The sequence below is a fragment of the Sciurus carolinensis genome, chromosome 1, assembly GCF_902686445.1.
Source record: "Sciurus carolinensis chromosome 1, mSciCar1.2, whole genome shotgun sequence".
Lineage (NCBI taxonomy): Eukaryota > Metazoa > Chordata > Mammalia > Rodentia > Sciuridae > Sciurus > Sciurus carolinensis.
In genome coordinates this window covers 38,006,108-38,108,891 of record NC_062213.1, presented here as the reverse complement: position 1 = coordinate 38,108,891, position 102,784 = coordinate 38,006,108, and the positions used below count along the sequence as shown (strand labels likewise).

General features: G+C 42.8%; 1 protein-coding gene across 1 annotated transcript; it reads right to left on the bottom strand.

Moving 5' to 3' along the window:
- Window positions 1-10,053: 10,053 nt before the first annotated feature.
- On the bottom strand, window positions 10,054-71,125 carry Snx31 (sorting nexin 31). Its single transcript, XM_047519427.1, has 14 exons — window positions 70,997-71,125; window positions 70,829-70,903; window positions 59,925-60,039; window positions 56,373-56,437; window positions 47,363-47,473; window positions 42,761-42,851; window positions 40,578-40,665; window positions 37,307-37,376; window positions 32,896-32,988; window positions 29,667-29,870; window positions 22,761-22,874; window positions 19,518-19,595; window positions 13,004-13,060; window positions 10,054-10,183 (listed from the first exon to the last, which is right to left on the bottom strand). Exons 1-14 carry the CDS (start codon window positions 71,060-71,062, stop codon window positions 10,091-10,093), a joined length of 1,320 nt encoding a protein of 439 aa, XP_047375383.1. The 5' UTR covers window positions 71,063-71,125; the 3' UTR covers window positions 10,054-10,090.
- Window positions 71,126-102,784: the final 31,659 nt, after the last annotated feature.

Genomic DNA, 102,784 nt, shown 5'->3' with positions numbered 1-102,784 from the left:
GGTAACATATCCATAGGTTCTGGGAATTAAGACATGGATGTCTTTGAGGGACTGTTAGCCAGCCTATCATAAGGGCCTGGGAGCTTAAATTTCATTCTCTTCAGGTAAATCTGCCTTTTGTCTTCATATCCATAAGTCTGGTCCAAGTTCTGCTTGTGGGGTTTCCAGTGCGGAGGCGTACTTGTAATTGCAGCTAGGATAAGAATTGCAAAGGAAAAGGGGAAAACTACTAGGAGGGCAAACAATTTGGAATCTCACTCAGCAAGAAGGCAGTGATGTCTTTGAATGGTGACATTTAATCAAGACTCAAAGCATAAGGAGTTAGTTATATGATAAAAAGAAGTGTTCTAGACAGAGGGGACAGTCTGTGTGGCCTGTGAATGGTGATGTCAGAGGGTCAGGTCAACCAAGTTGCCGTTGCCACGACTGGCACATGGTAAGTGTTCAGAATATTAGCTTAGTAGTTCTCAACCCTGGTAAGACCAGGGCAAAGGACAGGCAGCTGATTATCAAAGAACAGGAAATGGGTAGATAGCACTCCCTATCACCTGGTTGCTATGAACCTCCAGGGGAGGGGAAGGAACCCATTTTCCAACACAAGGAATCACCCCCTGGACGACTTTCTTCCTGCCTTTTGGTCAGGTAGGCAGGATAAGGGGAGGGGGCATGAGAAGAAAGGAAGCCTAAAATCTATAAAAGGGGCGGGACCCTCTCCTCTCCCCTCCCCTTCTCTCTTCTCTCTCCTATCCTTTAAATAAGGATTTTTGCTCTCGTCCCGGCATCCCTCACACTTTAAATCTTCAACATAGGGGCAATGAGGACCCGATCCTGAATTTTTTTTCTTTCTTTTTTTTTTTTTTTTTTTGCAGTGCTGGGGATCGAACCCAGGGCCTTATGCTTGCAAGGAAAGCACTCCACCGACTGAGCTATCTCCCCAGCCCCCTGATCCTGATTTTCAAGACCGGTTTCACTGGCAACACATTACAGTCACCATAGCTTAAAAATACCAGTGCCTGGTGAAGGAAGATTAGTTTAGAATTGTTTTGAAGCAGGACCCCACCATCTGTATTCTTACTGATTTTATTATTTTATTTTTTGCAGTGCTGGGGATCAGACCCAGGATCTCATGTCTGCTAGGGATGTTGTCCATAATCCCCAGCCCAACATCCACATTTTTAAAAGCTGCCCAGGGAATTCTAATGTGCAGCCAGGGCTGGGTTGAGAACCATTGTATTTGATACAACTGAGTGAATGAATGGAGGAAAGAAAATATTTGCCCAGGTTAGGATTTTTACTTGGGAAGTTTTCTTCTTATCAGGGAAAAAGAACACTTTTTTTTTTTTTTTTTTTTGGCTTTACTGGATGCATGCTTCTGTGAAGTCTTAGTAAATGCAGAAGACTTTCAGAAATACAATTGAACACTTATCAGGAGAGGCTCAAAGTGATCTAGGAACTACCTGGCAACCAGTTGTCTTTTCAGAAAAGAGATGTGGAAAAGAAAAAAAAAAAAAAAAAAAAAAAAAAAAAAGAAAAGAGATGTGGACAGAACGGGGAGGTATTTTTAAAACATACTGTACCTGCAAAGGAAAGGGCATTTCCTCCTGGTTTTGAGTTTTGCTCCCTGTTCCATAAGTGCGTTTTGTTTGTTTGTAGTACTGATGAATAACCAGCAGGGGGAGACATGTTCTTGAACAGCACAGCCTCTGCAGGTCTCCCTCTGCCCTGAGCCTGGCTCCTTCAGGTGTTTCAGACCACAGCCTGGGTTCTCAGGCACAGCCACAGGATTAGTGAGCCCCTGGCTATGAGACAAGTGGTACCTATTTGTCTATACTGGAGTTAGACTCATTTCAGCCCCCCAGTAATTTTAAGCATTTAAATCACGGAGTGGGGAGGAGAGGGCGGAGGAGAAGGGTGCCTGGGTGTCAGTCATCAAATCATCATCTTTGCAAAACAGTTTGAGGAAAAATTTGAAGTCTGGAAGAATGATATTCCCCTCCAGCAACCAGCATAACTAGAAAGTGTTGAAGCAAACCTTTCAGATAGGAACTTGCTCCCTTTTTAATTGCAAAGTAAACATCTTAGATCTTGAATTTTTGGAGTTACTGAGATAACAGCTGGAACCCTGAAAAGCAGGAAAAAGCCTGGCTCCTTGCTGCAACCCCATTTGGTGTTTTTCTTCATGTACTCGCATATGCCAGAGCCATGCAGCTTCACACATGCATGAAATAATGTATTTGACAGGAACATATATAGTGAGTGTCTTGCCCCAGTTAACCTTCCCTTCCCAAAGTTAAGTAACCAATCCCTATTAAGGAAATATCTTTTGCAAAGGTTTAAGCAAATGCTGTGCAAATCCCTTCTGCTTCTGGGAGTCCTCAACCAAGTGTCTAGTGGTAGTCAGCAAGGCCAGCAGGCAAGAAGAGCTAGATGTGAAGTAGAGGGGGTCAAGGACAAGCTGGAAACCGCCAGCCCCTCTGCATTTATATGGCACTCTGCTTGTGAAAAGACCTTCAGAGAGTAATGGCCCTTTAGTGTCTCCCAATTTTCATGCAAGTTCCTCTTTGAGCCAATTCAAACTGGAACCATTCAGGAGAGGGGATTCTTAGTTCCCAACATAGCTAAGTTGACCAAACAGAGCAGAACAAACAATCCAGGACACATACAGATTCTTATAGCTAAGTTTGTAGTTGAGGAAACTGAGGGCTAAGTCAGGTGACTTGCCTAAAGTCACATGGACAACGAGAGGCAGAAGGAAGCTCAGAATTCAGGTCAGGAGGATAATGCAGCTCCTCCCACTTCACTAATTAAGTTGTGGAACTTAAATGTTTTTAAGTATTGCAAGAGGAAACTTGAAAAATCTCATGCATCACTTCTGAGTTCCCATCCTAGGTTAAGAGTCTAATCAGTCTGCATACCTTCACTTCTCAAAAACTAGACTGCCTTGATTCTGTAATCTCTGGGCCCCTGAGTTACAGGGGCTCTTTGCTAAGAAGTTATGCCTGTGGCCAGCAGGTCTCAAAATAACTGAACAATGAGATATGAACTATTAGGCATTTAAAAGTAGAATTTTATTTGGATTGCAGCATATGTAAGAACTGGGATTCTGAAGCTCCTAAGAAATCATCTCCCGAAGAGCTTATCATCAAAAATGTCAATAAAAACTCTTCCGAGTGCATAAAAAATGATGATGTCAGATGCTTGGTCATTTATTTTATTCTACAAAATTTGTCCCCAGAAACTCTCAAAGTCAGTAGCCTTATAAATTTTCTCAGAAGCAGACAAGCAAGGGCAACAGAAGAAAAGATCAAAAAAGCTCCCAGTTCAGGCTACTCTTGCCTTTTTTCCTGTTTTTTTTTTTTTTTTTTTTTTTCTGGCTCCATTTCCTTTCTAACCCTTTAATAATCCCCCTCCTTAGAGACAGAACTAGTTAGGGCTTGTTACATCTAGGCACTGGAAAAGCTGAGGGTTCATGCTGGTCCTCAAAAGCCTGGGGATGTCTGCTCAGACCAGATAATGAGCAGCTTAGAAGATTCCAGTCATCGTGTGTGTTCACTTCAGCCCTGGCATGGAGCTTAGCTCACCCCAGGGACTCAAACTGAACTGAAAATTTAGTCTTAGAGGGATCTGAACTCTCCCCTTAATCTCAAAACAAACTCCTGGCGATCACTCAGACAGAAGCCAAGCACACTTCTTTCTCATATTAGACCTTGCCTATTTTGCTGTCTCTCTCTCAGAATCCCAATCCAACGCTTTCATTTCCACCTTACAAAATTGTGGTACCAGTGTCAGGGTAAAGCCTGAGGTTGTTCTACTTTGACTTTTGAGAATATAACCATACTTTGACAACTCTTTTTCAACCATTTCTGAACTAATATATGTTTTGAACTTCTGCTCTTGATCAGCAAGATGGGGAACTTCCGACATTTATAGGGAGGAAAAAAGGTAGATAAGGAGTAAAAACTGCTCTTAGCTTGTGCATTTGTTTTAAGGCAACAGAATGAGAAAAGACTGAACAATGACTACAAGTGATTTTTGTCTTGTAGTCACTTGTAGATATGTCTGTGTTCCCACATTTCTGGGAAAGAAACTATTTGGTTGGTGTAGGAGTAGTACAAAATCACTAGGGTGAGCACCTTTAAACCAACTGAATGACCAACCTCTTAAAACACACAAAAATGTATTTTATGTATCTATCTTCTAGCTCACAAAGTACATTAAAAATAAATAGAATTAATTGCTGCCATGATTTGAATGTGTCCACCAAAATTCCTATGTTGAAAAGTAATTGCCACTGTGAGAGTATTAAGAGGTGGGACCTTTAAGGATTGATTGAATCATTAAGGTAGAGACCCCCTGGATGGAATTATCACCTTATAAAAGGACTTGAGAGGGCAAGTCCATTCCTTCCATCTCCTCTGCCAGGCAGAATACATGTTCCCTGGAAGAGGCAGTAGAAGGTGCCATCCTGGAAGCAGACAGCAATTCCTCACCAAACCTGCCAGCACCTTAGCCTTGACCTTCCTAACCTCCAGAACTGTGAGAAATAAATGTCCATTATTTGTAAATCATTCACTTTCAGGGTTTTGTTTGTTTGTTTGTTTTGGTGCCAAGGAGTGAACCCAGGGCCTTGTATATGCTAGACAATGCTTTGCCACTGAGCTACATCCTTAACCCGTAGTCTCAGGATTTTTGTTATAGCAGCACAAACCAACTGAGACAGTTACCTTTTCTTTTGTTCTTGTTCTGCTAATCATCCAGCAGGATTTTTTTTTTTTTAAGTCTCAGGTAAGGGATTTTGCAAAAAGGAAATAACGTTTTAAGATTTTTCTACAATGAATTCATTACTCAGTCTATCTGCATTGTGAATCCCCTGACTGCCCGTCATCTCTGTTGTAATTTTTGTTAACTGAAAGAGAAAAGAGATGAAGGGGGAAAAAAGAGGATAAAGAGTGTCTATGACACAGACCAACAAATACTTACAGAACATAATTGATATAAATTCAGTTACCTGTAAAAATCATTGAATTTAACCACTGTGATATGTAGTCAGTCCATACATAAAAATTAACCTTGATGTACCATCTTATTATTTTCTTTCTTAATGTGTTGATTTATAAGTCCTGGAAGTAGAACCACTTTCCCTTTAGGCATAGTAGGGTTTTTCTTGGCCTCTGGAAAGTGGAATGCTCCACTAGCTATTGTGGGGCAGTATTTAGGAATCAACTCAAAGTTGATTTCGGAAGAGAACTTGTCTCCAGGTGATTGACTTTCACAACATTTATAAGAAGCTTAATACTTACTGTTTCACTTTTTTTTTACTTATCATTTTTATTTTGTGGAAAATCAAGTTCTGGACTTCCTTTGATTAGTGGCTTTCCAATATCTCTTCCTCTGCACATAAGACCCCATTACAAAGGGGAGCTCCCCAGAAATTCTGCTGGGACCAGTTTCCAGCAAGAACAAGAGCATGCACGTCCACAGCAAAGCCAGCTCCCATCTACCAGTCTCAGTTTGCCACTCCAAGTGCCTCTAGTCAACAAATATGTGCTCATGTGGACAGACAGAAAACTCATCAGGAGGTACAGACATGTCTGTGTTCCCATATTTCTGGGAAATAAATTATTTGGATGGTGCAGGAGTAGTGCAAAATCACTAGGGTCAGCACCTTTAAACCAACTGAATGACCAACCTCTTTCAAGATATCACACAAGAAAAGCCCATCTGGCCACTCTAGACTTGACTCTACAGAAAAGTACCAAAGACCCAAACCCACCAACAATATCATATCATTTTCTATAGCTCTGATTTTTCTCATCTGGAAAGTTGTCATACAAACGACTTACTTTCTAAAAGTATAATTATTAGCTACTCAAAAGTCACTTATGAGCAAAGTACAATTATACATCAATAAAGTGGGAAAAGGGGCAGCTATAAAATTTAAAAGCCATCCTGTAAGGAATTACTGGTTAGCTGTACTTTTTCTAAGTTAATGCAGCACCTCTGCTTTTTGTGCAACAGCAAAACATACCTGCCTTTTTCTTGGCATTTTTCTTGGATCACTGAAAACACCTCAGGAATGAGACCACCTCATGAAGGAGAAAGATATTTTCCACTCCATCCCCTGCCATCTTGGATCCTCATGGGCCACTGCCTCTACCTGCCTGGTGGGCCCCTATAACCATCCCACCCTTGGGAGGAGGAATAACTAAACAGAATTCAGGGAAGTAGAGTTGCCTTTGTCCCTTTCTCCTCTGTGACTCTTTTGTATTTTAGGATCATTTTGGCCACTGTTTTCCCACTGAAGTTTGGAACCTATTTGGTTTCCACAAATTAAGTTTGCTTAGCTCTTTTTGAATTTGCTTTGGGAGGGAACTTAAAGTCATTTCTAACCAAAATGTTTAACATAAAATTTTTGTGACTGTTGTTCTAGTGTGAATCTGGAGTGTCCCCAGAAGACTTGATCATCAGTGCAGCAATGTTCAGAGGTGGGACGTTTGAGAAGCGGTTGGACCAGGAAGGCTCTGATCTCATCAGTGGGCTAATCCATCCATGGATTCATAATCCTACGGCATTGTTTGGAGGTGGTGGAAACAGCAGGAGGTGTGTCCTCAGTTGAAGAGAGTGGGGCTTGGGGGCATGCCCTTGGGTACTATATCCCTTCCCTGCCTCTGTTTCCTGGTGTTACCAGGTGAGCAGCTTTCCTTTGCCATGCCCTTCTGCCATGATGTTCTGCTTCATCTCAGGCCCAAAGCAATGCAGCCAGCTGACCATGGACTGAAACCGTGAGCCAAAATAAATCTTTCCTCCTTTGTTTTTCTCAGGTATTAGGCACAGTGATGAGAGGCTGCCTACACAGTTGTCCACATAGGGATGTGTGCAAGCTCTAAGCACACCACACACGGTTAGACCGGCCTGGCCCTGGGGGCTACGCCAGCTCTGCAGACAAAGGCTGTGCGTGCTTCCCTCCACAGGAGCCAGATAGCTCTTACGAAAGGACCGACCACCATTTCATCAGCTCTCCCCTTTTATCTCACTATTATTTTTGTGAAATTTCCAAACTTAAGTGTATTTGCCTGTGGACAAATTGCTTATGCTAGTTATTTTGGAATGTAAATAGCTGTAAACACATGCATGTCTAGTTTCTAGAAGTAATATTGGTGAATGAAGTGGTATCAGGAGAAAATGTGGCTGACTGGCAACCATTTTTGCAGGTAGCGTTGCCCCTCAGTGTCTGCAGGGGATGCATTCCAGGATTCCTTGTGGATACTAAAATCCATGGATACTCAGGTCCCTTATATTAAAGGCACAGTATGTGCCAGGAGAGGTGGCTCACACCTGTAATCCCAGCCTCTCAGGAGGCTGAGGCAGGAGGGTCTCAAGTTCAAAGTCAGCCTTAGCAACAGCAAGGCCATAGGCAACTCAGTGAGACCTTGTCTCTAAATAAAATACAAAAAAGGGCTGGGGATGTGGTTCAGTGGTTAAGTGCCCCTGTGTTCAATCCCTGTACCAAAAAAAAAAAAAAAAAAAAAAAAAAAATTGGCACCATATGTACATATAATTATATGTATAGATTATATGTATATATAATCTATAACATACTCCATATCCTTTAAATCATACAGATTACTTACAATTCGTAATGAAATATAACTGCTATGTAAATAGTTCTCATACTATATTGTTTAGGGAATAACAAGAAAAAAACCTGTACCTATTTAGCACAGGCACAACCATCATAGGCTTAACTGTTTTTGATCCATAGCTGGTTAAATCCACAGGTACAGAGCTGATGAATACAGAGCTGACTGTATATGAGGAATGAGTCTACCATTGGAAGCATATGGTAATTTACAAAGCTATGCCACCTACCCTTAAGAGTTACCTGAGACTGTGGACCATGACCTACCCAATAAAGGAAGTGTGCAGGAAGTGTCCAGCACAGGGGTGGCTGTGCTGCTGGGACCCTCCACGCAGGGAGGTCTTCATCCCCAGGACTGAAGGGGGTCTCCCTCATCAACTCTACCAGGGCCTGCAGCAGGAAGACCACTCTGGCAGTTGGAGTTGACTTTTTGCCCAATAATCAACTGAATTCAAACTCCCCAACTCCTTCTAAAGTAAAATAGGCCCAAGGAATACCCAAATGGACTAATCGCCCCTTCTTCTCTTGCTAAAATACTAAAGGATGTGTATGTCATTTTACAAATTAAATTGTGAATCTTATTTTCTACCATCCCCATTCCTGTAGTCTTCCTGGTCTGTAGTGTGGAATGAATCTCATCACTTGTATTTTTCTTCTCGTTTTCAGATATTAATGATAACCTCACTGTTTTGAGAAAAAAAATATTAAACACAGTGTTTCTGGTTTTGCCATCCTCAGATCCTCACAACTGCTGCATTTATATGATCGGGACACTGCCTTCGTACGTGCGTGTTTACTGACCCTTCTTACTCTTAGCTTTACCTGCTGACTGCTCTGTTAGCCAGAAACTGCTAGCACAGAGCGGATGTGCTCACTGCTTTCTTATACTGTTCTTATTCTCTCACCTGTGTCTACCCTTCCCTTTCTCTAACGTGCCCCCTCCTGTTCCCCCGCCCATCTCTACTCTTTCCTCACAGTCTCTCTTCCCCTTGGCGCTTTCCTGATTGCCCCCAACTTCCTTTGACACAGAGTCTGCACTACACTTTTGACACTGACTACCTATGATCTGGGATCACTCCTCTCATGGGTGGAATTGAAACACAAGTAATGGACCAAATTAAATGATACTTTTTAATCTACAAAGAGGGCAACCACATCCACTTCAATCTATTACATGTATCTTCTCTTTTTGATTGTTTGTTTTTGGTGCTGGGGATTGAACCCAGGGCCTCATACATGCTAGGCAAGTGCTCTACCACTGAGCCACACTGCCAGCCCCTATATGCATCTTCTTACAAATTCTCCTTATGTTTGGGGTGTCTATGACAGCTCCTTATACTGTGCAGGTGTTTACTACTAAAAAGAGAAAGACTTTGGCTACCCTTAAGTAGGCAAAATAGTAAATCAGCTTCTGTTATGGTTATTGTGTTGATTTATTAACACTCTAGTGTTTTAGTATACTCTATATTTAAAAAAGACCATCCACAGAATTTTCATCAGTAAATTTTGTATTCAACAGAATATATTTCATAGTTATTATGTCATTATACTACCCAGTTAGAAAATAACATTAGAATATTGCACTTTTTTCTCTGATTACATTGTATAGATTCCTCTGTCCCACTTCTTTATTGCGGTCTTAATTCTATACAAAATTAAATTCATTACCAAGAGATAACTGAATAAGGAAATTGTATAAGGAAACATCTTATATGAGAAAACACATAATTCAAAAGCTAAGAGATACAGAAGGTATTTGATGTCAAGTGCAGGGCCTTATTTCTTTCTAAAATAAAAGCATTCAGAACAGCATGATGCTTATTGAACTGAATTCAGTATTCTAAGGACAGAATGCAATTATTCCAGTGAAGAAACATAGGAGCAGGCAGCCTATTACTTTGTGGTCATCTGTACTGTTAGAACCATATGTAAGAGAGAAATCAGCATTTCACTCCCCTCCCCTATTCTAGCTCTGTGGCTAGATCAGAGAAGTCTGGATTTCTTTTCCAATTATTCCACTTCTTAGAGCCATGCTTTCCTCTTCCGATTAGTCACATCTTTAGAACATGACCCTAAACACTTTTTAGAACAAGCTTTCCATGCATGTAATATCAGAACATCAGAAGATTTCATGAAACAGGTACATATTCATTAAAAATATTCAGGTACATATTCATATTAGTTGATTCAAATCTGCCATTTGTTGCTTATGAGTCATTAAAAACTAGCTATAGCTTTAGTTCCTGTATCTCTTTAATCATGAGATTTACACAGAGTGCTGCAGTAGTCTTGATGAACAATCTTATCTGAATGTCAGCAAAAGTGGGGAAAAAGTCAAGAAAGTTCCTGCTGGTAGGAAGCCCATTTTCAACTCCCAAACTCTTTTGCTGTCTTGAGATAGCATTCAAAAAAAAAAAAAAAAAAAAAAAAATTAAAAGGTAAAACTTCTCTTCAAAGATCTTCTTCCTTTATGGTTCCAAAAACACAATCACCTTCTGCTCTCTTAATCTTTCTTTGTCTTGGCTGAAAACTAGAATAGTCCTTCTGTTGCAAAGTAAGCAGAGAGGTCAGATTCATAAATGAGAGGAAATAATTTTCACATTAACAATAACAAAAACTTCAAGGAGGTTAAAACAACATTAAAAGGGCTACAGAAAGCTTATACCTGTTTAAGCAGTGGTTTCTTACAAAAAGGTTTTAACCTGCAGAGGCTTTATTTTGGGATTGGTGTTAGGGCCAAGGACAGCGACCCCCGCAGGACTGCAGAGGAAGCCTTGTCTTAAGTAGCTTTCCGGGTCCTGTCATTTCAGGCAAAGCTTAACTTTACCTGTCTTGTCCCTCTCCCCAATTTTAAAGTCATGTGACTTTCAATTTTTAACTTTACCTCAAATCTTCAGAACATTGCACCACAAAAACAAACTCTAAAATATCACCATGCTTATTTTCAAGCATTTTAAGAGTTCATGGTTACCACAAACCTTCAGTGAGCCTGTAGTTTGAAATCTCAAAGACAGGGTCATGCAGAGTAGGCTTTGGTCTTCTGGGACACCTCACCAGGCAAATGGGCTAAAACTTTTTTCTATGAGAAATTTGTCTTGATAGAGAGACCTTTGGCAGAGTGATTAAAGGAATAGATTTTATTTATTTATTTATTTATTTATTTATTTATTTATTTGTTTATTTTTAAGAAAAAGACTGCTTCAATTCAAATACTGGCTGTGGCTGTATGATCTTGAGCAAGTCACTTAACTTTTCTGTGTGTCAGTCCCTAAACTAAGGATAACAACAGGACCTGGGTTGTTATAAGGAATAAATGAGTTTTAAAGTTGGCCCCCAGAATCCACCGGCTCCATAGCCACAGGTTCAGCCAACTGCTGATACAAAATAGTTTTAAAAATTGCATCTCTACTGACCATGTAGATTTTTTTCTTGTTATTCCCTAAACCATTCAGTATTATAAGTATTTCAATAATAAGTTTTACATGCACTTACACTGTATCAGGTACTATAAGTAATCTAGAGATGATTTAAAGTACATGGGAGTATGTATATAGTTTACATGCAAATACTACGCCATTGTATTTATATTAAAACCTTGAGCATCCAAAGATTTCAGCATCCCCCTTAGATACTGAGAGACAACTATTCATGGAGATTCTAATTGTGTCTGGCTCCAAATGAAGCCTTGGTCAATAAATTGGTATTAAATATACCTGGACATCAGGCCCCCTTCTGACATGCTGGCCCTGCTCAGAGCTTGAGCACATTGGCCTGCTGTAAAGTCACTGTTTATCTGGAAGGACAACTGAATTAGCATCGCTGTCAGTCATGGCTGTGCTGTGTGTTGTGTGGTCTATAGCTCTCACCATCCATCAGACTCATCTGGAGGCTCAGTAAACAGGTTGCTGGGCCCCTCCCCTGGAGTTTCTGATCCAGTAAGTTTTGAGTCCAAGAATTTGAATTCAGTCGATGCCCACACTGCTGGCTTAGGGACCACACTTTGTGAACCACGATTCTAGCATAATGGTTCCAATCCTGGTTGTATGTCAGAACCACTCGGAGAACTTTTAAAAATTCCATTGTCCAGGCTCTTCAGACCAATTAATTCAGAATCTCCAAGGTGGGATCCAGTCATCCTTCATTTTCTAGAGCGCCCCGGGTGATTCCAATGTGTAGCCAAGGCTGAGAACAACTGCTCTGTGCTGTCAGTTGGCTGCCGAAATGGTGGAATCTAAATGAGGCGGTAATTATCATCTACAGTTTGAAGGAAATGGAACTGAAGCTGGATGCAGTGTCTCCCACGGGGGTGCTTGTTTGAAATGCTGATTTCCAAGGTCCCCATCCTAGATCTATTGCATCAATCTTTGGGAGTGAGGACCAGGAATCTGCCTTTTAAGAAGCACTTCAGGAGTCCCCTAAGCGCATTTAGGTTTCTGATCTCTCTGAAGAGGCATAGCTCGTAAACGGTAGAGCTCCTCTCCTGTCTCTGATCTAACCAGAAACCCTATTGTGAAAGAGAAAGCTTTGTGTTTATGCTGTTTTGTTTTCTGAGCTCATTCACTCAAGAAAAGAACCTTATGTCCTCACATATTTATAAATATATTTTTATATATGAGGGACTATTCTATATATACCAGACCCTGAGACAGATGCTAGACGGATGACACATCCCATTCAAACACTACTTAGAGGTTACCTTTAGTTTATTAATCTGCACTACAATTTGGACATAGAAAACCATAATTAGCAAGTAGTTAAGGGCACGATTCTGGGATCAAGTTGCTGGCTTCCTTCATCATTGATTACTGTTCAACCTTGGGTATGTCATTTAAATCTGTCCCTTAGTTTCCTCAGTGGACTTACAGAGATCTTCGGAAAGGATAAATGTGTTCATTCACATAAAAGAGCTCAGAATGGTGCCTGTCAAATAACAAGTCCTTAATGATGTTGTCATGATGATTCTATTATTGTTATCTACCCAGAACTAAATACTCAAAGAAGTATTTTATAAACTTAAAAGTTGCTTCAAATGAAGTGCATTGCTAAAAATCTGTGAAATGGAAACATACTAAATGCACTGAAATACACCCTCAGAAGATTTTCCAAAAAATGCATGGGATGCAGAAGAAAATCACCAAGGAATGTTGTGTTCCTCTTGGAAACTTTTCATGTGGAAATTTCCTTAGCCCCGCTGGATGCTACAACAAAAATAACTGTACTTTAGTGACAGCTCTTCAATCTACATACTGAGTTTCTGAGCAATTCTGGCTTATTCTTGGAAAGAGAATTACTTTCAGTAAAGAGGGAAAAAGAGCAGATTTATCAAAATTATAATGTATCAATTACATCCTTTTACTCACAGACCTGGCTTTGTTGAACATGGTATTTTTGACTTTTGCCTTGTTCCAGGACTTCAATCTGCTAAATAGATTAGTAAAATGTCAGTCAGCACAGCCCGGAGAAGCAAGCACACAAATCATCTATTTAACTTGCACATTTCCCTTCCACAATAATCCTCTTAATGGTCCCCAAGGCTGCCAGTCCCTAGGCACACACGCTTGTTATCTACGGATCCCCCTTCATCTGCCAGGGCCTAACTGTTACAGACACTGAGTCCCCAAAAGTGCAGTAAAGCACCGTGTTTAACACTGGCGGCTGCCTATGGATTTTGCGATTTGACACAGCCTTTAAAAGGACTTCACACGAAATGAAATGCATTTCCAAATCCTCAGCTAATCCACGGAGCTCCAATCCATATGCTGAATCAAAGCCAAGTGGGGCTTCGCTTAATCAAAAGGCACCATTAATCAAATGAAGAGTCACACTGAATTCAAAGACACTTCACTAGACCTCGTGTCCATGAAGTAAACTTAATGTACCAGTGGGGATCCAGCAGGAAACAGATGGTACACCCCTGGGTAACGATGAGAGTTTTGAAAGGAACTACTTAGCATTTAATGGAGATGTGGGTGGGATTAAAGCATGTCAGGGAAGGGACTCTAGGCCCCCTTGGGGGTTGCAAGGAGGGTGGTGTGGAGGGTATTCTTACCACCTCCCAGCCTGCAGGGGCTGGGAGCGGGGCAGCTTCTACTGGAACCGGAGTAGCCTAGCTGCAGGGAGGAGGGTTGTGTGCAGGAGCTGCGGCCTTCAGTAGAGGGATGTGAAGCCACTGGGACTCGCCAGGGGCAGGACTGGAGAAATAAGTAGTCCAATCCCACTTTTCCACCATTCTCCAGCCTCCTGCTGGGATTCCCACTGGGTGGTTCCACGGAAAGCAAGGTCACAGTCCTCACTGGTCAGTCTCAGGGCACAGCGCAGGGACAGGGAGTGAATCTGGAGGGGCAGACAGTGTCTGGCACATCTAGTGAATGTGACCTAACCAGCGCGGGAGGACAGAGTTCTTGGACTCTTCTTCATGGAAAAGAAAAGGACTATTGAACCAGTCTGCATTATGTCCACGGCTCCCACCAGGAACAGGGCACAGGGCACTCAACGGCGGGCGTCTCTGCACTGACTGCTTTTCTGTTCCAACACACAGGCCCCCTGACCCTGGGCCTTGGTTTCGGGTCAGCATGCGGTAAACACAGCCATTGGTAGATGATGAGATGAAGAGGGGAAGGGGGAAGTTCTTCACTGCTGCTTATTGCTCTCAAGAATATGGAATGGGACATTCCAGAATAACTGGGTAAACATCATTAAAAGCATTATCTTTTATCTATGGTTAATTTGGCTGTAAAATAAATTGCTTTCAGGGGATATACACAGAATTTCCTTTAAGTCGGCATTTGAATGGTAATGTTAGAGTATTTGAAGTCCAGATCTCAATAATTACCATTATTAAGTTTGGTAAATGAGAAATTAATATTCTGATGTCCTATGTGTTTTTCTATTGTTATTTTTAATTATTTTATAATATTGCATTATAGTTTATGGTCTTGTGCTATGAATACAGAACCTGGGGGGGAAATTCTCTTAATTTTTTCTCCCTTATTCTCCTTGATCTCCCTTTTCTCAAATCAAAGTAAATAAAATAGAACCCATGATAAGTGTTAAGTAATTGTGGACAAAAATTTATTTCCTTGGCATATTATAATGTCTATAAATGCTTTACATACTACAAGGAATAAAGTTGGGAAAAGTGAATTCTTGTTTTGAAACAGTGCTCCTACACTTTTGGGGGGTACTGGGGACTGAACTCAGGGCACTCAACCACTAAGCCACATCCCCAGCCCTATTTTGTATTTTATTTAGAGACAGGGTCTCACTCAGTTGCTCAGCGCCTCACTTTTGCTGAGGCTGGCTTTGAACTTGTGATCCTCCTGCCTCAGCCTCCCAAGCCACGCCTGGCATACATTTTCAGTCCAGTAGATTCTGTTAATAACATTATCACTTACTACTGAGCAGTCATGACCCCCTGGCTCTCTGAAACTCTGCCCCTGCTGTGCTCAGACCTTTCCCTATCTGCCCTGAACTCTGTGCTTTTCCATTTCCTGGACTGGACCTGTCCCCCGAAGGTTGGTGCTCCAGGACATCAGATATGCCACCCTCTCACGTCCTAGAGGCACACTGGAAGCACCACCTGGGCACAGTGGCGCACACCTGTGGACCCTCACTTGAGGCCGAGGCGGGAAAATCACTGGAGCCCAGGAGTCTGAGGACAACCCGGGCAACATAGCAAGACCTCATCTCCAAAAAGCACCAGTTGCCTTTTGAATAATCTTGCTTTGCCCAAATTCTGGGGCAGGGTTGTTGAAAAGAGAAGTGCGGGGAGGGAGGGAGACAGAGAAAGAGGGAGATACATATGGCAATTGGGGGTAGATGAGAGGTACGAATGAGGTAGCAGGCATTAGAAAGCCATCTTGTTCTTGGCCATATTGAGAAAATGAATTTAGAAGTGAGACCCAGTGAAAAGAAAATTAAAGGAAGAAAATACAAAAACTGGGTATAGATGAATAAAACTGTAATTTTCATATATTTTCAATTCAGGAAGTTATTCACCAGTCTATTCCCAATAGAACTTCCATGCATTCAGATTATGGTTCAATGTATAAAATAATAACAATATGCTTTCAGGAATCTTCAGTAACACATCTATTGTATAAAGTACCTCTACTTTCCTTTCTCAGTGTTTTTTTAGAATCCTTTAGCTGGCAGAGGTTGTCAGTAGTCTACTCCATTATCCATTCTGCCCTCTATCCAGTTTTATTTGGAGAGACAACACATTCTGCTAAAAGACTACATTCGCCTGACTCCCTTGGGAGCAGGTGCCATGATGTGACTAACTCTTGGCTAGTGAACTACAGGTAGAAATTCTGTGTGAGACTTCGGAAACTCCTCCTTAAAGGAAAGAAGGGAGTTATTCCTTGTTTCTTCTTGATAGGTACTTCCTAGAACGTGGGTGGAATGACTGGGGCTCCAGCAGCCACATTGTGCAAGAGGTGAAAGCCAGACACCGAAGATGGTACAGCATTGTGGTCTCTGGTGACATTGTGGAACCACTATCCCAGCCTGAGACTGCCTACCTCTGGGCTTCTTTTTGATGAGAGAGAAACACACTTCTATTTTGCCTACGGCACTTGCTTTGTCTTGTTTTATTTTCTGTTATATGCAGCTAAACCTAATCCTAACAAATTACGCTTTATTTTCAAATAAAACAATCCTTTATAATTCTGCTCCAGTTAAAAGCAGTAGGTATTAACAAAATTGATTTAGGCTTTTCTGTAGACACATAACTTTAAGGAGAATGATACACTTTTTTTCCTTCTCCTGGTTAAAATTGCCTTTAAGAGTTTGCAGTGAAGGGGCTGTGGTTGTGGCTCAGTGGTAGAGTGCTTGCCTTGCATGTGAGAGGTACTGGGTTTGATCCTCAGCTCCACAATAGAAAAACAAATAGATGCTAAAAAAATATATGTTTTTTTCCAAAAAAGAATTCAAGGACAAACATCTTTGTCAAGGTTGTACGTTTCCATTATTCTTCACTGCATTTATTTGTCTCGAATTTTTAAAATCTCTTCATAAACAGGTCAAGTCTTACCTTTGAAAGCATTGCCTAATGCTACCTTGCTAATTAAATTAGTACTAAATTTCTTCTTCCACTCATTCCATGTTAATAGGAAAAACCAGTACTATCTAAACTGCTCCTAGGGACCATCTACTTTATTTATGGGGTTTGTTTAGTCACAGTTTCCTCAATTTTTCCCTCTTTCCCCAGATTCTTCAAGATTATCAAAATCTTGGACTCCACCTGCCTTGCAAGTAGGGACATCTGTCCTAGTGCACACAGACCTTCCCTAAATGACATGTGCAGGTGTCAATTCATACAGTTTGCCTAGAACGTCACAGTCTTACACTTACACAGTGTTACGGTTTAGACTGAGGGGTCCCCCAAAGCTCATGTGTGAGACAATGCAAGGAAGCTTAGAGGTGAAGTGATTGGGTTATGAAAGTCTTAGCCTCATTAGTGCATTAATCCCCTAATAGGGATTAACTGGGTGATGACTATAAGCAGGCAGGGTGTGGCTGGAGAAAGTGGGTCTCTGGGGCTGTGCCTTTGGGGCTTGTATTTTGTCTGTGGTGAGGGGGGGCGGGCCTCTCTCTCCCCCCCACCCGCGAATCCCCCTGCCCTGCATTACCATGTCCTGAGCTGCTTTCCTCTACCACAGTCTTCTGCCATGATGTTCTGCTTCACCTCGGGCCCAGAGCAATGGAGCTGACCTCCCATGGACTGAGATCTCTGAAATGGTGAACCCCAAATAAACTCTACCTCCTCTAAAATTGTTCTTGTCTGGTCTTTTGGTTGCATCAGGGGAAAAGGGGACTAAAACATATATACTTTAAGTCACAAAATGACTCTAGACCACTGTCCTTTGTGAGGAAGCCCAGTGCTCAGTGAGTTCCTAGGGTCCTCTGTTTCTGCTTTACCTTGCAGAGTCCCAGTCCACCCAGGAAGCTCCAGGCTGAGAGGCCTACAACTGGGTTTTCAAGAGGAAGGGGGTCCTAACTTCTCTTTCCAAGAACCCCCAAATAAACCTTCTTGAATATTTGTTTAAAGCAATACAAGAGTATTGACTAGGATGTGATTTTGCTATTAGCCAGGGAGATAGATTCCAATTCATGTGCAAATGTAAGGAATGTCACGTGGTTGTTTTCCTTGAGAACCTTAAATAGGTTATTACCTTCTCCATTTTATTGAGCTAACTCTTTAGCTATTCATGGTACAAGTATTTCCTGCATCAAGTAGCTTACATTTTATTCATCCACATTTGAGGGCACTTCTCCCTTTTAACAAGGCTACTTCAGTTAATTACTTTTCTCTTTTTTCTGTCTTATATATATAATAATCAAAGCCTAGGAGAGTCCATTCTGCCTAAGAGGTTGGATTTTATTACTCTTTTAAAAAGAGCCTCCTTCATTTAACTGTTCTCTAGTACATTTTGAATTGTTCAGGCACCAAGAGGCAGTGAATTTATTTCCCCTGGAAAGATATTTTCGGCTTTAGAAGAAGAAATGAGTACGAAACACAATTATTTTCTCAGAAAAAAAATGTAAAGATTGATGTTAAACTAAAGATGTCATCTAACCTCTGATAATGGACTAAATATAACTAAAAGCATTTCTGAATGTTTTCTGTTGTATTTTTAAAGATCAGTGTAATATTCTGCAAAGAATTAAGTTTATAAATGTCAAGGAGGCATTAGTATTTGTAATCATTTAAGAAAATCAAACTGTACTGTCTTATTGGGAACATGCTTATAATCATGATGACAAAGCAGTTTGAAAAATTTTAAATCTCAGCGAATTTTTTGCTTTATAGTTTGCTCACCAACCTTTTCGGAGATCGAGTAGGCTTTTATGAATAAATGCAAACTCGAAAGTAAAATTAATTTTATTTATTTTTTATTTTATTGGGAATCGAACCCAGTGTATTATGCATACTAGGCAAGCACTCTAGCCTCTACCTCTAAGCTACATTGCCAGCCTTTTAACATTTTTTTTTTTTTAAGTTGTCCAGGCTGACCTTGAACTTGTGAGCCTCCTGCCTCAGCCTCCTGAGTATCTGGAATTACAGGTGTGTACCACCATGTCCAGCTAAAGTTAATTTTACTTTAAGAAAAAGTAAACAAAAACCAAAAAACAAACAAGCAAACAAAACACACAAAAAAACCCACAGAGGCTTTAGAGTTTCTTTCACACTATGGTTTCCACCTAAGGCTAAAGGAATTTCCATTTGGCACAGTAGAAGAATTGAGAGACTCTGGATTCTTTCTAGAGAAAACTCTAGAGCCTGCTTAAGATCATCTCCACTGTGTTGAAGATCCCCTCAAGATCCTGACTTCATGATGTAGCTTTTTTTTTTTTTTTTTAGGTACTGGGGATTAAATTCAGGGGCATTCGACCACTGAGTCACATCCCCAGCCCTATTTTGTATTTTATTTAGAGACAGGGTCTCACTGAGTTGCCTAAGGCCTCGCTGTTGCTGAGGCTGGCTTTGAATTTGAGATCCTCCTGCTTCAGTCTCCTGAGCTGCTGGGATTACAGGCATGTACCACCAAACCCAGCTCATGATGTAGATTTTATAATAAATCCAAAAGCTTCCAGTTAGAGGAAGGAAGAAACAAAACAATACAGAGTAGAGAGTTACACGGTGCTCAGTTTCCAAAGATGGCTTCTCATTGGAAAAATGGCTTGAATTCTAAAGACAGACTCCCGCCAGGCCATCCAGACTGTGGAGCACCAGAGGCCAGAGAAGCTCACTTTAGCATTGCTGCCTCCCCCACGGGGGACCAGACCTGCGCCTGGGGACTCAGGGATGTGGACTGGTCTCCAGGTGTTGGCTGACAGTGGAACTTGAAGAGAACAAGGTAAGAAGAGCACTTACCATTTCTGAGCTTTCAGCAGCCAGTTGTACCATCTTCTCTGAGATCATCTTTTTCAAGCAGCTACTCAGCAGAAAAGCCTATAAAATCCAGAAATAAAGAACACTCTCTACTGAAGAGATCTTCATTCTCTCCCTTCCCTCCTCGGGCCACAGAGCAGATTTTGAACTCCACTTAAAATCCAATAGCATGCTTTCCAGAATTTAGATCTCTTCTTTAACTTGCAGAAATTTACATAAAATGCAATTAGCAAAACAAAACAAAACAAAACAAACCCATAAATTCCCTCTACTGTATGGCTATATTTTTGGTAAATTTTAGGGACAGCTAAAAAATGGGCCAAATTTCATTATTAATCTTCCAAAAATTCCTTTCTTACATATTTTCTATTATTTTGTAAGCAGATCATGTTTTATGAGCAACATGTTATATAAACTATTTTGGATTATTGGAATTAAATAAACTGATGATGGTGAATTCTGGTGTATTTAATTGTAGACATCATTACCAAGAGACCTGTTATAAGACCTAATGAGTAACCTCTTTGAAAGAATATACTGGAACCTTATTGCTTTCATTGAAATTTTTTAAATGATTTGTTTTTCTTCACTGTCATTTTTGAATTCTTATCACTCACTTGCAAGGCAGGGAGCTGGCCCCAGATCACCAGAGGCCAGGACACTCACCACTGCATTTCTTGCTACATAAAGGCCAAGGCTTCCCTGTTCCCTGGATCTTCACCGTTACACACCAGATTTAAGAGACCCTATGATTTTCCCACTCATCTCTTTTTCTTTCTTGTTCTGCTCTTATTTCTTGGTTTGCTGTTTCTCTTTGGCCCCTTCTAAGGTTTGAGCAACTGAAGCTCCAACCTTAAGGGGAAAAGGTGGGAAAAAAAGAGAAAGATAACATGCAGGCCCAAAGTTTGACTTGCTAGTTTTGTTAAGAAGTAGCCCTGCGTATCTGCACATGGACGTGACCCATGCACAGCCAGAGCATGAAATAGTTCAACAATAAACGCTTGAGCTGGTGCCGCGAGGAGGAATATTTTAGAATTCCTCAAGATGCCAACCGATTCCACTTTCTACCCCGGGGGCACAAATTTGTGGGCTAGGACTCTGCTATAAACCAGGTTGGGTTTATTAAACATGAAGAACCAAGCTTTTGCCAGGCACAGTGGTGTTTGCCTGTAAACCCAGCTACTCGCAGGTGAGGCAGGAGGGTTGCAAGTTCAAGACCAGCCTTGGCAACTTGGTGAGACCCCGTCTTGAAATAAAAAATGAAAAGGGTTGGGGATGCCGTTCAGTGGTAGAGCGCTTGTCTAGCATGTGCAAGGCTCTAGGTTTTAACCCCAAATAAATACAACTGCAAATAAATAATAAATAAATAAACAAACTAAGCTTTTGTTTAAAGAGATAGAAAAGATTTGGGCCCAAGCCTTCGTTGGTATTTACAAGGCACACAAGTCAAATTTTTGTCTTTTGCACAAGTAGCCCTTGGGTGCAGGTGAATAAAACTCACACTCCAAGGAAATAAGATCTTACTAGGAATCCTTTCAAGGAATGTTTATTGCACCACTCTGTCGCGGTGTGAACTCATTTGCTGCTGTTTAGATTAAAAGGTCATAATAAAATTTAACTGCACTTAGCTTTATAATGGGGTGGTTAGGGGGTTAGTTTCGCTGCCCAAAATCTCTCTGTCTTTGCAAGTGACTGCAGATCTTATCTCAGCAAACCATTCTACCATTTCCCTAGGATGTTCATATTTAAGATGAACCTAAAGGACCCATGTCTGCAACCTAGGATTGTGGTTCAGTACTCTGTATTTTTCAGAGTACCTTGAAGTCTGACAACTGTACTGTAAGTGGAGAGTTGGAACAGTGCTTTGTTTACCTGAAATTAGACTGTTCCATAGAACTTAGTGGGACTCAAATTGAACATAATGTCAATACAAATGTTATTTTGATATTTTGATACCATTTTAGAATGCCTGTCAGTTTTGAATCTAATTGGAAATAGCATATGTTAGTTTAGTAATTCAGTAAAAAATTTTCAATTGGATTTGGTGTTTCAGAACTTAGGTTTTTCCAGGGCAGGGTGGTGCATGCCTGTAATCCTAGCTGCTCAGGAGGCTGAGGCAGGAAGATCTCGAGTTCAAAGCCAGCCTCAGCAACTTAGTGAGGCCCTAAGCAATTCAGTGACCCTATCTCTAAATAAAATATTAAAAAGGGTTGGGGATGTAGTTCAGTGGTTAAGTACCCCTGGGCCCCTGGGTTCAATCTCTGGTACCAAAAAAAATTAGCTTTTTATCTGCTTGGATAAGACCAAGGGAATGATAAAGATTCCAAATCATCTACTTTTAGTATTCCTATTGAGATAATAAAAATCTATATTGTCTAAGTCAGGGGTCATCAAATAAATCTAGCCCATCACCTGTTTTTGTAAATAAAGTCTTATGAGAACCCAACTAGGCCCTTTGTTTATGCATTGTCTATGACTGCTGTTGACAGAGTTGAGTAGTTGCAACACAGACCATGTGGATCTCAGATCCTAAAATATTCGCCATCTAGACTTTTAAAAAATAATTCGCTCACCCCAGGTCTAAGCCAGTGAGTTGAGTCTCCATTACTTGACAACTGTTAAGATTTGGATCTTAAATGTTCCCCCAAAACTCATGTGTTAAGGCTTGGTCTCCAGCTCATGGTGCCAACAGAGAGGTGGTGGTGACTTTAGGAGGTGGGCCCTAGTTAGAGGAAGCTGGATCATTGGAGGCATGCCTTGAAGAGCATATTGGGACCCTGGTCACTTCCTTTTCCTCTCTTTTGCTTCCCGGTCACCATTAGATGAACGGTTTTGCTCCACCTTGTGCTACCCATCATGATGTTCGGCTTCACTCCAGGCCCAAAGCAATAGGGCCAAGAGACTACGAACTATAGCCTCCAAAACCATGAACCAAAATAAACCTTTCCTCCTTTAATTTTATTGATCTCAGGTATTTTGTCACAGCAATGGAGAACTAACACAGTAACCAAATTCATTTCTAATTGATACGAAGGCCATAGTGACTAATAAAATAAAGCAAAACAGAAACCAAAGAAACAAAGAGATATTATAGTCCAAAAAGAATGTGCATAGCACACTCTATGCCCTGCTCTCACTGGGTTAAGGTAATATTCTTTGTCCACCTCAACCAGCAAGACAGCACTCCATCACAAAGGGTCATCATGCTCTGCCCTGAGAACTCACCTGTTTGGTATAAATAACAAACCACTGCCAGCGACTCTCCTCGCTGTACTGAAATCTGAGCTCTAAGTTCTGATTGAGAGTTCGCTGGGGTCCATCCATATCCAGCAGAGTCCCCTACAGACAGAGGAAAAGATAGTATTTGATTTTCAATAGAAATCTAAGTACCTATTTATGTGGTAGGCAAGCTATCAAAATGACAGTGTCCCTACATCCAAGAAATTATTAGTAATTGAGAAGCCAGGAAGGTCAATCACCACAGAACGATGCAGTAAATGTGATCAGGGAAGCAAACGCAAGATCTATGGGAGGAAATAGCATGGGCCCCTAGCCTGGGCTAGGAGGGCAAGGGAAGGCCTCTGGGAGGAGAGGCATCTGAGCAGAATAGAAGCTTCCTCATTTGTCATGGTGTTTTTGTTTGTTTGATTGTTTTTGTCTTTTTTTTTTTTTTTTTTTTTTTTTTTTAAGAGAGGAAGGTGAGGGATGAATTCTGGTAGGAGAAATACAAATGCAAATCCACCGAGGCTGGAGAGAGGCTGGCATGTTGGAGACACCGTGAGAGGTGCTATGTGGCTGCAGCACAGGTTCCAAGCATGCAGGGAGAGTGGGCCAGGGCCAGATCCTAAAATCCTGGTGGGGCACATCTACCATTTTTGACCATATAGCATCCCTGACTCTTTCTCCTAGTAATAGTGTCTCATATTTCTTTGTGAAAAGCATCCCCCTTTCACGGTAGGCCATCTATGTGGGACTTTTAGAGAATGACCAATCAGAGAGACTATGACCCAAGTTTAGGCCAACTGGAGGAATGTTCTCTGTGCCCCTTTTGGGTTTCAAAGTCAAGAGATCCAAGGAGTGGATCCAAGTGGAGCTCCTGTTTCCTATTTTGGCTCTTGACTCTCTTCAGCCTCAGCTTCAGTTTTTCCTTTGAACCTGTAGGTTGCTCCATATCCTTCCAACGAGTCCCCTTTTATGGCTGGAGTCTGATGTGTTGGTTGCCACTAAAGAGCCATAATTCTTACACGCTTATCAGCTAAGTTAAGGATTCTAGACTTTATCCTGAAGGCAATAGACATCAAGAGATTTTAAAAGCTGGATAATACCCCTGGATTTATATTTAGATATATTGGTCTGATAGCACCAGCGTGAAAACATAAATTGAGCAACAGCTGTTTGCAGACAACGAACAATCCATAATGCCAGAGATAAGGAAAACAAATGAAGTGAGCCCCATGATTATCCCAGCTTACTCACTAGGGGAGTTTCCAAGTTGTAGCACCAGCAGAGGGAACCAAAACAGAGCCCAGAGGGCTTGCTGAGTTGAGAAGAAAGGGACAAATTTTGAAGAAGTTGAGGTAAGAATTCATGGGGTAGAATACCATGAGCTACAGAGAGTTCTTCTCAAGTCTTTTTTTTTAAAAATTTGTTATAATTAGTTATACATGACAGTAGAATGCACTTTGACACATCATACATGAACGGAGTGTAACTTCTCATTTTTCTGGTGGTACATGATGTAGAATTACACTAGTCAAGTAATCATATATGCATATAGGGTAATAATGTCTGATTCATTCTACTATCCTTCCTACCCCCGTACTCCTTCCCCTCCTTTCACTCCCCTCTGCCTAATGCAAAGTCCCTTTATTTTTCCCTAGTGCTCCCCACCTTTATGGTGAATTAGCATCCACATATCAGAGAAAGAATTTGGTTTTTGGTTTTTTTGGAAGTGGCTTATTTTGCTTAGCATGTTATTCTCCAGCTCCATCCATTTACCAGCAAATGCCATAATATCATTCTTCTTTAAGGCTAAGTAATATTCCATTGTGTATATGTACCACATTTTCTTTATCCATTCATCTGTTGAAAGGCATCTAGATTGGTTCTTCTCAAATCTTCACCTGAGTAATGGTCTGTGCATGTGTGAAGTGGAACAACTCAAGACCAGAAAAGAACCCCAATGAAAAGCAGTAGACTGAACAATTCCAGGAGCCTGCAAACAAGACTGGGCGGAGTTTGTGTGTTCATCAATCAAAGTAGAGACCATACTAGGCAGTCCTAGGAAGGTAGGGGATGATAAAGGGTTGAATTAGCCCTAGACTAAAGATTGCTCCGGACCTACGTTAAGAAAGTGTAGGGGCTGGGGTTGTGGCTCAGTGGTACAGCACTTGCATGTGTAAGCACTGGGTTTAATTCTCAGCACCATGTTAAAAAAAATAAAGATATCATGTCCACCTACAACTAAAAATAATAATAATAAAAAACGCAAGTGGAATAGCAAGCCTCCAAAGAGTAAAACCAGTCCCAATGTTCTGCATTACAGAACGAAGTCTAATACCTTTAAAGGAATACAATAAAATCCAGCATTCAACAATGTGAAATTCACGCTTAGCATACCACAAAATGCCTGGCATGCAAAGGAGGAAATATGATCCAAACAAGTGAGAAACCAAATACTAAAAACAAACTCCGAAGTGACAGAGATGAGTTAGTAGGCCAAAATATTAAGTTATATCCATGTGTCCCTTACCAATGGGAATATGTTCTGAAAAATTTTGTTGTTAGGCATTTCTGTCATTGTGTAAAGATCACAGAATGTACTCACACAAACCTAGACGGTATATGTCAATCACTTGATGTGACAGTTATCTGGGTGGGGGAAGGGTGGGGATTCAATCCTGGGCCTTGGGCATGCTGAGCACAGGTTCTACCCACATCAATCACTCACTGTGGCCTCTTGATGCAATCAAGGAATGTATGAAGCTGCGGCTGGCTAACATGGCCTGCTGTTTTATAGTAGATTTTTTTTAGTAAGTAGAAGGACTACACTCTGATCATGAAAAGTATGATAGTAAATAAGCCAGAAATGTAGTCTTTCATTATTACTATCAACTATTAGGTATTGTACATAATTGGGTATGCTACACTTTTAATAGAAGTGGCAATGCAGTGGGTTTATTTACACCAACATCACACAGACATACAAGTAACGCATTGTGCTATGGCATTATGGAAGCTACTAAGCAATGGGAATTTTCAGCTCCATTATCATCTCACAGGAGACCACCGTATGTACAATCTGTCATCCACCAAAACACCATTATGCCATGCATGACCGTATTTAAAATATGCTCCAAACACAAGAGAACTTATAGAAAAACAGCGTGACTAGGGAGGAGGTGGGAGATATATTTTTCAAAGACCCAAATGGAACTTCTGGAGATGAAAAGTACAATATTAGATGTAATAACATACTGGATGGAATAAATAGCACATTAAGACATTAGAGAAGAAAAGATCAGTGACCCTGAAGCCATAGCAATAGTGAGTACCCAAGATGAAGCACAAAAAGAAAGAAGACTGAAATAAAGAAAACCACAGTGAGGTACCACTTTGTACCCATTAGGTTGGCTATAATTTAAAAAATCAGATAATATTTAGTACTGACAAGAATGTGAAGAAATTAGAACCCTCGACCACTGCTGGTGGAAACTAAAATGGTACAACCAATGTGGATGACAGGCTGGTGGTTCCTCAAAGTCAAAGGCAGAACTACCATTTGATCCAATAATTCCACTCCTAGGTTTATATTCAAGAGAAATGAAAATACGTGCCCACCCAAAGCTTGTACACAAATGTGCATAGCCACTCAGTTCATTATAGCCAAAGAACGGAAACAACCCAAATGCCCACCAATTTCAGCTATTTCATTAGCCATGAGCAAAATGCAAATGAGAAGCATTTTGATGATAAACAGGTAAATAAAAGGTGGTGTGTCCAGACAGTGGAATATTATTTGGTCATACATAAGAATAAAGTACTGATACATGTTATAATCAATATGAACCTTGGAAACATTATGCTAAGTAAAAAACTAATCACAAAGTCTCCGTATTATGCTTCCACTCATATAAAATATCCAAGAAGGCAAATGTAATCTATAGAGAAGGAATGTAGACAAGTGGTTTCTTAGGGCTGATTGGGATGAGGGACAGGGTGGTGACAACTAAAGGGTATGTGGCTTCTTTTCGAGGTGATAAAAGTGTTCTAAAGTGACTGTGGAAGTAGCTGCACAACTCTGTGAATATACTGAATACCATCGAATTGTATATTTCATGTGGGTGAATTGCATGATACACAAATTACATTTCAATAAAACTGCTACAAAGAAAGGAAACGATTGTGTTGTGCTGGTGGAGGAAGAGACGCATATCAGCAGAACAGAAGAGAACTCAGAAAGAGACCCACACAAACGGGCCGACTGATTTTGACAAAGGTACAAAAGCCATTCAATTGAGGACAGATAGACTTGTCAACAAACAGCACTGTAGCAACTGAACTTCCAGAGGCAAGAGAGGGAGACGTCTCAGTCTCGTGCCCTGTGCCAAACCCACTCGAGATCACTCAGAGACTTCCATGTAAAACCTGTAACTACAAAACCTTTAGGAATGAAACAATAGAAAAAATCTTCATGATCTAGGATTTTGTCAAAGAGGTCTGAGACTTGACACCAAAAAGCACAATCCATAAAAGAAAAAAAATGAATGAACTGGATTTCACCAATATGAAAAACTTTTGCTCTGCAAAAGACCCTGTTAAGATGATGAAAAACTACAGAAAGAGAGAAAAAAAAATATTGCAAATCAGAAAGCCAGCAAAGGACTGGCACCTATAATACATAAGGCATTCTCAAATCTGTTAAAAAAAAAAGCAGATAATTGGAGTGGGGTGTAGTGTAGTGGTAGAGCACTTGCCTAACATGAGGCCCTGGGTTCCATTCCATCTGCAGCACCACAAAAGAAAAAAAGGAAGAAAGAAAGGGAAAAAGGAATCAAACATCCCAATTAGAAAATGGACGAGAGAAATGTTAAGAGGCATTTCACTGAAGACGATAAACAGATGGCAGAGAAGCCCATGAAAAGATGCTCAGTATCATTAGCCATGAGCAAAATGCAAATGAGAAGCAGAATGAGATACCATCCCACACCTACCAGAAAGACTAAAATAAAAAATAGTGATGCCACCAAATGCTGGTGAAGATGCAAAGAAACTGGATCCTTCATATTGCTGATGGGAATGTAAAATGATACAGTCACTTTCGAAAACAGCCTGGCCGTTTCTTAAAAACTAAACATGTAATTACCATACAACCCAGCAACTGCACTCCTGGGCATTTATTCCAGAGAAACGAACACTTGAGCTCAGACAAAAACTGATACGTGAATATTATAGCAGCTACATTCCTAATAGCTAGAAACTGAAATCAACCTGCTGTCCTTCAAAGGGACAGTAAACTGCACTTTAGTACATCCATAACATGGGCTACTGTTCAGTAATGCAAAGAATATATTGTACTATTGATATGCACAACTTGGATGAATTTCCAAAGAATTGTGCTGTGGAAAAAAAAAGTCAATCCCTAAAGCAGCTGACAGGTATAGAACATTCCATCCAATAGCCAAAGACACTCTAGGCACACAAGGAACATTTACCAAGATGGATTCAATTTTGGGCTGCAAAACAGGTTCCTGTATGTTTAAAAGGAGTGAAATCATACAACATATTTTCTTTGACTCCAAAGGAGAAAGAGTAGGGAAAGAAGAAGGTTTAGGATGCTGTTCGATCCATCCATGCAGGGAATGTTGAGACCACCCCGTGAGGGTACAGAGAAAGGGGCATCTTTGAGGGGTAGCAAGGTAGCAGACAGGACAGTCTCCATCAGCAATATTACTGGCTTGGCAATCAGTGAGTAGGTACTGGTGGAAGCCCCATTTGTCAACACAGAGGACACAGGAGGAAGAAGAGCAGCACAGTCTTGAGAGCAAAGGACAAGCCTGCTTCTGGGGAAAGGCTGAGCTTGTGATGTCATCGAGACATCTGGAGAAGGTGGCCAGGGGCCGCAGGAAACACCAGGCTTTAGAGAGGGATGTGGTAGTTTATTTCTATTGAGAGAAAACAATGCTAGAAATGGAGCCCAGAAAACAAGAGCCTTCCAGCAAGGCTCAGAAGAAGAAGAGGCCCGCAACAACAGGAGAAGGAAAGGAGATCATGAAATGGAAGAAATGGCTGACATTATCAAATGCCAGAGAGAGGTCAAGTCAGAGGTAGCTAAAAAATCCCCACGGGTCCCATGGATTTAACAACTGGGTATCACAATTGCCCTGGAAGCTCTTGTCTTCTACTAATCTGGTTTCTGTGTAAAGAGGATAATCCCAGTTAGCTCACTGAGTACTTGTCAGAATTTAATTAAATAACAGATGTGGCAGAGGCCAGCACAGGACCTGCTACCAAGCAGGCACTCAATACATCTGATCAGAAAGCTTTGCTGGCACAAAGAAAAGGGTAATAAAAACAAAAAGAAACCAAACCAAAAGCTTAGGTACCTGGTTAACTCTTTTGCAATGCTGACTTTTGCAGGTGTGTAGTACATATATTATTATTATGAGGAGGAGCTACTGTCTTTCTATCAATGAGAATAATAAATGAACAATTAAAAAAAAAAGCAAGCTTTGCTGGTGAGGAGACAGCAATGTAAGCATGCTGCTACGGCCCCTTACAAGGGCTCTTCCTGTCAGCATGCAGTGTCCTGCCAGCACTGAGCACTTACTGTGTGCTCAGTGAATGGTAGCTGTTAGTACCAGCTGCTGTTATCGCTCTCACCACCCTTCAGGCAGTAGGGAAGGCTGCTGTTGGAAGGTAAGAATATTGGTGTCCCTATTGCTCCAGATGGGGAACCTATACCACTTTAGACAGGCTTTACTACTAAGTGATGTTTAATGTGGTTTAGATGCCTCTCTACTCGAGGTACTCAATCAAATGACCTATTGATCTCCCTAGCACCAACTCTGTCTTCCAAGAGCAATAGGATCTTTTAAAATCATGGGCAAAGCCAGGTGCCAAGATACTTACAAGGAAAGTAACCTGCCAGCACTTCACCCTGCTCATCTGGAAAGTGACATCCTGGATCCGGTTGTCAGGCAGTGTTATGCAGCAGCTGATCTCATGATTGCCGACAGAAAGAAGGGCCCTGCAGCCGGGTTCTGGGTAGTCGCATGTCAGTGGGTCCAGTTGCATGCATCCGTAGTGCTGCACCCCCCGGGACAGCTCCAAAAACTGCCAAGGCCAGGGGTGAGGGGTAGGAGGAAGCAAAAGACCACTTGAAGCAGGTGAAAATCTCATGTGAGCTGCTGTCATTCTAACAGACTGCTGGACTTTGCTCACAGTGAAAATATCTTTTCTTCTGGACCACACTGTGCCCTCTGTGCTGACAATAAGCCCTGGGGAAATTCCAGGTGTGTCCTGCAGGGCAGGGACCATTCTTGCCTCATTCACCTCTGTGTCCCAATTGTACACTTTAAAAGTTAACCTGAGATCTAAATAGGAGGAAAAGTCCATTTTTCAGGCTGCTTCATGCGATGGTGGAGAGAGAGATTTTGGAAATGGCAATGAAGTGAGAGCACAAGTAGGTCTCTTTCCTAAGCAAGTTTGGACAGCTTCCAAATGCCAAGGGGACACTTTCACTTTATTTGTAAAATCAAACTTTCCCCTCTGCTTCTGAACTGACTCAAGAACAGAGGTTTCACACCTGCGGTCCCGGCTTCCTGTCCCATTAACATCTATAAGTATCGTTATTAATGATTGTGTTAAAATGAGCTGATGTGGTTTGGTGACCTCCACCTTGTTCTTGCAGCTGTCGCCCTGGTCCTGCCCTAGTGGCGTGTGAGATGTGTGTGCAGAGAACAGAGTTCTCCCTTTAGCATGTGGTTAAATCAGAAAGACTACCAGCCCGAGACAGCCCTGCTCTTTCCCAATCCTTTCCTGAAGTTCGGGAATTTGCGTCTCCCTTTCAAGGACCATGTGAGGTGCTCTGGGATAAAATGAAACATGCCAAGACATAAGCAGGGAGGGACAAGAGACTCCCGATCTCACACTGGCAGAACGAGTATTTGAAGCTACTCTCTGCTAGCCACGTGGACTAGCTATGGCCCAGGCTTCAGCTTAAATAGCCTCTGATTGGGTCAGTGGAAAGCATCAGAAATTACAGGGCAGGAATACGTGGTACTGAGTCTTTTTGTCACAGAGAAAAGAGAGAGTTTAATGTGGTATAGAGAGGCATCTAAATGAACCACATTAAATATTACTTACAAGTAAAACCTACCTAAAGGTTTCAGGCATTTGCTATGACACTTTCTTAAAATGTGGCAGAAACCTATAATTGTTTCTTATTTGATAACACTTTTTAAAAATTTCAATAAACTCTTGGCTGCAAAGAGTTTAAAGAAATGAAAGAGTTTAATTAAAACTAAAGTTTCATTTTGCCAGACAGTGGGTTTTGGCATTTTTCATTTATAAAGGGATGTTGTGATATCATTAACTATATGCAAACCAGAAGACAGAAACCTAGAAGGATTCTCTATTTGAAAAACTAGTTCTTTTAAGAAGAATATACCTGAATAATTTCATATATATAGCTGCGGAAGGTATGTTTGTATATTTCCATTTAGAACAGGTGCTGGCAAAGTCTTCTGTAAATACTTCTGGCTTTAGGGGCATATGGTCTGTGTAGCAACTTATCACCTCTGCCACTGCAGCCTTAGCTAATACATATATGAATAAGCATGACTGGTGCCAATAAAACTTTATTTACAAAAGTGGCCCATAAGCCATAGTTAGCTTATCCCTGATTCAGATCAAATGACTCTTTACGTTAATTTCACTCATTTCCAATTCCAAGATTTCCTGTACGTGTACATCAAACAAAGTCAAAGTTGTTAATGTTTGTTCCATTAACAAAAGAACTCCACAAATGCTTAAATAATGTTGGTTATGGATTAGTACCCTTAGACACTGTGAGAGAAAACAAGTTAATTTCAATAATGACTCAATTGTTAAAATCTAATTTGTGTATTCAAAGTTTTTAAAAGACTACCTTCACAAATCATATGGCAAATTTAGGCAAAATGTTTACCATAGAAAATATATTTTGCTTTGTGGGAAAAAATACAAATACACATTCTGGTAGAGTGCAGCTGCATAGTAAAAACAGTATTTTTGCTTAATTAAGAAGTTAGGGCAGATATGCACTGCCATGGTGCACACAATTTGTAACTGTGACCAAAGGAGCAGTAATATTCTACCCATCAAAATAGATGGGGCACTTGTCAAAATTTATAGACATACAAGAAACTAAACTCCAAGGTTTTTATTATTATTATTATTATTATTATTTTTTTTTTAGCAAAGCAGAAGTGGAATACCAAGGGGGAGATACTAAACTGGCAGAACTGGCAGTACGTGCCTTTCCTTTTGTTTCCTTTTATCTTTTTTTTTTTTTTTTTTTTTTTGCAGTCCATCCATAAAATCCTCCAAGTGTCTGAGCCTTTGCGGAATTACTTTCTATGTGAACCTAAGTACAACTGAGTCCTCTACATTTTGGTGGCATTTTGTTCAACTCTGTGCTGCAGATGCAAACTCAGGCAAAGTCTAAAAGAAGGAGGAAAGAGCACCGTGAGGCAGAGAACACGCCTTCTGTTAGGGCCCACCTTGTCACTCGGGCTCACGTACACTGCTCACAGGCAGGAGGTGTATGAGTTGGTACCACAGTCTGGAAGCTCTAAAAATGGATGTTTGGAAATCTATCCCATGGAATAACAGAACACACAGCTAAAGGTGGAGATGCTGGCTGCAGTGTTCTGGGAGCTTCGCAGTACCTGTCCCGGGTGCTGGGAACACAGTATGTGTAAATTAGACACAGTACTGGACCTCCTGGTGCTCGCTGCCAAAGTGATTTATAGCAGCAAAGGCTAGAAACAACCTGACTCTAATAATAGAAATGGGTTAGCGAAATGATACCCAATCCACAAAATGGAATACTCTAGAGTCATTAAAAACTATGTGGAGGATCTACATTAATTAACTTGGCAAAGAACTCATAACATGCTGTCTGTATTTTTTAGAATCTTTAAGTGACAAGCTTTTATTAATTCTTACAATCAGAAAAATCAATAAAGGTGTTCTCATTTTTAAAGAGAATCTCCCTTTTAGTGTTTGAAGGGTAGATAAATTATAGAAACAGCTCAATTCTAATGTTTCTTGAACTCCCTTCCAAGGATGTCTCTTGGTACAGTTTTTGACTCACCTTTGTTTGATTGTTTTCTTTCTGGAGAGCCTCTAATTCCTGCCTCTGGGCTGGTGTGGGTTTGGCCCATTCTTCTTCAATGTCCTGTATTGCCTTAAAACAACACAAACTGACAATTTACCAACCCTAGCAGAAATGAATTAATCTGACAAAAACATACTCATGATGAAGGGCTATAAAAACAGACCCACGTAGATCTATGTAAGTATTTAGCATGGTAGGAAGGTTGCTTTTTAAATTAGCTGGTAGGAAAAGATTGTTCTACAGTTTGGGGACAATTGACAACACTTGGTAAAGAAAATAAACGTAGCCCTTTCTCTATACCCCCAATCAAATACCTTCCAGAGAGACTAAAGATTTAAGTGTGACAACAAAACACAAAAGAACCAGAAAAAAAATAAATAAATGTTCATCTGATCTTGAGGTAAGGACCATTTTAAAAAAAATATACAGACAAAACATCATAACGAAGGAGTAATTATATATAAATACATGAAAACATAAATTGCTGCACATAAAACCCATCAAGAACAAAACAGAGAAGCAGATGGTAAATCAGGGGAAATGACTGCATCGTATATGGCAAGGAGTTAATATTGATAGAAAAAATGTAAACATCCTCAACAAGAAAATGGACAAAAGATAAGTGTTGGCAATTGACCAAAGGAATTCCAAATGACAAGTACACATTCAGCTTTCCTAGCAATCAAAGAATTTTTTGCCTCTTAGTTTGGCAAAGACTAGAGCATACAATCAGAACTGACAAGGGTTTGGGGAAATTGGATGTTCCATATAGGAGTGATGGATTTAATTGGTAACTTTCTAGAGCTAATTTGATGATACAAATCAAAAACTACCTGTAAGAATCATAAACATAGATGTGGGGGAAATATTTATAAAGTGAAGGCTGCTAATGTTTGTAATAATAAAAAAAATTAACTTATTACTAGTGGCAGACACACACAGTCTCCCTTCTGTACCCATGAGTTCCACATCCATTGATTGAACCAGTGTGGATAGAATACATTTGGGGGGAACATGCATCTATGCTGAATGTGTGCAGAATTTCCCCCTCATCGCTGGTCCCTAAACAACACATTCTAACAACCATTTACATAGCATTTTAACTATATTAGGTATTATAATAATGCAATCTAGAGATTTAAGTATTTGGGAGGATGTGTGTAGGTTATATGGAAATACTACAACATTTTATTTAGGAGACTTAAGCATTCTGGGATTTTGGTATCCCAGTGGGTCCTGGGATCAATTCCCTGTGGATTCTGAAGGATGTCTGTATAATGCTCAATATGTATCAGGCAAGGTTCTAAATTGCTCTAAAATAAAAGTAATCCTTAGGGCCACTGTGTGAGGTAGGTGCTATTATGAAATGCCCCCAAATAAGTAACTGATCATACATTTAACCAAATAATAGGTTATCCCCTCATTCAAAATTATATAGAACATTTTAAAGTGGGGTATTTTCAGGTATTGATACCTGAAAAGAATATCAAGTTACAAAATAAGAGTACAATAGTAGACCCTAATTTTTTTATAAAACAACAAAATAAGTATACATCAAAACAAATCTTGAATGAGTTTTACAAGTCAAGCAAATGGATGTGCATGTAAACTAAATACATATGAAATAAACACACTAAAAAAAAGTTAACAGTTGAAGTTCATGGCGAATTTAAGGTCTGTACTTTTGTTGTACAGTCTTCTGTATTTGTAAAACTTTGAAAAGGTGAAAATATTTTACTTCTTAAAAAAATTAAAATTGGGTGTCTCATTGGTCCCTGGCTGCTCCGTTTTGGGTCACCACCATGTACAAATGTTTGCAAACTCCAAAGCCCGAGTGGCTTTCTCAGTTGTCTCCTAATCCACTGCAGGTTCCAGCAGAACAATACTGGGCTCAAAGGCAGAAATGCCTGGAGAACAACCACCCTCTGAGGAAGCCCATCAGGATTGCTCTGAAGCAAGGTGAAAAATGGAAGCCATAAAGCCCATTGGCTGCAGCCTGCCTTGGAGCTCTGGTGTGAGGCGTACCTCATCAGCCACGTGTGCTTCACCTATGCTACTTCAAGGTCTCCTGATTGAACAGCATTTGCCATTGTTCCTCAGAGTGTCAACCCTTCAAGGGAAGACCTCGTGTTCTTCATATCAGTGCATCTGCCCAATGTCCCACATACAGCCAACACTCAACAGTTGCTCGCCAGTTACCAGGGACTTCTTTATACCTTAGCCTGAACATAAGTCTGTGTGTTATGTCCTGGCAGGGTATGCCTTATCTCCAAAAAGAAAATGAAAAGCTGAATACATCTTTGCATTTCTGTTTATGTTGGGGGCAAGGTATATAGGATTTAAAGAGAAGCAAAATAACATTTTGTTGAGAATCTACTTTAGCTAGGTGTTTTCATTGACTTTTTCCTAATATTCTATGGAATGATTATCACCATTTTATAGATGGATTAATTGAGGTTCAGAGAGGTTATGATGTGCAAGATGACCAAGTCAATAAGTGGCAGGAGTTAGGTTAAACTCTGGTCTGACCACTGCACCAAAGCCTCTACTGTGCCCAAGCTGCTGAATTCTTACAGGGTAGACAACTCCTTCCCCAAGGCTTTCTCTTTGTCACTAAATGTCCTCAAAAGTGAACCTGCATACCACACCAGATTGGATCAGCATGAGCATGAAGAACTAAACATCTTTTTCTTTCCTGATTCTATATGATGTCAGACCCTCCGGACAGTTAGCAGAGGATAATGATGTCGGAGAGGAGGTTTAGCTAAATAATGAAGATAAACAGCAGCCATGGCAGGAAGTTTGGCTGACTCTTAAGTATTCAGCATGGGTGGGCAGGTGGGGGGGATCCAGGATTCTCAAGCACTGAGGTTTAAGGGTCCTATAACATAAGCAGAACAACTCATTTTGTTTGGCTACCTTTGAAAAGATGATGATGGTTTCGCAAGTCATCACTCGAATGCATTATGCACAAGACCTCACTCCCCGCTGGTCAGACAATGGGGGAGTCAAGTCCAGACAAAGGTCTCCACTCAATCACATGTGCCCTGAACCCTGGCTAATGGGGTCATGCAGAATGTGATTTTAAAAATAAGTGAAATCACTTAAGTCGTGGTTTTCAAGGGCTTCAATCACACACTCTGCAGAAGGCCCTGTCATGAGGAATGGAGAACACGTGTGTCTCCAAGGAAGGCATCAGCCACTCCACTTGGACTGATTGAAGATGGTACAGGAAGACCAGGAATGTGTGTGCCTGCATGTGGCCGTGCTATGTCAGGAGACTAGACATCAGCCCACACGCCCTCATCAAGGCGTGACTCTGACATGGGGCTAGGCCATTTGAGGGAAGGGGCACCTTGTTCTAATTTCTTTTTCTGTTTCTTTTGTCTTTTCTTTTCTTTTTTTTTTTTTTTTTTTTTTTTTTTTTTTTTTTTTTTTTGGTGCTGGGGATCAAACCCAGAGCCTCACACAGGCTGGGCAAGCATGCTTACTTGGTGCAAGGGAACACCTGGGAGCAGTCAGTGAAGCAGTAGAGAATTGAGGAGGGGGCCCCAGGGCGGATCAGAGGCAGCATCTGCTACCATTTCACTGCCTGGCAGAACCTTTGCCACACAAGACAGGGGAAGGGAAAGGAAACCAAACTCTAAATTTACTTTTTGGGAGGTTAGGGGGTGAAGGACCAACTACATAATTTGCAGGGCTTACCCAGCACAAAAGGAAAATACAGAGGCCCTTGTTAATAAGTTATTAAGAATTTGAAAATGGCAACAGCAGAGTGTCAAACAAGCCCAGGAGGGCCTTCTGAGCACCGGGCCCCACATGACTGCACAGGCCTTGTGCCCATAAAGCCAGCCCTGGAGCAGGTAGGTGTGCTCTCTCCTGTCTCAGGGAAAAAGCAGGTCATGTATAGTAAGATTTAGGGACCATGTGTGACCTTATATTTGCAGGGTTTTCCTTTCTAGGCTTATCTAATTAGCCTAGGTGACAGGGTCACCTGCAAATTCACAGAATGACTGTTAAAATAAAGATTGAAATATTATTTCCCTCTGTAAACTGCTCTACTTTTTAAATTTTAAAATTGTAAGAAATAGAAGCAGCATAACATTTATCACTTTAACCATTCATAAGTGTTCAATCCAGCGATACTGTATACATTCACAATGTTGTATAACTATTACTGCTATCTATACCAAAATTATTTTCACCACCCTCCAACAAAAATTCTGTACCCATTAAACAGTAACTTTCCCTTCTCCTTTCCCCAGTCCCTAGTCACCTCAGTCCTAGTTGAATCTGCCTGTTCTAGGTATGGAGATGCAATCCTTTACAATTTAACATTTTAAAAATGATTCTAAACCAAATGGCCTACAATGCATGGTATTCTCACCTGCATGTACAGCAGATCTACGGCTGCTCTGCAGTCCATCAGCATTGAGTCAAGGGCTGGATCCATGTACCTACATAATTTAGGAGCATTACATGAATTCGTAGGACAGGCTAAAGGGCACACCTGGAGGAAGTGCATTTGAAAGCAGGGGCCCCTTCTCTCACCAAGCCACACCCCGCTGGCCCCTGGACTTGCCTAGCCTTCACTTCTTCCCTCCAGCTCTTCTGTTTCCTACATTTTTTTTTATGCTGTGAGCTCTTACCTGATGAGCTCTGAGAGTGAAAATGCAAAAATAAAATAATAAAGCTTTGGGGAAATGGTCTGCATTCCTGGGCCCACCCAGCCTCATTCTTGCCCACCCAGTCCTGGACTTCCTTTCCCCACCCCTCAGCCCCTAGCATGGTCACCTGCCCCACACCTACCCACCACTGCCTACCCGGTCATCCTCACTGCTCGCTTGAGCTGCTCAGGGAAGCTCCTTCCCAGGCTTTCTGTCTCACTCTCACGCTCCACAGTCCAACCCCAGTGGCTGTTCTCTGACTGTCAGAGTTGTGGGAGTTGGGTCACTTATTCTGTTTACTTCTGAGGTCCTTTATGGGGTCACCCTGCTCTTATTTCCCTACCATCTGTCATCATTCCCATACTTAATGCATTCCAATTGAGCTTTTCTCCTCTCCTTCTGCATGGACAGAACGCTGCCTTACTGCCCTCCTTCCCTGTCTTATCTGCCTGTTTGTCTTTTTGTTTGTTTGTTTGGTACCAGGGATTGAACGCAGGGGCACTCAAACACTGAGCCACATTCCCCAGCCTTTTAAAAATATTTCATTTAGACACAGGATCTCCCTGAGTTGCTTAGGGCCTTGCTAAGTTGTGGAGGCTAGTTTCAAACTCACAATCCTCCTGCCTCAGCCTCCTGAGCTACTGGGAGTACAGGCATGAGCTACCATGCCTGGCTTATCTGCCTTTCTCTACAAGGCTCTCCAGAGTCCCCTTCTCTGGTCTCTGCTCCCCAAGGCTGTGTTAGCAATCCATCTTGTGTGCTTTATCAGCATTGAGCTTATCCTGACCACTGCTCTGATCAAGTTTTCCAGACAAGAGATGTCAAGACCCCGACCTCTGTTCAGAAGTGCCCTTCTGGGTCTTGGCAGAATGAGTAGCAAATAGCAGGGGCTCCATTTCTGTCTGTCAGATTCAGAATCACCAGCATGAACTGAAATTCCAGGCTGTGTATGTGCAGCAGCATGCTAAGAATAGGCAGAAACAGGAAGGGCGTGCCCTGGCTGATCTACAACCAATCGGAAGGCAGAGGCAAGCAGCCACTGTCCTGTGACTAGACTGGCAGGGTTGACTTAGACTCAGAAAAGAATGAAAATGGAGATTGAAGGTCATCTTCATTTGGAGGATGGGGAGAAGCCACCGAAGCATCTCCACTGACATTGTGGTTACCTCTTTACCACATCCCAGAGGACTCTGTGGAGCACAGAATAGTGTCTGCTATTCACTCCAGAGAGATGGAGGACCCCAAACCCACCCCAAGATGAGGCTCTGGAGTCAGAGGATGAGATAGAGTGGGCACAACTGGTCTGAAAGGAACCAGGAAGATGCACCCAGAGAAGTCATGGACAGAAAAAAATTCTTGAAACTCTGACTAGGCCTTGCTAAGAGGCCTCAGCTACTGGAATCACACAGCTCTTAGAGCTGGCCTCCCTACCCTCACCCAGTACAGCCTCCTCTGGAAAGAGGGGGAGGCATTATGGGAGGCTCTGCCAGGCTCTCCCCTTCTGGAAACCTGATTCTCAGCTCCAGCAACAGAAGCAGACTCCCTTATTCCTGGTCCCCTAATCAGAGATGGTTTACCTAGACCCAGATGCTGGCTTATGTTGAGCAGATGTTTTATCTTTCACTTATCATCTAGAATTTACTTTTTTAATGAAGACAAAGACAAAGCCTAATTTCTAATTCAAGCCTCAAGGTTAGGGACAGAATCGTCCTCTCTTCTGTGATCTCAAGTGAAAAAGCTAAGCCCCAGAGATTCTATGGTTGCTATGATTATAATTATCATCAGTATTACAATAAAAAAAAAAAACTGACTAAAACTTTTGGAGCATATATGATCACTCTATAAGAATCCTAGGAGGAAAGCACTATTCTATATTCCCATATTACAGATAAAGAAATAGGGAACAGGGAGGAATAGGGAGCTTAAAAAACTTGGCTAAGGTTATAAAGCTAAAACCTGAGAGAGCTGGGACTTAGGTTCAGAAACTCTGTCCAGGAACCACTGTGCTCAGCCACTCTGTGGTAAGCAGCTTCCAAACCGATGTTCTCTAACCCTTAGGCCTGAGTCCTCACCCCTTCTCAGGGTTCCATGCCACAAGAGTTGACAATTTCTCAGAACACTTCTGAGCGGTTAACTTCTAGCCTTGCAGGGGATGTTCTAAAATTCGAAACCACAAACTGGAGCTCCAGGAAGGCACCACAAGGTCAAGTTAACTACTATCCCCATATTTTGAAATGCCTTTCTTTAAGGTTTCTGCACTCAGATTACAGAATAACTGAGCTGGGAGAAAGCAAACCTAAGTAGCAATGGTAATAAATTCGAGGGGCTACAGATGGGTGGGAAAGGGTCCTGCTTCTCATTGTCATTGTCTGTTCCATGTTCTCCAGAGGACCCCTGTTTCTGGGGAATGATAGGATTTTCTGCAGAGGAACACTTGTGTTCTATTGCTGGAAACATGAGTGACCCTGGTACATAGAACCCTGGCATAGCCTTTAGGAAGGTAAGATGAATACTTAAGAGTTCAAATTCCTTGCAAATTGGTTGAGTTTGCCTTTTGCCTCCAGGGACTACCACAGCGCAACAGATGAATCAGACCTACTGGTAACTGTTAAGAATCCTTCAATTAATACAGTTAGCAATCCATTCCAGAGCAAACCCATGACCAGGGACATCTTGCTCCCATCCATTCTGCCCCTTCTGCTATCTCTCAAGCCTTCCCTTCTTGCCTGCCTCTGAGCAACACAGAAGCCATGGTCCTCATTATAATATCCCTGAGGATTCCCTTGAGACCAGTGGAAGTCATCCTCTGCATTTTCTTTAGGACAAATATTGGGGTTCATGTCACCCCCCCTCTCTTCTTCATGATCTTTCCTCTTAACCTTCCCAAGTTCCTGGTCTCTCTCCCATGATGGGGTTATGGGCAGGCCAGGCCATTGGTGAGATGCAGACGTGGTGTGATGCACAAGGGTTTCTGCCACCATAACAACTTACCACTTTCTGAGTCCAACCTTGCAGTTTTCCACCTCAGCATTCCGAAGACAAACGTAAGGGAGTTCAAAGTCCACCAACTTCTTCACAACTAGAGAAAGGGAAAAGAAAGGCCGGCTGGTGGAAACAGCACACAGAGTTCACACACAAAGACTTTCAAGTGAGAAAGGCAGACATTACTTTTGGAAAAAAAATCACACTAAGAATATTCTCCTGTATGAGGATATAATTTTTAACTTTCTGAAGTTCATCAAAAAATTAATACTGGGCTGGGGATATAGCTCAGTTGGTAGATGCCCTGGGTTCAATCCCCAGCACCGCAAAAAAAGAAAAAAAAATTAATACTATTTGATCTGCATCAAATCCCTGGCCCTGGGGTAGTGCAGAAGACATGTTTGGGTAACCCTAAGATGGCGGCTGGCGTTGAGCCAAGAGGTGGTGCATAATTAATGTTAACACGGCGTGATCTACCTTTGCCTAATTAGTTAATTTCTCCTCTGTGCTAGTGGTCAACAGATATTCCTCATTCTTTCTTGATTGGTACCGAGGGGCGTGCCTCAATTGTGCTAATCCCAAGCTGATTGGCTGCCTTATTGGCTGTATATAAGACACACCTATAGGAAGCACCAAGAATAACTGGATAAGCAGTTAGCAGGACGGATAAGCAACGGTTAAGCAGCACCTCTGAATGATGGCAGAACGCAGGTTGCAGATTGCAGAACGAAGAAGTAAAGCCACACCTCTAGATAGCAGAGTGAAGGACGCAGGATGCCAGATGCACCTTTAAGAAGAAGCAGCAGACCTAAGAAGATATAGATCTCTGAAAGTGTAGTCTCTCTCTTAAGCAAAGTGTCTCTTTCTCCCTTATGCAAAGCCTCTCTCTCTCTCTCTCCTCTCAGAGCCTTTCTTCCCCTATAAGCTAGGGAACAAGTGAACAAGCAAGAAAGCAGCGCACTAAAGAGAAAGATAGTAGAAGTAGCTCAGTTTCCAGTCCACCTCCGATAAATACCCGCACAATTGTTGCTGCAGGCGGTAACAAATTGCCACGGGCGGCGACAGGATAGGATATTTTTCCCTATGATACAGATGGAGAAATAGATCTGGAGATGCCCAGTGTCATGGCTGGCAGATGATAGCCCCTAGGGCCCAGCCCACACCCAAATCTTTTGCCTTCCAACTCAAAACCACCTCCTACTGCTTCTTGAGGACACACATAAACTAAGATAACCAATACCATCTCATAACTTTAAAAGCCTGTAATATGTAGAATGAACCAGAGAGGAGAGCAATAGCCATGGGAACTGGACTGTTATCTTTCACTATCTCCTTAGCTTTTTTTAAAGAATCTAAAATCTTGTTTATCATCCACATTTGATAAAGAATATTCCCTAAGAAGGAAACATCATGCTGTGTGGGATATCCTGACATCTGGGATCTAGCACTCTGTTATGGTTTGGATGTGAGGTGTCCCCCAAAAGCTCACATGTGAGACAATGCAGTAAGGTTCTTAACCGAGTCAGTGAATTAATCCCAGATTAATTGAAGTGGTAGGGTGTGGCTGGGGGAGGTGGGAACTGGGGCGTGTCTGTGGGGTATATATTTTGTATCTGAAGAGTGGAGTCTCTCTCTCTGCTTCCTGATCACCGTGATGTGAGCTGCTTCCTCCACCACTCTCTCCTGCCATGATGTTCTGCCTCATCTTGAGCCCCGAGGAATAGAACCGGCCTTCTGTGGACTAAGACCTCTGAAACTGTGAGCCCTCAAATAAACCTTTTTTCTTCTACAATTGTGCTGGTCAGATTTCTTAGTCACAGCAGTGAAGAAAAGCTGACTAAAGCACACTCCATCCACAAGGAGGGTGAGGCATGGCCCAAGGCCAGCAGCCAGGATAGGCCCAGGGGTGAAGGGGAGAGGACATCAGATTGGGATGGGCAGGCACAGAAGAGAACAGGTACCAGAACCACTCAAGGTCTTGCTCCTGACAATCCTACTTCTCTGGGCATACTTGTCCCAGATCACTCTGAACAAGGACACAATCTCTTATTCCCCCAACTTTTGATCCAGAGCTGAGAACAGCTCACACACCGCAACCTGGGGTGTGACTGGCGCCTTAGCTGTGACTCTCCTATCTCCTGGGATGAACCTCTGCTCACACCTGCCCTCCCCATCCCCCTACTCCTTCTTACCAGAGAGCTTGCCCTCCTTGTGAAACCGAATGAGAAAGAGGCCGAAGTAGCCCAAGAGCTCCTGACGCAGTCCAAGCCTTTGCGACACCACCTTTAACCAGAGATAAGCAAAAGGAAGAACATCAGGGAGCCAACCACATGTCCTAACTGTGATGTGAAGAACTGGAGTGACTTATACACGTAGGTTACAAGTGCTTTTGTGAGACAGGGGACAAAGAAATCTTTCTGGTATCTAAAAATGACACATACTCATTTTAGAAAATTTAGAACCCACCCTAGTGCCCAGAGACTGGCTTCCATTGAGGGTGGTTGTCTTATATTGGGTACAGACACACGTCCTGCCTCATTTGGGTGCCTACTGTCCCCTGGAAGGCAGGAACCATTCTCTATGACCATCTGTCTTCTGTAAACCTGCACCTATGGCCTGCATGCCATCATACCTCCCCGTGGGCTGGATTACCAACCCGGGAAACTTAACTGGCACACAAAAGTGCAAGTGCTACCATCCACTTCTGGCACACGGGACCTGAGTCTCTGATGCTTTCTGTGACAGTGAAGTGACACTTGCTGAGTGAAAAACCCCATCTCAGGCACTGGCAGCCTTCATTTCATAGTCCTCTCTGATCTTCACATCAACTGGCTTTCATTGCAACACCAGCAATTTCATCTTCACCAGCAGGTCCACCAAGCTGTGACCTCCCAACGTTGTCCATCCTTCGCCTTCCCTGAACTGGAACTTCCACACTTCCACAGGCTATCGCCCGCCCCGACCAGCGGGGTCCCCTTAAGACTGGGCTCCCAGGTGAGTCCCTTGAACTCCTTGTCTTTTTGTTTTTTAATTGACACACAAGCATCACACACACTTATGGGAAACTGGACAATGTTATATATATGACACATACATATTGTGTAATGTTCATATTGGGGTAAGTAACTCCTTTTCTCAAACATTTATCATATTTTTTTTCATGGCAAAGGCATTTAAAATTCGTTCTTCCAGTTATTTTGAAATACACAGTACATTATTTTTTATAGTCACCCTGTCATGAGTAGAGTTCTGGATTTTTTGCACCTGTCCAACCGGAAGGTGGCACCAGGCCCCCCTCGTCTTCACTCGCTAGGTCCCCTCTACAGCACTCTGAGGATCTGCCTCCATGGCCCTGCATATGCTGAGGCTCTAAGCTCGGCTCCGAGTTTTCGGGTGACAGTAGGACAATACCAGCCTCAAAGGGGTACTTTTCTTGTTAGAGGTCTGTGAATTACCTCTTGAGACAAGGGGCCTGGTATGGGTGTGCGTTCTCAGCATGGGTGTGAAAACCATGCGCTTCCCCTCTCACCTCTTTTTTATTTTGGTACCAGGGATTGAATCCACCCATGGTGCTTAACTATTGAGCAACATCCCCAGCCCTTTTTTATACTTTATTTGGACAGGGTCTTACTAAGTTGTTTAGGGCCTCGCTAAATTGCTAAGGCCTGCTTTGAACTGGTGATCCTCCTGCCTCAGCCTCCTGAGCCACTGGGATTACAGGCTTGCGAGACAGGGCTCTCCCACATACACAGGGCAAGTGTGTGGTAGGAGATGGCATGGTAGACTTCTTTTCCTAGAGTAACTCTGACCCATGTTCACTTAGGTCAGATCTCCTTCTTTTGTGATCCACTTAGCAAAAGCTACAGGTGTCCCTGCTGAGGAAGAGAAACAGGAGGAGCAGGTGCAAATGAAGAGTAGAGAAGCCTTTTAGAATTGCTAGCATTTGGATCTGGAATGTACCCCAAAGGCCCCTATGTTAAAGTTGGTCCCCAGCTTGGTGATATTGGGAGATGGTGGAAACTTTAAGAGGTGGGACCTAGGAGGGGACCTTCAGACATGCCCTTGAAGGGAACTCTGGGACCCTGATGTCTGTCTCTCCCCGGGACCCACCTCTCTCCTTCCTGGCAGTGAGGTGGGTGGGATGTTTTGCTCTGCCACACACTTCCGCTAGGATGTGCTACCTCACCACAGCCCTGTACAATTTGGCTAACCAATCATGGACTGGCATCTCCAAAACTGTGATCCAAAATAAACCTTTTCTCCTTATAAGTCAATTTATCTTAAGTATTTGTTATAGAAACGGAGAGCTAACACAGTAATTTATAAAGATACAAATACAGACCCATTTTCACTCTTAGCAAGTGTTAATGATGCTTCAAAACAAATGCCACCCATAAAACTACAGCAGCACCAGATTTTAGCTTTGTTGTGGGCCCTTCTAGAGTCCATCAGTGAGTGAAGGGCAGCATGGGGGGAGGCAGGCAGGGGAAGCACAGTGAGTGTCAGCAGGCACGCGTGGGAAGATGAGGAAACTGCCTTTCAGTTACAAAGTTTCAAGTGCAGGGTCCCACAAGCTAGAGAGCTCTCCAGCCCCTGCTGAGGATGTCCATCCAGGTGTGCCTGTGCTCACTTCACCTCTTATGGAAACTCCTCCACTTCTGGGGAGGAGCCTCCAGTTACACAGACCTGACCTAATTATGTCAGTGTCATGGATTTGCACTTCTCACGAGCCAAGGTGATCTGCTGAGAGACAGCACATTTTTCTAAGACCACAAAAGGACCTCATCAGATATGTGCCTTTCGATTCCAGGGACACTGAGCAAAACAGATGGTATAGGTTGAATATCTCTTAATCTGAAATGTCTGAGACCAGAGGTTTCAGATTTGGGATGTTTTTCAGATTTTGGAATTTAATGAGAAATCTTGGGATGGGACCCAAGTCTAAATATGAAATTCATTTATGCTTGATATACACTTTATACACACAGCCTAAAGGCAATTTTACACAATACTTTTAATATGCCTGTGTATTGATTGCAACTTGCTCCATAAGGTCAGATGTGGAATTTTCCAGTTGTGGTATCATGTCGACATTTAAAAAGTTTTGGATTTTGGAGTATTGCAAATTTTTAGAGTGGGGATACTCAATCTGCACTGCAGAACCCTAGACTTCTTGCTCTGCTCAGTACCTGACATTCTTTCTGATATCAATAGCAATCCAAATACTGATCAATAAACATAACCATCACATTGTATGGACTGCACGCTGTTTATATAATTACTTAAATGCTGTCTTGCAAGGTTAAATAACTTCCCCCAAACTCATACAGCTAGTCTGTGAAAGCACTATAATCTGAATCCAGGGCTCATCCTAACCCTAGCAGATAACAGACTCCAAGAAACCACCACAAACAACTTAAGTTACAGTGTGTCGAGCTTGGCCAGTGAGCCCAGGGTGTGAAAAACATGCCAATGATGTGGTCTTCGGGAGGGACAAGTGCCCTCTAGTTCTGCACAGTCCCAACCATTTCCAAATTATCCTCCACCCAGCAACTATACCCTGATATCACCTGTGCCCTGGGTCACATGCCTGCCCCTGAGGCATCTGTTTGTGGCCCCCACTCCATCACTACCCTTCTCCTTCAGTTTTTGGTGGGGGATGTGTGTGTGTGTGTGTGTGTGTGTGTGTGTGTGTGTGTGTTTTCATAAAACTGTTTTTATTATACAGAAAGTTAGCAAGCCAAGAAAAGTTCGGTGCAGGGTGTACACAATGACTTTAGTAGGAAGCAAAGTCCAAAATAAACATCTGAAATGTAGAGAAAAGGTGTTTCCTAATCCGGGGCTGTAGGCTACTCCACTAAGGTCAGGAGCAGCTGGGCAGGACTGGGCCTCCAAACTGGTAAGAGGGCCCTGATGCAGGGTGTAGATCAAGGCAGCCCTGAGCCTAGGCTGGTCCATAACACGGCACTTCCACCTCTGGCTGAAGGGTCAGATACCATCACTTGAGCCCGGGAACTTTCTCCTTTGAAATATCCCAGAAACTTCCTGAGTTCCTCAAGTTTATTCTCCCCTGTATGTTTTTCTAGGGAGTTAGAACTAAAACTCTCCAAAGGAAAAGGACCTGGAGGTGGGGGCAGGGAAAGGAAAAGGACCATGGTCAAAGACAAGGGTGTGAGGAGAGGGCAGCCCACTGGGCAGGTCTGGGAGGCAAAGCTGGTGAAGACCACATCTGAAGAAGGGAGGGTGCTTTCTGGGTCTCAAACTTGTCCCAAACTCAGGTCTGTCTCTCTGCGCTCAAAATTAGACCTGATAGAGTATTGTTTGCAGGGGTTTTCCATGTGACAGAGGAGGGACCTTCAAGAAATCCCCTGTCATCCTCTACCAGAACCTGTCACCACCATCCTGAGTATGGTCTGTTCCAGACTCAGGTGGGCACCACCCTCCTGCCTACTCCCAACCCTGGTGCAGCCCATAAAAAAGCATTTAGCATATTTCCAGGCCATATCCTAGCTAAGTTCCAAGGAAGTGATAGCAGCCTTTGGAATTCCCTCAGAGATCTCAGGAAAATTGATGCCTACAGGGATAAAAAACCAAGGAGGCTCTGGAGGATTGACTGATGCTGAGTTTTCTTGCTTAGTCTCCCAGGAAATCCCAGCACCTCCTGTAGGTAAGTCATCTACAGCATAAAAGAACAGGCAGGAAACTTCTGGAAGATAACCATGTGTCAGTCCCTGCTTTTAAGGTAGAATTACTCCTAAATTCAGCTCAGGAGCCGGAGTGTAAACAAAATTTACCTCTAGGATTCTTTCAGCAGTATCTGATGTTAGGATTTCCACTTTAATGCTCCTTCCATTGGGCAGAAGTATATCCAGAGCAGCTTTCTCGGTTGCAACATCAAACGTGTTCTGTAAGTGAAAGGGGAACAAAGTCAGCCTTCACACTCCCCGGAGGAGGGAGCAGCCTGGGACTGCTTTACCTGCTGCTCTTCAGGTGGACAGTTCCAGTACACAAGAGAGCCCACTGCAGAGATGTTTTGGTGGGGTTTTTCTGGGGGCAGAGTGAGGGTGACGAGGGGTGTGGAAAGAGACCAAGACAGAGCAATAACACAAAGCTTGCATAATTTCCAAACAAGAGAGCATCCATTTTGGAGGAAAAAAAATTTTTTTTAATAAAATCATCCATATCCTGAGTGGTCTTGGAGTTAACTCTCAACATTTTTAATATTTCCAAGCATCCCTAAAAGTCCTTATCTCTGATTTTTTTCTGACCTTAAATGTGTGGCCTTTCCTCATATCAATCAGTTCTCTAGTTCTTGGACGCCAAATGGCTGTCCAACAATTTAATTCTGTTCTGACGTGACTTACCTGTCATTAGCAGGTAAATTAGCAGATCCCACATGTAAAGGTTCAGTTCTACAGAACTGCCCTGCGGCAGACACCACCTGCAAATGGGGCATCTAGGCTACCTGCATTTCTTTCCAGGTCACTGCAAATTCAGGTTCCTATGACTCCCTCTCAGTCTACAGAATTTTCTAGAATGACTCAAAGAACTCAGGAAAACAGTCCACGATTACCAGCTTATTTTAAAGGATACAACCCAGGAACAGCCCAACCAGAGACATACAGCGTGAGGGTGGTGGAGCTTCCAGGCTGTCCCTGCGTGAGCCACGGTCCCTGCACCTCCATGTCTTTACCAGCCTCAAGCTCTCCCAACCCCTCCGTTTAGAGGGTTTATAGAGAGGTTCTGTCACTCACGTCATGTGACTGTGTGCAAACCTGAGCAGGTAGCTGCCCTCTCCATACCTTATTTCTTCAGCCCTAAAACAGGATAATCTAGTGCCCGTCACAGAGGGCTTGGTGAGGATTCACAGAGATACTGCAGAAACCATGCAGAACACCCCACAGTGCCAACATTCGTGGCTGCTTTGCTGTTTCAATGTAGCAGGAAGTTACATAGCTTTGATTTGATTTAGTGTCCACAGGTAAGAAATAAAGGAGTCAAGAAAGCTTTAGGAAGTGTTTCCAACACTCCTGTGCAAAGAGGTGCGGAGATCTGCTGATTCATTATCTTAAACTATCTCTTAAGTCCATCTACTTCTCTCGAGCTCCAGTCCTTGGACCCATCTGACCTCTCCCCGGGCCTCCACTCCTGCAGAAGCCTCCTCAGCAGGTCTGCTTCTTCCATTCTTCTTGCCACAAAACACCCCACCAGCAGCCTGAGAAATATTTAAAAAGGCAAACCCCAGAATGTCTCTCTCTTGCTCAAAATCCCCCAATGTCCTCCCATTGCCATGGGACACCTGACTCTTCACCACCAGTCAGGAGGATACAGGTTCGCTGGCTACTGCTCCTCACCTTCTTTCCTCCTTCTCTCCAGCACATCACCCAGTGGAGTTCTATGTCCATTTGAAGGACAGTCAGGGTTCACTCCTTCACCTGGGGCTCTAACCTTACCAGGACCCTGAAGAGGCTCTGGGAGAATACAGTGCACACCGAGGAAAGCAGCCCTTGAGGTAGGGGCAAGAAGAGGGAGCCAGCCAAACTTCTGTGATTTTTCAGTCAGATTAATACATTTCCTTTTTTGATTTTTATCCCTTACAATTAAAAAAACCCTAATAAGCAGGGCCCATGCCTGAAATCCCAGCAACTTAGGAGGCTGAGGCAGGAGGATCATGTGTTCAAAGCCAGCCTCGGCAACTCAGCGAGTCCTCTGAGCAACTCAGTGAGATCCTGTCTCTAAATAAAATACAAAAAGGGCTGGGGATGTGGCTCAGTGGTCAAGTGCCCCCAAGTTCAATCCCCAGTACCCCTCACCCTAAAAAGAAGACCTAATAAAAATGGAATCTGTTATGCTTCACCTTACCCACTAAGTGTTTGTTGGTTGAATGTTCTTGACTTTTAATACTTCATTTGCTTAAAGTGAGGGAGATGTAAAAGGACACAGGTCAGGGAAAGGTGGCGAGTGAGGAGGTCAGGGGAAGGACCAGAACAAAGGAGCATGGAGGGTCTTCTGATGAAGTCAACTGACGAAAGTGCAGGGACCTAATCAGGGACACTTCCGTTCTCATGCTCCTAAGCAGGGGATCCCATAGAAAACTGAAAATATACATGTGGACACAGTGTGGGCATCAATCAATCATTGTGAGGAGAGCATGGACAGGGGAGGAGATAAGGAAAGGAAAAAACCCAGAGACCATAAAAAGAGGAGGCTCAAACTCCCCCACTGGACTCCCAGCTCCAGCGCCCCTTTCCTTTGGAGAAGTCTGTTACTGTTGCTTTTGCAATAAGCCTGCTGCTTGCTTGCTAACTCTGTGTCCTGATCTTCAATTCTTTGCTGAGCAGAAAATGAATCCAGAACCCCTAGAGGTAACAAAAACTTGATTAGATGGTAAACTCCTTCAGAGTAGGAGTATGTGGACAGTGTACTAATAACATTTGTGCTAATATCAACGGACACTTGAATCTCAGCACCGTATTCTCAAAATAATCCAAATGAGAGAAAAAAAGAAGTAGAATCGTGGCATCTAAACTGGAACACCTCAAAATGAATTGCTTAAGTGTGTGACTTCCTCTCTAGCCCACCACACCATGTGCTTACCTAGGTATTTTAGAAAAGAACACTGAGGTTAAGTCTCCAATGCTCTCTTAGGACACTGCAACCCTGGTGTTGATTGGCAGAAGCTCTTCTCAATAGATAATGACCACACTGAGGGAGGCAATGGGTTAAAGGGGCACCCAGCTCTTTGCTTTGATCAGATGAGCAGATCCATAGGCAACTGCCCCTCCCTTTCCTTCCTCCTGCTCCCTAGTGCGTCGCAGGGGTGACCTCACCCAAAGGCATCTGACTTGCATTCTATTTCAACCTTCTCCCTCTCCCCAAGACTCCAGCCACACTGACCTCCTTCTTTTCCCCACTTAACCTCACTTCCCATAAGTCACAGAGAAATATCAAGGTGGGAACTTCATCCACTTGCACTCACAGTCAGAGTCCAAGCGTGGACTACATCTGGAGCCTCACCTATTCTTGCTATTGTCTCATGTTCAGTTTAAGAGGTGGCCTTCCTCCTCCTGATTCCAGGTGGTGTCCAACCCTCCTTCTTCAAGGACTTGGAGCCACTGACTCCCCAGGCCCTCCTGCCCACTCCCCTCTTCCACTTCCCTTGTCTCCTGGCTCCTTCCCAACCAGGCAAAGTCTCATCCTGAACAACAGAAAGACAAAGGCTCTGGGTGGATAATTTCCAAGAAAGAATCTGACCTGTTTGACCCTGGGGAAAATTCTGATTTTAGCACTTCATAGGAGTGGAAAGAGTTGGTCATAGGTTTAAGCACAGCCAAGCATATATTTTATTTATATAAACAGAGAAAACAGGTTCTAAGCAGTGATTAAGAAGGAATCTGGCTCTATTTGTGATATTTGAATTTTACTACAATTTTTTAATATCACAATTAATAAAATGTAAAAGCAATGAAAGACAAAATTAGAGGAGAAAAGTCAATTTGGTAGAGTGGAATTGTAAAAAATTGTTAACATTTAACAAAATGTTAAATAAGAAGCCATCTTGCTCTAGAGTGGATCACGAATGAAAAAGTACAACTGATGCCAGAAAATGGACAGGAATATATTTACTTTCATGAAACCTCAAAATCCTCCAATACCATTGGCTGCCTTTTTCTTTTAATTTTCTTGTTTTGCAACTGGGTCTGGTTAAGTTGTTCAGGGCCTCACTAAGTTGCTGAGGCTGGCTTAGAACCCGCAATCCTCCTGCCTCAGCCTCCTGAGTCACAGGATTACAGGCATGTGCCACTGTGCATAGCTGCCTTGACACATTGTAAAACAAGTGCTAACTCTCTTCAAATCTAATCTAATCCTTCAGCCTGAGAAATCTCTGGACTTCTCCAGGAGCTCAGCATGTTCTTAAGAGGAAATGGGGAAAATGTCATTTCCCAGAGCCCCCACAACACAGCCATGTGAGTAAAACCTCCTAAATAAAAAGGCTGCCCCTAACTTCCCAGGTGCACAAAAGCCACTCCAAATGCGTCCTTAGCCTTCCTTTTCTCAAACATCTGGTTTCATGTTTGCAGTTCTCCGGGCTGAGAACACTTCAGCTTGTAAACCAAGAACATAAAAAGGTCTTCAGCTTTGCCTTTTCCAAAACTCCTTATCTCTAAAGTGGTCACAAAAATCCAGAGTGTAGCAAGTTGGTAAAGGAGGTCTAGACACACAAGACAAGAGGGATCACATGGGGCAGGGGTGGGTAGGTACCTCCACTCTAGAAATATCTCAGAGCATGAATGGAGCAGAGGCTCTGGATCCAGGCTCCGTGGATGTGGACCTGGTCTTCCACTCACTAAAAGCCAGTCCTCAACCTCAAGTAACAGTACCTCCTTCAACCCGTCATGAGAAACGGCATGAAGCACTGGGCTGAGTCAATTAAATGCCCCTTTAGGTGTACCTTTTGCATCTAGGCTTTGACCATCCCTGATGGCAGCTTTCCTGGGAAGGATTCCTGGGAGGTCACGTGAGTACACATTTTTAATATAGTGTGCTCTTGTCCAGAAGCAGGAAGATGCTCTTGTACTTTCTGAGACTTGAAGGGCCAGGCCTGCAATGTGTGATTATTCGGCAATAACCGCTAGGAACTACTGGCTACCACACCTAGCAGAGGCAGGGAAAGTGTCCAGGTGGGGAGATGGCCTGATCCCTGCTTCTTGCCTCCTTCACGGCAGATCCATGAATCACTGCTCATTCTGGGCCTCCCAGCCTCCCAGCCTCGCAGAAGCAATCCTGCTGCAAGCTCTGCTGGCCATTTCTCTCCCGTGTTGACTGAATCTGTGTACTGCCACAGATACTTCCAGTTCTGGAGGGCACTTGGGGGCAGGGTCTGCGGGCAGTAGGGAAGTGGGAGTAGTCTCATCTGGCACATGATGTGACCACTGCTTCCCTTTCACCCATATGGGTCCTGATTCTCCCCACACCTCTAGATACGATGCTCATTGTTTCTTTCCTCCAATGGAAAAAAATTAAAAAGCTAGAGTGCCTGTAATCTTCCTTCCTGTCCACCCTGGAACAGGAAACCTTTAAAGAGCAGCTTAAATGTCACTCCCTTTAGAACATCACCCCAACCATGGTCCCGCCTTACCATGTCTCCCAGGCCCACACTCATCCTGCGGTTGTGCCTCCTGGCCCTCTTCTCACCATTTGCACTGCACACTGGGGGAAGTGGGCATGTGACTGCTAAAGGTGGTGGAGCCCATAAGTGTCACGCCGGGGCTGAGGGGATGAACATTTTGACACCTTGCCAACTGTATGCTGGAACAGTCCTGCACCAGTGTGCTCAGTGTCTATCATGGGTATCGTGCACTCCCGCGTGGGCAGGGGTGGGTAGGTATCATAGCCTGGTGCTATGGCATAGTGTCTACTGCAATTATTGATGAGCCAAGTGACATTTCTGTCTCCCCAAGAAAACAAACTCTGTGAGCCAGACTGGGCATCACCTACTGATGTCTCACCTGCCTCTGGTGTGGTGTCAGCTCACAGCAATCGTTTAATGCATTTTTGTTGAATTTAAAACAACAGAGGATGGGATAGACCAGGCAGGTCCAATGAACTTAACTTCATTTTCAAAATCATAATGGAAACCTTTTTAGACAGTTTCAGAGGTAAAGCCACCTCTGTCCTGCTCTCCTTTTGGAGGCAAAGAGAAAACAACTAAAAGGAAAACCATCTTGGAAGAAACTAAAAAATAGTTCTGGGCCTGCACCGCTGGGTGTTAGAGGGGCTGCCAAGCACGCTGATCTCAGAGCTGGGGGCAGAGCAGGAAGAAGAGGACTTGCACAGTGATTCACATGCTGTCTAAAACCAGTTCATCACCAGGGCTCAGCAGGGCTGGGGGCACAGCTCTGAGCCCATCTCACACCACCCAGGTGCAGGGGAGGATGGAGAAGTGTGCAGAGACTCCATCTCTGCTAAAAGCCATTTCTCGGCGTGGCTGGGATGAGAAAAAGGCATCAGCTATAGTAGTGACTACTCCCCAAGTGTTAACGTTGTGCCAGATGGTATTTAAGTGCTCAAAGGGGTATTAGTTCTTTTAATTCTCAAAGTAACTCTAAGAGAAGAACTCTCCATTTTACAGATGGAGATACTAAAATACAAAGAGGCTAAATTTTCCCCAAACATACAACTAGAAAGTCAGGTGGCCAAAATTTGAACCTGGATCATCTCACTCCTGACCCTGAACTCTTAACCACTATACCAGTTCTGGGGATGCTGATCTGAGTCAACAGAAGGATTTAAAATGCTAAGCCATGATCCAGGGAGCTTGGTTTATGATTCATTGCTAGATCAACTGCTTGGATCTTATGGCAGAGAATTAGTGAGAAAATGTTTAGAAACAAGAGGCAAGATTCAGAAATCTTAACAACAGACAGACTCAAGTGACCCAACTCAAGTCCCTTCCCACAGGATGAGTGAGCAAACAGCGAGGGCCAAGAGAACAGCCCTTCCAATGCCCAACAGTAACCTGAAAAGAATTGCAGAGGGACCTATGCAAAAATTCTGCAAAAGAAGAAAAAATATGTACCTGAGAAATTATACCACTAAGCAGGTGAACATGTGTTGATAAAAATATGACATCTCTGAATGAAGATCTCAAAAGAACAGAGAAAGGCCTCAGAGAGGCGAGGAAAGAAAAGAATACAAACGTGAGTTTGCAAATTCATGGGGAAAATGGAAGAGAAAAAGAAGGCCGTTATGAAATTGAAAAACACTTCAGAAGAAACAAAAAAAAGATATTGCAAAAAGTGGCTGGGGTATCAGATTTTTGTATAAAGTTATAAAGGCAATATACTAAGATAACTAAAATCAGGCACAAACCTGAGTTATCAGAAAAATTATATGCAAAACAAAGGTCCACAATATTGATACTTCATGAATGATTTTTTAAAAGCATTGAAAGAAAAATCCATAATGCAACCCCAAAAGAACTAAAGTCAGACTTACCAGTATATGTCCTGATATAAAATGATCCTCAAGATTTTAAGTTTCAAAAAGCAAAGCCCAATGAGTTTTCTAGGTGGGGGGGTATAGTCTGGGGTAGAGCACTTGCCTAGCATACACGAGGCTGGGGGTTCAATCCAGAGCTTCACACAGATTCCCAAAAGTATATCGGGCGTGTGCTTATATTTTTATATGCAGAGAAATATGTAGAGAGAACACACATTGAACTGTAAATAACTATTAATCCTGGAGAATGGGGGTGTGGGGAAGAAAAGGTTATGTTTCATTGTATATACTTTTGTTTAAATTTTATTGCTGGCATCACCACCTCAACACAAACTTTTCAAAGGAAAAGTATGTATATGTTTAAACCATCAAGAGTATGTGAAAATAAGAACCGCTATACTGTGGAAGGTGCTAGGGCCGTATTTTAGGTTAAGTGAGCCAGTCAATGGAGCAACACGCTTGGAACCCTGTCTAAAAAAAATCTGCCCTGGTCTTAGCAAACCTGACCAAAGCATCATCCTTCCCCTTGCTAGGGGTCCAATTCAGTGGTAAATTATTATATAACTTTCATCATTTCAGAGTTCAATTCAGCCAAGTTCATACATGCAGGCATAAAAATGTTCCATATGTACAATTAGAATGAGTATGTTTTAAACGAATGGACTTAGCAAAGTTACGAACTATGGGGACCGTGGCCATTGGTTCTTCAAACCATTCACTGAAAGGGAATTGCTGTACGTTACTCTATTCAGGATGGATTTTCTCCATTTATAATGAGTTTAGGAGCAGAGAATATAGAAGTAATAACTGTTAGAACTTGCTGTCCTGAGAGCTTTGCCATGGCACACTTGGAAATCTCAGTGACTAAAACTCAGTATGGGATCCCAGGGATGCTTAACCACTGAGCCACATCCCAAGCCCTTTTTTTATAATTTAGAGACAGGGTCTTGCTGAGTTGCATAGGGCTTCACTAAGTTGCCGAGGCTGGCTTTGAACTCATAATCCTCCTGCCTCAGCCTCCCAAACCACTGGGATTACAGGCATGCACCTCCGTGCCCAGTTTTGACATGGATGATACTTAGGCTACAGAAAAAGGTATCTGTATTAAAAAAAAAAAAAAAGAGCTAAAATTTCATTTTCCATATAGAATTTAAACCTCTGTGTTAGTTGACTTTTCATCACTATAATCAAAATATCTGACAAAAAACAATTAGAGGAGGAAAGATTTTTGGCTCAAGGTTTCAGAGGTTCAGTCCATGGTTGGCCTGCTCCAAGGCAGAAACATCATGGCCAAAAAGCATGGCGGAGGAAAGCTGCTCAGTTCATGGCAGGAGAGAGAGGGAGAGAGAGAGAGAGAGAGAGAGAGAGAGAGAGAGAGAGAGAGAGAGAGGGAAAGCCAGGGACAAGATCTAGTCCCCAAGGGCATGCCCCTACTGACCTGCTTCCTCCAGCCATGCCCCATCTGCCTACAGTTACCAGCCAGTAGTCCATTCAAATTATTAGTCCATCAAATGGACAGATACACCGATGAGTTTATATCCCTCACAATCCAAACATTTCACCTCTGAATATTGCTGCACTATCTAACACATGAGCTTTTGGGGGGACATTCCAGACCTAAACCACAATAACCTCCAAAATGGCAACAACCCTCCAATCTACTCAACATGAATGTATTTTACTCAAGTCCAGGCTCTGCGGAGTTGATGGTCAAAGCACGCACATGTATTCTCGCAAGTACACATGCTTAATAGACATGTTCTGCAGACAGATGATGACCTCAATAAGGAGGAGCAAGCTTACCAGCTGTACCAGTTTTAAAAACTCAATGAAGACATCACTTCTCAACATGTTTGGATCCGCAGTTACTGAAAAACATGAACAGTGAGCTGGGTTAGCACAGGCTGGACTGAGACTTGGTTACTACTAATTTATCTGTTCTCCTGGGGACCCTCCATCCTCGCCAGTATATAGTGGCCTCGCTAAAGGTGATGGAGGTTGTGACCTCTCAAATGCATGAAAATTCACAAAGCTCGCCTCCTCTAGGCAGCCTCGACAATGACACGAACCCATCATGCCAATTCAGGGTGACAATGTTCCCAGGAATCGCACTTCATTCATGCATGCCTAAGCTGCCCGATATCCACCTTACTGTTCTACTAGGATGACCATGAAATTAATATGAAGAAGCAGGACTGGGGACACAGCTCAGTGGTAGAGCACTTATCTACATGTGTGAGACCTTGGGTTCAATTCCCAGGACTACAAGGAAAAAAAATTGGTTTGTTTAAATGAAGAAGCAAAAAGATCTTAAAAGTTAAATCTAGGTACCCTGTTTAGTGAGAAACATGGTAATTTGAAAATTTTTAAGTTAATTAATAAGTACCAATTGAAAGTTTCTCTTTGAATGCTGGGAGCTCTCAAGAGGTTACCCAAGAAGCAAAAAGACATTTGAAGTGCTTCATTCTATTCTTACAAAAATATTGTCCCCCAACTACTTCCTGCCACCTCTTAGTTTTAAAGTTCCATACAGCATTTGCCAGGTGCTGTGACAAAGTGAGGCAGAGCTGCAGAGGCCTGGCACTGCCAACTGCTTCCTCCTGTGTTGTCTCCCTCCCCTCCTGGGCCCTACACTTGAGCCAAACTTATACACTTACTAAACCGCTCTTAAATTTCTTTCCCTCTTCTGTTCTTTTTGTTGCAGCTTCTCTGATCTCATCGAATAAAGTCTACCAACATTCAAAACTAGCACCAACTTCATTATGGGATGTACCTTCCCAAATGTTTAAAAGGAGCATCTTGGTAACATGAGAAATTTTTTATGAGTCATTCCTTCTGTTTTGAGGAGTAGTTTGGGGGCTGGGGAGGGGACACTCATCTCATGTTCTGGAATAGATGTGGCATACTAACTATATTGCTTGGTATGGATCTTAAGGATGGAGAAAGCTATTGAAAAAAGTGTTCATCCAATTTAGTACTTACCATGTAACTATTAAGTTCCAGGTGCTAAGCACTGAATATTGTAGCTCATTTAAACTTCATGACAAACCCTAAGGCAACCATTATCACCATTTCAGAGCTAAAGGCACTGAAATTCAGAGGAGGTGAGTATCTTGCTCAAGGTCAGACAGTCAGTGAGAGGCAAAACTAGAATGTGACTCTGGGGTTGATTCTAGAGTCCAAGCTCTCAGTTAGGACACTAGGCTGTGCTGTCCCCTTACTTGACCTTGTCAGAGGATGCACAAGACATCCTGATGATGTGGATGAAGACCACACCTGGAACAGTGGCCCCTGAAACACTGTGTTCACTTGTGGTAAGGCCGGGTAGTATTATTAAAGTTATATTTTGCTAAGACCTGAGAAAACCAAACAAGAGTAAATGAAAATTCAAACGAGATACACTTTGAGCTTGAAAAGTCTTGTTCAACAGGTCTAAAAAGAGGTACAGGTTCCATTACAAAAAATAAGTGGGAAATAGATGATTTCTAGAATTTTGACTATGTTTAAGAAAATGAGCTGGGCATGGTGTTGCACACCTGTAAGCCCAGTGGTTCAAAAGGCTGAGGCTGGAGGATCACAAGTTCAAGGTCGACCTCAGCAGCCTAGAGAGGCCCTAAGCAACTTAGTAATACTGTCTCAAAAAAACAAAACAAAACAAAACAAAACTGGGAATGTGGTTCAGTGATAAAGTGCCCCTGGTTCAACCCCCAGTACAAAGTTAAAAAAATGTAGTCATGGGACCAGGGAGATAGTTCAGTCGGTAGAGTGCTTGCCTTGTAAGCACAAGGCCCTGGGTTCGATCCCCAGCACCCAAAAAAAAAAAAAAAAAAAAAAAAAAAAAAATGTAGTCATGAAAAATAATGGGGTAAATCTACAATTGCTCATGTAGAATAATCTCTAAGATATGTATTTTAAAAGGCAAAATCAACATACAGAAGAAAAAGCTTTTTCTTAAGCTATAAAGGAATAGTTGGTGAAGTTTAAATAAGGTTTCTAGATAACATGACTGGATCAATGTTGATTTTCTGATTTGGATAACTATACTCTGGTTGCATAAGGCAGTGTCCTTGATCTTAGGAAAGACACACAGAAGTATCAAGGATAAAATGTTAGGTGTGTAACATTTAAACCTTACAAAAAAACATATATACATCCATAACATACACAAACACACATGGGGAAGAGAATGATAAAGCAAATGTAAAATGTTAACAACTGGGAAATCTGGATGAATATACAGAAATTCTTTGTGTTATTTTTATACTTTTTCTGTAAATTAGACTTTCAGAACAAAATGTTTGAAAGAATCAGGTACAGAAAAGTGTGTATAGTAACAAAAAGAGATGATCATACACTCTAGTGTACACATGGATTGCTTCCAGGGAATTTGGGAGCCACCGGTAATATTGTTTACCTCTGGAGTCCTGGGGTGGGAGGAAGACTTACCTTTCATTGTATACTCCTTTGCATAGTCTATTTTTTAAAAATATTATATGTATAGACTGATTCCTAATTTTGAAGTCTAATTATTCAAATGCTAATTTTGCTGTATACCCTTAACCCCCTCTTTTGTAAAGAGCTTCATCTTGCCAATCACAGTCTGGAAAGCACAGCATTTGCAGGACCCAGGCACCAGGCAAGACGGTGGTTTTACCAGCCTCACAGGAGCCAGTGCAGATCTCTGAGCATCCTTGAGCCTCCATATAGACTCTTCCAAGGTGGAAAGGCCATCTCTGGTACTGGTTTTTTTCTCCTCCCCTTTGGGTTTGAACTCAGGGGCACTTGACCACTGAGTCACATCCCCAGCCCTATTTTGTATTATATTAGAGACAGGTTCTCACTGAGTTGCCTAGTGCCTTGTGGTTGCTGAGGATGGCTTTGAACTCAAGTTCCTCCTGCCTCAGCCTCCTGAGCTGCTGGAATCACAGGCATATGCCACTGTGCCTGACCCCTTGTTCTATCTTAATCCAGGTCACATTTCTTTGATTTCTACAAAGACTATATATGGCACCCAAGGGTGAATCTGAACATAAAGTACTTTTAAAACTCAATACAAAGAACACATATCATATGATTCCATAAATATAAAATATCCAGAACAAACAAATCTCTATAAATACAAATTAGGGTATTGGTTGCCAGGGCCTGGTAGAAGAAGGCTAAAATAGGGGTCACTGCTAATGGACACAAGATTTTTTTGGGGGGTCATGACAACATTTTAAAAGTAGATTATGGTGATGGTTGCACAATTATACTAATATGTTAAAACCTACAGAATTATAAACTTAAAATGGATGAATTTGTGATGTGCAACTTGTATCTCAATAAATCTGTAAAAGAAACCCAAATACATACCATTTTGCAAATATCGTTCCAGCTGGTCCCTCCTTTCCTCAGCCATAGATGTGGTCATTGCCAGATAGTATTTTGGTGGAAAGGGTGGCAGGCAATTTCCAAACACCCGCCTTAGCTGAAAGATCCAGAAAACACAGTTAAGACAAGTGAGACTCCAACCCAAGGCTGATGAGATACTAAAGTCCCAGTGGGATGTGGTGGCGCATGACTGTGATTCCAGCTACTTGGAGTCGGGAGGACTGAGGCAGGAAGATCTCAAGTGTGAGACCAGTCTTGCAACTTAGTGAGATTCTGTCTCAAAATAAAGAATAGGAAGGGCTGGGAATCAGCTCAATGGTAAGCACCCCTAAGTTCAATTCCCAGTGCCAGGGAATGCAGGGGTGGGAAGACACTAAAGCCTCCTCTTAGAGCAAATCCCAGGACTTTATTTAAGATTCACCCTTCTTGATGGCCAAAAGAAGGAAAAGAGGATAATCTTATTTTCTTAAAGATGAATACATTTCAGCATAAGCTCTTAAGATGCTAATACACATGTCACACACCGTTAACTCCAGCGTAACCTTGGTAGAGTTGGGGTGTATTTTGATGTTCTATTTGTTTATAAGACTGTCCACCACTCTATATTAAACAATATTTCCTTAATTCATTTCATAATAATTCTGTGATCTCCATGATTATAGTTAGGAATTTAACTCCTGACCCCAACGGCACCATATCTGAACTTGACAGACATGTTTACAGTTGTGTTAATACTGTAAGCCATTAGTCACGGTAGCTATGAACACTTGAAATGTGGCTAGTCTAAACCAAAGTGCTATAAGGGCAAAACACACTTCAGGTTTTAAAAGCTTAGTTTGAAGGAAAGAGAATGTTAAATATCTCACTAAATTCATTTTTCGTTGTTGTTGTTTTGTTTTGTTTTTGTTTTTGTTTTGTTTTGTTTTGTTTTGGTACTGGGGATTGAAACCAGGGGTGCTTAACTACTGAGCCACATCTCCAGTCCTTTTTTATATATTATTTTAAGAAAAGGTCTCACTGAGTTACTTAGGGCTTTGCTAAATTCCTGAGGCTGACCTCAAACTTACAATCCTCCTGCCTTAGCCTCCTGAGCTGCTGGGATAATAGGCCTGTGCCACCACACCCAGTGGCTCACTGATAACTTTTTATATTGATTACACATTTGAAATGATAATACTTTGGGTATATTAGATTAAATATATAATCTAAATTAATTCCATCTGCTTCTTTTTACTCTTTTTAATGTGGCTATCAGAAAATTTAAAATTACATACATGGTACGTATGATATTTCTATTGGATAGTGCTGGTTACAGAATTCCTATAAGGCTGACTATAATCGCAATAGAAACCTAGCACACCTCCCTCCCACCCACCTATACATGACCCAAGACCACAGTGGTAATTATTTTTATAGAAGATGCATAAAAATCATTTTTAAATTAAGAACCAAGAGTGTGCGTTCTCAGTTCCAGTACTACACTTCCAATGGTAGCTTGAAGGTAAGGCAAGATCAACCTGTCTAAAAGAAGAGGGGGAAAAAAAAAAGCCAGCCCACAACTTAATCAGGTTCTATGGCATTTATGAGCAGGAGGGCTGAAAACAATTACCATTACTTACTATTACTGTAGTTTATGATTTAAAGAAAACAAAGGCAGATCTAAGAGAAATAAGACTGCAAACAGACAAAATTCAAATTTTAATTTAATTGTAATTGCTTTTGCCACAATTACACTGTGTATCTGGCAAACATTTACCTTGCACTGTCTCTAACTTCAAAATATGTCAAGAATCTGACCACTTCTCTCTCCACCCCCAATACCATTATGCTGGTCCAAGCCATTTGTCATCTGTTTTCTAAATTACTGCAGTAGCCTTCCAAAGGGTCTCTGCTTCTTCGCTTGACTCCCTTCAGTCTATTCTAACATAGCATCTAAAGTGATACTTCAAAAATATAAGTCAAATCGTTGCACTGCCCTGCTCAAAATCCTCTGTGGCATCCCATCTCACTCAAGGAAAAGCCAACATCTTTAAAGCCTAGAACTATGTCATCCAATATGGTGGTCATTTGCTACCTATGAGTAAATTTAAACTTAATTAAAATAAAATAAAAAATGCAAATTCAGTTTCTCAGTCATTTTGCACCACATTTCAAGTGTCGCATAGCTGCTGGAAACATGGCAAGTTGCTATTGAATGGGACAAAGCAAATAAAGAGCATTTCCATCAGCACAGAAACTTCTACTGGACAGTGTTGTGCTAACATCTTGAAAGACTGTCGGTCTGTGGGCAAAATACAGCTTACCGATGCATTTTGCTTGGTTGATCAATTTTTAGAGAATTTTAATTTGATGCCAATATTTATTTTAGAGATTTAAAAATTTTAAGACTTATATCCTGGAGAGAATGCAAAATATTATGGTCACTTTGGAAAACAGTTTGACAATGTTTTACAAAGTTAAACATTGTCCTACTATATAATCCAGTGATCACACTCCTAAGTGGTTATCCAGTTGATTTGAAAACTATGTCTACACAAAAACCTGCAAGTGAATATTTATAGCAGCTTTATTCATAACTCCCCAAACTGAAAGCAGTAAAGGTGTCCTTCAAATGAATAGATTAAAAAATTGTGACATATCCATACAATAGAATATTATTCTGCAATAAAAAGAAGTGAACTATCAAACTACAAAAAGACATGGATGAATCTTAAATGCATATTGCTAAGTGGAAATAAGACAGTCTAGAAAAGCTACATGCTGTATGGGTTCAATTGTATGACATTCTGGGAAAGGAAAAGGCAAAAATAGACAATTAAAAGAACAACAGTCACCAGGGGCTTTGGTTCGGTGAAGGGGTATTGAATAGGTAAAGCACATGGAATTTTTTTCTTTTTTTATAAAGTCATTTATTAGCATATATAATCTGATCATATTGAGGGGCTCAGATGATACTGAAAGGACTATGTGTGCAGAACATGGATTTTTTTAGGGAGGTAAAGTTATTCTGTGTGATACTGTAACTGTGGACACATGACATTATGCATTTGTCAAAACCCATTGAACTTTACAACACAAGCTTAACAAAGTAAAAAAAAAAATTTTTTTTAAATGATTTTGGTACTGGGGATTGAACTCGGGTACTCAGCCACTAAGCCTCACTCCCAGTCCTATTTTATATTTTATTTAGAGAGGGTCTCACTGAGTTGCTTAGGGCCTTGTAAGTTGCTGAGGCTGGCTTTGAACTCTTGATTCTCCTCCTCAGCCTCCCCAGCTGCTGGGATTACAGATGTGCCACCGCCTAACTAAGTATAAGATTTTAATAATCATTTGGGAAGTGGGAGAATCCCAGGATGACATACAGAGTGTGCCAAAAGAAGCAAACTCTATTACAAATGTATGAAACCAGCTCACCGAAGGGATAAGGGCTGAAAAGCACTGACCTAAGGACCTTGGGAATGAGTGGAGTCTGTAGATCCCAATGACATGTCTGTGTAAGCACATGAGTTGATAAAGTTGTTTCCCATGGGAGTCTGAGTCAACAATTCTAATACTGCTCTATGTGTATACCCAATCAAACAAGTTTGTAAATGATGGCAGAGAGTGGGAGTCAGGTTCCTCAGTGTCATTATGGGAGTTTGCAGATAAGGGTAGGAGGTAACATATCAGAGTTAGATGAACTTGTATGTGCTCATGATTAGCTTAACATGGATACAGATGGAGATACTTACAGGTAAGTCCACACACATTGGTTGCTGCACACACATTTACTTCCTTGCTGCCTAGAAGGCAAGTGAGGGTCCTAGAAGCAGCAACCCTTCTGCAGCAACGAACACATCTAGCACCTAGACCCTGGTTTCTAACGCCATTCTGCAACAAAAGCAACCAAGGATCCACAGAGAAACAGCTGATTCCAAGACTGAGACAGGAGATACACAAGATGATTCTGAGTATCTTGTGATACCAGGAAGTACGGAAGTACTCAAAACAAAACAAAATCAACAATGGGAGTATATCAAAGAGACTCAGAAGCAAACTCAGAGCTCCCAAGGACCAAAGCTGGGATAATTTGATCAGAAAGAAAGAGAGAGAGAGAGAGAGAGAGAAAGAGAGAGAGAGAGAGAGAGAGAGAGAGAGAGAGAGAGAGAGAGAGAAAGAGAGAAAGAGAGAAGTATTGACATTCAACTCAAAAATGTAAAGTGAATATACATCATTCCATACAGATGAAAATTACTGAATGGATGAATAGGAGAAAATAGACAAATCTGTGCAGAAGAATCCTGCTATTCATTCCTCAAGGAGGGGAGCACAAAGCTCTGCTCACAGTGTGGGCTGTGCATAGTGATTTCCTTCCAAAGAGTACACCAGGGAAAGGGAGAGAAAAGGGCAGTTCTACAGTGGCAACCAGGCAAGCACCATTTCAGTCAAGTGAAGGGCAACGTCAACAGCTTATGTGGATAGTAAGTACCCAGACAGCACATGATTACAACAGTGCTTTACCCAGCTCAATTCACAATAGCTAAACTATGGAACCAACCTAGATGCCCTACAACAGATGCATGGATAAAGAAAATGTACATATATGCAATGGAATACTACTTAGCTGTAAGAAAGAATGAAATTATGGCATTTGCCTGTAAATGGATGGAACTTAAGACTGTCTTGCTAAGTGAAATAAGCCAATCCCAAAAAACCAAAGGCCAATGTTCTCTTTGATATGTGGATGCTGACTCACAATGGGGAGGTGGGGATAGAAGTTCACTGGATTATACAAAGGGGAACAAAGGGAAGGGTTGGGGGATGGGAATGGGAAAGACTGTAGAATGAATTGACATAACTTTCCTGTGTTCATATATAAATATACAACCAGTGTAATTTCACATCATGTACAACCTCAAAAATGGGAAGTTTTACTCTATGTATGTATAATATGTCAAAATACATTCTACTGTTATGTATTAAAAAAGAAAGGAAGGAAGGAAGGAAGGAAGGAAGGAAGGAAGGAAGGAAGGAAGGAAGGAAGGAAGGAAGGAAGGAAGGTGCTTTACCTCTGAGGTCTTCACCCTTCCCCAAACTCACAACCTCATTCTCATTATGTGAAAAACATAATATTCCAATAGAGGGGCATTCCATAAAATACTACCAGTACTTTTCAAAACTGTCAGTGTCATTAAAAATAAGGAAAGTCTGAGAAACTGTCATAGTCCAAGGAGCTTAAGGAGACAAAATAACTAAATATAATATAGAGTCCTGACTGGGGTCCTAGATTAGAAATAGGACAGTAAGCAAAAATGAAGAAAGTCTGAATAAATTCTGGACTCTAGTTGTTAACATTGTATCAAAACTGGTTCATTAATTGTAACAAATGTGCCACATCAATGAAAATTCTAATAATAGAGGAAACTAAATGTGGGGCACATGGGAACTCTCTGTACTATCTTTTCTGTAAACTAAAACTGTTCCCCAAAATGAAGTTTACTTTTAAAAAATACTTGATGTACTTGCTACTCTTGAAAAACCAGAAGATCTAGAATCAATAGGTTCAGCAACCACCTGGTAAGAGAAGACAGAATCAGTTCCCTTGCCCCAATGCCTGTCCCCTGATCCTCCTTTAAATTGCTGGGAGCCATTGAAGTTTGCAACCTTTCATGTAACCCTAGCACAAAACATTGTAGCAACCATTGTGTTTCTTTGAAACTCAAGGAAATACTCCTGCCCTGCCAGAGACTGTCAAAAGGCACCCCAGCTGGAGCTCCATCCCAGGCAGGGCTGCTCAAACAATCCAAGGATTTATGCACCCCATCTCTGCTAATTCCATTCAACAAAGCAGAAAGCTGTCTTCTTTACATGCAATTATTTCTTGATTAACTGATTAAGTGATCTTTAAAAGGCAATTGTCTTCCTTGGCATGTGTTCATAAATGTCACAGATGCTCCCAAATTGGTTCTGATTAGAGCAGCCTGAGACAAGAGGGATGCCCAGGGTTGGCCTCTGCAGGAGGGCATCGTGGGCAGTCCCTAGCCTGAGGCCAAGGGCCGGGAGAGAGTCAGCAAGGATTAGGTTCTATTGCCCACTACAGAGCAAAAAGCCTCTCAGAAGGTCTTCAACCTGACCTGACCTCAAGAAACTTTTGCCTCCCTCCTCTAACACGGTAAGAGGTTAAACATGCAGCAAACAGTAGTTAAACCTGCAGGAAGTCAACTCCACAGCTTAACTCTACCGCCACTTCTCGATGGGTTTCAGATAACACGTAGTCTAGCTATGGAAACCTCTAGCATACTAAGAATTAACTGGTGTAAGAGTTCAGCTCAATCCCTCTGTCAAAAAAATGTTTGAAAAGATCAAAAGGAAAACACAACTCTTCAGTTCTTTTATTATGAAGCATTTTTGTTCTGTTTTGTTGAATTGTTCCTTTTTTTTTTTTTTTCTGGAGGACCATGCTCAGATTTTTTAAAAATCCCCAAACAACCTCTTACACCAACTTCCCCATCATGCAGTTCTGCTTTATAACATAAGTGAAACCATGCTGACCGGCTGAAAACGTCACCTCCTTCCCCTGCCTTACTGTTCTCACAGCCCCCAGGCCTACCCCAGAGGGGTGAGAACCTGGAACAAATGGAATTAGACTTACAAACAGTGGGTTTTCCACAGTCTCTATTTCTAATGTGACTCATTCACCCCGCATCTCCAAGTCCCAGACTCACCAGATACTCAAAGCAATATGGGTTGTGGTATCTAAACACAAGGTGCCAGAGGAGTCAGAGAACGGAATCTCATGCAACCAAGGGGGACGTCCTGGGAGAGGTGAGACTTGAGAAAGGACTGGCTCCTGACAGGTGGACTAGAAATCAAGAGTATTCCCAAGCAGGGGAAATGAGCAAGGCAGAGGCCATGACTGGACCAACCTGTTAGAAACCCGAGATTTGAGGAGAGAAATGAGGGGAGATTCGGTTAGCTCAGTGTGGGGAAGGAGCCAGGTGGGGTCAGCATCTGGCAGGGAAGAGCCATGAAGCAGTGTGAGAGGCTCGCACAGTCCTCCCCTCCTGCTAAAGTATCCTTTGCAAGCTTTCCTGACTTGTCCCTGTTTCCACATCTGATGCTGCCTGACTGCAAGAATCAAGCGCGCTGTTTGCAGAGTCCAGCATCACTTACACAGGTCAGCCTCTTCTGCAATATGGGGCCAAAATGAGCTGATCATATAATGCCATCACAGATTTGATATCCATTTAGGAAGGGTAGTGCAGGCAAGGCAGAGGGAGGCCTGAGTCAAACTGGTTTTATTTATCAAAAGACCCAGAGAGAAGGTGGCCCAGGCAGTTCACACAGTAAAGAGATGTGAGCAGTGGTCAGCAGTAAACGGACAAGCTGCCAACCCTCCAGGAAGCCTCTCTGAGGGTGGGACTGCAGGGGATGATGTCAGAGAGCAGGGGTCACAGCTTCTCTTTCCCAGGTCCAGTCTTATGTGTACCCTGGAGCATTAGGGGGATGGGCTGGGAGCCACCTTGTGTAGGCAGGTGCACCTGCTCAATCTCAGAACTTCTAACATACAAAATATAAATCCAATTCTTAAGACCAAAAGTCATATATGCTAAAGTCACAGTATTCACTTAATCTAAGTATACAGCATATAATAGAAACTTTGTAAGTATTGCTTAAGTAAATATACTGGTAATAAATTTATCCTCACACAAACACATACACACCTGGGTACACACACACATACACACAGAGAGATGAGACCTTTCTACCATTTCCCTTTTTTTACAGTCCTTTGTATTGCTGAGGCAAGAGGATCCCTGAATTCAAAGCCAGCCTCAGCAACATTAAGGCGCTAAGCAACTTGGTGAGATCCTGTCTCTAAATAAAACACAAAACAGGGCTGGGGATGTGGCTCAGTGGTTGAGTGTCCCTGAGCTCAATCCCCAGTAAAAGAAAGAAAGAAAGAAAGAAAGAAAGAAAGAAAGAAAGAAAGAAAGAAAGAAAGAAAGAAAGAAAGAAAGAAAGGAAGGGAAGAATTTGGAGCTGTTTCATATCCTCAATAGACCAGGAAAATAAAAAACAGAGAAATGGCTGGAAAAGGTCACCCAACCTTTCAATGCCATACTCCGGTGGCCACTCAGTGGTATAATACAGGATGCCCAGTTAAGTATGTCCCAAAGAGTGCATAGGACATCTTATATTTAAAAAATTATTTGCCTGAAACTCAAATTTAATAGGGAATCCTGCATTTCTGTGTGTTAAATCTGGCCATCCTACTCAAGATCCCTTATCTCATGAAATGGGAGTGACCATGACGATGCCCTGATGAGGTTGCTGGGCAGCTCCAGCAAAATCCTGTGTTTGCAACTCTGAGGACAGAAAGGAGGTCTTGGTGGCCATGGGGCCAGGATTGGGTGCAGGGGATCAAAAGCAAGGAGAACAAGGGGACTTCTTTCCATCCTTCCTTCCTTCCCGCACTACAAGGATTGAAGCTGGGCTTGCTCTACTACTGACTACATCCCAGCCTTTTTTATTTTTTATTTTGAGGCAGTCTAGCTCAGTTGCTGGAACTTGCAATCCTCCTGCCTCAACCTCACAAGTCACTGGGATTACAAGCCTGGCCACCATGTCTAGTTCAAGGGGACTTTCAGAATTTAAAAAAAACTGGTTTTTGTCTTGGTATTGACTATGATGTACATTTACTGAAAGTCATCACACTAAACACCTACAGTTGGGTAATATCATTATGTTATTCCAAAATAAAGTAAAAGCATGTTAGGTTAGGATTCAATTGTTTTACTGATAATTACTTTTTGTCAAATTAATAAGAAATCATATAATGTGGCTGGATGCAGTGGCATATGCCTATAATCCCAGGGACTCAGGAGGCTGGGGCAGGAGGATTTTAAGTTTGAAGTCAGCCTTGACAACTTAGTAAGATACTGTCTCAAAATAAAAAAAATAGGAAGAGCTGGAGATGTAGCTCAGTGGTCAGTGGTAAAGTGTCCCTGGGTTCAATCCTGAGCACTGAAAAAAAGAAGGAAAAGGAGAAGGAGAGGGAGAGAAGGATGAGGAGGAGGAGGAAGAAAATGAAGAAGAAGAAGAGGAGGAGGAGGAGGGGGGAGGAGGAGGGAGGAGAAGAAGTAAAGAAATCACATAATGTAATGGGTCAGAGTAGGTTCTAAACATCAAATCCTGGCCCCTAACTGTCACAAGCACCCTAGGAGGTTGGCATCCATAACCATGTGCTTGCTTATTATTTTTGGTGAGAAATCTGAAGGTTAGAAGAGAGGTGTGCAACCCGGAAGCAGTTGGTCCCACATTCTCCATGCTGCCTCCTGCTTTGCCCTCATGTTGGCCACTTCCTCATTCCCTTCTCACAATCCAGCAAGAAGGATGAAGGCAGGAGAGGGTACCCTGACTTCTGCCTCCAAATGTCTAAAACATCTCTCTTTTCTTTTCCTTCAAGATCACCTGCCCGCCTCTGCATCTCTACAGCCCCCCAAATGTGTATTGGTCAAAAGCAGCTTCTTGTCTTTCAGAAATATAAATACACAACCTTCTTCATTCATTTACCAATCAATCCTGAGGGTTTATGGGGTGCAGCCTCTAGTAATACAGAGGGTCATTCAGTACTGTTAGTAATCATGTTGCAACTTTTTTCCTGTGAAGTCCAAAGATAATTAATCGTACCTTGAAAATGGACTTTTCCGGTTCACTACAACATATAAGCAAGAAGACTTGCCATGGCAAACTTTTATTTTTCTTTTTTTTAAAAAAATAGATCTTTATGGATATACGTAGTATTTGGGTTCACCCTGACAAACTCAGACATTCATGGAAATTGATTTCAGTTCATGACTCCTTTTCCTTCTCCCTTTTCCTTCCCATCCTCCACTCTTCTTCTACCAGACTTCCTTTGGTTCATCTATTGATTTGTATTTGATGGGTTCTTTACACCTTTTCAATAGTAGAAAAATCAAACTTAGCTGTCTACCATCAGAAGATGGTGAAATAAAATATGGCATCACTGTTCACTCTGAAACCCAGAGACTGTATGAAAGGACCTTTATCAGTGTTAATAGCTGTTGCTTTCTGTCTTCTTTATCTTCGTTTTAACATGAGGTATGTACTCTTTAAAATCTAAACTCTAGAAAAAGAAAAGAAAGAACTATTCATGGAGAAGGATGGAAGGAGAATTTGAACTTTATTTCCCAGCTTCCACATACTTCTCTAACCATTTCAAAGACTTACACCTCCTTGTAAGACCAGTAAAATCCATTAGAACAGCCTAATAAATCCACCTGCCACCCAGAGAAAACAGTAGGCACACCAAAGTAAGAAACTGCAGGGGGAAATGACCTCCTAAGTTGGTAAGTCATCTGTTTCCTGGGTTCCTATGTTGCCAGGACTTGAAATTTATGATTATGGTCATTTGAAAACAAAAAGACACCCATTTTTTAAAAGTAGGGAAACTTGAAACCTCTAGAGAACAAGGAGATTGCTCATGTTCTAGATTCCTAAGACTACACTTGGTCTTGACTTGGTTTGCTCATTTTGAAAAGGGTCACTGCCCTGGGGAACAGTTGGCACTGAAATGAAGCCCACCACGGATCCAGCACCCTACCAGGTGGGGTTGATGGGGGTGGTGAGCTGGAAAGGGGTTGGGAAAGTCACCTGTACCCTGTTCCTCATCTCCTATGTGCAGGTGATTAGGAGCTGCAACGTGTATTCATGGAGCTGTACACCCAAGCAATTCACATTTAATCCTTACCTGTTTCAGGGGTTAGGAGCCCGAGGTCCCCCAAAAGGTCCGATGTCGTAGTCACACAACTAGAGCCCTTTGGGCACACTTTCCCCCACCTGTCTCGGGCGGTCGGGTCGCTGCTTGCGTCCGACCCGCTCACCTGTTCATTCCAACGATGTAGCTGGCTGTAGCGCACCTTGCAGAAGAGGAAACCGTCCAGGTACACGGAGTACAGCTACAAACAGACAGGGGCCCGAATGAGCTAAGGAGCAGGAGAGCACGGTCACCCTCTCCCTGGCTACTCAGCCCGACCCGGCCCCAGGCGCACCACGTAGCGGCCTCCCAGCGTGTCGGGCCGCTGCTGGGACACCGGGATACAGAAGTGCATTTTCATGGCAGGAGCAGCGACCCCGGAGCAGCGCGGGGAGACGGACGCGCGATCAATGGCGACGAGGTGTATGGTTCTGAACCGGACAGCGGTGGCGACAGCTGGGCTGGCGTCGCCGCGGAGGCGGGACCCTTAGCCAGCTCGCCAGAGCCCAGGCCGTCCCCAGGTGGGCGGGACCGAGGCGGTGACCGGGTCCCCGGCTCCCTCCCTCCCACGGGGTCCGCAGCACCCTAAGTCCCCGAGGCGGGCCCCCAGTTGCCAGGCAGGACTGGGGACGCAATCAGGTTGGAGAGACCCGGGAGATCACCGAGGTTCGGACTGTTGGAGGTCCCTTGAGGGGGAAGTGTGCGTGTGTGTGTGTGTGTGTGTGTGTGTGTGTATGTGAGAGAGAGAGAGAGAGAGAGAGAGAGAGAGAGAGAGAGAGAGAGAGAGAGAGAGAGAGAGAGAGAGAGAGAGAGAGAGAGAGGCAGTAGGATCTCCTGGGGAGAAGGTCCAGGGTTTTGTCAGATTTTCATAGGGTTCCTGGAACCGACAAAAGTTAAGAATCCTAACTGTGTCTTGGCTCCAGTTGCATGTATATCCTGTCCAGGTGCCAAACCGTGGTTGGCCAACTACACCCCACCCAACCCCCACCACATGCCTCCAGGTGGGGCTACTTATCCTTAAGGCTACAGTCCAGGGGAAGCTGGCCTTCTCCAAGGGTCTCTGTGACTTGCAGAATGTCCATCACCTCTTCCAGGTGGTGAATCAGGAAGGTGCATGAGAACCCCACCTCAGACTCCAACTGCTGACATCAGTGGGTCCCCTGATGATCTTGAAAAAGTTTCTGTACCATTACCCACCAACACTGAATGGAGTGCACTATGAATTAAGATATATATTATATCTTAATATATATAATATATATTCAAACATAAGGCAGTCTGTCACAACATATGTAATTTAGTATTTTTGATCTTTTTTCCTTTAATATATTAGAAACCTCAAAAAATGGAAGCAACTTGGGACTCTCTTGATCCCAGAGAAGTCCTGGTTTCAAATAGTTACTGCACCCTCTCAGTTGGGTTCATCTCAACTATCCATCTGTCCCAAGTTCTGTCAACAGTCTCTCATTTAAATTTCTAGGAAAAGGAATCCTCTGAATTCTCTAATTCTGGCTCTGTTGGAATAAAATGCCTCCTACCTTGCTGTGTCCCTGGTGGAGGGAAGAGCCTATGTGGACCTGATATGCCAACATTTGTTTGACTCCATCCTTCCTTCTCTCTTTAATCAGCCCATAATTCTTCTGGGTTTAGATCAGTATCGTACTGATGACAAAATGGACCCAGAGAGTGCAGTAACTTTCCAGAGTTACAGGGCATTTTTTTCCCCATACATCTGAGAAGTTTACTGAAGAATTTGCTCATAATCACTGAAAGCCCTTTAAGATGCCTGTCATCCCTGGTAAAGGGCTGGTTGTTGAAACGGGAATCTGAGACATATGTGTGTCAGGCCCTAACCTATGTTGGGCCATTTAATTTACACAGGAACCTGTAGCTAGGAACTTTTGAAGGTTCTGGCTTTACAGAAAAGGGAATTGAGACTTAACTGTGGGTGGCAGTACTACAGTGGTTAATTAAGAAAATACAAAGGAACTTGCCTCCTCACTTGGTGGCTCTAGTTGAGGGGCCTTGAACAAGTTAGTGGACTCTTTAAGCTGTAGCTTCCTCTTCTGTAAAAATGTTAATACCTGTATTCACTTCAAGGGAATTTTCAGTGCAGGGTGTAAGAGCCTCAGAGTTTATTTCCTGCCACTGCTAAATGATCTGGAGGCACCAAGACCAGGGGCATCTCATGGTGTCTCCTGGGGCAAAGGCCAATCAGGGAGGCCCTGGGATCTGGTCCAGTCCTCAGGGCAGCAAAATGGAGTATTCTTGTCAGTCCCAGAAGTGACCCCAGCCTTCCCTGGAACTTTCTTCCACCTGTGGATGGCCTGGGCTCTGGCTATGTCCCATGGCAATGTCCAATGTGCACCCCAGCTCCAAGCTGAACTGAATCAGGTCCATCCTCTGTGTAAGTCCTAGCCCTTCTACATTCCTGACCTCTGTTTCACCAGCCAGTTCTTCTCCCATCCAGTCAATGGATACCACTGAGTGCCTTCTGTCTTGTGCTGTGTTGGGTGCTCTAGGGTCCTTTGGGATTTGAGGGAATATAAAAAGTCTAGGATACACAGAAAAAGTGCAAAATTGCACCAGTAATGGGCAGTTCTGAAACATCCTTGGTTCCTGGATGGATCTTCTGGTCTGGAGACCAGAGTTGACTGAATAGTGTTCTCTAAGAATGCATGTCCACTTGGAACCTCAGAACATGACAATTTAGAAGCAGAGTTTTTAGATATATTTAAAGTAAGCCTCCAAATAAAGCCTTGTTGGATTAGGGTAACTCTAAAGCCAATGTCCTTACAAGACACAGTAAAGGACACACAGATACAGAGTACAAGGTCATGTCAAGATAGAGGCAGAGACTGGAGTTGGCGGCCACTAGCCCCATGGCTTAACTTTTGAGCTGTTTGAACCTTAAGGGAGTGAAGGGAACACTGGCCCAAAGTCACACATCTTGTAGGAGGGAATCAGGATCCAAGCAGACTGAATCCTAATCACCTCTCCATACAAAAACAACTTTCAGTCTATTCTTGCTGAGGGGAGAAAGTCCAGAAAAATCAATGGTCCCAGATGTGAGAGATGACATTATGAAGGACTCACTCTATGAAAGTGAAACTTCAGGGAATGGAGCCATTGCAGAGGTGACCCTCCAGAGGGGTGTGCGAATGTGCTGCCTAGCAGCTCTGTTCCATTCAAGGCCTTTGTGCAGGCATGGCGTTGAGTGTGGGAATGGAAAGATGAAGACCGAAGATGGGGCTAACCTACACCTGCCCACTGCCTCCTAGAACCATCCACAAGCTGCTAGCTACCAGCACCCTGGAGAGGTCTTGGACAGAGTGACATCCAGAGGGCCAGGGCACACCCAGGAGGGACACTAACTCAGCCAGCATGGGAGGAAAGGCAGGAAGGGCTTTCTGGAGAAAGTGATGCTTGACAGGGATCTTTGGAATGAATAGAACTTAACTGGTAAGAGTATTCCAGAAAAGTGGGACCCAAAAGCGTGGGATGAGTAAACGAAACCAAACAGACCAGAATAAGGAGTGTGTTGTTACAGGAAATAGAGGTAAACCCTGAAGAGGGGGATGATACGGCTGGAGGTGGAGACTGGAGTGTCTGAAGGTCATAGCTTCTGCGCCAAGAAGCCTGGACTTTGTCCCCATGATGAAGGGTTTACAGGAAGGGCAGACAGGGTAGGGTCTAGGTCGCTCGCTCTGTGAGTGTGCAGAGAATAAACCAGGGCCATAGCATAACCAGAGGCAGCCAGCCCAGCAAGGATACTTGTCACCAAAAAGATATCATAAAACACAAGGAAGGTGCTACCCGCAAATCTGGTGCCCTGGTGTCGGAGGCCTGGGAAACTTTGTGATCATCCCTACTTGGACAGTCTCAGGGTGCTTTAGTGTACTGAGGGCTCTGAGCCAGCGGCAAGAAAGATGGCTGGAACTCTGTTTTAGGTCCCACTGGAGGGTTGATGTCCTGGAAAAGTCATCATTGTGCAGGACAAGCTCAGGCATTTGGAGGTAAAGAAAAGGGCAGGTAAGGGAGACCCAAGGCTGCCTCAGGGTTTCTCAGGGTTTGAGCAGGAGAGGCTTAAGGGACAATGGGGCCACCATCTGGGGATGTAACAGGTGTGAGTGTGGGGGACAGGGTTCAAACTGAGTTTGGACGCACTGAGTTTGAGGAGAGCGTGCTGGTGGTCTGGAGTGGAGGGACGGTCTTGACTGAAGGGGAGAGATGGGGACGCAGGTGAAGTCAGCTTTTCGTCACTGTGACAAAATACCTCATAAGAACAACTTAGGAGAGGGAAGCTTTATTGGGCTCATGGGTTCTGAGGTTTCGCTCCAGGGCAGCTGGCTCCAAGGTAGAAATATTATGGCTGAGAGGCGTGGTAGAGGAGAGCTGCTCAGCTCATGGCAGCCGGCAAGCAGAGAGAAGGAGGAGGAGAAAGAGGAAGGGGCTGGGGAGAAGATAACCCCTTCCGGGGCACAGCCCCAGTGACCTACTTTGTCCACCTTCCAGTGGTCCATTCCATCACAGCCCACATGACAGGATCATTGCCCAAAACTCCCACTTCTGACCCTTGCTGCCTTGGGACCATGTTTTTCAATAAAGGAACTTTCTGAGGGATGTTCCAGATCCAAACCACCATAGTGCCATAGGAGAGGATGTGATCACTTGGTGAGGACACAGAGTGGGAGGAGGGAAGCAGGCTGAGGCGATGGGCCTTGGTAAAAACCCAGGTATGACCAGGTGAATCGATGTCCTCTGGGGTGAAGTGAAATGATATCTGTAACCTTGCTGATTTCACCCTGTACTGATCTCTGGACAAGGCCGAGGCATGCTAAGAGCAGCTGGGTTGGTGGAGTGCCTAGGAAAGGGCCATCAAAGAGCCAAGTCACCTCTCGCCCTCACCCATGTTCTGTCCAAGGGAGAAGCAGTGCTCTCTCATCAGCATGTGGATTCTAACTGCCAGCTTCGTGGGGCAGGGAAGGCTCATCAGTTTCCATACAGCCAGGGGAAAGATCACGCAAGACCCCTGGGTTTCCTCTGCTCAGAACGTGTTTGTGCTCACTGAACAGCCTCTGACCAGTAATTTTGGGTGTGTGAGGGGTGATGATGCTCTAGTGAACCCAGAAAGGAATATTCTCCCATGGAAAAGAGGCTTCCTCCTGATAGTTCCATTGACACATAGGTTTCCATTGGTTCATATGTCCTTTCTGAGCCTGATTCATTAAAGGTCTCCTGGGGTCCTGTGGTAATGGCAGGAAACACCTGATGTGATGCTGCGTGAGGTCCAGAGGTGGCCTCACACAGCAACTGTCCTTAAGGGCTGCATAGCTTTTTGTGGAAAGATAGAGGGTTTTAATGAAAAGGCTACAGAACAAGTGACCTTTCTTCAAGAAACAGGATAAAGCTGGGCACGGTGGTGCATGCCTATAATCCCAGAAGCTCGGGAGACTGAGGCAGGAGGATCACAAGTTCAAAACCAATCTCAGCAACTTAGTGAGCCCCTTAGCAGCTCAGCAAGACCCCATCTCTAAATTAAAAAAATATATAAAAGGCTGGGGATATGTCTCAGTGGTTAAGTGCCCCTGGGTTCAGTCCCCAGTGCCAAAGAAAAGAAACAGGATAAATGTGAAAATGTGCTATTAAATTATTGCCATCCTGTAGATCACAATCATTTTATAACATCAACACAAAGTGTTAAGGACCACCCAGAACTCATAACATTACTCAAAAGTCACAGTGGAAAGGAGTTTCCTGCCTTTCAAAGATGACGAGAATATTACAGAGGAAAATTTCATCCAAGTTGCAGAAAATTTTATCCAAGTTGCAGAAGAGTCTGAAAAACGGTAGTTACTTCATTTGCCATATTGATGGTAACCGTCGTGCACCCAGCTAACCCTTTCAGGATTTCCTCAGGCCCAAGCACTACTCACTTTTTATGTCCCGTACGGACCCACTTCATCCCTACAGGGCCTCATTTTACATTTGAAGAAACAGAAGCACAAGAGACTCAGGAGCTTCCCAGAGACTCAGTGGATGGCCTCTCTAGGCCTCCTGTGGGCTGCCAGCTCTCCGGGACCTCTCCCTCGTTCCCTTCCCTCTGCTGCCTGGTGTGGCTTCCTGTGTCTCCTTCAGTGCCTGCTGGGGGGTTGGTTGGTTGGGGGTTCTTGCAACTCTCCTCATTGAGACCACAAAGCCTCAGGAGCAAGGCCGCTTCAGGATCATGAGGTTCAGATCGGTCATCTGGCTGTGTCTTCCTTTGGATTCTCGGAATGGTCCTATTGAGTGATGGGGGCACGTTAGCAAATGTGGAGGTGATGTTCCCCTAAAACTCTGTAAAATGCCAGAACACAAATAGACCTACATGGGAATCCCCCAAACCAAGGACCTTTCACAAAGTCCAGTAGTTCTGACCTCTTCAGGGCCCCATACTGGATCCTTTCCTGACCCCTTATCTCATCAATTTATCAAATTACATCCACTGGTATTTTTTAATATTAACATTAGCCAGCTCCTATGATTCATTAGTGTTGTGGAAACATTCACAAATCCATGGGATTCTGTTTGGGCCTTGGCAGCTCTACTCAGCTCTGACTCTTAGAGTAGACTCACCAAAGGAGCTTCACAAAAATGCAGATGCCTGGCTTCCACCATTGAGGATCTTGATATAATAGATTTGGGGTTTATGTGGGTATCAGAATTTTAAGACTCCGTGAGTGCAAAATGTACTAGAGCTTGAATAAACCCCACCATGGTCGCCCTCACGGCTGTGAGATTTCTGCAGGCTGATCTGGGCTCTGGCTTGTGCCATGGGAGATGGGTGGAGGTCTAGTCTTAGAAAAAGGCCTCCCTGGAACCTGCATGAGGATTTCAGTCAAGCAGCCTGCTGGGACACGTCTAGTCTATCAACCATCACGGGGACTATATTCAAAGTCTTTTCCATCCATCTGTAGAACAAAGATTTGTTTGACAGGCTGCTAGAAGCCTCCTGAGACAGTGAGTGGATGCTCAGAAGTTGAGCAGAGAGATCAGCCAGGAAAAAAAAATCATAAGTAAATGGCGAGGACTCGTGGTGGACGAGGCACTCTTCAGAGGACTCTAAATATGAATTCACTTAATCCTCACAATAACCTGTGAGATAGAGACAATTATGCACATTTTACTGGTAAGGAAATTGAAAATACAGAAAGGTTAAGAATCTTGCCCAAAGTTGCACAGCTAGTAAGTCGTACAGATGAAACTTGACTGCTTCAGCTCTGCAGTGATATGGGACCAGAGTGGACTTTCTGCGAATCCACAGGGGATCCTTCTGGGGACTGCTACACCTAAAAACTATTAAACCAGGACTCTAAAGATGAGACCCAGGCATCTGTATTTTTATAAAGCACTCCTGGTGATTCTTTATAATGAGTCAAGGTCATGGTTGAACCTGAATCGGGGACAGCTATTTGATCACTCTTGGTGAACTATTCTGTACTCTGATGGGTTCAAAGGAATTCGGGTTCAGTACAGAGTCTTTTGTTGCTTTTTTTTTTTTTTTTTTCATGTTTTGTTTTTGTTTTTTGAGTTCAGTGGTTTTGAAGGAAACTTACAGGCAGGAAACCTATCAATTTAAGAAGAGTTTAGACTCATGGATTACAGAGCAGTATCAAGAAGTAAGGAAAATCAGGTTTAGAGGGACAGCACGGTTCCTTTGATTTGGGTGCCAAGGTGTCTGCTCTTCTGGCTCTCAGAGGCAGACAGGCCAGGTCTTAGACCGAAAGCATTTTAATTATTTTAGATTTGTTTATAACTGATGGCCATCTTCATGGGTTATAGGGAACAAGAATGTGTCTTGCTTTCTAAACAAAAGTAGCAATTCCACAGTTATCAGAAATATCTTGAACCTTTAAAATATTTGTCTTATTGCAAAAGCAATGTCAATTCATTGGATCAAAGTTCAGAAAATACAGATAAGCCAAGAGAAGAAAATAAAAAGCTTCCCGTGCCCCAAGACAAAGAGGGACTGCTCTTAGTGCATTGGTTTGTACCTTTGGCACACTTTTGGTATAATTTCAGTTTGTATCTTTTTTAGTCATTTTCATTCTGGGTTTATAAACTTCCTTCTACCCCCAAAATGAGATCTTGGAATACATGTAGTTTTAGAGCCTTTATTTTTTTTTTCTTCAAGAATCATCCTCCTTCATCTTTCTCACCTCATTCAGTGTTAATAGGTAAAGTAAGGAAACTCTTTGATCTACTGATAAATGTATCATTTCTCAGTATAAAGAAAGAGTTAATAATAAACAACAGAAAAAAGGATTCTATGGAGAACAAAAAAATATATATATAATTGAGGTCACTCCTTGGATGAAGTAAATTATAACAGTGGGAATGATGTTACTTACATTATGTATCAATTATTATTGTTATTCCTTTTTTGGGGGAGGGGTACTGGGGATTGAACCCAGGGGCACTTAACCACTGAGCCACATCTCCAGCCCTTTTTAATATTTTATTTAGAGATAGGGTCTCGCTGAGTTGCTTAGGGCCTTGCTAAGTTGCTGAGGCTGGCTTTGAACTCGCAACCCTCCTACCCCAGCCTCCTGAACTGCTAGGATTACAGGCGTGCACCACTGCTCCCAGCTAACATTGTTATTCTTAAATTACCATTGATACAGCATTGACTATCTTCCAGATACCCATTTTTTGCCATACCAAGGTTCACCCAAGTCCTCGCACCGGCTAGGCACACACTCTACCATGGAGTCACATCCCCAGTCCCAGAGGCCATCTTTGTGTGTATTATTACCTCATAAAACTCTCATGTCAACCCTGCCCACAAAATCAGGGAATAGTAATTACTATGCTAGTGATAGCATACTGATTTACAGATGAGAAAACGAGGCAGAAAGGGCTGAGCTTCCTATAGGTCCCCCTATTCAACACTGGGACTTGAATTCCCGTGCTCTAAATCCAAACTCTAACAGCAATCTCTCTAATTTATTTTAAATTTACCTCATTTGAGCTATTCACTACTGATTTAAGCTGTTTCCTGGGAACATGATGTTTTGTGCACCTCTGTGGGCTCTTAAGAGTGGTATGGAGTCATTTTCTGCATGAGAGGTCAAGCCAGCGATGTCACCCAGCACGCGGCTGTAAGTCATGGAGGAGCAGGGTCCCTGGCCCCACAGCAGAAGTTCCTCTAGGTTGCAGACTCACACCCAGAGAGCATCCATATGCAACCCTCCCTGCTAACACTATCAGACTCCAGCATCCACGCTCTGAATCTTTCCTCTCTGCAGACCCAAAGACTAGTCAGAAAATAGACTAGCCAGAAAATAAGCTAACACAGGCATTCACACTAAATTCATAAGTCAAAATAATATGTGCAAAAGCAGTGCTGTAAGAGGCACTGGGTGTCAAGTTCTGCTGGCCCACCACGTCCTGGTCCACACGTCAAGCACTCAAGCCAAGATGCCTGGACTATCCCATTACCATCTATTTGTCTGGCAGGTTTTTGGAGTGCTTTGATGAACATTTCTGTATTCGACCTTCACAGAGCCCAGAGCAGCAGGTAGGTATTGTAATTCCAGACTACTGATGGAAAATACTGAGGCCCAGAGGAGTTCAGAGGAGTAGTGATTGATAAAATCATACATTATTTTTAGGTGAAAGACAATCAAAAAGTTCATCTTAATCAGGGATAACCAATATTCCTGGAACACTGAGTGGTGACGGATCCAGGTGGCCACTGCCCAGGGCGCTGCGTTAAGAAGGATGGAGTTAGTGGGAAACAGGGACAGTTAATATTTTTTTTTCTTCAATAGTCATGGAGGTATGAGTAACACAATAAATTACACATGCTTAAAGTGTGCAATTTGATAAGTTTTGACACACATAAATACCTAGGAAACCATCATCTCAATCGAAAAATAGGGAACATATCCATCACCCCCAAAAGTTACCTCCTGTCCCTCTACAATTTTTCCTTCCATCTCTTCCTGCATCCCCCTGCCCCTGCAGCCACCCATCTGCTTTCTGTCCCTATGGATTAGTTTGCATTTTCAGGAACTCTATAGAACAGACTCACATGGCATGTACTTTGTTGTCTACCCTCTTTTTCTTAGCAGAGTTATTCTGAGATTCATCCAGGCTGCTATGTGTGGTTTTTACCCCTCCCCCCTTTTTATTTTTGACTGAGTAGTATTACATTTATTTTTAATAATTTTTTATCTCTCTTCATTGCTGAGTAGTATTCCACCATATGTCTGTACCACAATTAGTTATTCACCTGCTGATAGACATATTTGGGTTGTATCCATACTTTGGCTCAAGTTAATATTTCCCCAGCACTTAACTTTGGACCACTCACACATAGCACACTGTAGAGCATCCACCCTTTCCTGTCAGCATCTTGTGGCTGACTGGGAGCTGCAGTTCACTGCTGCCTCCCAGCAGGACAAGAGAAAATTGGATAGCATGTTGCTAGCCAATGGAAACATCAAAATTCAGCCAGGTGCAGTGATGTACGCCTTAATCCCAGCAGATGGAGAAGCTGAGGCAGGAGGATCAGAGTTCAAAGTCAGCCTCAGCAATTTAGCAAGACCCTGAGCAACTCAGCATGACCCTATTTCTAGATAAAATATAAAAAAGCGCTAGGGATATGGCTTAGTGATTAAGCACCTCTGGGTTCAATCCTTGGTACAAAAAAAAAAAAAATCAAAATTCAAAAAACTGGAAGTAAAACTTCTACTGAATGCATGTTGCTTTTGTTCACTGGTAAAGTCAGCAAATCATTAAATCAAACTATCATAAGTGGGGGACTGTATATTGAGTCATTTAGTCACTCGACCAATCTGTGGCATGAGTTAGGTACACTTCTGCTCCTACTTTACTGAGATCTGACTGAGGCACTGTGTGGTAGAGGAACCTGCCCAACGCCATGCATCTGCTAAGCGACAGAGCCAGGATTCAAACCCAGTCAGAATTGTTCTAGCGCTGACATTCTCAAGTGCTAACCTGCTACAATTACTTAGTAACACATGTACGGGCAGAGGTGAGGAGCGATGGCATTTGTCCCATGTATCTGCAGCACCCATGCTCTGAATGCCAAACTTTCATGCCTAAACTGTCCCCCCAGATGTTTAAATCCACTCTACAACATTTGTTCTGGCTGTGGGCTGGAGAACATTTCCAGCTATGAATTTGTTTTCTGTTTCAACAATAGAGTATCATAACACAGTTGGACACGATTTTTTTTTAAATATGCTTTTGACTTCTTTCAAAAATAAATCAATGAAAACCAGAAACACATGATTGTCAATGAGTAGTATCTTTGGTTTGAGAGTTAAAAGACATAAGTGACTCTTTTCTCGACAGTTCTACTGGAAATGACCCAACCAACCCCTTTCTGAGAGCACAGGGCTTTCGCAGCTTGGCTGTTTTCGAAGTTGTGTTGTTTCTGCTTTTGATTCTTTGTGGCTCCTCTTCCTCTTCCTGTGTTGCAAGGGGACCATGTGAATTCCAGCAGAGCGTCACAGCTCTGAAGTAGTTGGAGCAGGGCCCTCCCTGCCCCTGGAAACCCCATCGTTTGAGGGTTCACATAAAAAAGATTTCGTTTCTTCAACAGACTTGAGAGCCTTGCCCCATGACAGGGACACAAAGGAGGGGCCTTTTCAGCCCCGCCAGGGTGCACTGCGGACAATGCTCGGGTACGGCCCTCCAGCTGAGCTGTCGTACCATTCAGCTATCACACTTTGATTCCGGTAAATAAACATGAACTTGGGGGGCAACCAACTTTTCTGCATCTTTCGTCAGGGAGTTAAAAGAGCAAGGTTGAGTTGGTGGCTTGGCGGTCAGCTGGCCAGGCAAGGTGGCCTGATCTTCAGCCAAGACGGGAGAGAAGGCATGTCGAGCACATTTCTTCTGTGAGCCTGGCACTGCAGTGGAGGTGCCAGATGTTGTCCCCGTGCTCACACAGTCTCAAGGGAAGCCAGACGTTCAACAAGAAAGAGCACACGCTGAACGGACTGCAGGCGCGCTCCGCGGAGGGCGGGCACAGGCGCAGAGCACCTGCATGGGGCGGTGTCTGGGGACAGGGAAAGCTCACCTGCACCGGGGACCCTTAGCTGAGGCGTGAAGTGTGAACCTGGGTTGGCTAGACGAAGAGGAGAAGGCGGGGCGAGGGGCGGGACCAGAAAGGCAGCAGGTGTGAGAAAGCCTCTCGGAGAATAGGCTGGCGGTGAACTTGAGCGCAGAACAGCAGTTTGCGCTGTTTGGCGGGACTGAGCACAAGGGGTGGGTCTATGAGCCTTTTGTTTTGCTTTGTTTCATATTAAAAATGTTCCCTTATATATTCTTGCCAGCACTGTCACTATGAGCTCGGGATTATCTTCTCCACCGTCCTAGCCAGGAAAATGAGGCTCCTAGAAGTGAACCGAGGAGCTCTTGTTTTTGCAGCGGAATTGGCTCACCTTCGTGCGGCATTTGATTGTCATTCCATTTTCTAGAAAACTTTAAAAATGGGCCCATTTTAAAGAAGAAACTGAGGCCCAGAAACAAATTTTACTTAAGAGGACCTAGCCTGGAAGCACCAGAGCCACGTGGGTGCTCAAGTTCTGCCTTCAAAGCTTCCTCTCTCCCTCTTTCTCTCTTTCTGTCCGTCTGTCTCTCCCTCCCTCAACAGCAGCTCACAAACTTAAGTGTGAGAAAATACTAAGGAAATTTAAATAAATAAATAAATAAATAAATGGCAGGTCCTGGGGCCTCTCCCCCAGATGATCTGATTAGTGTGACCTTAGGCAAATCCTCAGCCCCAACCACTTCAGCTTCCATTCTCATTGTCCCTGTGGGAGGTCAGTAGATAGTGCCTAAGTCAGGAAATTGAGAAGCGGCTTCACAGCGTGGAATTTGTTAGCTTGTCACAGAGTGGAATTTGTTAGCTTGGACGTTATCAGCAAAGGCAGGAAAAGGTGTCTCTTGAGGGAGACTATGGAATGAGGCCTGAGACTATTTATCACCAACAACCTTGAACTAGTTGGCTCTTTAACCAATGGCAGCTCTAACCTTGGTTAAAATTTTAAAAATTAAATCCTCCCACTTTCTATCACCTGTGCTTGGTCAGAATTTCTGATTAGAATTCGAATCCAGGAGCAGTGCCTGTTGTGCTGGAGAACTGGTCAGCCCCTGAACACAGCAGATGGCAACCCCCACGCTGTGAGCTCTGATCTAACTTGACCTAGTTTCATGCCAAGAGAGAACTTGGAATACCTCTAGGAATAAGGTGCTGATACCACCATTTACCGGTGGCGAGTTCTGCTCCCTCTAATGTTGAAGTTTGAACACTAGAGAAGCACGCCAAGGCAAGCATATTAAGCAGGTTTTATTTAAAAGTAATAATAATACAAACTTCTCCCGAGAGGGAGAAGAGGGCCATGGCTGATGTTCTAAAGTCCCAAGAAGTGAGGCACCCTACATCTTTTATACGTTAAGCTCTCTTTTGTTCTCCAGTTCTCTCCCCCTTTATCTCTCCTTCCTGCCTACGTGAGGTAGGCCTGGTTTTTCAGGTGAGATGTAAAAAGTGAGAAGCGGATGGGGCAGGGGGAGGGCCAAAGTGATTCAGCCAGGCAAGGGGGGGCGCGCATTAATTAGCAGCTCCTTGCTTGCAGTCCTTGATAAGGGCAGGTGAATCTGGTAATCATGGGCTCCTGAGATCCTAGACATTCCATTCTCCCAGGGGCAGTCTCCAACTTCCAGAGGCAGATGGCTTTTATGACCTCCATTTCCTCCATTTGACCCGATCCCCTATTTCTACACTAACTGCCTGTCCCCAATTCTGGCTTCAGTGCTAACTCAGAACTCTTTAGAGGCAAGTCAGAAACAAAGAGGGGAAAGTGCTCCATGACACAGGGGTCCCTGGAGAACTGAAGCCAGGATACAGTTGGGACTAGAGAAGGGACAAGTCATAGAACTGGAAAGTTCCTAGAACTCTCCCTGTTTCTTTTCCTCCTTCTGTATATCTGCAGATCAGCTTTCCCTATTTCTCTAAATCATCTGGCAGGATCCAGGCAAGTCCCAACTCTTTCCCTCCTCTACATAAACAAAGCAATTCTTGCCCCATTTTAAAGTACACCGAATTGTCCATGATGTTACCATGTGTAATGTGAGGGAAATGTGTATTTTCTTTTGTCTGAGATGTTTGGTGTTTTCTGTTTCAGAAACCCCATCTCCGATGGCACCCTGGTTTTCGTGTTACTTGTAGCAATCCCAGCCTTGGAGCTCATGGAGGCCCTGGTTTGAAGTTTCTGGAAAAGAGAATTTGGTCTATCCCTGGAGCAAGCATCTCTGCTCAGAGAATGTGGCCATACCTTATGGGTATGCTTGCTAGGACCTGTGTGTGTGTCTGTGGGAAAAAGAAAAGGTAACTCTTGTGCTCATAGGCTTTACTAACTCTAACCTACTGGGATATAACACCCTGGAGATCACTTCCCTACTCTATTCCCACTTTACAGAAATTTTTTTAAAAAATCAGTTGTAATAATTATTAAATAAAATGTATAGGAGACCCTTGTTTTGGACTAAGTTCCTATACTGGGATCAACTGGTCAAACCAAAACGGAGCCACAACACCAAAACTGAGTTGCTTATCTGCTCTCCAAAAAATCAGTAAATTAGAAGAGAAAGAGATTGGGAGAGAGAGAGAAAAAAAATAGCCAAATCCCCAAACAAGTCATTTTAGCTGAAGTTCTCTCTGCTTTAACCTTTAAAAGAAAAGAACTTTGAAAAAACCTATCTGCTGTTTGTTCTGTTTCTGCTTCCCCTGGTCTTCCCTGTCTATAAAACCAACTTCTTTTGTTCGGCTCACTGAAACTGTATTTCTAGTTAACAGAATAAGGTGTTGCCCAATTCTAGAATGGCAAATAAAAGCCAATTAAGATCTTTAACTTTGTTGTAATTTTGTCTCTTGACATAGTAAAAGTAATTTAATGAGGAAAAATTAAATTATATGTACAACTGCCTTTTGAACTATGTATTAGTTTGACTTTTTTTTTTTTTTTCAATTACACATCAGAAACTAAATTCAAGCAAAAAGGAAATTAAATGTTCATGGAATACAGATGTCATCTGACTTCAGGCATTCAAGTTCCAGGAGCTCTCTGGCCACCTCTCAGTTCTGCCTTCTTCTCCATATTGGCTTCATTTACTTTTGTTTTTGCGGTGCAGGGGATTGAACCCAGGGTTGTGCTTGTGGGGCAAGCACTCTACCAGCTGAGCTGTATCCCAGCCCAGCTTTGTTCACGTTTACAGATGACTGCCACAGACTTGGCAAGATGACTGGAGGCAGCTCCAGCCTGTGGCCCTTACAGCTCATACTCCCAGGACAGGGCTTCTTAATGGGAGCGATGGACGGTTAGTAGCGCCCCCTAGGGATCATCTTGGAAATTTGTGGGGGCCGTTTTGGTTGTCACAATGATGATGGGGACCCACTGCTTGAATTTAATGCTCGATGTGTGGCAAAGAATTGTCCTATACAAAGAAGAATTGTCCTGTGTCCCAAATAAACTGCTAATGCCCCATTGGACTTTATTTGGGTGGAAAGATTATTTATGATTGATTCTAGACTTAACCCTATCTTGTATATAATCAAAGTATTTTTTGCACATTTTAATATACACTGAATTGGTCATGATATTACCATGCGTAAAGCAAGGGGAGATTGTATTTTCTTTTGTCTAAAGTGTTCCCAAAAGTTATTTGCTATTCTACTGTATTGTACAATTGTATCACTGAGGGTGATGTCCCTCATGGCGTTGAAGGCGTCATACGGCACACCTGCACATATCTCTTCTGCCCCTATCCCACTCACGGTGATTCCACATGTTTAGAGCAAGCCTCTGACTCCTTAATTGTGTCTTTTAGCACAGGCATGCATCTACACACTGATGCACTATTATTTTATCATATACTAGTTTTATAACTGATTTTGTTATTATAAGCTATTTTATTTCCCTTTTGTATTATTAATGAATCATTAACTTTTTAAATAACATGCACATTATTGATGAGTTTTCTTTTAGTATATTAAAGAGATAAAGTGTGGAATTTGAGAACCATTGTGTGAGAGTTAGAACACAGCCCACTCTTTTTCTTTTTCTTATCTTTTTTTTTTTTTTAGGTACTGGAGATTGAACCAAAGGATTCCTGCATGCTAGACAGGAACTCTACCACTAAGCCACATCCCCAGCCCTTTTTTAAATTTTTGAGACAGGGACTCATTAAATTCGAAGCTGGCCTTGAACTTGCAATCCTCCTGTCTCAGCCTCCAAAATAACTGGGATTACAGATGTGTGCCACAGATGTGTGCCCAGCCAACTTGCCAACCTCTGAGGGTCTAGTATGGGTCAAATTCCACCCCTAAATGCAGGGGTCTCTGTGACCAGGGGAACCAAGTGCTCTTCTCAGTTAGTTTAGCTAGCTGGGCCCCCTTGGGGTAGGAGTAAGGAGGGAGGGAGAGGAAGCAAGACCCCAGGATACATAGCCCCACTGGGAGGCCACGTGGAGTTGGGGAGGAGGTCTCCAAAGGGAAAATGCGGCACTGTTCCTATAAGAAAGCAGAAGGGAAAGCAAACAGGCCAAAGCAACAATTATCTCCCCGACCCAACACTTGACTTAGAAACTTAAGTCATGGGAAAGTGTTGTGACACATTCCCTGTCACAGCCTGCGGGGTTAACAAACCAGATTGCTAAGAACGAACAAAAGAAGAATGTTATCATTAAAATGCAAGAAAGGCTGCAAGGGAAAGTCATGATCCCCTGTAAACAACACTGACGATGCGACAATAACAAAGCTTCCTGCGGAAAATTGGCAGGCTTGCCGCTCTGGGGTGCGCACGCACAGCCGGAGATACGAGGCCAGCAAGCAGGTTTGGCAGTCAGGCTCCTGGCTGAACATAGAATCTGTCCCCGGGAAACCCTAGCGAAGCACTCATTCTGGTAACCCCTGACTGCATGTAAGCAGTCGTACAGAATAATGGCACTCCAGGGACTTGTATCCACTCACTTAGAAGAACCAAGCCAAGGATTTGCATTGTTCTTATCAATGGGTGGCCCATCTGGACTCCTCCTTGGGGGCCCACAGACTATATATTTTTTCTTTTTATGAAAACAAAGCCTTAGGAGAGCTCCATCAATACCAGCTCTCTCAGTTGGATTTTGCATAAAACTAGGGAGTGAACAATTGAGCCTAGAATATTGATACTCTAATATACTGATGGAGGGGGCTGGACATGGTTAATCATTAATTTTTCTTTTTTCGATAAACATTTATACAGGATATTTCATGACCTGACACAGTACCAGTGATACAAAGATTCTGCTTGGTGGGAGATCAGAATCCACAAACAGATGTGCTGAGGGACGCAATGAGCTCCCCCAGCCAAGCCTGTTCCCTCCATGCGGTTCTTTCCTGGCCTTTTCCTGGACCTACCAAGCAGACTCCCGCCCTAGCACCTTGGGTTTTGCTGTTCTCTTATCTGAGACATTTGCTGGAGCCATCCCTCTCTTCACTGGGATCCCTACCCTTTCCTAGTCCTAAAATGATTCTTCCTCTCCTTCCCTCTCCGCCTCTTCTCTCTCTGCCATCTCTTTTATCTCCTAACCCAGGTTAGCTTTCTTCAAAACATTCTCATTAATAAAGCTGGGGGGAAAAACCATTTTCCGTCTCTGATGTTAAAATAATGGCTACTTCTTAGTGAATATTTTCTACGTATCTGAAATTACTCCAAGTATTTTACATGAATTAACTCTTGAGTTTTCCCAATAACTTTGTGAGTTGGAACTCCACTATTTTTAGCCTCTTTAAAAACACCCACCCACTTAGTTTTAGAGCAGTGCTAAATTGAGCATAAAGTACAGAGGGCTCCCATTCTTGTGTACCCCTCCCTACCACAGGCACAGCCTCCCCACCATCAATATCCCACACCAGAGATACTAATCAAAGAACCTGCTGGCGCGGTGGCGCATGCCTGTAATCCCAGCAGCTTGGGAGGCTGAGGCAGGAGGATCGCGAGTTGAAAGCCAGCCTCAGCAACTTAGTGAGGCCCTAAGCAACTGAGACTGTCTTGAAATAAAATTTTAAAAATATGGCTGGGGATGTGACTCAGTGGCCAAGTGTCCCTGAGTTCAATCCCCAGTACCAAAATAAATAAATAAATAATAATCAAAGAAGCTATACTGACCTGTCATCATCACCCAAAGTTCATAATTAATATTAAGGTTATGGTTAATATTAAGGTTATTGTGCATCTTTCCTCGTTTTAGAGATGAGGAAACTGAGGACTGAGGCAAGGGTGTTAAATGACTAGCCAAAGTCACACAGAGCCGGGCATTGGTTGAATGCAGGCTCTTGGCCACCATGCTCCACATCGTCGCTAAGCTGTTGGCTTCTCCACTTGACTGCTGACTGTGCCCCACTAGGATGTAAGCTCCAGTAGGACAGAGATTTGTCCGATCCACTGCTGCACCCCCAGGGCCTTGGGGTGCTGGTCCCCTATGGACATTGGAGGAGTGACTGAGACTGGTCAGTATTCCTGCCCTGGTGCCAGGTGCCCCAAGACTCTAGTTTCCAAGTTCGTTTAGAAAGGTTTGGGAAGCCATGGTCTATTCCCAGACTTAACAAATGTCACAGGGTCCAGCAACAGATCTGTACCCTGGCTGTGCCCTGGAATTACCTGGAAGCTGTTAGAACGTCACAGAAAAGGAAAGATGTCTTCCTTCATCATGGGAAAAAGTATGCTTACCACCATCCCCTCGAGCTGTGCTAGGTGCCCTACATTTAATTTTAGAAAGGAACAAATGAGTATCCATGTTATGTTTTAAAACCTTAAGGAAAGTCATGTGGCTTAACTGATAAGAAAGTTTGTTGGATTTAGGAATCACATTATATGAACTTGAAGCTCAGCCAGGAGACTTTGGGCAAAACACCTTATCTGAACCTCTGCTTTTTTTGCATAGAGATAATTGCTGTATCCCCCACTGAATCCAAGAACCCATGAACACCTGAAACTGTGGCTAGTACCCTGCCTTATATTTATACACTAGATCTTCACCATATATACTTAATATCATAAAGTCTCATTTATAAATTAGGCACAGTAAGAAATTAAAAATAACTATCATAAAATAGAACAATTGTAATAATATACTATAACAAAATTACGTGGCCTCTTTGCTCAAAATTTCTTATTATACGTTCACCTTCTCACTTAGAGGAAGCACATCGAGGCTTCTCTTTGTTCAAATCCAAATCACTACTCTCGGCCTTTGGAGCCATGGTAAGGTAAAATAAGGACTCTCAGTAAACACAAGCACTGCGATAGACAGTCTGATAACTGAGGCGATTACTAAGCGACAATAAACAAACTCCAGTGCCTCGGCCTCCCCTCATATCATTGAAACCAGAATCTCTGAGTGAGACACTGGCCTCCATGTTCACAAAGCTCTGCAGTTGGTTGAGCCAAGTTTGAGAACCACACTTCATAGTTAAATCTAATTAAGTTGTGAAACAACCTAGGTGGGAATTTTGAAGTACTGTCTCCTCAAATTTGAGGATAAGTCAGTGGAAATTATAAAAGAGTTGGACAGTGAGTAGTCAGAGTAATTTGAATGTGGGGGTTATTAGATACCCCCCAACCCACCAGAACCTAGTGGAAGAACTTCTTGTTGTTAAGGAGAAAAAGGAAGGAAGGAAGGAAGGAAGGGAGGGAGAAAAAAATAAAGGAAAGGAAGAAAGAAAAGAGACATAAAACTCTCTCCAGATCTCTGAATCTCATAGAACTTATATCCCAGTCAAAACATTTGATTGGTCAGCAGTCTCAACCTAGGTGATAGAAGGTATCCCTGGTTCACCTGGGATGATAACATTGTTCACTTACTAGGTATGTAAGATTTTATCCCAGGAAGGTCTTGGGCTTAATCTTAGAGATAATAATGTTATAATTCATTGTATTGATAGTTTTGTAGTAAGTCTTAGAAATGGTCTGTGAAACTTTTATCAACTGGTATCTCCAACGTTTGTGATATGTTGGAGGACTCGGTAGAGTATGTAACTGGTAATCAATCATAGTCAAGATTGAAGGCCCTGGGTATAGCTCAGTGGTAGAGCTTCTGCTTAGCATGAAGCTAAGCAGGTCCTTCCAGCACCAGGAAGGAAGGAAGAAAGGGAGGAGGGGAGGGAGGGACAAAGGGAGGGAGGAGGGGAAGGAAGGAAGGAGGGAGGGAGGGAGGGAGAAAGAAAGGAAGGAAGGAAAGAAGGAAGGAAGGAAGGAAGGGAGAAAGAGAAAAAAAGAAAGGAGGGTTAAAGTAAAATAGAATTTATCCAAATTTACTGTCACTTAATTCATTATATTTTTCCAAGGGTTGTTTAGGTACTTGGGGAAGGTTTTGTCTGCTAAGCTGGCATTTGAAGTGCTTAAAACTACATTCACTAGGAGCTGGGAATGTAGTTCAGTGGCCCTCGCCTAGCATGAAGCCTGGTTCAACTCCTAGCACCACAAACATGCACACACAGATTAAATGTATAAACATAGCCTACGGTATCCCCAGGACTTGAACTAATTGGAGAATGGGCTGGCACTTACTTTGGAGTCAACCTGGACTCCTCCATCTCTCTCCCTGCTTACCTGATCCAACCACAAAGACTGCAGGTTCTCATTTAAAAATATATCCATAATCCAACACGTTCTTACCTTTCTCTCCCCCGACCCTGGTCCGTCCACCATTTTCTCTCAATGGGATTAACAGAGCAGACTGCAGACTGGTCTCTCTGCTCCGCCCTGGTCCTCACCTGGGTCATAGCCCACCTGTTCCCACTACCTCTCCCGTGCCCATTCTGGACTCATGACTGAGCCAAGAACACCTTGTTCTGGAGCCTTCACCCTTGCTGCTTCCTCTGCCCTAATGTTCTTCCCCTGATGGCATGTGGCTCGTCCCTCACCTTCTTCAGATCTTGTTCAAGTGTCACCTTCTCAGAGATGTTACACCTGACCATCCCATGCCAATCCCCCCAGCCTCCTACCTGTTCATTCTTATTCCCTAACCCTACTTCATTTTCCTTCCTAGCACTTACTATCATCCAAGAGATTATATGACAATGGTTTTTTTTTTTAAAGTCCTGGACACAAAAACTGCCTTCAAACTGGGCTTGGTGGCACGCACCTATAATCCCAGCCACTCAGGAGGCTGAGGCAGGAGGATTGCAAGTTTAAGACCAGCCTCAGTCATTTAGCAAGTCCCTAAGCAACTTAGTGAGATCCTATCTCAAAATAAAAAATAAAAAGGGCCAGGGATGTAGCACCCCTGGATTCAATCCCCGGTACCAAAACAAAACAGAAACAGCCTTCAGACACGCCCAAAAAAGGTCACACTGACATGTCCAAGGGAAATGATTACATTTAGAATGGTTTCAGTGTTGATATAGTATATTTTAAACATCGATTATTCGTATGTTTAAAAGCAGAGAACAGACTGTGTAAGGGACAGAAGCTAACTTCAATGCTGACTACCTGCCAGGCATCATCCTAGCTTAATTCTCTCCACGGCATTAGTTCACTATTATTGCTAGACCCATTTTTCACGTAAGGAAATCCAAGCACAAAAGCGCAGATGTCCTCCCTAAAGTCACACAACCAGGAGTGGCAGACCGATGATTCCAGGGCAGGCCATCTGGCCCTGATACCCACACTCTTGAACACTTTGCTACTTAGCAAGTCCCTAAGCCACTTGCAGGAAAGGTCCGGGCTTGTCTGCCACCAGCCGGCAGGGTGACCTTGGAGAAGTGCCGGCCTTCCATCTCATCTGCACTGATTAGTTGGAGTCAGGTTGGAGTCTGCTTCTGAAGAGCTGCTGCAGAGAACCGAGTGAGAGGAAACTGGTTTAGAAGATGAAGGATCTGGCTCACAGGAGCACTTAGAATGGAGACCTTCTCTCCAGAAAAACGCACACACGCCTACAGTTGTGCTAGCCGTTTCACGGGGCTTAGAAATTCCCTGAAGCTCTGAATCTCCAGATGCCCTAGTATAAACAATAGGTTTCAGACCCTGGAAAGAGTTCTGAGGGAATGTGGATCCTCTTCTTTTGAAGGGGTTTTGGAAAATAAGGGTGAGGTTTATAAGTTTGAAATTATCTAGGTATACTGAAGTGGAAGACGGGAGAATGAGGGCCTGCAGCTCTCCCAGACCCGCTGGCCCTGTACCTGAGTCTCCTCGGCGGGAGCTTGTGGATGTCTTCACAGGTGACATCGGGGAGACCACCCTGAGCCCTGAAGGGCATTTAGCAGCCGCCTCAGCCTCTATCTGCCAGGAGAAACTCTCCTCTAGGTGCAGTAACCAAAAACATCTCCCTACATTCCCTGGTGGGGAGCAGGCGTCAAAATCACCCCTTCACTGAAAAACCACTGGACCCAGGGGAACACTTTAAATATAAGATTTGTCTGTACAAAAACTGTATACGAATAATCATCGTATTATTTGTAATAATCAGAATGTGGTAAAACCAAAATATCCAAATGGTGAATTCGTAAATAAAATGGGGATAGTCACACAAGGGAATATTACTCAGCCATAAAAAGCAATGGAATATTGCTACATATACAGCAGGAATCATCCTTGAAGATACCGTGGAAAGTGAAAAAAGCTAGACACAAATGACACAAAGTGTGTGATTGCACGTGTATGAAATATCCGGGACAAATAAATCTATGGAAACAAAGTAGATCAATGGCTGCCTAGGCCTGGGGCAGTGGGGAGATTGGGGAGTGGCAGCTGGTGAGCAGAGTTTCTCACTGGGGTGATAAAGATGCTCTGGAATTGACTGCAGTGATGCTTCATAATTGTGGGTATCACTAGAAAATGTTGAATTGTGCACCTTAAGTGGATGAATTATTTTGTTTGTAAATTACATCACAAGAAAACCATTATCAAAAGAAAAGAAGAAAAAAAGTAAACCACTGCCAAATCTCCAGATGCCCCTGCCCCAGGCCACTGAATCAGCTTCTGAGGATGGGGTCAAGAAGCTGCCTGATGCAGCCATCTGCCTAGTATTTGGGAACCTCCACCAACCTTCAGGATTCTCTCCACATCTCGGGATGAGTGACTGAGACTCATCCTCTAGTCAGAAGAGGAGTGTGAATTAATGAAGACAAGAAAAGAAGGCCCTTGAGATAAGCGGCAGAGTCGTCGTTGGACCTCGGGCAGGGTTGTGATCTTCTGGTGTCTAGTGATGGAATGGAAAACTCCACAGATTATGAATTGGCATGCAATGCCCCCCTGTGGACTACTGAAACAAGAAGTCTCAGGGTTGACATTGCTATCAGGTTAACCTGGGTTCTAATTCTGACTTGCCCAGGCACATGTACATTTCATGTATTACCTTAATTAATAATCGAAACAATTCTGAGAGGCGATGTTCCTGGGATCATCAGTGGAGGGAACTGAAGAGCTCAGGTCAGTTGTCCAAGATCATCTGGGCGTGAACAGCACATGCCACAGTCCACAGCATGCATCTAGGTCCTGTGTCATTTGCCTCATTCTCCGGGTTCTAGTCTTTGCTGACCAGTTGAACCAATCCTTGACAAGGACAGGTAATGGCATGCACGTTCTCACTTGCATTTTAACAGGGGTCTTCTGGCAACCAAACCTTAAACCCCAAAGCCAAATCCTCAGCGCCAGGTTTTCAAGTGCTATGACTTATGTGGGGACAAGAGAGTATAATTTTGGGATGGGGCTCTTTCCAGGTGGCCCTCAAAGTACCACCTGGGCACATAATAACATTTACTTCAATTTGCTGAATACTCTCTGCTGGGCAGTTTATGTATTTTATCTCTTCTAATCTTCCTGATAACCCGCAAGGGGATTATTATTCTCATTTTACAGTGGAAGAAACTAAGTGAGGCTAAGTGGGGTGAGCAGCAGGGCCTGAGTTTGCCACTCTCCTTTCTGACTAAGAGGCCTCTAGTGCACTAACCACTGGGTACTGGCCCCTCCTGCAGCCTTGCTGGAGTTAGCTCCCTGGTGGTAGTCCTGAGCACTTCCTCTTTATTTACATCTATGCCATACTCCTCAATAATAGTGTTCTGTAAACCTTTCAAGGAGACTGAATCTTACTGGCTCCATGCTTCCTGTAGCAACTATATTGCTCACCAGAGCTGTGAAATTCACATTTGTTGCATTAATGGATAGCTGGTTAGATATGTAGTGGCTTGTTTGCTACAGAGATGCACTTGGCATATAAATGAAATACTTAAACCATGCCCAATTGCTTGCCCAAAGGTGAGGGACATCTTTCCTACAGCAGATATCTGGCAGCAAACCATGTAGTATAATTGTAGTAGGCAAAGTCACCCATGCCAAATACAATTTTTAACTTGCCGTTAGGCCACTTATTTTTTAAAAATTTCTTTAGATGTTGATAGACCTTTATTTTATTCATATACTTATATGCGGTGCTGAGAATCAAACCCAGTGTCTCACACATCCTAGGCAAGCACTCTACCACTGAGCCACAACCCCAGTCCCAGGCCAATTGTTTTAATGTTCTAAATCAATGCTTTTCCAGTCGTGGGTCTCCAGGCGCAGGTTACTGGGTTAAAATTGCCTTAGCCAGGGGTCTTTCTCTTGCAAGTAAGTAGCAAAACCCCAACTTGAATAAGCTTACAGAAACCAGAGATCTATTGGTTTTCCCGACTGGGAATGGCTTGGGAGGCTCGGAGAACTAAAGAACTTCTGAACTCAGGGACCTGGGCATGAAATGAGGGACCCACCCCACTTCTCTCCTTTCCACTTACCGGGTTTTGTTTTGCAGAGGGGTGAGAACTGTGAGGCAAGGAAGAGGCCCATCTGCACCTCTGAGCCTGCCTCCTTGTATCTATTAAGTCCAGAGGAAAAGAGAGCAGCTGTCCTCTACCTTTGATTTGGGAAATTCCAGGGAAAGGCTCCAGTTGGCCTGGCTTATCTTGGATGCCCACAGCTGGGAGCAATCCATTCACTCTCAGTCCTTCAATATGTATCATGAGCAAAAATGACACCATGCCTAGCCTCACAGAGCTCATAAGTAGTGGGGGAGACAAACAATCACTTGGTCAAGAAGTACACGCTTGCGCTGTGGCAAATGCTGTGAGGAAGAGAGATGGTGCCACAGGGTGTGCAGGGGGGTCAGGGGAAGCTCCTCCCCTGAGGACATGATATTAGAGGTAAGATCGAAGGGTTGAATCACCTGGGGGAAGAGTTAGGGAAGGGCAACACAAAGCTGCAGATTAACTCCTGGCCTGGGGTTGCAAGAAGACCTCGGTAGCTTGAATGAAAAGAGCCAAGGGACAGTAGTGCAAGGTGAGACAGCACAAGGGGGAAGGAGCCCTCCATGAGGTTTGCAGGCCACATTAAGGATTCTGTCTTTTCCTAGGGCCACAGGAAGCCAGGGTAGAAATGGGAAATGAGTAGGGCAACTCCGTCACATACTCCATGGGCAGTGGACTGAATAGAGGTGGCCAGAGTGGATGTAGGGCCATCTGCTAGGAGGCTCCACAGTTCAGGAGAGAGATGACAAAGGCTGAGAGGCAGAGTAACTGGGGAAGAAGATAGGGCAGTAATCTTGGAGGCAGAGTTGACAGACTCTGGAGCCTGGCTGTGGCAAGTAAGCATGAGGCTGTTGTCAGTGACGGTCTCCAACTTTCCAGCTTGTTCAGCAATGCCCAACGGGATGTGGGACCAAGACTGGCCTGGCTGGGTCACAGTGTCACCTCCATGGACAGGACTAGGCATTGTGACTTGTCAAACTCACTGGGTTTACCTGGAGTTGAGGGGAGATTTCTCCAAGGAAATCCCCTGGTACTGTTAACAGGGGTACAGTTTTCTACTGAACCAGTCCTAGCTGTAGCTACCACAGCCCACTGCAGAGATAACATGGAGGGGACCAGACTCTGGCCTCTACTGGAGACCAGCAATGAGTGCCACATTTATATTCTTCATTTATCACTAGTTCATACAGGTCACGAGGCAAGACACGGAAAGACACAATCCTGCTGCTTCAGGAGGCCCCTGGGTGACATTTCCTGTTGTCAAGTTCACTGTCTCAGGCACACACCTGTAGGGGTGCTCTTACTCTTCTCAGCCTGGCCCTGCAGTGGCCAGTCAGACACCTTGGTCCCAGTGAAATCAGAGGTTAAAAAGGCAGAGGGATTAGTCCCAATAGTTTCGACCAACCTGGGGCGTGGCAGAAGGAGCTAAAGTAGTCCAGCACAGGAGCACTTAATCCTTGTTTCACCTAAACACCCACAAGGACACACAGACTCACACTCTTTGACATTCTTTAAATGTTTCCCTCTTGTGTCACGGAGACATGGGTCTTGAGAGGAAAAAATGCTCTTTATCCTAGGTATTTCTTTTCCGTGGTACCTAGAAGCCCTTGGCAAATACATTAGAATTATAAACCAAAATGAAAAGCCAAGGAGGAGGTTAAAAATAACAAGAACTGGTCTTTCAAGGTCCCTTAAGGTACTCAGTCAAACCGGTTGTATTCATGACAAAGTAAAAGAAGCCAAGTTGCCCAGGATGTTTGTCTAAAAAAATGATAGTGTCACTCTTTGCGTATCCAGTGACGGATATGGACTTGCCAGGATTTGCTAAATCCTGGTAAAGGGGCAGCAGTGGCTGCAGGCTTTTATCTCCAGAGAGGATGTGTCAGAGGTTAAGTGTCATACCTCACCACATCAGTTAGTGGGATTTTTTTTTTTTTTTTTAAAGTACTGTTTTAAAAATAGGTTGGAAACGGTTCAAGTAGTCAAGAAGGGAAACCAAACTCAGGGTAAGAAAAGATACTGCCCCTCAAAATCCCAATAAACCAGGGAAGTCTTGGGAATTTGTCACGAGGATGTAGAATATTAAGTGGAGCTGGCAGCGATCCTTCTAAACTGATAGAAACATTGGGCTTACAGAATTAAGTAAATGGATGGAACTTTCAAGTTGGTGGTTTCTATACTTCCTGTCTGACAGGTCTCTCGGCCCAGCCCACCATCAGCAGCCTCCTCCAGGGAGGTTCTGTCTTAGCTTACAGAAACTTTGCTCAGTAATAAGAACTAGTGTTTTGGAGGGTTCGCTATGGGCCAGGTACTCCAGAGCCTGCATAGCAGTTATTTCCATTAAATCTTCACAACAAATTGAGAGGTAGCCCTACACTATTCCCTACTTAACACAAGGACTCTGAGCCCTAGAGAGGAGGCAGAAGTTCCTTAAAGTCCTACAACTGATAAGCAGTAGCATTGGGATTTGAACCAGGACTGTTATTTCAAAACTGCTGGTTGAGCTACTGTGCTAAATTTTATTTTATTTATTTTTAATTTTTTTGGTACTAGGGATTGAACTCAGGGGCACTTGACCACTAAGCCACATCCCCAGCCCTACTTTGCATTTTATTTAGAGACAGGATCTCGTTGAGTTGCTTAGCACCTCGCTGTTGCTGAGGCTGGCTTTGAACTCCCAATCCTCCTGCCTTGGCCTTCCAAACTGCTGGGATTACAGACATTTGCCACCATACATGGCCCAAACTTTCTATTCTACCTTGTTTTTCCTTGAATTCTAGCCCTGGATCTAGTCTGAAGTCAGGCAAAAGTGTGATTGGTGGGCATGAATGCAACAAAGTCCATATAAAACAGGGGGTTTGATCAGGGGGTCTTGCATTTGTGAGTCAGCTCTGGGTTGATCGTGCTGACCTCTCTGCTGGCCTCACATGAGTGGTTGGTTGCTTTGCTCAGTGTTCACTGCTGCTACTGACAATTTACCAATTTCTGAGGGAACACCAAGACCAAAAAGGGCGGAGATGTTTATAACTTTCCCAATGGACTCAACTGAAAGATTAAACTTTCCCTGTCTCCCTTGCATGCAGCCATGTGACTACGTTCTAAGCAATGAGATGAACAAAATCGTTCAGAATGACTTCTGGGACTAAACAGAAGACTCAAAAATGCAAGTGAATCCTTTTGCTTCCTTTTCTCCTTTCTGATGCCTGAAATACAGCTGTAATGGCTGATACTCCAATGGCTAGCTTGGACAGTGAAGACTACTCTGTAACTAAGCAACACTTCCCAAACTTTAATGTGCCTGTAAATCACCAAGGGATTTGTTTAAAACTACAGACTCTGATTCAGTAGGTCTTGGATATATTTCCTGTAGTATCCAGTCCTGCTCACTGAGGGAGCTTAGGTTTAGGGATCCCCTAATATACACAAGCACAACGGACACGCAGGTCTTGGCTTCTAAAGGCCATTTTTTTTTTTTTTTTTTTTTCACTAGAAGGGCTCCTTGGAGGAGTGGCTAATTCCAGGGCTGGAGTAGCCAATATAAAGAAAAAGTGGAACAACTTCTGACATAAGGCCAGGAAATGACGGGAGTTGTGTGGAAAGGACAGAGAGGCCAGCGTGAAGGAAATGCCACTAGTCACACCAGGCACAATTTGAGCACTAAAATTAGTGATAGCAACAGATTATAGCTCACCAAATAAAAGACATGAATCCCTACAGATCAAAGTAAATTGATGAGTAAATTGAACATTTGATGAGGAGCCAGATATTTACATAGTTTGAAAATACCTCCCCACAAAATATTAATTACAAAGAGAAAAATAGCAACTTTACAGTGGCAGAAACCCACTTCATCAAATGCTTAAAATAAACATCATCAGCAATGGGACAAAATGAAATCACAGGACCAACTTATAGGATGTAGGAGAGTGCAGAATCAAGTCTGTGATAGCACCACTAGAGAAAGTCTAATCTCAGCCCAGTAAGGAAACAGCAGACAAACCCACATGGAGGAATATTTTCCAGGATAGCTGGTGCTTAATGTTCCATAGTGCCAAGGTTATTAAAATTAAGGATAGACTCAAGAATTGCTCCAAAGTGAATGAAAAAATGGGTTGGTGGCCAAATGTAACTACCAATTCTGAGCTAGGGCCTTTATTACAGAGGACATTACTGAAACAATTGGATAAATTAAATGGGGTCTGAGGACCAGTTGGTAGTGAGGGTTTGGATGGTGGTACATGGTTCTATAGGAAAATGTCCTCATTTATAGGATATAAATACTGAAGGGTTCAGGGCATGGAGTATTAGGTTGACAATTTACCCTCAAAGGATTTTAGAAAATAAATGTCTTCTACTCCATTTCCAACTTTTCTATAACTTTTGTGATTGTTTCAAAGTAAATTAAATTCAGTCTTTTTTTTGGGGGGGGGCAGTACTGAGGATTGAACTCAGGGGCATTCAACCACTGAACCACATCCCCAGACCTATTTTGTATTTTATTTAGAGACAGGGTTTGCTGAGTTGTTTAGCACCTTGCTTTTGTGAGGCTGCTTTTGAACTTGTGACCCTCCTGCCTCAACCTCCCGAGCTGCTGGGATTATAGGTGTGCCCCACTGGCCTGGCTAAATTCAGTCTTAAAAGTAGCATGCTTGGCACTAAAGCAGGACATTTTGATTCAGCAACTCTGCTGCAGGGAATCTGAAGCTTCAACATGGACTTGGTTGTTTTGATTTGGTCACATCAAAATCCGTCCTTTAAAAAGGTAAAATCATTCTTTAAGGATGGAACAGACATTTCTGAATTTTATCATATCTAACTCCCTGCTCCAAACACCCTCCCACCTGCCACCCCCCAGTGATGAGAGACTTTTACCTTTTACTTTTTTCTGGATTGATTTTTAGGACAAGCTTTTATTTGTTAAAAGAAGAGGAGGGACAAAACAATCAATACATTTTATAATATGCTATAACTGGGTTAGCCCCTAAGGTTGTGCTGTTTGGTGCCCTTCCACTCCCACAATCACATGGCAGTTTATTAAGTATAGTTATTTTGATATCTTTACATTGTTAAGTACCAAGAAAGAACATGAAGAGTATGAACCATGAGAAAAATCAATACACTGGACTTTACAAAAATGAATACCTTCTGCTCATCAAAGACACCATTTAGAGAATGAATAAACAAGCCACAGAATGAAAGAAAATACTCCAGACACATATATGACAAAGGGCTTATGTCCAGAACATAAAAAGAACGTGTACATCTCAATAATGAGACAGAAAACCTGATGCAAAAAAGTCAGCCAAGACTTGAACAGACACCTCACAAAACGAGATGGTCAAAAAAAGCAAGGAAAAAAAAATGGGGCACGGTGGCACATGCCTGTAATCCCAGAAGCTTGAAGAGGCTGAGGCAGGAGGATCACAAGTTCAAAGCCAGCCTCCACAACTTAGTGAGACCCTGTCTCAAAATAAAAAATAAAATAGGTTGGGGATGTGACTCAGTGGTTGAGTGCTGCTGGGTTCAATCCCTGGTACCAAAAAAAAAAAAAAAAAAAACAAGGAAAAAGTGAAAAAGTGCTCAATATCACTAGCAATTGGTGGTAGAAAATTTTAAATTAAGAGGGGCTCAAGAGATATGCCGGTCAATACCAATAACTAGAGCTTATTTAGTATTCAACCAGCATGCAAAAATTTAAAACAAATGAAGAAATATGAACATTGAATATTCTGTATTTAAAAATTCTTGTCAATTTCTTTGAGCTGGGATGATGATATTGTGGCAATAGAGAACCTTACATAGATGTCTTCTGAAAGAGTTACAGGAAAAAATGTTAAGATGTTTGAAATTTGCTTCAAAATAGGTGATGTGAGTTGGGGGATACAGATGCACGAAAATGGAAGTGTTGATAGTTGTTCAAAGTGGATGATGGAAACATTAGATATATTACATGGTTTTCTCTACATCTGTGTACAATTGCAAGTTTCACAAATAAAATGAAAAAAGGGAGAAAAACAACAAAAAGAAAGAGAAGGGAGAGAGAAGGAGAAATAGAATAAGATCATTGGTTTGTTAAATAGTCTAATAAGGAAGCAGCAGACACGTAGGAGTCAAAAGATACCATTAAAAATTGATAGACCAGAAAATAAAAGGTTTAACAAGATAACAAGGTAACATAACTAGAACAAAAATACAATCTTTCCTAAATATCAAAAGGAACATTTTAAAATGGCAAAAATTATATACCAAATAAAGGAAAACAAATGTCACATTTCTAGTAATTACAACACAAATTAATTTGATAGAGACCAAACATAGCAGTCATAACATAAATGTGAATATGCTTTTGCTTCATTCACCTCTTAAAAAAAGATATTTTCTAATTGGTTCATAAAGTCTCAAATGAGCCAAAGGACACTTGTGTAATTCTAAAGACAATTCACAATGAACACACACACACACACACACACACACAATTTATTTGACAGTATACATTTGTATACATGTGTACATAAAAGTATCCTATCTGAACTATGCGTATATATACAGATATATATCTTTACCCTAAAGTTAGCCTATTATATAATAGTAAAACCCTAGAAGTGTTTGCACTTAGGTCAAAAACAGGGCAAAGATTTCTGCTATCTCTATTAGTACTTAACAATACATGGGAGGTATTCAATCAATACAATTAAAGCAAAGGCATAAAAATTCAAAAAGTGAAACTATCTCTATTTGCACATAACATAATACACCTGAGAAACCCTAGAGGAAAAAAGATGTAAGCCTAGTTTTAAAAAAAAAATCAGTGTACAGGACATAAAATCAAGGTACAAAAATCAATAACTCTCATATGAACAAGTAATAACCAGTTGCAACATATACTGGAAGAAACAAACTTCCATTTACAAAAAAGCACCAAAATGCTATGATAGGTATAAAACTAACCAGAGGGGTTGAGGGTTTAACTCAGTGGTATAGCATTTACCTAGCATGTGCAAGGCTCCAGATTTGATCCTTAGCACTGCAAAAAGAATGAAAAATCTTAGCAAGAATTGTTCAAAAACCTATATGACTTTACTACAAAATACTCTTGAAAGACAAAAAAATGAACTTGAATAAACAGAAAAATTACCTGGTTTTGGTTAGGATATTTCTACGTCATTCAGGTTTCATTTGTAAGTTAATGTATACATTTAATGTGATCCCAATAAAATTATCAAGAAATGATTTTTCCCCCTGGAGTTAGAC

What these genes read in the sequence shown, in the direction of transcription:
- Snx31 (XM_047519427.1), bottom strand. Translation starts at nt 71,062, where the DNA reads ATGAAAATGCACTTCTGTATCCCGGTGTCCCAGCAGCGGCCCGACACG. An exon ending in CTGCTGAAAGAATCCTAGAG is followed by an intron (nt 42,852 to 47,362) that starts GTAAATTTTGTT and finishes CTCTGGTTAAAG; the next exon opens with GTGGTGTCGCAAAGGCTTGG. An exon ending in ACCATGTTCAACAAAGCCAG is followed by an intron (nt 10,184 to 13,003) that starts GTCTGTGAGTAA and finishes ACTTTGCAACAG; the next exon opens with AAGGACTATTCTAGTTTTCA.